Raw genomic sequence first — 130,917 nt, 5'->3', positions numbered from 1 at the left:
TCCCAACTCCATCCCCTTCATCCATCCGATCACTGCTCCAGCTTTGTTTGCTGCATGTCCTGGGACAAGTGTGGGGGGTCTGGCAGGGATCTGCAGGTGAGCTCTGGCCACTTGTCAAACAGATCCTGACAGATCCCAAAAGCCAGAGGTGCCCCAACCCTGTGGAGCAGTCCCCATGGCAGGAGAGATGTAGAGCCACTTAGCCCCGAGCCCGGTGAGCACCCAGCGAGCAGCAAGGAAGGACTTAGTAGGGGCAAAAATCTGGCTGTTCCAGGAGTCTGTACAAGGGGACACAGATCCTCTCCTTTCACCGTGGGACATTGTTCCTGGGAGAGGAGAGGACCTGCTCCCCACTCCATGGAATTGACACAGTGCGGGAACCTAATTTTCATTTAAACTGAAAAATAAAACCTTCCAGAGGAGAAACATTCCCCAAATGGCCAAAAATGGGCACTTGAACAGCAGAGCCTCGGCGTGCAGAGGTGAGGCACCGCTCGGCTCTGTCGTCAGCCCGCCCCGACACTGCGGTGAGAACAGCCCCGTGCAGCCCCCCAGTCCCGGGGAGCCTCTGCCCTCTGCGGGGTTCATCCAGGGGGGCTCACCCCGGCTGCCACAACAGCTCCACAGCATGGGCCGTCTGCTCAGTGCATCCAGAGCTTCCAGAAAGGCAGGAATTCTCCGCATGGATGTGTCTGACACACTGTTCCCCCATGCTGCTGGCAAGATTCCTGCCTCGGTGCTCCGGCTGGGAGTGGGCGATGCTGTGAATCACCAGGATGGATGTCAGCCCAGTGCCTGGAGGACTGCCGGTGCTGGGAAGGGCACACCTTGGCAAAGCAGGGTCCCGGGAGTGCCGGGAATTGCACCCGCCCCATTCCTCCTCCCTCCACCCCGATGGAATGGGAGGAAGCTCCAGAGATTTCTTCATTATCCGTGGAACAAATGGGGAAATGAGTCCTGGGTGGGGAGGATGCATTTTCTTTAGAGGCTTTCCATTGGTACACTTCATTATCCCTAACCTGAAACCCATCTCCAGGACAAACCACGGCCCAAAGGGATGAGGAGCACTGGGACAGCGGAGCCGGGAGCTCATCCCTGCTGGGTCTGCTCAGGCTGCCTTGGCTCAGAGTCGACTTGGGGCCAGCCAGAGGAACGGGGGCTGCTGGGCAAGGGGAGGGCAGATGGCAAAGGATCAGCCTGTGCTGAGATGGCACCAGGGAAGAAATGTGGCAATGTCACCTCTGTGTCCTCTGTGGCCAAAACTCCCTGGGAGCCCTCTCCGCTGTGGGACTGCTCCCACGTTCTCTCCAGCTAGTGCCCAGCACAGCTGGCTGCTCCAGCCCTTGCCAGGGCTGGGGATGGCCCAGGGCTCTCTGTCACAGCTCCTGGAAACCAGGGCAAGCTGGTTAAAGGATGCCATCCCTGGTCACCTCTTTCCCCAAAACAGCCAGTGGCAGCACGAGCCTGGGAAGGAGCTCTTCCCTTTCTCTTCCTGCTTTATCTGGTGCTTTTCCTGTCAACCTCGAGTTTCTAGGAAACGGCATGCCTCGATGTGAAAGCCAATTTAAAACCATCATTCACATGGCAGGTTGCTTCATGGAAAGGGAAAAGCTGCTCTGAGATGATAGAATGAGCTTTGCCACTGCTTTCCAGGAATGTCCTTTAAACACAAGAGGTTTCAGCATCACAAATACCGAAAATCAAACCAGAAATGGATTCCTCAAGTCAACCAGGAGGGGAAAAAACAGTGTGTGGCATGGGCTTGGGAAGGTTAATGGCAGGTTTTGGGGGACTGAGGGGAAGGTTGGTGTTGGCTTTTTACTTTTCAGTTCTTCCGTAGTTCATGAAATATGAAATTTTAAAAATCCCTCCCTTGAGAAAGCTTAAAATCCTACTGCCTGGGAACACTGGGGCTTCCCCACTGCTCTGGGAAGTTGCAAAATGAAGAGATAAGAGAAATAATTTGGTTTATATATCAAGTGACATCAAGATGTCTCATCTGTCCTGTCTGCAGCAGCAATGGCTTGCACTGGGGTGGGATAATCCTCACTGGGAATACATGCTATAGCTCTCCCATCCAGGAATGAAAATCCCTTTAAGTGGTGATTTCACCCCAGGCTGGAAAAAAGTTAAATAAATGGACAGAAAAGAAAATGACACCCTGAGCTGCGTATAGATTGCACGGGGCAAATGAGTTAGAATCTGAGCTGGCCCAAATTAATCCTTAATGGAGCTTGAGGTTTTAAATACTCATCTGAATAACCAACCCCTAAAACTGAGTGTTCTTGATCATTAGACTGAGCATCACTTAATATTCTTGGTCTGGCTATGGAGTGATGGACAACACCTGGAACAAGACCAGAAGTCCTTATTGCAGAATTCTGGGGTTTAAGACATGTGAAGGGGAGGGAGGGTGCGGGAGGGAGGTGTGAGGACACCAGCGCTTGTGTCTCAGACTAGAAATGGCTGCAGGGGGAGCCTCAGGAATTCTGAGCTGCAGGAACCCATCCTGAATTGCAGGAACTGTCCTGACCCACCTGGAGCAGGCAGCTCGAGACTCCAGTCCTTCACTGGCCCTTGCAAGTCCCACCTGGCCCCTCTCCTGAGACCATCCCATCCAGGCTCACCACTGCATCCTCCAAGCTTCCGAGCCAGGCAGGAGCAGCACAGGGACTGTTAATGGACCTGGGTCCAGTTCTCCATGGCAACGAGCAAGAACTGGGTCAGTGCAGGATGTGAGGAGACAAACACTCCCAGGAGTTTTAAAAGTAAACACCAGCCAGAAAATAAGGCACAAGGAGCCGAGGGGACAAGGGGAGCTTGGGACCCCCAGAGCTGAAGCAGAGCCCCCAGCACCACATGTCACAGAGAGCAGTGGGGTCCCAGTCCTGCCCAGGGAGGGGGGCACAGGAGGCTCCCGTGGGTACTTTTGCATGAGACAGTGGATCCAGGGCTGCACAGAGCAGGGGTCCCCAAGGCACACACAGCCCTCCACAGCTACGGAGAGCAACTGATCCTCGAAAATTCCCTCAGCCTCCCTGGCCCCTATTTCCCACCGCTTTGAGCTGAGTGCCTTCTCTCCACATGGCCCTTACTCTCCTGCCTCCCTGGCTCTCACTTGTTCCTGTTTATTTACACAGGCGAACAGGCTGACATCCATCACTGGGATTCTCTCTGCAGAGGCTGTCTGAGTGAAAATCCTCATTACAGCTCCTTGCTGACAGGAGCTGTGCTGGGCTCGCTGCCTTTGATCAGCCAGATGCTTGGATGGAGCCTGGATCTGCAGGATGCAGCCGCTGCCTTCACTCTGCGCTCAGCAGCCGCGTGGCAGAGGCTCCATCATTGTCCCCCTGCTAATGCACAGCTGCCTCTGCCACTACAGCCCATCAGCAGCTACCTGAGTGATGGGGCTAGTGCTGAGCTGTCAGGGCAGCAGCCAGAGGGGAGGTAGTTTGAGAGGGCTGCGGGGCAGAACTGGCTGGAATTGGAGGATGGAACTGGATCATTTTTAAGGTCCCTTCCAACCCAAACCATTCCATGATTCGAGCAAGATAAACACCAGAACAATGAGAAAATTACCTGCAGAGTTTCTTCAAGGCCCATTAGAGCCATAAATTCAGCTGCCATGGTTCCTGATGGTCATAGGAACCATCACCACCTTCAGCTGGTTTGATGATTTAATTGATACCTGAGCTCTGAGCTTTCATGTAGCAAAACATATGTCCATCATTTGGCAGACCTTTGCCCTTTATTTGTCATTAAAATCCCTCTGTTCTGTTCCCAGTGTGTTACCCTGATGTCAATAACTTTTCTTGAGTGGTGTCTTCATTTGTAAAATGGGCTTTTAATCCTGCTCCACCTGATAATGAATTAAACACTCTCTTAACATTCACACAGCACCTGGATGATGGAGAGGCATGCTGCTGATAACAAAATTACAGTGTTATTTCACTCACTGCACCAATATACAACAGCATCCTCTGAGCCCGTGAAGCACCTTCATCCCCATCCCCTGTGCAGCCACACTGCCCCAGCTACAGCCTCAGGCACTTCCCAACCCAGTGCCCACCACAGAGACCCAAGGTGGCCAGCATGGAGATAGCCAAAGCCCCCCATGGCCTGGGAAAGGGGCAAGGGGGTAGTGGCCAGGTCAGGATGTTCCCTGTGTGTCACTGCACCCCTCACCTGCCCAGGGCAGACAGCACTGGAGCAGTTTGGGGCTGGTTAATGGCATGGGAGCCCTTTATCCCTGATGGCATGGGTACATCAGATGTCATGTATGGAATACCTGTATGCTCAAGGCTCCTCAACCAGGTGGGATTTTCCCCTGGATCAGTCAAGGTAACCAATCCTACCATGCATGTTTCTGTAGGAGCTGGGATCTACCCCCTGCGCCCTCTGCACAGTCCCACCCATGGATTTGGGCCTGCCCCTGCACTGTATTTAACTTGGCTTTCCCCACAATCCTCTTCGAATCAGAGAATCTCCTGAGCTGGAATAAACCCATCAGGATCAAGTCTAATGCCTGGCCCTGCCCAGACCCCCCAACAATACCACCCTGGGCATCCCTGAGAGTGCTGTCCAAACTCTCCTGGAGCTCTGGCAGCCTCGGGGCTGTGTCCATTCCCTGGGGAGCCTGGGCTGTGCCAACACCCTCTGGGGGAAGAACCTTTCCTGATCTCCCACCTAACCCTCCCTGACCCAGCTCCAACCATTCCCTCAGGCTCAGGCTCAGCAGGAGCCAGGTGAGAGGGAACCACTTCCTGGAGCTCCTCTCCAGAAACCCTTCAGCTCCATGCCCAGCTCCAGGTCAGTGCTGCTGGGTGACACCTTAGCAGAACCCCAGAGCTGCCCAATTATCCATGGACCCAAGCAACCGGAAACTGGGGTAGTGGAGGAATTTGTAATTAAATTGCCATTAGATGGGTAACAGATTGTCTGGCAGCTGACAGTGAGTGAAAACGCTCCATTCTGTCATGTTTTATCAGCATGAAAACCATTTGCAAGTGCTCTAATTACATTCCTAATTGCCAATGTGATTAGGGACCTGCAGCTGTTCATTAAGCGTGTGTCACCCTCAGCCAGCAATCTGGAAGAGAGAATATTTAATTAATTGAATAGCACATTGGATGAGGAGGTGGCCGGAGCTGGGAGCCTTGTGGTGAACAGTGCTGGTGGGCAGCAGCATCCTCCTTCCAGCTCTGGGCAGTGTCACACAGCCTCTGTTGGCAACCTAATAATCATAAACCCCACAGGTTTCTGTCTGCATTATTCCCACAGGAGATCTCCTGCCCTGATGTCCAGCCAAATTTTTATCTTCTCAGCATGTTATGCTTCTTGTAGGTGGGACAGTGTAATCCACGCGGCTGCAGCTCCAGTGACCAGGGCTCAGCCCCATAGAGGGATAGGGCCTTCAAGGTGTCCCCTTCCCTGACACTCCATCCCTCCTGGCCACTCTTCCCAGCCCTCCCTTCTTCCCAGCCTTCTCTTTATTCTTTTTCCCTCCTCAAACACACCAACAGCCCACACTGGGTTTCCCACTGGAACAGGGTGCCCAGAGAAGCTGTGGCTGCTCCATCCCTGGAAGGGTTCAGGTCTGGTTGGATGGGGCTTGGAGCAACCTGGAATAACAGAAGTTGTCCCTGCCCGTGGCCAAGACTTGGAACCAGATGTTTTTTAAGGTCCCTTCCAACTCAAACCATTCTATGATTCCATTTATTATGGTTCTGCTTCCAGCTCCCCCTGTTTGCCTGAGCAGCCAGAGACAGGGAAAAACAAAAGTGCATCCAGATCAGCTCATTTCTTCAAATTTAACATACTCTGGTGCTTAAAACATTTCTGGTCACAACAGGGAGAGTCTTAGGAGGCTTCACCTTAATCCCTATTTAATTTCCACTTAAGAAAATGTCACTGCAGATGTTTAATAAGAATTAATTCTGAGTTTTGCACAGTTACTTTCAATTAAATAGCCCCAAGTGTTCCATGACTCTTCAAACAGACACTAAAGCACATCGAATCCTGCTCCCCATCCATTAACTCCAGTGCTTCTGTCCCTGCACCCTGGAGGTCCCAGTGCTGCAGTCACTCCAGTGCTGAGGGATGTGGGGCTGCAGTTCTGGGCTGTTTCTGCCCTGCCAGGGGTCGATTTGGGACAGTGCTAGGGTCCCTCTCAGCCTGGACATCATTTTATCCCAAACATTCCAGCTTTCTCTGAAGGGTGGGGTTGCCTGTAGTCACAGGCTGGGAAATCATTCATGTGAGGGAGAGCAGAGCCTGGTATTGGGTCTAGGTGCTGGCACGAGGAGGGAGGGACACCCAGAGAATGTCCCAGCCCCTCTGCACACCCTCTGGGTTCCCCACAAGTGTGCAGATCTGTCTCTGGCCCCTCTGCCCCATTTTTGGGAAGTTGTTTTCATAAAAAAATGGACAGTAAATAAATTAAAAAATAGGGCATCCACTGCAGAGCAAATGATCCTCCTTTCATCTTCCTGCTCTGGGATTTTTTGTGGGGTTTTTTGGTGTGTGGTTTTTGTGGGGTTTTTTGGGTTTTGTTTTTTTGGGGTTGTTTGTTTGTTTGTTTGTTTGTTTGTTTTTTCTTTTTTTTCCTCCTGCCTAAGTGCAGTGCTTTTTACTTATTATTATTAAATTTTCTATCATTGATTTTGGGCTATTTTTTCAGCATGTGGAGATTATCCTTAATTCCAAGACTGCTTCTCCCTCTGCAAGCCTGCAGCACACAGAAACATGGAATCATTTAGATTGAAGAAGTCCTCTGAGACCATCAATCCCAACCCGGCCCCAACACTGCCAAGACCACCACTACCCCATGTCCTCAAATGCCACATCCACAGGGATACATCCCCCACCAGTGCCTCTCCCCTCTGCCAGCAAATGACCACGTTTCACTTTCAGACACTTTTGGGGTGCAAGTGCTGACAGTGATGCTGGTCCCTGCCCAAACTGTTCCATTCAGCAGCTGCAGCCCCAAATCCCAGAAAACTGCCCCCTCATCCATCTCTACCAAAGGTACCCATGAAATTTGGGCGCCCCAAGGAACCACTTCTCCAAGCTGCAGTGTTTCACTGTGTGAGTGGCAGCAGGAGCATGTGAGAGGAGAGGAAGGAGACAGCAGCCTGATCAGGATGAAAACCATTTTTATACCCACTGGTGAAAAAGGGGTTCAAAAAATATCTGCCCCACCACAGCTGCCAAAGCCATTTCCCACAACAAAGGCCTCCCTTCCCTCCCACTGCCCCCTCCTGGGACCATGTGGGTGCCGAAAGCCACAGCTCTGAAACCTCAGCTGCAGAAGAAAAACACCTACAGTCACCTTTTCTGCTCGTCCCCTCTCCCCCACCCCAGTAAATCCTGGGAGCTTGATCTATGGAGCTCACTGAGCTCACTGCAGCCCTCCAGCATGGAGTGAGGCATGGGAATCAGACAAAAAACACCAGTGGAGAGGGAGATGGGAACACACAGTGTGGATTTGGCTGCCTCATCTTGGATGTCTCCTTTGTAAGAAGCCTAACTGGGCTTGGGCACCAGGCTCTGCACCCAGGGCGCCCTTGCTCTGACAAATCACCTCCAGGACACAGGATAAGGAAAGGCAAATGGTGTTCAGGGGTTCAGACCATCCTTGATCCTACTGTTCCATGGGATGAGCTCTTCTCCATTGCTTCTTGTATCTTCCCCTGCTCCCTGATCCTAGTTCCTGCCTCTCTCCTCTCCATCACCTCTCATATCCTCCCTTGCCTCCTGCTCCCAGTCTGTCTCTTTGCTCTCGGTCCCTCTCCCTGCTCCCAGTTCTTCTCCCTCCTTTCCAACCCCTCTTGTACCCTCGTTCAATCTCTGCTCCGTCGCTCTCTGTTCTCGGTTGCTCCTCCTGTTCCCTGTCCCTCTCAGTGCCCCCCATCATCTCAAACCCTAACTCACTCCCTTTTCCTGGTCCTCACCTTGCCCCCGTGGCTCGAGCATCCTTTACATGGGAGTTGCCCCTCGGCTCCATCTCCCTCTCCATCCCCTTCCCCCTCTGCTCCTGCACGGAGCCGAGTGTCCCAAGCTCAGGACAGCCAGAGGCGCGGTGTGTGTCAGACACTCCTGGGAACCTGTGTGCCGGTTTCGTACCTCAGTGCGGGCACGCGGGGCTCTGTGGAGCCCATTCCTGGGAAGCAGGACACCGCCTCCACCCACCCCTCAATTAGCCGGCAGCGCTAATTGAGGCCAGGCAAACCCCGGCTCTCAGCAGCGTGGATTGCATCGTCCCAGCCCGTGGGTCTCTGGAGTCAGACAGTGAATTCATCACAACCAGAGGGATGAACGAGGCAGTCTGAACTCTCCGGCTCTGCTCAGTCCTGTCCTTCCCAGGGCTGAGACCCAATTAGAGCCGAGTGCCACAGGCTTCCGTCCACCAGCACACTGTATGGCTGCTCTTGCTCACATTAGAGCGCCTGGAGAGACACTGGGCAACAATTACTCCCTCTAATTAATGGCCAGATTAAAACAGGGCTCAGTTCTACCCAGTAATTTGAAAATGAGAGACTCTATAACGATCCCCAGCACTTGAGAGCATCATCCTCATAAAGACCTTTAAATTAAGATCTTTGAGCTACTGTTACTCAGAGGCCATGAATTACAGTCTGTGTTTAAAACCAACCCATTATTTATTGAACTCATGGAACTAAGCCTTTCCAGTCTGATGGAGACCTCGAGAAGATGTGATTCAAAGCCCGGCATTGGCAGGCCTTGCTCGCTGGGTCCCGGCACCACCAGGCTAATTCACAGCTCCAGGCTGCTGCAGCATGACACAACATTAACCGGCCCAACTTCAGGAAATTTGGATTTATATCATTTTAATTAAACTGGTCTCTTTAATCCCCAAGTGGACTCAAGACTAATGGTACACGGTGGCACAGAGGGGACTGTTTCCTCCCCCTCAGTCAGACCCACCTTGCAAGTTGCCATTAAGATTCAGACACACAATGACACCACCAAGCACATGCCTTGTTCCTCCCAAGTAATCAGTGAGATCTTTGGAATGATTTTGAGAAGATAAACCCGAGGCTATTAGAGAAAAGACCTTGAACTGAACACGACAGAGGCTCTGCAGCATGTTTGTTATGCAGCATCCATGCTGGAGAGGGAATGTTCCTGTGCTGGAAAATGAGTCCAGAAGAAGAATGAGGTATTTGGAATATGTGATCATGAAGCATGGGAAATGAGCAGGGAGAATGAGCACAGGCTGGCCCTGTCCCATGGGGTGTGGGACAGGAGGGCTCCCAGAGGCAGTGAGAGCTGGAGGGATGCCCAATACATCCACAGCATCGGGGCTGGGAATTCAAATGAAATTTTGCAGAAGAAAATTAATGATGGTAAAATAGTTCAGCACAGGATTGGGCTGGTAAACAGAACAGGACTACACAAATGGAAGAGCCAGGGAAATGTCCTCTTGGTGTTATTATCCTTCCCCATTTCCAAACCCTCTATGAGGTTGCAGCACGCTGTGCTGGCTGCCAGGGAAGAAATATGATTTAAACAGATACAAAACACCACTTGGGGGGGGCAAGGGAAATAGTGCACATTTCCACCTTTAGCTCAGCATCAAGTGTGGAACTTAAATCCCCTCCATCACCAAAGGTGCTTGACCTAAGCAAGTAATGGTGTGACATGGGAGAAATTGTGACAGGGAGGCGAGGCACCCCCACAGCATCCCTGTGTCATTCGCACAGCATCCCCCAGCAGAGGAGGCATAAGCCACATGGGGCACAACACAGGGAAATAAAACAGAGTGTTGGTGACACAGAGGGGCCACAGAGAGGATGAGCAGGAGCAGCTGCCCTTTTCCCTGCACAAAATCCCAAGCTTAGTGCCTCTGGTTCTTGAAAATTAAGCAGAACCTGCTATCTGGACTAAAAAATAAAATCCTCCTCCAGTCCCCAAACACAGTCTTGGGTGGTGGTTCCCTGTCCTGTGAGGCTCCAACAGCCCAGCCCGGGCCCAGTGGCCAGGGACAGCAGGGAGGGAGAGCCCAGCCCCAGGGCCAAGGCTGAGCAGTAAATTCCAACACAACAACCCAGAGTGGCCCGTGGATCATTTATCTTCCTTCGTGCGCAAGAAGGCAGCAAGGGGACGATAAAGATCTGTTCAGATTAATGGCTTGAGGAATTAGAGAGGATGGAAATCACATCAGCACTGGAATTCCTCAGCCCTGTGCTGGAAAACACCTCCCTGATGGTGATAATTGCATGAGCCACATAATCACACTGCTGCCATGTAACCCTGTAGTTAGTTTGGATGCTTGTAACCCTTTAGTACAGATACACTCATATTGCTCAAAGGTTTTCCTTTATTTCCTAACTCCTAGCACAGGTACTTTCTGTGACCAGCAACCTTAAGATATATCAAGGCTTTGCGCCGCTCTCCTTCCCTATTCCCCAGGCTACTAGTGCTGTATCCTGATCCCAGAAACATCTTCAAGAAAATTAAAAATAAAAAGTAAAAGTCTTTTTACAAAAGTGGATGAAAAGCTGAAATAAAACTAATATACCTAAGGCAAAAAGAAAACAGTTGAATCCAGAATTTCCCCTTTCTCCCTTTTTTCCCCTGTGTGTACCCATATACACATATTTAGAGAACTTCAAACAATTTCTATTCCATTTCAGCTGATCTTTTAACTCATTTCCAAGCACTTTGTAAAATGAAAAAACATGGGACTCCTCCTCCTGGAAATGCCAAGACCCAGTTTCTGCATCAACCGTTTCAAACCATTTATCCACTCAGCAGCTTTTTGGACCAAGGAGTCACTGAAGCTGCTCATGCATCTGCAGGGAGCTAGATTTTAAATTAAAAAAAGAAGGCAAAGCATAATCCAGGGCTTCCGGGGGTCTGCCCGTGACAAAGATGGCCAAGATGTGGCTGTGATGTGGAGAGGGGGCAGGCTGGGGTGATGAGCTCCATTTGTTGGAGTGACGGGTTTCCTTTATCCTGCATCCTTCCCACTCCTGGTGAACCAGCCCTGGGTCTCCAGCATGCCCGGCTGTGACACACCTCTCACTTAATCCCTTTGGATAGAGAGGGAGTTCACCCCTTCAGCCCCAGCTCAGAGCCCCCTGCTGCTGTTGCTTGAGTGTTTATTTCAGGCCTGCTGGGGGAAAAAAGAAGTAGAATAGAGAGTTTATTCACTTGCAGAAAAGGCAGGTTGGAGCTGAGTTCTCTCCATAAGCACAAGGAATATAAATAGCACAGCAAGAGAAAGGAAATCCAGGAGCTGTTCTGGGAAGCATGGCTTGGATGGATTTAAACAGCTCTGGCTTCTTCTGATGGTATTGTGCTGGGACATCAGATTAAACCAAAAAAGCACAAATTGGGAATCACTGCTTCTGCCCAGAAATCATCAGGAGACTGTTTTTGCATATGAGCCTTGGCTGTAACTTCATCCAGTAAAATCCACGGATAGTGATGAAGTTCTGGGACATTCACTCAATATTTCCATCTTTTACGGCAACAGTTACTATTAAATAAAAATTTTCTCTTATGTATTTCCAGGCTGGTGACAGCCCCGGCTGCCACCAGAGGCATGGACTTCCAAACTGCTGGAGTGTCCCGTGTGTGAAACTGCACTGAAATGGGAGCCCTCTGGTGCTGCTGGCCTGGAGCAAAGGTTTGGTGCTGGCCAGGGGCCTGTGCTTCAGCACCACTGTCCTGAGCTCCAGAGTCTGCCCAGAGCTGGCTGGGAGCTCCAGGCAAGGGGGATCAGGGATGGAGTGAAAGGGATGTGGTGGGGACAGGGATCCCTTGGCTGAAAAAACCCACATTTTAACTTCGTGTTGGCCTTAAATCAGTTTTCCCTTTCCACCAAACCCTCCAAGGGTTTAGATCTAGATGGCTTGACTGACCATGGATCTGCAAGAAGCTGACTGGCTGCTGGTGACATATGGGGACAAGATTGCTATTGATTTTCCAATGAAAACCCCACAATACAGCCAGAGCCAAATAACCTCCTAACCCCTCATCATGTTCTTCACATGTGGTTTCTGCATTTCAACATTTTCTCCCCTCAGTACAAAAACGGCTCCTGGACTCTGCAGCAGGCACAACTGACCCCTCCACCCCCACAAACATAGATCAGGGCAAAGTATTTCTTTTTCAGCCCAGTATTAAAGCAAGAAAATAAATAAAACCACACAGGATTTCTCCAAAATAAATGTATTACCATTTTCCCATTGAACTATTTCATTTGGACAGGGTTTGTTTCATTTTAATCTGAAAAAAACTCCACATTGCATTTAAGAACATAAATTTGGAAAGAGAAAAATGTTTGCTTTCCTTAAAAAAAAAAATCACAAAATTAAACATTTCAGCAAAGTTGTTTTCCAGGTCCTCTCACAAGTAGCAGAATTCTGTCTTTGCCAGGCCCTGCTCCAGCAGCTCCTGCCTTGTTTAAATTACAGTCAGAACCAATTACAGCTGCCCCCAGCCCGGCCTTCCCTCAGCTGCATTTTTTGTCTGACAAGGTAAAATCCTATTCATGCAGTATTTTGCCATATTTTTCTCACTGAAAACAATTTCCCCCTGACTCCTAGAGACCTGATTTCCAGATTAGTTTTCTTTTCCTGATGTATCTGTTTTCTCAGCACCGCCAACCCCAGCCTTTCACTCGCTGCCCCAGGGATACATAGAAGAGGCAGAGGAGGGGATGCAAAGGGGGTTATGTAAGAGGAAGGGACACTTTCCTGTCCCATGAAGGGGATCTGACACCTCTAGCTGCTGGGATGCAGTGCAGGAGCACCGCAGCTGCCCCAACCCCTCCTACAGGCTGAGCCCTCCAGACCCTTCCAGCCGTTTAAGCCACGCTCAGACAAGCACAGCTCAACTCCCAGCCTTGGCAATGCTGCTGCATACCATGAGGAAAGAGGCTCATGGAAGTCTGCAGTCTTCTCCATTAAGAATTGCAGTCTGCACTTGAGGCTTTTACCCTTTCCACAAAAACCTGCCCCTCACAGTGGCAGAACAGCCACTGCCAGAAGTGAGGTGCTGTGCTCCACACTCTCCTGTCCATGCCTAAATCCCTACAGGAAGCTGTGTCACTGTAGGAGACTCAATGAACCACACTGACTCCGTGAATCATCAGAAGGCTAGAGAGAGATTTATTCAAAACACGATTTCTTTATGTACTATTTACAGAGACCAATATGATTGCATGGCAAAGTTAACACTTCTTCAACTACATTGATCAAGCCAGAGGGCCATCAAGAAGTCCCTCCTCTAAAAAGAATGACTAATATAAATATAGTTAACAAAACATGTCTTCTTGTTTACAACAAATTGCACGGGAAAGAAATTTCACAAACTAAAATATCTCAGACCTGAAATCAGGGCTACAAAGCTGGAGACATGCTCCTGCTGTCCCAGCAGGATGGTGACAAGCCCAGGAGGCTTTTCCCAGGAATGGCTTCCCATGAGGTTCTGCTCCTCACCCCAGTGAGGAAATGGCTGGATGGGGCTGGGCATGAGCCCTCCCCTCCTATGGACATCGTGCTCAGTGCCCTCAGCTCCGGGAAGAAAAGGAGAATGGGACACACAGATGCAAGGAATGTCACCAAGGACACCTCCCAGATTTCAATTCCCCCTCATCCCTCACCAGGCTCTGGCTTCTTCCCTTTATTCTGCTCTGACTTAGACCAAGAGCCTCTTCCTTGCTGGTTTTCCCTTCCATCAGTGACGGATGCTGTCATGCCTCCATTCAGCTGTACCCTTGGAAATAACAGTTATTTACCTTCCCAAGTTTATGTTGTTTGCCCAGTTACTGAGCTCACCAACCTTTGCTAAACAGAGCAGAGGAGCAGCCAAGTCCATCCACTGCCTACCAAGGGGAAGGAGAGTTTTCTTCTGCTGGGAAAGGGCATAGTGAGCAGCAGCAGCAGCCCTTCACCATCCACCTCAGATCGCCCTGAACCCAGGCAGGAGACCTGCCCACACCTGATGCACCTTGGGGACACCTCTGCCTTTCCTGAAGGAGAAGCAAAGTCACGTACAGAGTCACAACCACTGGCTGTGTCCATGCTACTGTATCCAGCAGGGAAAAGGCCAGTTCCAGAGACAAAGCCTCTTCTACTCCAGTGTCAGCTCCAGTCAGTGTCGCACAGGAGGGACCAGCCAGGAAGGAGGAACCCCAGGGGATGAAGATCCCAGTACATCACAATCCTTTGGGTTATTCCTGACTGCTGGCTCAGGCCTTCACTTTATCCAGGGGGAGTTTATTTGTTCCAAACAGTTTTTGGGTCACCTCAACAATACTAACAGCAACACTCTTATTTCAAGTTTTCTGCTAAGATGAAGCACTTTCCCTCTGCTCTTGAGTCGTTTTAATGCCGTTAATAAAGTGTAGAAGCCCTTACCAGGTTTTTTTTTTCCACACTATCATGTATAATAAATGCAGTTTTGATTAAATTTTTACATGCTGCTTAATGCATCAAACAGGAATTTGCTATTCCCCTGGCAGCATGACAGAAATCTCTCCACAACACAGCACTCATTCCCTAGACTGATCCGCAGTGTCAATTCCATGGGAAGAAAAACTGGCAGTGACAGTTTCCTGGGGGATGCCGAGGCAACAGCTGCTCGAAGGTTTTCAATCAGCATGCCTTCATTTCACAACTCCAGTGCAAACACGTTTATGGTAAATAACCCATCTCAGATGGAGAGAACCAGGTAACTCTCATCTGTGCAAACACACATTTGTGTTCCTGGTAGAAAAACGGAATCTTGCTCATTCAGAGAAATAGCTGAGAAAACCCAGGCATCTGCTTAAACCAGCCTTACTCAAACTCGAGGCTCATTAAATAACATCTCAGCTTTAGCTGGGAAACTATTTCAGGGAATGTGGGTGTTTTTCCAAAGGCCACCTGTGTTCTGCAATATCCCCAGGGTATTTACAACAGGCTACTGGGCATCCCAGGAAAATCCCTTAGGCATCTCAGCACCCTCATCCAAAGCAGGGGGTTGGAGCTAAATGGTCATTAAGATCCCTTCCAAACCTTAACAGACCACTTGCAACTCCTTCCCAACTCCCATCAAATGACCAAGAGAAGCACCTGGGAGCTGCTGCTCTCGGATGATAACAGTGCTCGACACAGGCAATCAGGGCAGGGAGGGAGGGCTAGGTCAGGAGCACAAGGAAGAGACAATCTGTTTCCAGAGGGTACCAGCTGTTTCTTGAGGCAGCAGACAACACTTTCAGGGTTTTCTCCTCCTCTGTGTAGCACCCAAGCTCTCCGGTTTCAGCTTGCAGAGGTTTGCTGGTGAACAGCTGGTGATTGTAGGAGGGTTTTCTATATATGTAAGGATTTTCCAGGGGTCACTCAGAGTTCCCAAGGGGCTGGCCAGGCTCCTGCAGCCACTGAGCACATGAGCCTTCCTGGGATACACAACCTGACTTAGCTACTCACCTCAGGCAGCGAGTAAAGCCTCCATCAGGTGCATGCTTCCTGAGGGACACCCAGCCAGCCACACACTCCTTTCCTCTGTCAGCACCTTCTGAGGATCCAGCCTCCTGGTCTGCCACCCTCAGCAGGACCTGAGTGCAGCTCTTGCCCTGCACATCAAAGCTTCTGGGTCCATCCTGCTGCCATCCACCCTTCCTGGTGCTGGCACTGGAAGCAGGATGGGTGCATGGACAGCCCATCCCAGGCTATGGTGCTTCTGCTGAGTTTTCCACCTCCTCACACACTGGAGAGCACCATTTCACTGATGCTGAGGCAGCCACAAGTACCTCTCAGGTCTCATTAACTTACCTGGAATGTATCCATGAAACCAGCCTGTGAGGACAAGCCTTTTTGGAGAGGGCAGCTTGGGAAAAGAGTGGGAAGGAGGAAAGAGCCCACAGAGTGACTCTGGTATGTGTAACCAGAGGCTGCCTCCTACCCAGCCCAGCCTCACTGCTGGAGCCATTCCCTGCACTCAGCTTTCCCCAGGTTTTACCCCATTATGCCTCCAGGCACCGTTTCCTGCAGACAAGATTTCTCACCTTGTACCACGGCAGCCATAAGGTGCCAGGAAGGAATTCCTGAACCTTTCCACTATTACTGCCTGAGTTGTGCCTAGGAAATACTGATCCCAGTGCTCTTGGGCTTGGCCAGATCAGCTGGGTTCCTCCAGGAGAGGCAGGAGCTGCACCAGCCTTGGTCCAGGTGCCTTCAGAGTGAGGACGAATGTCCCTCACTACTCCACGTGCTGTGGTTCACTTATTGGCCTGCCTTTGAAGCTGTCTAATCTGGAAGAAATATTGAAGGCAGTGATGGAAAACATCTGGTCACAGGGCAATGGAGAGCAGTTCCAGTCACAGACCTTCTCTTGGGACAGGAGTGCTCAGAAGGAGGGTTGAGTTCCCCAGGACTCAGGGAGCCCCGTGCTGCTCCTGCTGCCAGGGATTCCTGTAGGAGGAAGCTGAGCTGTGGGCAGTGCAGTGGGGACTCCAGCACAGGTCAAATCAACACAAAGTTCCACAGGGGTGGGAGAGTCTCTGGAGTTCTCACTCCAGACTTTCAGCAGCTTTCCCATGTCCTGCAGCAGCAGTGAGAGAGTTGGGTTGTGAGAGACACTGCAGGGACTGATCCCACCACCCCAAGCTGCTGACTCTGCACAAGGAGCATCGAGAGTGTGCAGGAACCAGGGAAGGGCACAGCAGCACCTTGAGATGTGGGAGCAGAGCTGAGGAGGGTGGGCTGCCAGGGTGGGTGGAACACTCCAGTCCCTTCCCAGCCAGTCTGCATCCTCATGCCTCCTCAAAGCCCTGCTTTTCATGAGGAGCTTTCTCACAGAGCCCCCTCTGAAATGTCCAGAGTTCTCCAGCACTGGAAGGGAAGCATCTGATCCCAGTCACATTTTGAAATGGTTTTCATTTCCCCAGAGAGGCTGCAGATGCAGTTCTGAAGGGACACCAGTTAATGCTCAATTTAGCTCCACATGACCTAATTTGCTTCCACTGACTCAACAAGGGGGAAACAAGGGAAGAAAAATCCTTGCACATGAACCTTGAGAGCCAATACAGTCCAGGCTGCAGAGGGAAGGGATGTGTCTGCAGTGGCATTGGTGCAGTTAGAAGATGCCCAGTGGCCACGAGCTGGGGACAAAAGCTGGTGGTCTCTCCAGGAGTCCTCCAAATCTGGGCTCAAGTGCCAGTCTTCCACTAAGGCCATGGCTAAAATGCATCTCCCTTAGGCCCTCTCCTGGGAAGGTTTATGTGGGGAGTATCTGTGGCTGACCTGCTCCATCCCCCTGCGTGTTACTGTGCCAGTCTTGTGCTGATATGAATCACTCTTTTTCCTGACCCACAATGTGACATCAGAGCTTTAAAGGAGACAGAGTGATTAATGAAGGGATCAAAAGAAAGTTTTCTGTGCTGCACTCCAAGCCCATGAAGAGGGTGAGGTGAGCTGAACCTGCCTCCAGCTTGACACAATTTTCTCCCCGCAGCCAGCAGTGCAAGGACTTGGGGAGTGGTGTCACCAAAGTAGCTAGGAATGCCTGGGAACTGCAGGAGGGTCTCATGCAGGTGATCTCAGGGTCTCCATCCTGGGGGTGCATGTGCTGCTGTTCTCACAGCCCCTGCAGCCCAAGGCATCGCCTCTGACATACTTCAGAATTCAAGCATTTATTGGGGAGGGGTTCTGCCTGGAGACCACATTTGCTAACTCAGTGCCCAGATGTCATCACTGGCCACGGTGTTTTGCCTTTTGGTTAGGGGCATAATTATGCACCATTTGCCCTGTGGAAGAGAAATCTCTGTGTGATGCTGTCTCCTGGTACCACCTTCCCATTACTGGAGCAAAGGCTCCCTCTGATCAAGTGTGTGATGTGGTCTGGGAACCATTTGTCTCTGTGTCCAGCCCAAGCCTGACATTAGATGGAACACTGCTTAATTTCCCATCCCAGCTGGTCCTGGTGCTTCCATACCCCTGCATCTCCTTTTCTGCTTTCCAGTGTTCCTAATGGCTCTGCTACCAACCTCCTCCATCCCCTCGCTCCTCTTCCCAGCTGAACTCCCCCAAACCATGTGTATATTTCTGATTAAAGGTAGAGAAGTGCATCTCTGCAGCCAAAGATTCCATTGCTCATTCCCTTCCAAAGGGCCCGTTTCCAGCAGACTGTTACTCCAACACACAATATGTAAATTTTTATTTAAGAAAACAAGGACAAATGTTTTCTGATAAACATTTCAGGGCAGTGTGCCAACGAGCAGATCCTTCTATTCCTCCCAGAACTGTAAAACACCAGCCTGCTGCCAGCCACAGAGACCGGAATGTTTTTCTTTTCATACATAAAAATGTCTTACTAATGAATCCCCCTCCCAGTGGCCAGCGCTGACACAGCTCTGCCATATGTTGATGCACACCGAGACCTCGTGGCTTGGAGAATATTTAATACTCATCAGACACAGAATATTGTTCCCTCCCTGCATAAATATTGGCTGAAAATGTAGGGATATACATGACCACCACAGTGTGGCCCCTGCTCCCTGTCCATCTGTTCCAACGGCACATTGCCCCTGGAAGGGTGAAGGGCACACAGCTCCCTTGCTGCCCTGGCCCTGACTGCAGTGCTGGGACACCACTTGACATAAATAAGGGACAATTGTGGTTGCCAATGGCAGAAAAACGGGTGAAGTGACAGGAGTGACAATCCTGCACTGTGAAGGCCGTGTGACAAGTGCTGATGCTTCCTGGTTTTACTCTTCACACTTAGATGTGTTACATCTTCTGCTGGTACTAGAGATAGGTGACACTTTCCAACAGGTTCTAACTCACAAACACAAGCTTGTGCCCAGAAGAAGTCACAGATCCCTGCTGGTCTCAATGACAGAGCCATTCCCAAAGTAACTCCCCAGTGTAAGTTCAGAAAATGCCTTAAAATATTTTTAGAATATTAAGAAGTGTTTATAACAGGATTGGAAACTTTAGTTTTGTGAGGACCCATTTTCTTTTGACCCAGTCAATCTGCCAAGAAGTCATTCTTCTGAAGCCCATTCTGATCTTTTGTTTCCTGCAAGGCAGACAGAGCTCTGTGTGACAATGGGGAGCTCTGGAGATGCTCCACAAGAGCAGAGCAACCCCACACACCCTGCTGTGAGCTGGCCCCAGAAGGCACTGGTCCAAACCAAGAGGGACAGCCCCAACACGTGGAATTCAAGATGTATGGATGTGGCTCTTGGGGACATGGGTTAGTGGTGGCCTTGGCAGTGCTGGGGAACAGCTGTACTTCAAGAACTTGGAGGGAGGAAGGGTTTTCCGTGATTCTGTGAAATATGCCCAGCATTCCACACCAATATCAGTGCTTCTTGGTCCACCTGAAATGTGGCTCAGCTCAGGGATGGGTGGAGTAGCTCTACACCTGGCTTTACAGAGATCCTAAACAAGAAAAGCAGGGAAGCAACACTGCATGTTCCCAGCTCCAGTGGGAACAGCCTGGTCACAAGGCTGTGATCTCTGTTCTACAATAAAGCTCACCTCCACATCTCAGCTGTGAAATACCAGTTTAAAAACAGTCCCTCTGGACAGGAGATACCAAGACATTATGAGGAAAACCCTCATGGATTTATCAAAGATCACATCCCACTTCGTAAATCCAAGTAGGAGCCCATAACTGTGAGTGTGACATCTAACAGCGTGGATCACACAGTCCTACCCAAGGTTTGGATCCTGGCTGTTATTTCTGCATAAATGCCCTAATTGTTGCCTTTCTAATTACACTCATAAAGAAGGGAGGTCCATCAGTCACTGTTCCCCCATCACAACAACAAAGAGCATCACAAACAAATCATTAACAGGCATGAAAAGGCAGGTAATTAATTTAGTATGAGCATAAACACTGTCATATGACAGCTATTACCAGCTTGACTTTCAGGAGGGGACATCAATAGTCTTAATTCAACATCATCTTCCCAATTAATCATTGCCAGGAGGTGGGAGGTGGGTTTTAAGTGGTCAAGGCTAAAATGGGTCAGGGCTGTCAAAGCAACGTGCAGGATTCCTCTCTCTCTCAGGTCATCCCATCTCACTCAGGGACACCCCGTCCCACCCAGGAACATGTAGGCTGAGGCAGTTCACACACTGCCCAGGAGCTGAGCACACAATTTGCCACCTGAACTAAAACCTGGCACAGCCAGAGTTATTCCTTCCTCAGCCACCATGAGATGCTGCTGCAGAAAATCACCTCCTGCTCTTTGGGCTACAGGAATTCAGACTGCCTCGGATAACATCTGGTGGGAGACACAGAGACTTCACTTTGATAACCTTGAATCTACTTTTCCTGAAGAGGTGGCCGCATCCCAAGGGTAGAGACCCAGGGGTCCAGAGCCCTGAGCTCCCACACTGGTTCAGCACTGGTGAGTATGGGAGCACAGCCTGGAGAGCCAGAGCTGCTTCTTCCATGTGGGAAATAATCCTGCCCTAGAGGCAAAATTGCTCCTATTTGGTTAATTAAGTGGGCACCAGGGAGGGGGGGAAAAAAGAAAGACAAAGGCAGACAAAGCCAAAACACATGGAACACAGGGAACACTGAGCCCTTTCAGAGAATGGAGGAGGGAGAAGCATCAATTGACTCTGCAGAAAAGGTGTTTGAGCACACACCCGAGGCAGCGCGAAGAACACACAACAGCGTGAAGAAATGGATAATTACTTCCCCTGCATGGGGAGACACAGACTAATGAGAAGGAAAACAAAAGGCCTTTTATTTAGTTTTTGGCTGTGTGCTAGCACTGGTGAGTGCTTTCCCTGTGCCTCCCTGCTGTTGGCTGAGCCATCCCGGGCTACTGGGGCAGCATCTGCCTCCACGTGTCCCACATGGAGCTGGGACACACTGCGGCCACAGATGCCTGGCCTCGGGCAGTGAAATGACTCCAGCACAGGGCTGTGCTTGGGACATGAATCCTCCGCGTGGGGAGCAGCTGCTCCTGCACCCTATCCCTCAGGGCAGCACCACACCTGCCCAGGCAAAGCTTCACAGCTCCTCACCCTCCCCAGCAGACAGCACCTCATTCCAGCCCACAGGGACCGGGAAAGGAGTTCTGCTGGCAGCATCGAGCACCCCGCAGGCATCGCCAGACACCCCCGGCTGGCTGATGAGGCTCCTGCAGTGATGCCAGACAAGCTCCAGACCACAGCTCCGGTTCCTGTGGGAGGTGGGGCACAGTTCCCATGCTGAGGTGCTCACCAGTCTCCCATCCAAGCGTGTACCGACGAATCTGGAACAGCTGGGCGGGATGCTGAGCCCCTCTGCCTGGCCCTGCAGGGCAAGCAGAGCCGGCAGCCCCCTCTGCAAGGTGCTGCCCACTGCCCCCGGAGGTGCCAGGGGCTCCAGCCCCGCAGCTGGCACAGCACAGAGCTGTTCCTGGCATGCACAGGAGCCACAGGATGTGGACTCGAAGGTCCAGGGTGTGCACATCCCTGTGTCTGTGTAACACATGCAATGCTCACCCTGTCCCATGCTCAGACAAATAAACCACGATAACAATGAGCATCAACTTGTGAGTGAGCATGAGGCAGTGAGGAAAAAATAAAAGCAGTTTGCAATAGGAGCACCAAACTCCATCCCTGTGAGGCCCCGAGCCTGCATAAATCACCTGGTGACTGACAGAGCTGTCACTGGGGCTGACAGGAGTGCAGCCCAGGAGCAGTTATTCCGTGCTCAGGTATCAATTACCACTGCGAATTTTGAAACTCAGACCAGCTGATGCTAACAGGGGACAGGGAATTAAACCATAACAACTTAAACCATCAAGTGCCTCTTCTGGCTGTTTTCACCCGGATGTCTGAGTGGAATGAGATGCCAGAGAAGTGCCAGACACGCAGATTTATTGATTTCCTGACAAAAGAAATCACAGCTCCGCCCATTTCCTGCCATCGCTTTCCCCCTCTCCAGGCGTGGCTGCTCCATACCCACTAGAGCTGCTGCACAGCCCTGGGCTCCACGGGAGCATCTTCTGCCCCTTCTAACCCCACTGTGGGAGAGGCTTTGAGGGTTACATGGGCAGTCACTGGGCAGAGGCTGCATGTGCCCCCAGCATTCTGGGGTCTGGTGGTTGTGTCTTGAGGTGGGAAGAAGGGCCCTGAGCAGTAAGAATTTTAAGGTGGATTTGCTGGATGAGTTCTTCCTCCAAAAAGAGCTTTTTAACCCAAAAGCAAAGGTTTACTTGAAGAAAAACTGGAACAAGTGGCTTTTGAAGGTGAGTGAGGCTCAGAATGGGTCAGAGCAAGGATAAAAGGGGGTCAGAAATAAACCTGCTCCCATGGCAGGTCCCCTTCTCCGTGCCTGCTTCCCACCAGCTCTGGACTTTCAGGAGCTACCACAGCCCTTCAGAGCCCCACCAGCTGCCCAGGAGGAGTGGGGGCCTGAGCCAGAGGTAGGAGAGAGAACCAGAGCAAGGTCCAGGATTTTAGCAGGAGCGGGAAAGCAACTGGAAACGAACAGGCTAAGGGGGACCAGCACCCAAATCCAGAGCTCTTGGCCATCAGCAACACTGGCAGCATGTCAGGCCATGAGGAATATTTTCCTTCCCTCTGCTGGGCCAAATCCGTTCCCAGGCAGGGCTGCTCGGCAGCTCTAGAGCGATTGCACAGTGACACCCTCAGGAGAGACCCCAAAGCTGTCCCTGTCACACCCAGCCACCGTGCCAGTGCCAGGAGGGAGCTGACAGGGACACCCCGATGGAGATGACAGGGACATCTTCACAGAGGAGCTTTTTAGAGCCACCCAAGAGTAAGCACAGAGTCAAACGCTCCCTTCTGTGGTCTGTGTTTGTGCTGGATATAAGCACATGAAATAACTAACTTCTGTTCTAGAAATGTGTATTGTGGTACCAAAAATAAACATTATTTGTTTTTATGTACTGATACCCCCACCTGCCCAACCCTGGGTCCTATAAACATTTATATGAAGCCAGGGTTGGTGATGTAGTATGCCTTTGAGGTATATACTGCATATAAAGCAGCCACTATAATTTGGATATATTGCTGCACCACACACAGCTGCAGTTCAGCCATTCACAGCCACATCAGACATTAGAGGTTTGGATTGGAAAGGACTCAGTGTGCAGCCCAAAATGTAAGGTCACGTTTTGGCAGAGAGATGCTTTGCTCCAAGCCTCCCCAAGCCCGTGAGTGTGGAGGTGACTGTTCCCTGTGCTGCTGTGAATCCAGCTGGGGCAGAGTGGGTCAGCACTGATGGACAGAGAGCCTGTCTGGGATGAGCCACAGGTCCCCTCTCCTGCTCAGGCTCCTCCTGTCCCAGGCTGTTTGTTTCACAGGGCTTACTGGGGTGTTTTCCCACTTGGAGGATCTTGTGGTGTAGGAGCAATACCCCCAGTAGAGTGCCCCCTCCAAGACTCTCCAGACCACACTGCCACTCTCTCCCTCCCCTGTTTTCCCCTACTCCCTGCAGTGGCTGGAGAGGGATCCCATAGGGACCAGCCATGGGCAGAACTGCACAAGCTTGTCCTCAGCACTGGGGCACTTTATATGTGAGTATGAGGGAATGGGAGGAAGCCCCCAAGAGACGAGCCACGGGCCCCCTCACACCCGTGTTTGTGCTGTTCTGCAGCACGGGGCTTGGGGGGGGTTCACCACAAAGCAAGCACAGCTTGTGCTGTCCAGGTGTGGAAGGAAATCTGGGGGGACTAAAATCAAAAACACTTGAAACCTGTGAAATCCACATCACTTCCTCACTGAGGTGCAGTGTTTCATCCTGACATTCCCTCCCCAGGAGGGACATGGTGCCAGGAGTCTGCACATACACCTGAGGCATTGGGGAATTCAGCCTCTTGGGTTGCAGGGCTGAGGTTTGCAGGGAATAAAAACCAGTTGGGTGCACAACAGTAACTCAGCAGGTATAATAATGTGATTATACAAAAAGGGAGATGTTAATTGCTTATCTGCTCTCAAAATTCTTCCCTGTGGGGGAGGTGAGGCCCTGGCACTGGGTACCCAGAGAAGCTGTGGCTGCCCCTGGATCCCTGGAAGTGTCCAAGGCCAGGCTGTACAGGGCTTGGAGCAGCCTGGGATAGTAGCAGGTGTCCCTGCCTGTGGCAGGGGGTGGAATGAGGTGGCCTTTAATGTTCCTTCCAACCCAAACCATTCTATGATTCTATGAACACTCATCCTGCTGCTGCAGCCTCTGCTCTTCCTGGCAGCAACTCACATACCTGGAATTAAAATATCACCAGGGGTTGAAGGAGTTACAGGCCAGTGAGTCTGTGTTTGTTCCTGGAAAATGGCTTTAAGTTGTGATTAAAAATAGGCTAATGGAGCACAGATGGGATAACATGGATTCTGTGATGGAAAATGTGTCAGTGTCTCCAAAACATCCCTGGCACTGTTCCTGCTCCCAGCAGGAGTTGTGGATGTTTGGGGTAGCCAGAGGGCTGCAGGACTACAGACAGGTAAGAGCCAGGGGAGTGGTGCCTCTACGGAAAAAATTACTTGACCAGAAAACTGAGGGGTTTGATATTCAATTTTTTATTAACACTTCCACCATGGATCTTACCACTGTGCATGCTAATGTTTTCCACAGCAATCTGGAAAGGACGAAGGGCTGGACAGTGCAGCCCAGTCCACAGATGACACAGAGGGAAGTTAATTGAACCCAGAAAGCCCATTGCACCTCCAAACAGCCAAGCCAGGGAGCTGGAGGATGAGTTTGTAGCTGAATATTCTCCTCAATGAACAAGTTATTCAGCATCTGCATTTCAAGAGGGCAAAGCCCAGCCTCTGGAATACATGGTGGGGACTGCCAGGGTGGGAGAGAGCTAATTTGGAGGGAAAAGGAGCTGCTATAATGATTAGGACCTGTGTGAGCCAAGAACAGGGGATGCTGTAGCACATTTTGGTAGCAAATGGCATCACTGACCAAACCTGGTTGTAGGAGACACCCTTTGGGTATTGGCTGTGCCAATTAATTTTTAGCAGGAAGGCAGGGACTGGGAGGTGGTGGGAGCTGGGGCCTGGTTTGGGATATTTCACATTACTGAGATGAAGTTCCGAAAAACCTGTGTGTAACTTGGGAAATAAAGGAAATTGTGTGGGAGAAAATCTTTATCCCAGGTGTTGTTCCTTTTCCTGCCTCAGTGTCCTGGGCCCTGGGATCTGTCTGAACAGACCCATGGCCCTGGCAGCCTGTGTGTCCATGCTGGATCTGCTTGGCACCACTGCACGGGGTGGCTGGAGGAGACACAGGGAGAGCAGAGGAGCTGCAGGAGCTGCAGGAGCTGCAGGAGCTGCAGGGCTTTGGAGCAGGAAATGGACTTGCCAGAGGCACCAGAAAGGGTGCCCTGGGAGGCACAGGAACACAGGCTCCAAGGCAGTGAGCTCTGAGGCCACAGAGAGGGCATAGCCATGCAGCGTGGGCTGGAGGTGTTTACCCACGGCTCAGGCTCATGGAGCAGCCTCAGCCACTGCCCCACAGAATCACTGCCCCACAGCAGAGCCTGGGAGGACAAATCAGCATGTGGGGGGGGGGGGGGGAGAAAACGGGGCCAGGACCTGGTCCTGGGGCATGTGACTGCGGTGGGGATGCTGCGTGGTGCCCAGCAGGGTCCAGTGCTGTCTCTCACAGCTCCCACCAAAACTGCTTCAACCCGTCCCTTATTTTTTTCCCCTCCAAGAGCTGCTGAGAAGCATCCACCGTGCAAATCTTGGCAGAGAGCACCCTCCAGTGGGCACTGAGAGGCCAGAAGGGTCCCCGCGCTAGGCACGGGGTTGTTCCAGCATCCGTGCAGCACGACTAAGCCTCTGGTGAGGGTGGTGAGGCAGCTGGAGCAGCTCCCATCAGAAACTCCATGAGGAGCCACGCTTGGCTCACCTGCACGGCTCTGGGCTCCAGGTGAGGGTTGCCCTGGCGCCGAAGGTACTGGAGTAGTAAGAAGCAGTTCTGCAAAAGCAGAGAATTTGGCTGGCACTGAACCCTTTGGGGTTGGTCCGACCAATGACGCTGCTCTGGATTTACCAGCATGGTAAATGGGACAGGCAGTTGTGTGAAGAGCCAGTGATCCTCGCTCAATCACCAGATGTTCAGTGAGAAGACACAAGGCAGAGGCAGTGGTATCCTCAGGACAAATCGAGAAGAAGGTCAGGACCTCCTGTTGACCCCCTCCGGGGTCTGGGCACCACCATCCCCTGACCCCCTCCACCCAGTGAGACTCCACCAAAGCCCCACAAATCCCAGCCGAGGTGTCCCCTCTGGGCACGGCGTGTCCCCGTCCCGGAGGGAGCGCTCTCCGCGGGGCGGGGCGGACCCAGAGCAGGGCAGCAATGCCTGCGACATCTGGTTGTAATCAGTGTTTGCAGAACTGGCCTCGCTCCTGCCCGGCCGCCGGCCAGCGGAGCTGTTTCCCACGGGATGCCGAGCCCGCCGATCCCCGCGCAGGGCTCCGCGCATCCGGCACAGCAGCGGCCGCCCGGAGCAGCCCCTGCGCCCCGGCTCTGCCCACGCCAAGGGCTCCGGCCCCGCCGAGAACCAAAACAGTGCTCTGGCACTGCTCCTCCCGGGATTTCTCCCTGGGGGCTATCCACAGCTCCAGAGCCACCACGAGGCTGTGGCTCCTCGTTTCCAGCCCTCCCACCCTGGCCGACCCCAGTCCAGCGGGGATAATGTGGTGACTTCATGGTGCAGTTTACTTCACGCGGAAAGGGCCCTTGTAATTTTCTCATGCTAAATATTTGACGGAAAACTTCAAGAAAACACAATCCTTTTAGGAAAGAAAAAAAAAAAAAAGCCAGTTTAAGTCGCTAAGCGACCAGATTTTTGTCATTTATTGAGGTTTTGCACTACGCTATGGTTTTATGAATCCCTTGGCTCCCAGAGTCTGGATCTCAGCTTGCACTCAATGGCAAGGTGTTCACACCTCTCCAGCTACAGAAAAAGGTTTGGGAACGAGGCAATGGCACACAGAATGCAAAAGGAAAAGCCCTTTGTGCTTACCTGGCTTAAAATCCTCCTTGCTAAGCCAGCCTTACAACCTGGGCATTGCTGCCACGACAAACCTCCATCATCAGGCAGAACAAGAGGAAACCACCTGAAAACCAGACCAAAAATAGAATGAATTCCCATTTCAGCAGGTTTGGTTGTCCTTGCTCTGACCAGCAGGACAGTGTCCAAGTGGGTGTTGCGGCTGCTGGGGAGGACAGTTTAGACCTCGTGCTTGAATTTCAAGACACACTGATCTGTGTTGAAAAAACACTGTCCAAGTGTTCCTTCTTGGCTGGCAGGACGAGAGGTCAGTGCTGGAAAGGGCGGGTGGGCTGGGAATGAGGAGTGAGCAGAGCCCTGATGGGCTCCAGATGCTCTCCCTCCCCAGATGATGATTCATGGTTGAGGCTGCGCAAGCCAAGAGAATCGGGCTGAATTCATCCTCCCCATGTCCTAGCGGGGTGTGACGTTGTGCCTCAGTTTCCCCATCTGTGCTGGGAACAGAGCACTCCTCAGCTCCTTCTGCCTCGATTTCATCCAGGCAGGTGGCAACCACTGCCATCAGTCCATCAGCCCAGGGAATGACAACATGGGAGAGCTCCAAGACCGTGCAGGAGATGTTGCTCAGTTCTTTGCATAGAGAGGAGCTCAGGGCACCGCATGAAGCTGAAAGGGAAAAGGGGAGAAGGAAAGGGAAAGGGAAAGGGAAAGGGAAAGGGAAAGGGAAAGGGAAAGGGAAAGGGAAAGGGAAAGGGAAAGGGAAAGGGAAAGGGAAAGGGAAAGGGAAAGGGAAAGGGATAGTTTTCAGTGGTAGCAGCCCCATGGAGCTGGGTTTGGATGCACAAACATTTACACAAACCCAAGCAGAGGAGAAATAGTTCAGGAGTCCAGCTGAGGTTCACCATGCAGGGAGAAACGGGAACACAGGAAATTCCCAGCAGGAATTCTAGTCCTGCTCTGTCCCAGGCAACTGGAGCTGCTGGGAATCTGGATGGCGTGCGGGGCCATCTGGATTGAAAGTTACACCCACCACAGCTACTCTTCTCCCAGCTTTTGCTGCTGCCGTCACTGCTGCCAGGAGCCATGCAGCCTGGCTCTCCCCGGGGTTGGGCAGCCAGGACATCCCTAGTGCACCCTGGTGTCACCCCGGGGCCACCCAGACTCTGACTTTAGTAGGAGTTGCAGCAGGGAAGACGGGGAGGGAGCAGCTGCTGCAGCAGGAACACCCAAGGGAAATAAGGGGGAAGTGCGGGATTAAGGGCCTGTCTGGAGGCAGCTGCTTGGCGGTGCCCATCTCGAGGGACACTGAAGCCCTGGAGCCCGGGGAGCCCGGGGAGCCCGGGGCAGGACTCGGGGAGGGCCCTCAGGCCCCCGGTCTCAGCACAGGAGGGACGGCTGCAGCTGGAGACGGCGCTGGAGGGGCCCGTGCCCTCGGGAATGGAAACGCAGAGGGGAAATGCCGGTACCGGAGGGTGCCCGTGCCCCCGGGCAAGGCACCGGGAGGGAACAGCCGGCACCGGCAGGGGTTCCCGTGCCCCGGCCCGCCGGCTCTGGGGGTCCGGCCGGCAGCCCTCGCAGCGTCCCCGCAGCTCCTGCCGCCGTGCCCCGCCGTCGGCCAGAGCATCCCCTAGCGGGGCCGCCCCTCCCTCCCCTTCCTCCTCCTCCTCCTCCTCCCACAGACCGGCTCCGAGCCCCGGCGCTGCGGCCTGACCACAGCCCTCGCAGCCGCGGGGCACGACGAGCGGAACAGTGCCTGCCTGGGCTGAACCGAACTGGGCCGGGGCGCAAGCGGACCGGGGGAAACAGAGCCAGTCCGTCCCGAGCCGATCCGCCCCATGCCGTTCTACCGCCGGAGCGTGGCAGTGCGGCTCCGGCCGGCGGGGCCGCTGACCGATCTGCGGGACACCTGCAGCCTGGCGGCCCTCGCCCTGCTGCGGCAGCTGGCCGAGCTCTGCGGCCACTCGGTCGCTCTCCTGGGGGACATCGAGGGCCACCTGCGGGCGCTGGCCCGTCGCGCCGCCCGCCTGCAGCGCCGCGCCGTCCGCCTGCAGTCGCTGCTGCGGGGCCGCCCGCTCCGCGCCGCCGCCACAGGTAAGAGGACTCCGACACCTCCGAGGGACGGGGCGTCCTGCGGGCCCCAGCCCCGCCTGCTGGGGCCGCCTCCCGCTCCGAGAGGTTCCGCTCCCTGCCCCAGTGCCGGAGGAATACGCTGCTGTTCCTCCGACGTTGTCACCCCGTCTCCCCTCCCCGAGCGGGTGACCCACGCCGGCTCCTACTTTCGGGGCCCATCATCCCTGTTCCATCATCAGGGAGGTCTGGGGCAGCGGGGTAGGGGTGGCAGTGCCTCGCCAAGGCCCACAGTGCCAGTGGCCAGGGAACAGTGCCTGGCATAGGGGTGAGGTGTCATTGGGATGCTGGGGGCCAGGGCACTGGGGTGAGGCCAGGACAACCCTGCACCCTTTCCCTCTGCCCAGACTTTATTCCCTAGCTCACAGTGGGCATTTTCCAGGCTGCCAGCCTAGCACACCTCATGCTGTGCCTGTAATTACTGGGGGACGTTTAGGGAAAGCACGGACACTGGGCTGTCAGGGCTGGTCCTTGCCACCCCCACACTGTCCCTGCCTCAGGTGCTTCGCCTTATCCTGGAGCAGGGGACCAAGGGGGCTGTCCTGTCCAGCATGGGGCAGTTTTCATTCGGGGTATTGTGTATCTGGGGAAAATGTTGGGTTGTCACCCAGGGATCCTGTCAGCTCATCCCTTATCCTGGCAGCCAGCGGGGTTTGGGTTCCTTTGGACTGCTTCCACGTCCCGTTCCAAGCATTTCGGTCTGGCACAGGCTGCTGTGTTGGGTCAAGAACAGGCAGCGCCGTTTCGGTGGATCTTAAAATAAGCTCATTTTGGAGTTGTTTATCGAAGTTTATTTTAAAGGCTTTTCAGGGCAGGGAGGGCAGTGCTGCTCCAGCACGTTCCCCTCAAGCACCGCACATTTCCCAGGCCCTTGGCAGGGCCTGTGCCTCTGCTTTCGGCAAATCCCCTTGCAAGAGCTCCCTTTCTGCTCCATCTGTCTGGAGCCATGGGAAATGACTGCTAGATCCTCACAGCTTGCATCCCGGCTGCCGGGAAGGAGCACAGCACCCAGCCCCAGCTTGGGAGCTGCACTGCTCCTGACAGTGCTGTGAACCCATCATTGGACTCGGGAGCGGCTCCCACTGTCCTGTGCATCGGGCAGGACGAGTGAGGGGACAGCAAGGTTTCACAGTCACCCAAGCTGACCTGTGCACTGCACCAGAGTGTGCCAAGCCTGGCAGCAGCATCGCTGTACGTGCTGGTCCAGGGTCTGCTGTTGGAGGAGGTGATTGTGCCAGTAGCCAGATGGTCCCTCACTGCCTGTGTCTGGCCAGCAGGCTGGGACTGCTCCAGGTGGCCACAGGAGTATTGTGTGTGTGCCACCGTGGTGGCAGGGGGTTAGTGTGGGGGACAGGGAGGACACCATGGAGGAGATGGGGTAGGGGACAGGGGTCTGCAGAGTGACGGTGGAGGGGATTGTCAGGGGACACCTGCAGCTGCTGCTGTGGGCAGGTGGAACGTGTAGTGCCACGTTGTGTGTTCAGCTAATTCCATGCACCTGGTGAGCAACACCACAGGTAGCTGCAGGTGTGTGTGTGTGTAAGGCAGCAACAAATTGTCCTCCTGTGCTACAGCTCCTCATTAGAGCCATGAATATGCATGTATGTAGATGTGCTGGGCTGGCTCAGAGCTGGGGTCAGAGGTGTGTAATAATAAAAATGCTGTGATTTATCTTGTGGGAAGGGCTGGGGCAGCATGAACAGAGCCAAGCTCACCTTCATTGCTGCTCAGTGGCACAGAGGCTTTAGGAGGTTCATTTCCCTCTGCATCCTAAGGGAACACAGACCATTCACCCTCCCACCTGCTCCATGTCCATCCACCACCAGCCAGTGGGATGCCAGAGCTTCCAGTGTGACTGAACTTACTTGGGTAAAGAACAAAATTCTGACTGGTATAGTTAGCGGCAGTTTGCTTTGCTAAGTGCTTCAGCATCAGCCCACGGTGGGGGATCAGATCACATCTTGGGGGGACTGGAGCTCGTTGTGAGCCCCCAGCACTGTGGGAGAGTGGTAGCTGCACAGGCCTTGAGAGGACACTTCCCACAGAACTGCAGCACAGCAGGGGCGCAGGAGTGAGGAGCAAACACTTAACAATGCCCCACACTGCATTTGGGGTTTATTTTCTCCTCTATTTTCATTTGTTAAAGAGGATCCAATGGCAAAAATCACATTCCCCTCTTAAAATTGAATGAAAGCCCATGGAAGATGCTCCAGGTGGAGCTCATCCAGGACGAGTCGTGCCCTGGTGCAGCCTCTGCTCAGCCAGCATGAGTCCAGGTGACATGTCACGGCCTGTCTGGCCAGCTTGCAAGGACAGGGATGGATCAGGCTGGGGATCCAGCAGGTGCCTCCCGGGCAGAGCTGGAGATGACACCAATCCAGCACCAGCCACAGTACATCCTTGCTGCAGACCCAGCATCATCCTGGACTGGATTAATTCCATCCTTTTGATCCTCTGAGGCCATAAGATGGGGACCAGACAGTTCTCAGGAAGCAGAAATGCTCCAGGTGTGACCAAAGCCCAGCTGCAGTGCAGGCAGGGCATGAGGGTGGTGGTCCAGCTCTCACAGATGACCTGACTCCAGCTCCCATGAGGCTGTGGTGGTTTCCCCTTCCCAAGCCTGGTCTTTCTGCCAGCTCCCAGATTTGGGCATCCTCAGTAGGGTCATAAGCCTTTGTCTGGTTTTGGTTCCTACCAGACAGGTTTAGAAAGATTCAGAAGACATGGGTCTCCTCACCCCATAGCTGGGGAGTTCAGGTCACCACTGTGCACCAGGATGTGTCCACTGGTGTTTCCAGAGGCTGTGAGCTGAGGGAGCTGCCTCATCCTCCTTAGGAAGGGGAGATGCCAGTGGAGAAGTGTTGCTTCCAGAGGAAGAAATCACCCAGCAAAGGGCTGGGGAAACACTTGTCTGACAAGGCAGTGTGGCTGTTTCCAGCAGGAGACGGCAGCCAAGGGCTGCTGGATTCCTCTGCTCTTATTCACCAGCAAGTGGTGGGAGAGGGGAGGACACACACCTATCAGTGGGAGCATTCCTCATGCCTTGGTGCAGTGAGCCAACGATGCCACTGCTCAGCACAGTGTCCCACTGTGGCCAGAGCAGAGCTGGGAACAGGCCCCTGTCCCACTCCCACTGGCACAGCCATGTCCTGGAGGGTGACACATGCCAGTATGGCTCAGTCTCCTCTTCAGGACCGTGCAGCTCCAGGAATAAATCTCAGTGAAGCAGAGGGTGAGGCTGGCACCAGGAGCTATTCAAGGTGCAGTCCCCGAAGAGCTGCAGGATGGTTCCTTGGAAGGAACCCCAGGCTGTGCTGGCAGGAGCAGCTGTTTACTGCTCCTGCTGAAATGTGCAGCGTTTCCATCCTTTGGCCTCCCAGCCTTCTCTGAAACCAGCCATCGAGATAGACAGAGCTGGGGCTGCTGCCCCCCCAGCTCTTCCCTTGCTGAGCTGGAACAGATGTTTTTCCCTATGTTCTGTGACTAGATTAAGAAAAAAAACCCAAAAAAACCCCAAAAAAAACCCACAAAAAACACATCTCCCCTTCTTCCTTCTTACTTTCTGGAGTTTCCTGCCAGGCTGAAGTGTCTGGGTGGCTGGTCTGTCCTTCAGTCCCTGGGACAGGGGACAGTGGCTGCAGCCGTGACTGCAGTCCCAAGGCTCACTCATGTGAACCTGCCTGAGCCCCACTCTTTTGACCCCAAGGCTGCTCTTGTCAGCACCTGCCCACGGGATCCGTGACCTTCAGGTTGGACCAAAGTCCCAGGAATGGTGTGGGGCTCTCACCGCAGGACCATGGGAAGGAGGTGTCCCACATTCAGGGGACAAGAGGGGTCAGTTTGGAGTGGGTTATGGTCTTAGTTCGCACTGAGCAGTTGGGTTGCTCACCCCACAGAAATGCCAAAGCCTCACAGTAGTGCCAAAAAGGCTTGTGAGCACTTGCTTGCTGAGCACTGCTCATCCCAGCCACAACCCACTGCAGCCTCCTGTGCAGGGCAGAGCAGCTCCCAAAACCCTTCCCAACCTCCAAGACATTTTCTCTGCCTGCATTTCCCCGAGCCAGTGGTGATTGTGGTGTCGGGGGGCGAACAGATCTCCCCAGGCTGCTGGTGTGGGCAGGAAGTGGGGTGCTGACCAAGACTGGATAGCTGGCTTGGCTGCCAGAGGAGGGGGAGAGGAGCCACACCCTCCTCCTAACAGGAATGTCTGACGGCTCAGCGAGAGGTGGATGGATGGATAACACAAGGCTCCCATAGGCCTTGCTCTGGCTGAAAGCCATCCTCAACAGTGGGCTGAGGCCACTCCCTGGAAATGAGTGCTGCAGGAAGCGTGAGGGGCAGGACACCCCAACACTGCTGCCAGTAGCTCTCCACACTGCTGGCGTTCCTGCAAGGAAAGGGCAGCCCTGGCTGGGCTTTTCCAGCCTCCATGGTCACAGTTTCCCCTGGCTCCCCTACTTGTGGGCATAGGGTTCCTGCAGAGCATGGCCATGCTAAGGGGAGACATGTGGGACATCCTGAGAGCTGATGTTGAGGATGGCATCTCCAGCTCATTGCTGTGACCTCCCTCCCACCCTGCTGGGGTTTTGCAGGGCTGAGATTCCTGCTTGGATGGATGCAGACGCTCATTTCAAAAAAAGTGTTTTCACCCTTGAGTGGTGTTTTGGAAGGATTCATTTGAGAGATGAGCTGGTGGCCCTTGCTCAGGAGCTGGGCTGTGGCCCTCAGGGGCAGTAGGTCCCCTGCAGAGACCAGGTCCTCAGGACCCCTGTCACCCAGTAGAAAGTGCATGAAAGCACGAGGGAGTACAGCTACTGCTCTCCCCTCGCAGCTTCACGCACCCCTGGTGTTTCTGATTTCTCCTGCCTGGGCCCGTCTCTGCAGAGCAAACTTAGAAGGCACTCCACAAGAACCGGTGTTCCTGTTTCTGAGGAAGCACTTACAGCCCCACTTTGGCTGGGAATATGGCAGCACGTACAGACCAGGAACATGGATTGGCTTCAACTATTTGTCTCCTTGGAGTTTGCGTCATCCTAAAGAAGCGTGTGGGATGCGTTCACCTCCATGTGGAAGCAAGAGCTGGAGCGTGCCTTGGCAGCTGGCTCTCCAGCTGCAGGGAGCTCTGAGGATGGCTCCCTGTGGCACCCATGCGAGTTATCCATGCAGCGAGGCACCAGTGGCTGTGGGGCTGTGCTTTGAGAGCAGATGACCCTTGGGGAGAGACACAGGAACCCACCAGGGACCCACTTGGCTGCTTAGGAACCCAGCAGTCCCTTGGGGACACATATCCTACTCCCAGCCTGGCCTGTGCTCCCAGGTGCCCAGTGCCATGCCCGCTGGCCGTGCCCATTGCCCTGCAGGTGCTGGCACAGGGCAGGCACACACCAGTCCCTGTGCATGCACTGGAGCCGCTGGCTGCCAGCACAAAGTCTGGATTGAGCAGGAGCTGGTGCAGCACCCAACGGGCCAAGGATGCTTGCAAGTAGAATCTTCTCCTTAGCCATGCCAGCAGGCTCTGCCATCTTCCTCCCGCTGTCCCGCTGGCCGCCCACCTTGGCACTGGGATGCCTGGCAGGGAATCAGGCTGGCATCTTGGCCAGCAGCAGGTGTGTGGCTCTGAGGGAGTACCCATCAGCACGGGGGGGTGACCGTCCCCTGTCTGTCTGCTGGAGCCTGACCCCGCACAATACCAGCCTGGCACAGCAGTGTCTGGCAGCTAGGCACAGCTCCAGGAGCCAGTGTGGAGCTGTGTGGCACGGGGAGACTGAGCGTGGTGGGCAGTGTAGGGATCAGGAAAGGATCATTACTCCTTGAGTTTGATACAATCCTGTTTCCCTCAAAGGGTCTCAGCTAGCTCAGCCCTTCTCAGGCCTAGTAGGATTATATCAAGAAAGACAGGACAAGGATTCAAAAGAGGCTCTCTTACCCTTTTAGCTGCAAGTCCTTTATTCCAGGTTGATGTCCCAGGAGAGAGAGAGAGCTCCCGGGGGACAGGGGTCCCTTTTTCTCAGGGTCTCTGAGGGAGGGGCTAGCTGGCACACAGCCAATGGGGTCAGAAGGGGAAGGAAGGGTCAGACTACATGACAGGAGTTCCAGGGGTCCCTGAGGGAGAAGAAACCATTTCCCCAGGGGGATGTAACATGAGTTAATTAATGGCAGCAGATGGAAGCAGACAGAGAACAAGGTAATTCCTCCGTTACTGGCACCCTGAGTGGCTGTCTGCATCCAAAATGGAGTGGCTTGGCCCCACTGTGAGCTTGGTGTCCTCATAGCTAAGCAGGAGGATGGGGACAGCAGGGCACCCCACATCCCCAGCGCAGAACAAACCCCCCTGACACACGTGTGTCTGTGATTCTGTACGTGTCTGAGTGTGCAGATGTCTGTACATGTCTGAGTCTGTTGGAGAGATGGGGGCTCCCGACATGCTGAGGGTGCCAGGATCTGTGCTGTCAGTGCTCCTGGAAGGATGCTCTGGAGTTGAGCTTGTGCTTGGTCTGTGCTCTGTGGAAATGTGAGGAGTCTCTGCTACTGTGGGGTCAGCCCTGAGATCACCTCCCCGTGTTACCAGGATTTTGCTCCAGTGCTTTCCCATCCCTCCCAGCTGGCTGCTGTGGCTGTGGCTGCCCAGTGTTGGCACCTCTCTGCTGTAGAGGGCTTGTCCATCACCATCCAGTCATTGCCATCCCCAGGGCCTCTCACGTAGCTGTGTCCTGTGAGCAGGGAGAGCAGACCCCCATAGCATACCCAGCATGGGGTGCCCTCTTGTTCAGAGCATGAGAAGGTTGTGGCCACCCCCCGGGTGTTCCCCTCCCCACAGCTGCAGCCAGCAGCCTCCCGGGTGGTCCTGGCTGTCAGGCAGAGTGTGGGCTGCCGAGGCCACCTGCGAGGGGCTCCCTTCCTGCTGCACTGGGATCCCAGCCAAGGGCAGGGGAGGATGGACAGCCACCTCCCTGACAGCCATAGGGTGCTGCCAGCCCCAGGAAACCTGCATCCGTCTGCCTGACCCCTGTTAATTACAGCAGGGTCAGCTGCCACTGCCCACAGCACCCCACGCAGGCTGGCACAGCCTGCGGCGGAGGTGGTGGATGCCATCTCCTCTCCAGGGGACCCAGCAATCACATCCCTCGCTGTGGCTCCCAGACCCACCGCAAAGACGCCGGCTGGCAGGATGCTCCATCCCTGCTCAGTCTCCACGGCTCCAGCACCCGCAGCAGGGATGTGTAGCTATATCTTTAAGAAGGGCCTGGGCTGGGGTGGGAGAAGCGTTTTCATCCAGCCTTTCTCCAGAAACCTGGTTCGAGTTAGTGCGAGCAAGCGGCTGCCAGAGCTGGCGCTGTTGCCGTCTCCCGCCCCCGGCCAGGGCAGCCGCTGGTCCATCCCGGCCATGGGGGCTCGGGGCATCCACTGAGGTGTGGGCCAGCTGCCGTACCCCCTGGCCCTGGGCCCGCTGGGGAGAGGAAGAGGAGGAGGCAGAGTTGGGTAAGTAGGAGTTTTGTCCTTTCCTGTCTGTGGGACTCCCTGCTCCGCCCCGGGAGGGCCTGGCAGCGCTGCAGGACAAGGGGAGGGAGTCGTGGGTGCACGACGTGGTGGCTCTCGCTGCAGGTGAGTGCAGGCAGCAGCAGCCCCAGGGCTGGCACTGCCGCCTGCTCGGCTCCTCACTCCTGCCTGTGCGCACCGAGGGATGGGGCCGGTGGGATGGGGCTAGCTGGGCACCCAGCACCCATCACGGGAGGGCTGGCAGGCAGGACACACCGATGGTGGCAGCGGGCAGAGCCCCAAGAGGGGGCAGTGCCCTCTGCTCCCTGGCAGTGCCCGTGCCCAGCACAAGGACTGGATGTGTGGCTCCTCTTCCTGCTCACACACTCCAGCTGGAGTGTGTGAGCAGGGACTCTACCGGAAGGTGCGCGGCATGTCCCTGCAGTGGGGCTGGCAGATCCAGTGGCAGTGTGGGGGAGATGCCAATGCCACCCTGCACACCCCACGTCTCCAGTAAGAGGCTCCTAAATGACAGGTACTAGTGATGGTGCCACAGCATGTGGTGGCAGTCTGGCTCTGTGCTGTTCTCTGGCAGAGCTGTTGTGGGGGGCATTCAGAGGAAGTCCTGGGGGTGTGGGTGCAGGCTGTGGGGTGATCAGGGCTGGGGCATCCCTGTCCTCTCTGCCTGACCCCACACACAACTTCATGCCAAGCTCTCACACTGCCAGGGGTGTAGCAGAGCAAGGTGACTGTATCCTGCAGCCCTGGCACACCCGGAGCAGGGAGGGCACCCTGACAGTGCCTGTCCTGGACAGGATAGTCAGGCCCCCAGTGCAGTTACCAGGACATAGAGCAAGGAAATATGTTTGGTGCACTGAAGGAATCCTAGGAATGCAGAGCCTGGAGGGGACTCAGGTGGCACGAAGGTGTCACGGCAGCTCCAGCCCTGCATGAAGATCCCCTGCCAGGCCTTGGGGGGTAGCTTGAGGGTCACCTTCAGTAGGGCAGTGTAAGGTGTTGGGGGGCTCAGTGTCCCAGCTTTGCCTTCCAGCTTGGCAGGGACCCTGCCGGTAGCTCTGCCAGGACGTGGCACCTCTCAGGGTCCAGTACAGCCCTGGGACCGACTCGCCGTGGTGCCGGCACAGGGCTGGGAGCCCTGGCCCTACTCCCCAGCTCTGGCCCAGCCCCAAGCCGTTGTTCTCCAATGAGCTCATCTGCCTCGCTGCTTGTGAGCTTTAATATGGCCTCTTGGCCCAAAAATAACCAGCTCGGCCACTTAGCAAATGTTTATGGCTTCTTCATAGCTGGGTTCTCTCCCAGGAGAGGGTCTGCTCTGGGAACAAAGAGTGGAGCTGTTCCTGCACTGGGCCGGACAGAGCCGTGGCACCGGCACTTCCCCACTCAGCCACCTGCACCCTCTTGCCCCTTGGCCCAGGCACGATGAGCCCGGTGTCCTGGTGAGCCAGCCAGATCTGTTTGGGCTCCCAGGAACCGTGTGGCCAGGACAGTGCAGGCAGCCGTGTGTGCCCGCAGGGCTCAAGGAGGATGCGGGGTCTAGGGCTGCCCCACACAAGGTGACAAGTGGCTCGGAGTGATGGGCACCTTGCGTGGCTCCCCATGGCAGGGAGCAGAACACCCACGACCCACAGTGAGGCTGCTGGTGCAGGGGCCACTGCCCCCCCTGCCTGACACTGTGCTGGGCTCAGTTGGGGCTTGGGAAGTGGCAGAAAGTATTTTCTTGATAGAATTTCTGTGAACCACCCCCAAGTCACCCCAGTCCTTCACCTCCCTGGGAAGTGCAGAGGGTGGGTGAGGTGGGTGGGAGCCAGCCTACAGCCTACAGCAGGGAGCTGCCTACAGCCCCCTGCCCAGGTCCCTGTGAGCTGAGGCACTGCCACAGCCCAGCCCCAGAACAGGGACACAGCATGGGCAGCAGGGTGCCACCGCGGGGCCCCTGCACCGCTGCGGCTGTCACACCCACCTGCTCCCACATCAGTCACACAAACTGCTCCTTGCACCAAGTACTGATCCAATTTGTGGCTGTTTCCATAACAACCTCCCAGCGCTTTCTGGTCCTTTCTGTTGCTATATGGATGCCAAGATCTGATGTGTCAGGGATGCTCTGTCCTGGGACACAGAGACTGGGCTGAGCCATTCCAATCCCTCTTTGCTCCTAGGGGTGAAGGGCTGCGCACCTGGGAAGTCTTGGCATGCTGGACAGATTTCCCCACTCTGGGAAGGAGTTTTTTCCCCATGAGAGGGATATGGTGAGGTTTAGGATAGGAGAAGGAACCCGAGGGCAGTAGCTGATCCAAGACTCCTGGCGGCCCCAGCATGCAGCTGAGCTTTGTGCAGTCATGGTACTGCCTGGGACACTCAATGCCAGGAATGGGATGGGAGGCACTGGCAGACACAGACGGCCCTGTTTCTCCTACGTGAGATGACATCACTCCCAGGCCTGGCTCTTGCAATGTCCTGCAGGTTTCACACAGGGTTCCTGACCGAACCCAGCCCAAAGCTCTTTCCAACCTGCTTCCCTCTGCATGGCTCCAGCTGTTCTTGGAGCTGACCTCTGCCTCCTGTCAGAGGTCCTCGACCCCTTGCATTCACCCATCCCCTGCTCAGCCACCCACTCCACACTGGTGTACCCACCCAGCCCCGACACCCCTGGTGTGCCCAGCCCCATGACCTCACACGCAGCCCCATTGCCTCAGGGGTGCCCAGCCCTGGCACCACCCACCACCCAGGCGGCCGTCCAGCCACAGGACCCCCTCCACTCATCCCTAAACCAAACAACTCTGCAGGGGCTGCCCAGCCGGAGGGCCCCCAACCCAATCCCCTCACGCTGGGGCCTGTCCAGCTCTGGTGGTGTGAGGGTGCCCGGCCCCGGCACCGCCCCACAATCATCCTGATATCCCTATCTCCCCGGGGCGTGCCCAGCCCCGGTATCGCCATCCCCATCACTCACCCCAGTACTCCCCAGCCCCAATCCCCCCACCCTATCCCCATCACCGCGGTATTCCCGAGCCCCGCGCCGCCCCCGCCCGGCCCCCGCAGCCGCCGCCATTGGGCGCCCGTTCGGCTCCGAGGGGGCGGCGGGGCGGGGGCCGCTGCCGGTGCCGCCCGGCGCTGCTCGGCTCGGCTCGCCTGGGCTCGCAGCGGAGCGATGCAGCCCGGCCCGGCCCGGCCCGGCCCCGCGGCTCCTCCCCGCGCGGCGCGGCGGGCCCGCCGGGGGGCGGCCGGGGGGCGGCCCGGGGACGGCGGCGCGCGGAGCCCGGGCCGGGCGGCGGCGGAGGATGGGCAACGCGCAGCGGAAGGGGCCGCGCAGCCAGCGGCGGGGCAGGATGCGCTCGGCAACAGGTACCGGCGCGGGCGGGGCGGGACCCAACCCGCGCCCCCGCCGCCCCCGGGAGCACCGTCACCCCGAGACCCTGGGCTGCGGCGGCGGGCATGGGCGGGATCGGGCTCGGCGCGGGCTGCGGCTCGGCACTCCTCGCTCCCCGGTCCCGGGGGTCGCTTGGAGGACACGAGCAGAGGTCACCCCGGCCGAGGCTTAGCCTCCTGAAGGGGACGGGCGCGGAATGAGGCTGGCAGTGGGGCCACCGCGGTCCCCCAGAGTGTGGGACAGGTGCTGGCTGTCCGAGCTGCGGGGAGCCAGCTCCATGCCGTGGGGAACTAGCCCTGGGCACGGGTATCCAGTCTCAAGTGTGGGGAGCCAGCCCCATGCAGTGGGGAACCAACTCTGAGCAGTGGGGATCCAGCCTCAGCAGTGGGGATCTAGCCCTGGACTTCGGAATCCAGTCCCAAGGTGTGGGAAGCAAGTCCTGGGCGTGGGGCTGAAGCCCAGGCAGTGGGGAGCCAGCCTTGGGGACAGGGACACAACCCCAAGGTGTGGGAGCCAGCCCCCAGCAGTGGGGAGCCCCTGTAGTTGCTGTTCCCGCAGCTGGCCCCCCCCCAGGCAGAGAGCCCAGTGCCTGTGCAGCCCCCGCACCCCAGCTCCCTTCTCCCACACATCGCAGTGGTGGTGGGTGTTTGGGGGCTCTTGTACCACAAACAATCTTGGGGAGGTGGACAGCCCTGCAGCTCTGCAGGGAGCTTTTTATGGGGGAGCAGTGGGAGCAAAGGACTCACTTGGCGCTGGGAGTGGGCAGTGAGGGCAGGTGCCCTCTGAGCAACAGGGTCAGACAAGCAGGACCTGTCTGGTCACTCCTTTGTCCCCATGTAGCTGGTTCAGGCAGTTCAGCAACCCTCCCCAGTGCTCCAGCTCTTTTTCCAGCCCAGCTCCTGGGAATGCCAGAAGAGCCGGGAGCTGGGGTCTGCCACAACTCCTGGCGCCAGGCCCATCAGAGCCCTGGAGTCCCAGAGTGCAGCATGCTGGGCTCTGCTGGCCCCAGCTCCTGCTGCCTTTTCCCTGCCTGCTGGCTTGGGAGTGGGACACAGCAGTGTAGGCAGCAGCAGGGAACTTCCAGCCCTGGGAGAGACCTTGGGAAGATTGCTTAGAAACTGCAGGAGAATGGGGACTGCTTGTCACAGCCCAAATGACTGTCACAGCTTAATAATCAGTGGGCAGAGAGGGTGGCAGCACAACCTGACGCTGTCTAATTTTGCAACCGCTGTTTGTAGTGGTGGGTGCAAAGCACTGAAATGGGGCACAAGAACTTGGGGTTGCACAGGAGGGGACCAGGAGAGAGGCTGAGCTGCGGGTCAGAGAGAGTGAGAGATGAGGGCTGGCCGGTATCCATCACATCACTCTTGGCTCCCCTCTTGGGGGCATGGGAAGTGGGCAGTGATTGGACTGTGGGACTCAGAGGGACCATGGGATGCTGGCCCATTCCTTACTGGGAGGCAGTGCCTGGATAGCAGGGTGCTCGCCTGTAGGTCTTGGGGGATGTGGGATGCTGTGCCAGCCACTACCCAGCACAGTGCCCTTGGCTGCCATTCGCAGGCATGGAAGATGAGCAGTGCCCAGATCATCAGATGCTGCTCTGCTCCCTGCCTGCCTCACCCACCTGCTGCCACTCAGAGGGAGAAGTAATCACCCTTCAGGACTGTCAAAGGAATTCTTGGAGCTCCATGAAGGGCCCAAGGGGGATTGTGCAGCCCGGCCCTGGCTAGAGCTGGTTCATCTCTGTCCTCACTGTGTCCTCTGTCACAGTTCCCCGGCAGCCTGGAGATCTCCAGTATATCTCCCTCAGGTGCCTGGTTTCCCTGGAAAGACCTGCATCTGGCTGCTGAGGGCAGGGAAGAGTGGGCTTTGGCATTGCACGGCTCTAAACTCCTCTTGGGTGTAAAGCTCTAGCAAATACTTGGACACTCACAGGGATGCTGGGACCTCAGTGCCTGGGGGATTCCTGAGCAGTTGCACATGCTGAGCAGGCTTCCATGCAGAGAGGTGGCAGCAGGTCCACCTGGGGGCTTATCTGCCAAGAGGAAGGAGCTGAGGCTCCATAAGGAGGAGCCCTGTGGTGGGTGTGGGTCACTGGTGGTATGAGATATTCCTGAATGAAGCCTGCACTTGGGGCAGCATTCTTGGCTCTGCTGCAGCCCTGACTCCCAGGAGCCTCCATCCTCTGGGAGAAGCCAGCTCAGCTTTACAAAACCCTGGGGCACTGGGAAACTCGTCCCCGAGGAGCCTTTGCTCCAGGCTTTGGAAGGAGCTGAAATGAGACAAAGCTCTGGGAACTCTGGCAGCTCCCAAGTCAGAGCCAGGGAGTTCAGAAGGGCCCCTGGTTTTGTTAGCTGTAAGCACTGGGGAAGCTGACAGGCAGTGGCTCAGCTGGCCCGGGGGCAGCCACAGGCTCCAGATGCTGGTTTCCCCACAAGTAGTCTTGTGGTTGCTCCATGTAGGAACAGCCATGCTCTGCTGGGAGGACAAGCCCCCACGTGCTGTGTCCCCCCAGGTCACCCACCACTCTCAGATGGTGCTCCAGCCACAGCTGGGGGATACTTTGGTTCCGTGACCCTGTGCAGTTTGGGGAGTCCAGCCTAGCATCCCTCTCCAGGTGCTGCAGGAGGGATGAAGGTGAGGGATGTGCATTCCTAAATGACCCGCTGTGAGGGCGGGTGGATGTGGGATGGGCTGTGCAGAGCCACGCTCCCTCCACCATCCTTCCCCAGGGAAGGAAGAGGGACCGGGGCCAGGACAATGGGCTGTGGCGCTGACTCAAACAGCCAGTTCCTGGTCGCTTCCTCTCCCTGCTGGAGCTGAAGGCAGCGAGGACAGGGCAAGCTCAGTGCTCTCGGCCGGGTTTGAGGCAGGAGCTCCTGGGTAGCCGGAGTGGTCGGCCTCCCGCAGCACTCACAGCCATGGCCAAGGTGGAGTGGCTCCTGGCACCCTGGCACCGGGCAGGTAAGGCAGGCAGCAGGGCAGGGCTGAAGTGGGTAGTAGGGGCGGTGGGATCTGCAGGCACTGCTCACTCTGCAGGGCAGGACCCCGGGCTGGGGGCAGCTCTTGGGCACAGACCCTCTGGAGGCCATGCAATAGCCCCCGGGGTCAGTGCTGTCCAGTCTTGTGCCATCTTTCCCAGACTGACCTGGGCTGTGGAATGTTCCTGTCACTTTTAAATCCTTCTGCCATTCCTCAGCCGAGTGGGATGTCCTTGCTCTGACAAAGCCAGAGAAAGACAGAGACATCCAGCCCATGTGTCCTGCTGACCACTCATCAGTCCTGCAGGGACAGATCCTGCCTGTCCTTGTGGTACTGTGCCCTCCTAGCAGCTTCCACGTGCTGGTGGCAGCAGGAAGAAGGACTGTGGGACTGTGGACCGTGGGTCGACACAAACATCATAGACACCCAGGACCCTCACTGTTGTCCCTGCTCTTGCTCCTGCTGTAGCTGATTTCAGGTCTTAGGCCCCTTTGTCCCAGGACCTCTGGCCACATTCCCCTCTCAGGCGACTTCCTCACATTGTCCCGGCCCCGCAGAGTGTAAAACCAGCCGGGCACAGGGGAAGCCGTGCTTTCCTGCAAGGATCCCTCTGGAAGCAGACTGGCGCAGGTAGCCCTCACTGGGCAGAGTGGTGAGCACTGCCTGGGCTTCCATGTGCCATCAAACAGTCCCAGCCAGGCTGGGCACATCACCATGGGGAGGCTGGTGGGCAGGCAGCCATTGTCCCCCTGTGCCCAGTGGTTCCTTTGGCCATGACACTGCGATGTTGGACAGCCAGGACCAGCTGGGTCTGACAGGTTGCTGTGCCAGGCTTCATGAGGCTCTCAGCAAAGATTTATGCCTGGAAGTTTGCTGGAAAGCACAGGAGAGTGAGGGTTGCAGTATGAGGAGACTGCCAGGCTGCCAGGGAGCCATGGCAGGGCTGGGAGAGGGCTCTGGACACTGGTCCTACTGCCCATGGTGGAGGACTTGGTGCAGGAATCTGAGTCCAGCCAGAGGCTCCAGTGCCTGCCCCAGTGCTGCTGCTCTGGTGCCAGGAACAGGAAATCTCAGCCCCTTGTCAGGGAGCAGCCTGAGTCCACCTTGGCTGGTGTGGTCCCAGGCCAAGCCCTGCTGCCAGCACAGCCACAGGTGGTTCCCATCCCCACAGCACAGGCGGATGGCACACTGGGCTCCTCCTTGGCCAGCTTCACCAGCCAAATCCTGCAGCACACATACCTCCCCTCCTGACAAAACTCCCTGACCAGGGCCCATCGTGCTGCTGGGACCGAATGTCCTTGCACTGCAGCTCTGAGTCCTGTCCCTGATGGACAGGAACGTTTTTGACTGGTTTGCTGCTAGTGGTTTTCATAGAAACCTCACATAAACCAGCCTTCTTTCCATGAGCTGAGGGACCCCCACAGCTGCCAAATCTGCCCTGCCACCAAGCAACTTCTGCAGTGCCCTTGTCTCCCATCAGCACAAAAATCAGCTGATTCGTTGTCAAACAGAGGGCTTGGAAGAGCTGAAAACCTCTGGCAGATCTGGTGTGTTGAGACAGTGCTGTTTCTCAGTGCTTGTGGTCCTGCTGGGCACCTGCGTGGTAGCATGGGGTCGTGCTGTACCAGGGTCACAGCATGGCCAAGCTGGGGTCTGGACATGGCACCCCTGAAAGGCTTCTGGCCCCAACCGTTAGCAGGTCAGACACCTGTGCAGGTGGCCCTGCCTCACTGGGGGATTGGAGCTATGCCACCAGACATGTGACAGTGGAAGTGTCCTGGAGAGGGTCAGATTTGGACAGGGCACAGTCTCTTGTCTTCCCCAATGAGGGCTCATCCCAGGCACAGCATGTGCATGTGGCACACGGGGCAGATCTGCTCAGTGGGCACCGCTGCCTTGTGGCACTGGGCCTAGGGGTATCAGCAGGGTGTCACTTCAGGATTTCATTCAGACCTGGGTAGGCGTCTGGCTCTGGGGCTGCCGTGCACGTGGACATGGCTCCACATCCTGCAGCGAGTTGGTTTGGCAGGTCTGGTTCGGCAGGGGGTGAGCTTGGGACAGGAGGTGTTTCTGCGGCCTCTGCCAGCTCCCTCCCTGCGCTCTTTTCACTTCCTCTACACTAGCTGGGGAGCAGCATGCGCCTGGCTTATACACGGGAATGTCCCCAAGCCGCACGCGCCGGCAGCACACAGTCCAGGATCGAGGGCAGGCCACAGCACTCGCTTGAAGCCGGTGGCACACGACCCCAGCCCGCGAGCTCGGGGTGCTGTCAGGATCGGTCTCGGCATCCAGGTTCACTGCCCTCGCCCTCTGGTGCGCTCCGTGCTCCGGACTGGCGGCGGCGGCAGCTGCCGCTGTGCCTGTACCCGTTGCCATGGCTGCTCTGCTGATGGCGCATCGCCTGCTGCTGCCGTTACATCATTCTTGCCGGTACTCCACGCTGGCAGAGAGGGTCCGAGCAGCTCCAGATGCACCCTCGGCATCTCCTGCGCGTGGGGAGCAAGCCTGAGAGGGAGAATTTGGCGGTGAATTCAAGCAAGAGGCATCGTCTCACAGGAGCTTCGGCCTGGATTGAAACTGTTCTGATGGCTCTGTCAAATATCTCCCTGTGGATTCGGGATGCGTGGGCTGTGGGTGAGTAGGGGTGCTGGCATGGAGCAGGGGTGACTCAGGAGATACTGACAGGCTGGGGGTCCTGCAGGGATGCTCTTTCTGCTGGAGAGAGTGGAGCTCAGCTCCCCTTCAAGCGAACTTCTCTGGAATTCCACCTCAATCTTTGCGTACCCGCCATGGCCACAACATCCCGAGCCTGGACACTGGCTCATGCTCAGCAGGACTCTGAGGCTGCAGCATCTGCTGCAGCTCATGGTGCTGACTCTAGGAACATCTCAGGCAGATGTCCATTGGCAGGCAGAGTAGGGGATGCTACCTGCTCCTCTCTGCATGTCCTGAGGCCAGGAGGTGGCCTGGTGCCAGCAGGAAGCATGGTGAACCCCCCACCAGCCATGCCTCAGTTTCCCCCAGCAGCAAGGCTGGCCAGGATCAGGTCAAGACTGCTGGGGTCAGTGGGATGGAGCTGTCCCTCTGGCTCTGCTGTCTCAGGATGCCCTTCATCTCCCACAGGCATTCGCCATGGGGTTGGAGCCCCTCGGAGGTATTTGTGCTCTGAGCCTGTCTCTGATAAGCGAGGCAGGAGGGTCACTGCCAAGGGCATTGGCTCAGCTCAGCTGCACTATCCTGGCCAGTCGCTGTGTCCTCCTGCCAGACACTCTCGCTTGGCTGGGGCATCCCATACCCACAGATGGGGGTGGCAGCTGGGCTTCCTTGGACACTTACAACCTGCCCTTGTACTGAGCCTGCATCAGGCTGCTCTCAAATACTGCCTGTCCCCTGGAAGCACTGTGGCAGTAGCACAGAATCAGGACTGCCAGCTCCTTACACCCGTCGCCAAGCTGCCGTGCAGTGCTGGGCTGGGAATACTACTCCCAAAACACCCTCAGAGTGACTGCTCCCAGGGAGCCAAAGCCTCAGGGTGCTGACACACTCTGGCACAGTGCTGTCCTTGCATTTGCTCTACAAACCGTGAAGTTTGGAGCATCTGGGTGCCAGGAGAGTGCTCAGCTCATCCATTCTTGCCCCTACTCCTTCTCCCCATCTGGGGAGATGGAACCTACGATGCCTATGCCTTGGTGATGCCAGCACCTTGGCAATGCCAGCAGCTCAGCAGTGCCTGCACTACAGCCCACACCGGCTCAGGACTGCACTGTGTCACTCACAGTCCAAATGAGCACATGTCAGCAAAGAGGGGGAGGCTCCACGGGGGAGGACCCCCGGTACTGCGGGTTCCCTTTCTGGCTGAAGCTGCCCCCGTGGCAGGGCAGGGTGCTGGGCGTGGGTGCTGCCACATTTCCGCCACGCCCAGGACAGCCCCGGGTTTGGTGCTGTGGTTTGCCCACGTGGTCAGCACCCGGGTGGGTGTCGGGGGTGACTCAGCAGCAGGGCCGAGGTGCAGAGGTGAGCTCCCGTATTCGGGGGAGGGCAGCAGGGGCTTGGGGAGCTGCAGGGGCTGCTCAGGATGTCTCTGAGTCCTTGGTGGGGTGTGGCTGCAAGGGAACATATGGGCAGCAGATGAGGAGCATCAGATGTGCTGAGGCCAAAGGCTGGTACTGTGTGAGCCAGGTAGAGGGTGCAGGAAGCCAGGATTTGGGGTGCACCCTTGGGGTGTTCCTAGAAATGCCAGGGCAGCTTTGGATCCCCCACCTGACCATAAACAACAGGTTGTGGGATCCACGGCTTGCAGAGGTGAAGATAACAGTCACTCTCCCTGGCACTGTGTGTCAGGGTTTTGGGGAGATGCCCAAGCTTGCCCTGTGCATGGCACACACATGCACACATGCGCCCCAACACCTCTTGGTTGGTATGGAAACAAGTCAAATTATTTAGAGAAGGAAGAAGGGGGTAAAAAAAAGGAAAAAAAAAAAAAACGGTGTTAAGGCCCCGTCGTTATGGAAACAAATTATAAAAGTAACTAGGCTGGGGACATGGCATCTTGCTTTGGGGTGCTGGGCGTTGTGCAGGCTCCATCAGCTGGGGGAAGGGTGGGCACGAGGGCACCCAAGGGCACAGGAGTGTTGTAGGCAGGAGGGCATCTGGGGGCAGGAGGGCACCTAGGAGCAGGGAGGATGCTCATGATGCCATGCAGATGAGCTGGGCCACAGCTGCCTGAGCACTGGGGGCAGAGAGAAATGTGCCTTGTGGTGGGGGTCCCACGCCTGCTTTGGGTCCATTCCTCTTCGCAGGTACTTGGGATTGCTTCCGCTGCCTCAGCTGGGGCCTGGCACGGAGCAGGCTTTGGCAGCAGGGCAGTGGTGTGTTCCTGGGGCCGGGCACTGCACTGCAGGTGGCAGAGGGGATGTGTTTGTTGCACACTGGTAATCAGAGCATCTCAGCTGATGGGGATGGGGACAGGGACCATGCAGCAGAGGATGAGCCCTAAATCCCCAGGGATGAGACTCTGGTCATCCATATCCCTGTGTAAAGCTCACAGAGACCCACTCTGTACCTGCCCGGGCATGGATGCCCTTGGAGGCAATGTGCCAGTGGTGGCACTCCCTTGAATCCGTGCTGGGTACAAACCCACATCCACTCAGAGCAGTGCATTCAGGGCTGCAGTGTTCCCATGGCAAAGCCTGTTTGTGGGAGCAGCGCTCAGCTCCCCACAGGGCCAGTTCACTGCTGAGCCCAGATCCTGCTCCCTGGGACTTTTCCACCCATCAGGGTGTTTCAGAGGGTCTGAGCAGTCCTCACAAAGGTTTCCTTCCCTATCCATGCCAGGGCATTGCGTGTGAGCCCCAAGCTGCAGTGCAATGGAAGCAACAGGTCCCTGGTTCCTGCCTTTCAGTTGCAGCTTCTGCTCCTCCACAGCCAGGATGTTGCTCCACCAGAGTGTGCACCATTTCCTGCACCCGGGCGCGGTTAGGCACGGGTGGCAGGGCTGGCTTCCTTCCCCAATTTCAGTCAGCTCCCTTCTTGGCAGCCCTCAGGGACAGTGTCCAGCCCTCAAAGTGGTGGTGGCAATAAGGGCTGGTCCCAGCGGTCAGAAGCCTGCCAGGGTGGGATGCAGCCACATCCTGGCATTCCTGGAGCTAGGGTGGGATGAGCACTGTGCTGGCACGGTGTTATCCCACAGCAGCACCTGCAGGGAAACCACCCCCTACCTGCCTCTGACCCCACTCTCTCCTGCCTGCAGCCACCTCTAACCTGGACCTCGAGAGCAAGAAGGCCGCCCCTGCCAAGCTGCCATGGCAGCAGCCTGTGAATGTCTTCCTGGCAGCTGGACGCCCACCAGGCATGGAGCAGCTGCACCAGGAGGCCCAGCTCAACCTCCAGAGCTTGCTGCAAGGTAGCAAGGAGAGAGGCTAGGGTGGGCTAGGTGAGGGTGGTGGGTGGATGCTGCCTGGGGTAGATGACCACAATGAGATTCTGAGCTCATTTCCCAAACACGTCTGAGCCACTCCTTGGACCTCACCAGGCCACATGAGCTGGGTCCTTGGGATCCCAGCCTCCAGTAGCCCCTCATTGATCTCACCTCCCAAGTAGCTGCTGCAGGTGCCAAAACAACTGGGACCAGGATTGCCTGCTGGGGCCACTGAGGTCAGTGTGGCCACCAGGGCACCCAGGAGCCCCACCACAACACAGTTCTCATGAGGGCCTCAGGGACCTGCCACGGATTTGCCTAACTGGATCAACGTGGCCAGTGATTTTGTTTCCTTCCAATCTCTGGTCCAGGCTGTCACATGGCCCTGGCTCTGATGCTCCTCAGGCATCAGATGAGATCAGCAGCCCAGCCATCCACAAGCTTGTAATCTCATTAAGTCAGCCTGAGCAGCCCTGCTTTCCGCCAGTCCACAGCCACCAGCATTAATTAGCTCAACAATTACAGGATGGGGACACACTGAGTTCCTGGCTGTCCCCACTGAGACCCACCACATCCCCTGATTGTGCCCTGGGAGGAGTGGGGCCAGCTGCTGGGATATTTGTGCTTCTTCAGTTTCCCCAGACCCTCCTTGGGGTTTCCCTCACCTTCTGAGCTGTCTGTCCTGAACAGGCATGGCCAGCTAGCCCGGGGACAGCCAGAGGGGACAGTCACCATCCCTTCACATACCCCCCTGTACCAGGATCTGGCAGCAGAAGCAGGGTCCCAGGTGCCATTTTTCTTGCAGAGGAGTATGAGGAGCAGTACACCGAGAGCAGGGTCACCGGGCAGACCTTCCGTGCTGCTGGTCACCTTCCCCCTGAGACATCCCCTGAACCATCACCTCGACCCCCCCCTGCCAAGCGCCTTGAGTTTGTGCTTATGGTGAGTTCTAGGGTGGCAGCGCGGGCAGCAAGTCCCTCTTTGTGTCTCACCCTTGTCCCTTTGGTGGCTGACATGTCTTTCTTCCCCCAGCCCCCAAGCCAGCGAGCGGCCGAAGAGGAGAGCACCAGCAGCACTGTGCTCGATGCTCGGCCTCCTGACACCTCCCTGAGCCTCCCCACCAGCCCAGACAAGCAGCACCCCTGGCCCAGGGCCTTCCCCCTGCCCCCAGTGGAGGAAAAGCAGTTGCACCAGCCTGGCTCCATTCACACCAACATTGTCCCGATCAATGTCTCTGGTAGGGCAGCATCCCGTGGCGCAGCGGGGGTACACAGGGTGCACACAGAGATGCACCACAGCAGCCATCTGGGGCAGAGTGTGGGTGGGTGGAGGGGGCTGTGGCTGCAAGCTGTGTTCCTGTGAGTTAGGTGGGCACCGGGGCAGAGAGGGGACAGCAGAGCCATGCTGTCATCACTCCCAGCCATCTCTCATGCCATCTGCAGCTTTTTGCATCTGGTCCACTGGCCATGCTGCTGGCAGGTCTCACATCCCTGATGTAATGCCCAGCCAGCCAGGTCTGTTGTCACCTGGGCTCGCACCACATGTCATGCACCTGGCCTGTCTCACCTGTCACCCCTGTCTGTCCATCTGCTCATCCTCTCAGGGCCAAAGCTCCAAGCAGCACGGTCCTGCCCAATCCTTGCAGACACAGGTACCACGCTTTGGCCCAGGTCAGAGTCTGGAGCTGGTGGCTGGGTGAGGCACCCCTTCTGAAGGGCAGAGGTGTCTCTCCACCCTTTCCCTCCATCATGGAGAGCTGTGCTAGGGCCACACTGGTCCCTCTCCATGCCTCAGACCCATCCCCAGTCTGACTTAGCACAGTGGTGCGGGATCTGGCCTTACCAGCGCAGACCAGTGCCTGTCACGCAGCACAGGGCTGGTTTCTGTAGCTTTCCGTCCATCCCACCTCCATCTGCAGCATTCCCACTGTGCCTCCATCTCCCCCGTGCTCACCCCACATGGCTCACACCATCCTCCTGCATCCCACGCTCCCGCCTGTGTCACCATCCCAGGCTGGGGACATGCAGAGAACACGGGTGATGGAGGGGGCCGAGCTCCTGGCCTGGCAGCAGCTTGCGGCACTGTGGCGTACCGCTGTTTGTTTTGGCTACAGGGCAGCACTTTGCTAGGCACGCGAGTGCTCGTCACTCCCTGTTTAACACAGAGACCGCGATGAACCCAAAGTCCACCCTGCGGCGTAGACGGACCATTATTGGATTCCCTAACCTGTCCCTGCGAGACCAAGGTGACGGCAAGAACCGCGCAGGCAGCACCCGGGCAGGGCTGGCACCCCCTAGAGCTGCCCTGATGGTGGCACAGCCACCCTGGGGCTGGCAGCCAGCCCAGGCACAGATGGGCCCCCCAGGACACCCTGACCTGTGGTGCAGGCACCACACTGACTCTGCACCCTCTGAAGGCACTGAGGCGTTGGGCACACTGGTGACACTGGGCTGGCCTGGGGCTGGCATGGCATCAGGGACAGCCCCATCATCCTGAGTCAGGGTTCTGAGACGGGAGTCACCCAGGCCCCAGCTCCAACAGCTCCATGTGCCCACCTTCCCCATGGGCAGACCCTGTTGCAGGGTGCCTTGGCTGTGGGGCACACACCTGGCCAGTTCTTTGCTGGGGCTGGTGAGCTGGCCATGCCAGTGCCAAGGGTGTGCATGTGAGAGTGCCTGGAGTGCTTCCAGGCTGTCATTGAACCCTTGGGAACAGCAGCCACTGTAGTTCAGGGGCTCCGTCCTGCTATCTCCTGTGGAAGGTGTAGAGAAATCAGAGCAAATCTCTCTGTGGAGGCAGGTAGGGACAGAGAGTTAGGGTTGCTCCTCCAAGGCAGTTTTCACAGGGTAGGAGGAAGGTTTCTTCCCATGACAGTGGTCAGACCATCAACTCGTCTTGGCTCCTCCTTTGGAGTCAGTCAGATCTGAGCCCACCACAGCCTTGAGCATCCCTGTCTGATGGGAATGTTCATAGTGGTGCTGCTGGCTCCTTCCCCATCCTGGCTGTGCTGTGATGAGGTGCCGCTGTGAGGCACAGTGTCCCTCCCTGTCCCAGCTGGCAACGTCTGACCTGGCTCCTCCTGAACCCTATCTGTGCCCCCACCATGGAGCAGTACCAGGTCAGCACTTTGGTTGCCATGGGACTGATGTCCCTATGGGTAGAGCCTCCTGCCATGGCTGATTTGTCCCTGGCACATTCCAGCAAACAGATCCATATTTTATGCCTGGGCAGAGGTGAAGCCTCAAGACTGGCCATGGGTTGGGACAGAGTACAGGGCAAGGCTGTGTGCCTGTGAGTGAGGCAGGATGGTGCTCATCAGACTCTGTCTCTCCCTGCAGGAAGCACCAACGGCCCCACATCCAGCACGCACACAGCCATCGCTGAGTCCCTATCCTGCAGCTTCGTGCCTGAGACCACGAGTCGGGGGACAACGCCCCAGGAGATCAGCCCTCGTCCACCCCTCTCAGCCCCACTGAGGAAGACCTTCAGTGACCTCGGGGCCCGCTGTTGCCAGCCACCTACTGCCATGGATGGGGCAGCCAACCCTTGTGCCAGTGCCTGCAATGGGACACAGGGCCCTCCTTTTTCCCCACCCTGGAGCCCCCTGGGGTATGGGAGCCCCCCCAGCCTCACCACTGGCCCAGGCAAGGGGCCCACCTGCACCTCGCCAGGTGGCTCTATCCCATCGCCCAGCCCAGGATCACCTGCCACCTCCACCTCCTTCTTCATCGCCACAGAAGAGCGCATGGGCAGCAATGGGCCCAGCTTCTTCTCTGGCCCAGTGCCTGCCTCCCCCACCAGCTCTGGGTGCATCCAAGGAGCCAAGGGGAATTTCTTGCTGGGAAGCCGAGAGGAGCTGGAGCCAGCAGCAGGGCCGGTGCAGCTGGGGGTGGAGCAGGCAGGATGCCGGTTCCGTGAGCGGTCACTGTCGGTGCCCACTGACTCGGGGTCCCTCTGCTCTGTGGACATTGCATACGCCGAGACCCGGCGGGGCAGCACCAACTATGCCCTGGGCTACCCCAGCGCCAGCTCCGAGGGCAGCACCAGCACTGACAACGTCTCCCTGGGGCTGGAGCCTGAGGGGCAGCGGCGGCGGCGCTCCAAGAGCATCTCCCTGAAGAAGGCCAAGAAGAAGCCCTCGCCACCCACACGCAGCGTCTCTTTGATCAAAGAGGGGCATGACAGTGACATGGGGCTCACTGCAGCACTGCCCAAGGACCAGCGGCCCAAGAGTCTGAGCATCCCACCAGAGCTCCAGGGTCACCGGCTGGTGCATGCCAACCCCCAGGGGAGTGCAGGCAGGGAGCCCAACAGCACAGCTGCCCCCCAGCAGTGGCATCTCACGGACTGGAGGGCCAGCAGTGATCCCTACCAGTCCCTCTCTGGCTCAAGCACAACCACAGGGACCACGGCCATTGAGTGTGCCAAGACACGGGGCAGCTCTGAGTCCCTCGTGTCCCCTTCAGTCTCCAGGGCCACGACGCCCTCCCAGCTCTCTGCTGAGGTAGACGTCAAGACCTCCTCACCAGGCAGGCCCACAGGGCTGATGTCCCCATCCAGCGGGTACTCCAGTCAGTCAGAGACCCCAACCCCCACTGTACCCACCTCCACCATCCTCGGGCACTCCCCGCACCAGGTGCGTGTGAGGCCCCTGGTCCCTGAGAGAAAATCCTCTCTGCCCCCCACATCCCCCATGGAGAGGAGCCCCAGGGGCAGGCTGTCCTTCGACCTCCCACTGACTCCACCCGCCCACCTCGACCTCTCAGGGCTGAAGATCTCCCTGAAGGGGAAGACGAAGGTCAGCCGGCACCACTCTGACTCCACCTTTGGCACCAAGCTGGCCCAGAAGACCAGTCTCATCACACCCATCATGCCTGTGGTGACACAGTCGGACTTGCGCTCCGTTCGCCTCCGCTCCATCAGCCGCTCAGAGCCAGAGGACAATGCTGATGGCCCAGAACACATGGAGGAGCCAGCCCACGTCTCCTGCCCAGGGCTGGAGAGGAAAGTGAAGCCACCTGTGGCAGAGAAGCCACCACTGGCCAGGCGCCCCCCATGCACCCTGCCCAAGCCTCCAGTTCTGCGGGAGGAGAGTCCCCTGTCCCCCAAATCCCCACCAGGCACTGCCAGCAAGGAGAAGGGGCTGGCACAGGATGCTGTCGTGGTGCTGAGGAGAGGGGAGCTGGGGAGGGGTTTGGGGGAGCCCCACTTGTCCCTGACCCCAGTGGGGCCCCGGCGGCTCTCACAGGGCAGCCTGGATGAGCTGCAGCCAGAGCGGAGCGGTGCCAAGGGGGAGCGCAGGAAGGCCAAGGTGCCGCCACCAGTGCCCAAAAAGCCCAGCGTGCTGCACCTGCCACCCATGCCAGCCTTGGCACAGCAGGGAGCTGGTGTGGGGGACCTGCCACCCACCCCCAGCCCTATCATCACGCTGGACACTGACCCCACCTGCTGCAACCCTGACGCTGAGGATCCACCATCCCCCAAGGCTGTGGGCACCACAGGCTGGCAGGCTGCCAGCGAGCCTGCCAGTGAACCTGCCCCTGAGCAAGGTGAGGGTCTCCCCACCCTTATGGTGAGATCACCCCAGGCACAGGAGTTCCCCATGGCATTCACTGCTGTCTTCTCCCTGCCCACAGGCAGCTCAGCAGAAGCTGGCATGGAGGAGAAGAGCTTTGCCAGCGACAAGACGGCCGAGTCCATCGTGGAGGAGGATGATGAGGTGTTCACAATGTCCCGCACCACGGAGGATCTCTTCACAGTGATCCACAGGTAAGGCTGGTGCATGCACTGGAGCAGACAGCCCTGGCACTCACTGCATCCCACCACTGTCACAGCTCTGAGTGTAGTGTCCCCCTATCAAGACACCTCCATTTTCCATACTGGGGTTTATCCTTGGGGACAGCCCAGTTGCTACTGCCTTGAGCAGAGTGCAACCAGCAGGGAGGGTCCAAATTAGTCCTGCTTGCCAGGAGCACCACCTGCCATGCTCATGTCACCTTGTCCCAGCAGACCAGGCTAGGCACTACCATAGCCCTTGCTCTGGGACCTCACTCCAGCCCCAGACTGCTCCCACCCATGTCCCTTTGGTGCCTAGGTCGAAGAGGAAGGTCTTGGGGCGGAAAGAGCCTGGTGACACCTTCAGCAGCCGACCCACCTCCCACTCACCTGTAAAGACTTCAGGCTCCCCAACTAGCGAATCCCTGGCAGCAGCGGGCAGCAGCGGGAAGTCTTCCAGCAGGAATGAGGATTTTAAAGCCCTGCTCCAGAAGAAGAGCAGCAAAACCAGCCCTGGTACTCGGCCATCTGCTGCTGAACTGCTCAAGACCACAAACCCACTGGCCCGGAGGGTCATCACAGAGTTTGCCCCTGAGCTGGACAGTGCAAACAGTCCCAAAAGCCAGCCCTGACCACACAGGGGTCCCTCCAGCTGGAGGGGTGGCGATGGCTGCAGAGGGAGCGCTGCTGCAAAGGGCTGTCCTGGCTGCTGGGGAGCTCCTGTATCCTGCTGGCAGGTTCTTAGGCTTTTTTTCCTTATTTTGAGAGCTGCTGGCAAGAGACAGTGGCTGGAACCCAAGCCCTCATGACTCTGGGCCCTTCCCTCGAGGGAAGCAGCTGGAATTGGCCCTGGCTGAGCCAGCTCCTGGGATTGAAAGCTCCTGCCCAGGAAGCAGACCAGGATCACAGCCCCCAGTGTTGCCCCATGCCTGCAGCGAAGCAGCGTGAGACTCTTTGGTCCCTTCGGCATGTGGTACTTTAAACAGCTTTTCTAATGCACAGTGGTGGTGATGTTTGATTCTCTTCCCTTTGACATTGTACCTTGAGTTTCCCATGCAGAGATACCCTGGCTGAATTCAGCAGGACACACAGATGCACTTTGGGAAGACACCAGGGGTTCGGCTGGATCTGCGGTTGCTTTCGAAGAGTCACAGGAGGAGGTTCCCTGTCATTGCCCTGAGCATCCTCCCTGTCACAGGGAACTGGCACCCGGCGTCCGCAGCCAGCACCACCACCTCAGGCCAAACCCCTACCCCTTGAAAGCCCCCAAAATGCTGCATTTTGGAGCTCCTCAGCTCTCAGTCCAAAAACAAACCCCCATGGTTGCCTCCAGTGCCAGACCCCTGGCCTCACTGCACAGGGGTCCAGCAGCCACCCCACTCCCTGCCAGCCCCCGCGCCAGGGGTCCTGCACCCAGCTGCTGGCTGGGGCGATGGGGGTGCTGTGCCATGGGAAGGAAGCTCGTCCCCAGCTCTGCCTCCTGCATCTCCCCGCCAGACTCTGCGACAACTTCCTCTGCTGCCCTAGCCACCAGAGGTCCTGGGATGGTACCGAGATGGTGGCTGGAATCCAGATGGACATCAGCTGAGCCACCTCCCTGGTGACTCCTGGATCCCCTCAGGGTTTCCCACCACTCACCCATGCCCACTTGCCACCAGGGACCTGAGCAAGGCAAAGAGGGACACATGCCATCAGGGCATGTGCACAGGGCCATGGAGGAGGGTTTGCATGTCCTTGGGTGGGATTTACCCTCCTCACCCCCTCTTGCCCTTCCTGGCCTGGCTCCAGCATGGGGGCCCAGCAGCCAGTAACAGAGCCATGGTGTGGGGAGGAAACAAGCTCTGAGCACAAGCACGGCCATGCGCCCAGAGAAACAGGAAGAGCCAGCCATGGCTGACAAAGAAACAGTGTTAAGGGCAATTTCTGCTTGATTTCTTAATGTATTTCCAACACACTCCAGCCCTCCTGTGCTAGTGGGAAGTGGTGCAGTGGGTCCAGGCAGCAGCAGGGCACCACAGTGGTGCTTCAGTGTCCCTCCAAGGGGCCTGGGCTGCTCTGGAGGTCTCTGCCCCACCAGGAGGTCTACATCCCCGGGCAGCACAGCCCAGGCAAACACTTCCCCATCCTTATCCCCACCCTGGATCTGATCCCACTGAGGCTCCAGTTGGTTCCCCTCTCTTCTGTCCTGGTACTCACCCATCTCTCCTTTTCCTCTCCCAGGGCTGCAGATTTAAGCCTGTAATTAAGAGCCAGGCTGAGAAACTCAGGAAAAAAAAAAAAATAAAAAGAAAAAAAAGGAAAAAAAAGCCCCCACAAAAAAAGCTCTAATGAATGTCCACATTTCACCCCCATCCCATGGCCCCAGCCAGTGGCAAGGTGCTGGCGCAGGATGGGGCCAGGGTACAGCTTGGGAAGCTCTGGGGACGGGTACATTTTGCACATGACTGCTCAGGAAACCAGGGACAGAGCCGGCAAAAGGGGCTAGGAACAAGCACAGGTCAGGGACCCCCCTGCAACACCCCCAGCACCACTGGCAGCTGGAGCTGCAGGGGAGAAATGTTCAAGAGGGTCAGATGGACAGAAATTGGCCATGGAATAGAGATCGGCTGTGCGATGGAGATTGGCCATGGGATGGAGATCCTAATTTCCCTGGCTGAAGGAACATGCTCTTCGTGGGGCTCCTCCTGGCTGAATGCTCGTCCCTGGCCACTCGCTCCCTGCTCCCTCTGGCTGCGGCTGTTCCGCTGGAAGGCAGAAGGCAGTGGGGTCCCGGGAAGAGCCTGGCCAGCAGAACATCCCTGCCCTGGGGTGGGGGCCGCCAAGGTGCCAACTATGGAATGTTGTACTTTTTATCTCGCCAGCTTGGTAAAGTGCTCCCTGCTGCCCGCCTGTGCCTGTGCTTCTTTGGGCTGTTGAGGGAGGGGTGCTGGGGAGGTGGGCGGCCCCTGACACCCCTGGCTGGCTCGAGGGGAACCCGGCCTCATCAGCTGGGACCTTTCGAAGTGTCTGCCGCGCACTCGTGTGTCCCCAGTGGCTCTGAGGGAGGGGCGCGGGGACACCTGAGGTGTCAGAGACAGCCCAGGCTGGGCATTGGGGCCGGGGATGGTGTGGGGAGGTGGGGATGGATTTGGCGTCTCGGGGACAGGTGGGGTGGATATGAGGGACAGGGACAGCCCGGGGGACTGCTGGGGTCAGCCCTCGTGCTGGGGACAGCGCTGGGCACTGGGTACAGGCCTGGGGGAGGACTGGAAGTGTGGAGGGGTGGACTGGGAGTGGCCTTGGCATTCTGGGGCAGGTGGGATGGATGAGGGCGACAGCCCTGCGTGTTGGGGACAGCCCTGGGCGGGCGCTGGGTACGGCCGAGGGTGCCGAACGCAGCCCTGTGTGCCGGGTGGGGCCAGCCCCCCCCACGGGCAAGCACGGCCCCGGGTGCCGCGGCCCCGCGCGACCGCTCCCTGCCGGCACGGCGCGGGCAGCTGGGGGCCTGGGGCAGGGCGGGGACTTACGGCGGTAAGATGGCGCCTAAAGGGAAAGGCGGCGGCAAAGCCGGGAAGGGTGAGTGGGGCTGGGCGGCACCGGGCCGGCCCCGGGACCGGCCGGGACCGGGCCTGAGCGTGGTGGGGGCGACACCGGGACCGGGCCTGGGGCTGGTGGGCGCCGAGACAGTCTCAGAGCCTGGCAGGGGCGGCAGGGATGGGGCCGGTGTCAGGGTGCTCGGTTCACAGGCGGCGACAGCGGCGGCGGCGGCAGCAGCGAGGGCAAAGCACAGGGCCCGAAGGGAGGCGGCAGCGCCGTCAAGGTGAGCGTCGGGGGCCGCGGGGGCCAGGCGGGGTGCGGGTTCTCTGCTCCAGCAGCTGGAGGCTCGTCCCGCCCGGTGGCCCCGCTTGCCACAGCTCCGCTGCCCTCCCCCTCAGGTTCGGCACATCCTGTGCGAGAAGCACGGCCGGGCCATGGAGGCTATGGAGAAGCTGAAGTCCGGGCAGCGCTTTAGCGAGGTGGCGGCACAGTACAGTGAGGACAAGGCCAGGCAAGGGGTGAGTGAGTGCTGCACCCGGGACGGGGCAGCAGCTGCAGGAGCCTGGGTTATGCTCGTCACCAGCAGGACCCGTCCCATGGCCACATCACCTGCTCTGAGTCTCAAAGCTTAACCCCAATGGTCCTTTCCTGCAGGGAGACCTGGGCTGGATGACCAGAGGCTCCATGGTGGGACCATTCCAGGAGGCAGCATTTGCCCTGCCTGTGAGCAGCATGGACAAGCCCGTGTACACGGACCCTCCCGTCAAGACCAAGTTTGGATACCACATTATCATGGTGGAAGGCAGAAAATAAAATGTGAATGACCATGATGACCTTGTTGACTGCTTGAATCCCAAGTCCCAGATACCTTGGCCTTGGAGCAAGTCGGGCACAACCAGCAACATGCCTGGAAGCAGATGGCTGTCCCTGCCACTGTGCTGGCAGAGCAGGGCCCTGCCTGGAGAGGTAAAGTGTCCCTGGGAAGGGTGAAACAAGAGCCTTTTAGAGATGTTGAAGTCTCTGTTGCTTGGCAGGCCAGCCTCTTTATCTCCTGCTGTGGAGATAATGGTCTGTCAGCGGAATGAGTTGCTCAGGCTTTTATCTGCAAACAGAAATTATGCAGAAAGGGACAGAGGGGATCCCAGGGCTTGGTCTCCATCTCTATCCTCCCCAGGAGGGTGCAAACAGTTCCCATGGTGCAGGTTGTGCTCCAGGGTTGCAGGACAGTCCCTTCAGTGGAGGGTAACACTGGAGCAGGGTCAGGCCAGGCAGGGAAGGGCACTGGGGACAGGAAGGAAGAGCTCTCCTGAGCACAGACTCACCTCTTCCTACAGCTCTACTTTGTCCACTCAGAACTGGAGGAAGAAACTGGGTAACTCAGGTTTGAATAAGAAAAAAAGCCACCAAACACTTGTGTTCTACTTTCTGTCCCCTCCCCATGCTGTGGGGTATACAAGGGAAGCAGTTCAGCAAGGTTCCTGCCATCTCAGGAATCCAGCCCACAGAGCCCTCAAACCTGCTACAGCTCCAGCAACAGGCACCAGCTTTGTTTACAGGTGAGCACCATGCACAGAGCTTGGAGATGAGGAGAAAACATCAAAGAATAAAAGGTCCTTCTCTTCTCTCCCTTTTCAGGGTGTTGGTTTTGCTAAATATGGAATGCTCAGAGAAGCCAGTGAATGGCTTGCTATGGAGGGCAGACAGGCTGCCCAGAGCAAACACTGCCCAGTGTAATGGTGCTCTGTTAATAAACCACTTGTTTCCAGGCTACCAGAGCTCTGTTCTTTCTTTTAGCAAAAGCACATTGACACAACTGCACCAGCAGAATTAGATCCATGTTTGCTGTGGTTCCAAGTACAAAGAGCTCCTCTCCCAGACTGCACAGCTCAGCCAGGTGTGGTGTCCTGTGCTACAGTGTAGTATTGCAGAAGGCAGCATGCCATGGCACAAGGAAACATCCATATCTGCTGCTGTGCTTGTCACCAGGTGAGACTGGCAGGAGTCAGTACCAGTGACAAGCACACCAGACTGAGGCTGTGTTGGTGAGGGGCAGAGTCACTCAAAGCCAGAACCAGGAGTTTTTGAGCTGCTGGTTTGTGGGACTGAGGTCTTCTCAGCCAGTTTGCTGACAACACTGAGCTGTGTGGTGTGATCACACACTAGCAGGGAAGGACGGATCCAGAGGGACCTGGACATGCTGGAGAGGTGAGACCACAGGAAAAGTACAAGGTTCTACATGGGTCAGGGCATTACCAGGCACAAATGCAGATAGGGCAGAGAAGGGACTGAGAGCAGCCCTGGGAGAAGGGATTGGGGGTGATAGTTAATGAAAAACTCTCCATGAGCCTGCAGTGAGTGTTCTCAGACCAGAAACCCCCCATGTCCTGGGCTGCACCCAAAGGAATGTGGGCAGCAGGTGAGGGAGGGGATTCTCCCCCTCTACTCTGTACTCCCAAGATCCTGGCTAGAGTCCTGCATACTGTTTTGGGGACCCCAGCATAAAAAGGACACGGAACTGTTGGAGCAAGTCCAGAAGAGGCCATGGAGTTGATAAGAGGACTGGAGCATCTCCCCTGGGAAGAAAGGCTGAGAGAGTTGGGGCTTTTCAGGCTGTTCAGCCTGAGGAAGGTTGTGTGGACAACCTCATAGCACATTTCAGTATCTGAGGGGGCTGGCAAGGGAGACAGAGAGGGACTCTTCATCCAGAACTGGAATGATGAGATATGGAGTAATGGATTCAGGCTAAGAGGGCAGGGTTAGAAGGAATACTGGGAAGAAATTCACTCTTCACCCTGTGAGGGTGATAGAACACTGGCACAGGTTGCCCAGAGAAGCTGTGGCTGCCCTATCCATGGAAGGCCAGGCTTGGAATAACCTGGTCTAGCAGAAGGAGTCCCTGCTTGTGGCAAAGGTTGGAACTTGAGGTCTTTGAGGCACCCAAATGGGGGGTGACCTTCAGGCACGCAAATTGGCTAATTTAAAACCCATGAGGTAGGAACAACAACAGCCCAAGGCTGGGCTGTACAGTGGCCACGGGACTGTGCTGTCCACATCTTCTCAGGGGAGAGGACCAGGAGAACCTGGAGGATAGAAAGGTGATGCCAGGGCTGTCAGCATGGAGAGGGGTTTAGACATCAACAATACCATTCTTTTTAATTAAATAACCAGACAAGAACATGAACCATTTTCACCTTTGTGAGCTGACTACACAGTGAAGTTCCCTCCCCAGCATCCAACACCTGGATGTTTGGACTGGTTCCTCAAGCAGGAGGTGCTGAATTTGCTCTATCACATGTCATATGGCAAGCACAAGCCTGGAGCTGGCTCAGGGATCCCAGGGCCGTGGTACAGACACATGGTAACAAGGAACAGCCAGACTGCCTTCACAGAGCCACATGCATGTCACTTCTGGGCCAGCTGTCTGTACAAGTTCAGAGTCAGAAGCATAACTTCAGGATCTCCACTTTTTATGTCAAGAGCTTGCAGGAAGCAGTCCAATGCCTCCTGGAGTTTTCCATCATTCTGAAGTTTCTTCCCATTGTGTACCAAGGTGTCATAATCTGCAGCAGGAGAACTCTGCCCAATGCCGTTTTCAGAGCTGCTTTCCTGGGTGAAGTAGTCAATCTGCTCGCCTGACTGGAGCTCGGTATCACCCATGGATTCCTCCTGAGATGACTCAGTCTCCTCTGCCTCAGACTGCTCAGTTTCCACACTGTCTGTGTGGGAGGACTCTTCACTTGTATCAAGTGTTTCTCCAGTAGGTTCTTCTTCAGGCTCAGCAGATTCCCCAGTGCACTCCTCAGCTTCATCTTCCACAAGCCCGTCTTGCTCTGCATCACCATCATCACCATCATCATCACCATCATCATCACCATCATCATCACCATCATCACCATCTTCTTTATCAGTGGTTCCCATGATTTCCCCAATATCCTCCACCTCATCTACCAACCTGCTGATGAACGAGCGCCTGGAAGCATTAGACCTGTTTCCACTGTTATTTAGTTGGGGAGAAAAGATGGCTTTAGCTCTTCTTGTGTCATATTTAGGGGTGGAAGCGCTAATTCCTTCTGGAAGTCCGTGCCGAATGCTGTCCAAGGGAGAGGAGAGCACTTGTTCAGGCTGCTCTTCACTCTCACTGTCTGAAGCAATTCTGTTTAAGCATTTCCTCCTACCAAAAGTAAAGAGACCACTGCTTTCCTCCAATGCTTTACTCCCTTGCAGGGAGGCATTTGGCTCTTCCTCGGCTGTGGGACTGGGTTTGCCATGGCTATTGGTCTCACTTGGCCAAGTTTTGTTAGGAGGTTCTTTGTCTGGAGATTTACATAAGCTTTCTGCCTGGAGTTGTAAGCTCTCCTTCTCGGGTTGTTCCACTGATCCATCTCTATTTGAGGCATCCTGCCATCCCTCTTCAGACTCTTCCAAAACCAGATTGAAGTCAACTTGATCCTGGAAAGAAGGAGCAGATGTACCCTCCAAGCTGTCTTCTAGCACGTGAGACTTGTAGAGCTCAGCATTGATTTCTGCTGTAACCTTTGATAAACTCAGCACTGCAGAAGCAGAAGCCAGCTCAGGAACATTGTTCTGCTCTGTCCCCAGGGCAGTGTGTGGCTCAAGTACCTGAACTGACAGTTCTGCATCCCTTCTAGGATCATCAGCCATGCCAGACTCAGAGGAATTGTGACAATGCCCAGACAGGTCATTCCTTGCCTCAGCCAAGCTGTCTGAATGTACCTGCAAATGCTGTTTCTCTTGGAGGCTCTGACTCCCTTTCTTGAGTGCGGGAGATGATGGTGTAATGCTAGATTCAGGATTCTGCTCAAATTCTTGTATATCAGATTGTTCTGCTGTCTTGCTGGTATTGAGCATTTCTGTCTCCATACTGGACACATCATGTGCCTGTTGCCCTTCATCCAAGTCAACAACAGTCAGAGTCGTCATTTTGGAGCTGACATCAAGGACCTGAGCCTCCTCATCCTCTGTAAGATCAACAACTTTGTCTTTTTCATGTGCATCAATTACTGGTGGTGAAACAAAGTGAATTTTGTCATTCAACCCTGGAGACAACTTCTTTGGCCCTGAAACTGATCCTGATGGTCTTTGCCACTTCTGTTCACAAGCATTTCTGATCCCCTCCATCCTCTGATCTCTGAGCTGGGATTCCAGCTGGACCAGCTCGTGAGCTTTCTGTACCCTCTGCTGGATATACTGCTGGGCTTCCTCACTCTCCACCTGCTCCTCAAGAGCCATCTCTCTTGTGTAGATCAGGTCGTGGTCGGAAATGCCAAACATTGCCAAGGAATGCAGGTAAGCAAGGTGCTCATCCAGCTGCAGGTCAGACTTCCTTTGCATGGCGTGCAGGGACTGCAGCTGGATCTGAGTCGCAGATGTCCGAGTATCTTCCAACGTGAAGAGCTCCCTTAGTTCCTGTTTGGAGAAATAACGGAACGGGTTCTTTTTGTCACCAGTGGTCTGTCTGATTAACGAGTCCTTGAATACCTGCCGCCTGTATATCTTCTCTTCCACGGTGCCGCAGGTGATCAGTCTGTAAATCACTACATTCTCTTTTTGCCCAATTCTGTAAGCTCTGTCCACAGCCTGAGCATCGGTTGCTGGATTCCAGCTGGGATCAAAGATCACCACTCGGCTGGCTGCTGTCAAGGTTATGCCAACGCCCCCAACCTGCGTGGTGAGCAGGAAGACAGAGTAGTCGGTGTTGCTCTGGAAGGCATTGATGCGCCTCTCCCGCTCCGTCAGGTGGGTCACTGTGCCGTCGATGCGCAGAACCAGGAATTGTCGGCGAGACAGGACAAGCTCTATAATATCCAGCATCTTCCTCGACTGTGAGAACACCAGGGTTCGGTGTCCCTCTTCTCTCAGCCGTTCCAGCAGTCCCACAAGGAACTGCATCTTCCCAGACTCCTGGATCACAGTCTCATCAGAGAGATGATCTATTTTGTTCATGCCTGAAAGAATACCTGCTTCCATCCTGTAATCCTGCTCAAAGCCCTCCTGCTCTTCTAAGCCCAGCTGGATACAGGCTCTCGCAGACAGAAGCCTGGGGTGGTCACAGAGTTTCTTCAGGACTGTCAGCTCGGCCAAAGGCGATCGGGTCGTCATCAGCACTTCTTTCACATGATCCAGGCAGAGAAAATTCCTGTAGATTTCTTCCTGCACCGGTGCCAGGTACACCCACACAACAAAGTCATTCTTCCTAGTGAGAGATGGCATGAGGGGAGCCTTGCTCTCACTTGGATCCTCAGGAAGAGGAGCATCCGCTTTATCAGCATGATAACTTTTGATGTCTTCCTTGGTCCTTCTGAGGAAATAGGGCTTTATAATTGCCATGAGATTCTCTGATATCTTTAGCCCCAGTGCTTTCTCACCTGGAGTTGCATCCTTCTCCCTTGCCCTGGTAATGGGATTCTCATATTCCATTTTAAAAGTTTTGGCAGTTCCCAGGAGGGAGCCTTGGCAGGCAAAGTCAAATAAGGACCACATTTCTCGCAGGTTGTTCTGCACAGGGGTGCCCGTAAGCAGGACACGGTGCTGGGCCGGGATTGCGTACACACACTTGGTTGTCTTGTTTGATGGGCATTTGATCTTATGTGCTTCATCGAGAATGACGTAGTCCCAGACAAACTCCTGCTCATGGCGGCTGGCCAGCTGCTTCCAATTGTTAATAAGCATCTGGTAGCTGGTGATGATGATGCCATTCTTCCTCTGGACCCTCTCTAGGTTCCTGGTGCGCTCTGTCTTGCTGGTGCCATGGAACTCCTTGACGCGTAGGCCAGGCGTCCAGCGAGCAAACTCAGCCAGCCAGCTGCTGACCAGGGTGGTGGGCATGATGAGCAGGACATGCTGGACGAGCTCGGCGTCGAACATACCCGAGAGGAAGGCGATCACCTGGATGGTCTTGCCCAGGCCCATGTCATCTGCCAGGATGCCACCAGGCTTGCCCTCCCGGTGCAGGCGGTACAGAAATGCAACACCTTCCCGCTGGTGCTGGAACAGCTTCCCGTGCATCTCCCCGTAGATCAGCAGGCCGCTGCCGCACACGTCCACGAAGCCCCCATCCTCCTCCTCCTGCTGCTGCTCCTGCTCGGCCGCCGCCAGCGCCTCCTGCACCCGCTGCATGCGGGCCCTCAGCTTCTCGCTGGGGCGGATGGCAGCCGCTAACCGGAACAGCCGCAGCGCCTCCTCCAGGTCCCCCTCGGCCGCCGCCGCCTTCGCGCTGGTCACGAGCCTGGGGGAGTCACCGTGAGAACTGGGCGGCCAGACCCGGGCTCCACCCGGGAGTGCCGGCCCGCCACCGCCACCCCCGGCCCCGTCCCAGCCTGCCCGCGGCCCCCCGCAGCCTCCCGGCCGCTCAGCCCCGTTCCCCCTCACCCCCGGTACCGCTCCTCTTCCTCCGCCGCGTCTCCCGGCCCATGGGCGGCCATGGCGCCAGCACTGCCGCCCTGTGCTTCGAACCCGGCCCTTCCCGTCCTGCACCGCGCCACATGTAAATCAACAGCGCTCGAAGCCAATCAACGCCGGGGCGAGAACAAAGGGGCGGGGTCAAGCACTGTTCGCACCTCCTCCCGGGTTGAGGGAACACCGGGACAAGCACCGGTCCCGTCCGCTCCTTTTCCTGCCGTGTGGTGGGAAGCGAGGTGCAGGGCATCGAGGGGGAATCCGACAGACCGAGAAGTCCGCCCGCCGACGGTGCAATCTCGGTTCCTGCCGCGCCATCTGTGCACGTCACGGGCAAGGGCGGTGGGGGCCTCCCGCCAGCAGGGGGCGCGGCGGCGGCGGGCGCCGCTCTGCTTCGCGCCCGTGCCCAGCGCGGAGTCGCCGGGAGACCGAGCGCTGCCATGGAGGCGCGCGCCGCGGGCTGCGGCCTGCTCGTATCCACCGGGCGCGGCGGGGCCGGGCGGGCGGGGGGCAGCGGTGGGGTGGGGTAGGCTGGTGACCGGAGGTTTTCTTAACTGCTGGCGCAGAGCGTTGCCGGCGCGGAGGTGCGGGCCGGGCGGCGGCAGCCGTGCGTGCTCGGCCTGGAGCGGCGGGCCGGCGGCTACGGGTGAGTGCGAACCTGGCGGTGCCCGGCTCGCCTCTGTTGGTGCCGCTGCGGCGGAGCTCGGGGTGAGGCGCACCGGGCCCGAGCACGGTTCGGTTCGGTTCGGTTCTCCGCCGAGCTGCCGCAGCCGTCGAGACTCTCGGGATGCCTGCGTGCCCTCCGCGGCGGGCTTCCCTCACGCTGCGGGCGGTGACCCGCGGGACCGACGCTCTGGAGCTGCCTTCCCGGCTCCCCGGTGCTCCTCCGGCAACGAGAGCCGCTGCCACCCTGGTATCGGACCTGCCCCATGGCAGGGAGAGTTCGACAGCTCCTACTTCTTCCCCGGGATATCCGCGTCCTGCACGTTCTCACCTTCCTTTCCTTTTCCTCCTCCTGCCCCAGAAGCTTGGCGATAAAAATCAAAAACATTGTGTCTCTGTACGCACAGCTCCCTTTTCTGCGTGTGTGAACAGGGCGTTGCTGCCCGGTCTTTACAAACCTTCCTTCTGTCTGCAGGGTCGTTATTCGCTCCCAGGAGAAAGAAAACTCTCATCCGGATTATATTCCCATCAATAGCCGCTTTAAATGTGTGCAAGGTACTGACTGCTGGGGGGAAGATTGAGGATCTCTTGCTGTCCATCCACAAACCCCAATTTCAGGGGTGGTTCCTGACCTGCCTCCTGAGCCACAGTGGGTTGAATCCTTTCTCTGTGAAACAGCAGCTCACATTTTATGGAATTCCCTTGTTTCTCATCCAAGCAGGTTGTCATTCCATGTCAGTATGCAGTTGTGAGGAACTTGGCTGGCTCCAGTGTGTGGTGGGCTTGGCATCACACAGAGCCAACACATGCAGAACCTGGTTTCAGGATCTGGAGTTTGGTGTCTTCTGGTGTCTGTCTCTCAGGCTTCTCTGCTATGCCAAGAGTTGGGAGCTGTTGCCTTTTCCTGTATGTTTATGTCCAGACTTCCATAACGTCTAGCAAGCTCTCAGCATCTCACCTGTTGGATGAGGAGGGGCTTTAGACCTTGTCTTGGAAGAACTTAAATGGCAGCAAGTGGTCCTGGGGCGAATCCTTAGAAGGAGTTAAAGTCCTTTTTCCTGAATTTACTCATTCCCTTGTGCAGTTCAGCGATGTTCTGCTCCTGGTCTTGCTCTGTAGAGAAGCTCTGAAGTTCCTTGTCCAGTTGGTCTTTCCCAAAGTAGCTGCAGTGATGGGGAAAAACTGTCCAGGTATATGAAAACTGTGGGGTGGGACTCTCCCTGGCACACTTGTTGGGAGGCAACTGCCCAGGTTCTCTCTGCCACAACCGTTAGAAATGTACAGGTGTAAATTAGAGCTCTTTGTTCCTGTCAGGACTCTTTCATGGTTGGTAGCAGACTGTGTAATTATATGAGTCTTCAATTGCTGCAGCATCACATGTGAACTCTACTGATCCTGTTTTTTCTCTCTTCTAGAGGCAGAAGAAACGCTGCTGATTGATATAGCTACAAACAGTAAGTTTCATAAGGGCAGTGGTGTAGCTAAAGTCCTGTCAGGGAACAGCCACTGGTGCTTGTTTTGCCTTCCAGTCTTCCCCCAGGCTCTGTGTTTGTCCTCTGCTCCAGCAAGAATTGTTTTCCCTCTGATGTTGTCATCTGGCTCTGTCAGACACTCCGTTGTCATGACAGACAAGGTTTGAAATGCAAATGATTGAAATGTTTGCAGTTTTTCTTCCTGCTTTTCTTCCTGCTATGAGAACTCTTCTCTTCAAGATTGCAGTAGGGAGAATTCCTAAAACCTGGAGAACGTGCTGGGGATACCCCAAGCAGTGGGGGGGGACCTCAGAAGCGCAGGGGGAGTAACTTAGGTGCAGGTTTCCATCACAAACAACACCTGGAAGCTTGCAGGGACTCTGTGAGCCAGCCTGGGCTGACTCAGTGAGTGTTTGAAGCAGGCTGCAAGGTCCGGATCCAGGGTGACAAGGCACCGGAGCGGCTCTTTGAGATCCCTGACGAGGAGTGCTGCCTGGGATTCCTGTCAGAAGTGCAGAGCATACAGGAGGGTGAGCAGAGTTGCCCCTGTGCATGTGAAATCCTCTGCCAACAGTTTCTGACAGGGACGGGTTTTTTTCCAGCTCACCTGAAAGCGTCCCTTCCTGAACCTAAGGACTCAGCCATTTGGCATCAGGTGGAGAAGAGCCTCACAGGTCTGTCTCCAGGTACAGTTTGCTTTGCTCCAGGGCCTGTGCAGTGCTGGGGTGCGCAGGGTAGGAGCTGGGTCAGGCCCTGCTTCCTTGTCCATTAATTCCTTCCTGAGTGCTATTTTCACCCTTGGTTTGTGCATATTAAGCTCCTTCCTGCCTTGACTTGTGGTTAGTGCCCCTTTCTCCCATTTCCAGGGTCACACAGTTGATGTACTCCTACTATCATTTAGTTTTTTGCTCTCTGTGAGGTTACATTTTTTTCTTCTTGATCTGAACTGTTTCATATTGTTTCTCAAGGTGTTTTTCTTGGATTTTTCATTACAGGAGCTCTGGGGTTTGAAGATGACTTCAACACTCTGAGCCTAGAAAAGAAAAGAAACATGGAAAACCACCAAACGGGATCTCGACGGGAGCCCCCGCCTCCTCCTGTCCCTCAGAATAAGCAGTAAGTAAAGCAGGGGATCTGTTCCCTTTTTTACTTTTCTTCCTAGACAGCAGAGCTAGTTCTAGTGCTGCCTTGCCTCCTTCCTAGATTTCATCGAGAGAAAGAAGGCACATCCAGAGACCAGCCCAAGGTGACCAACACAATGCGCAAGATGTTTTTGCCCAGCACACAGTCGGGGCAGAGAGAGGGGCTCATCAAACATGTGCTGGCCAAGAGGGAGAAGGCCTACATCAACCTGCAGAACTTCAGGTGAGACCTAGGAGGGAAGGACAGAGCTGCAGGATCTCTCCTGTGAGCTTGGAGCTCACCCCTGGATTGGACCCTGGCAGCTGCTCATGGGTGGCAGCTCAGATGGCCAATGAGGATAGTACAACCCAAAAGTCACCAGGTGTCCATGGGGCAGCTGCTCCTTTTGTTTTCTTTCTGTGTGTGTCAGATCTCCTGAGCCTTGGTAAGGCTAGAGCAGGTGGGCAGAAAGAGTGAAGACAGATGTCACACCATAGTGTCGTGGTGTTGCCCCTCGTGACATGGTGTTAAAAGAGCTAGACATTTGCTGGTGGAAATGTCTTACTCCAAGAGGAGTGTCACTGGGAGTGAACCAAGCCTAGGAGAATCTTCGAGGAGTGGCTGAGGGAGCAGGGGGGCCTCAGCCTAGAGAAAGGAGGCTCAGGGGGAGCTTCTGGCTCTCCCCACTCCCTGACGGGAGGGGCCAGCTGGGGGCGTTGGGCTCTGCTCCCAGGGAGTAAGGGAGTGTACAAGAGGAAATGGCTTCAGACTGTACCAGGAGAGGTTCAGGTTGGACACCAGGAGGAATTTCTTCACAGGAGGGGTGGTCAGGCATTGGAATGGGCTTCCCAGGGAGATTTGGAGTCCCCATCTCTGGAGGTGTGCAAGGAATGCCTGGACGTGGCACTCAGTGCTCCGGGCTGGGTGACAAGGTGGGGATTGGGCACAGGTTTGACTTGATGATCCCAGAGGTCTTTTCCAGCCTCAGTGATTCTGTGACTTTCAGTTCTTCCATGGCTGTCATTGCCCCATGCAGGGACAGCTCACAGTGCGTGCTTCCAGCTGGAGCACTGCTGTGCTGCTGTGGTTTTCACTGTTTTCTAACAGCTCGGCTGCTTTTGTGTTGTAGGTTCTTTGTGGGAACATGGAATGTGAATGGGCAGTCTCCTGACAGCTTCTTGAATCCATGGCTGGTGTGTGACATGGAGCCTCCGGACTTCTACTGCATCGGGTGAGCAGCTGGGGGATCCAGGAGGGCTGGGTTAGGTTTAGGTTCCTGTCATGCTCTCAGAGGCTGCACAGAGATGAGCTGTGTCACATTGGGGCTGTTTGAGGGCAAAAAGCCATCAGATGAAACAGAGGATCAGGTTGAACAAAGCTAGCATGACATAATAGATTATCCTGGAGGCATCCGCAGAGCTCACTTGTTGTCGTCTGCCTAAAGTGGTGTTTCTCAGGGAGAGGGTTGCTGGAGGGGTTGGGGTAGGATCTCAGAGGCACTGTGGAGAAATTCTACTGCTTTATTTAGCAAGTGGCCATAAGGAGCTATCCCTCCAAGGGCTGTTGCTGGAGGTTTCACATTCCAGTAGGAAGAGGGAGATGTGCAGGAGGGCTGGAGCTAAGCTTTGGGTTTGCAGGTTCCAGGAGCTGGACCTCAGCACGGAGGCTTTTTTCTACCTTGATTCTACGAAGGAGCAGGAGTGGCTGTCTGCTGTGGAGAGGTCCTTGCACCCTAAGGCCAAATACAAGAAAGTGAGTTCTGCTCAGTGGCATGGGGGCTTGTCATGGAGCTGGTGTAATGGGAAGGAAAAAGGAAAAGGGCTTCCCTTTTACTGGGCATGTGCATGCCTGGGCATGTGTCAAATGTGTCAGGTTAAATCTGGACAGTCTGTTTCTGCACCACAGTTGTAGGGAAATACTGTACTTTGAAGTAGAAATTTATAAAGGTGGGGACTACAATACCTTTATCAAATAGGAGGTAGGTGTTAGGGAAGCAGCAGGTTCAAATTCTCTACCTATATTACCTTCTCATCCTGTAGTATAGAAGCCAGGTGTGTCCTGAGCTGGTAAATTGAATGAATAGCTTTTCCCTGAAGGAATAGTATGATTTATGAAGTGAAATCTTCCAGATGCTGCTGCCTTGAGTCAGAATTGCTTCAGCTGTGGCAGAAGGACTTTGTTCTGGCTGGTTTAGAGCCAGACATCAGTTTTATCTCTGCTGTGACAAACCTTTTTGCTGCAGGGACCAGTTCTGAATACATGAATGGGTTTCCCTTTCCTCTTTAGCCGATGTGTTTGTTGTCAAACCCCATCCTGCTTGCTCTGAGCAGGTGTTACAAGGAATGAAGCAGGGAATAGAGAATCTTGCTGAACTGAGAGCTTTCAAGGGGAGCAGGAGTCATGGCCCAAACTGCAGAGAGGCTCCTGCTCCCTCCCCTCCCTTTGCTTCACATGATTTTTGGATTAATTTCTCCCACCTTAGTGAAAGGGAAAGTACAGGATATGGCTGCAGGAGGGGGAAGTGGCTGAAGCTGTAGATAAGGCTTGTGGTCACTTGCAAATTCTGCTCCTGCAGAGCAGACTGGGTGCTGGGCCCTTGGAGCCAAATTCTCTGCTCTCAGCTTCTGTCCTCACTCCATAGACTTAATCCCAACACATATGAATGTTTCTGTGCATAGAGGTGAGCATGCAGACTGTGCTCAAACAGGTAAGGCCTTGTCACTGTTTCAGAGTACTGATACCACTATTTTGGAGGTGCAGGAAGGTCACAGACTGGGAAGTATTGGCTTAGCACATGTAAAAGATCAGCAGCAGACCTGAAATCTCCATTGGTAGAGGGCTCCTGAGCATGGTGTTCACCTCTGTGGGCTGAGCTGTGTGGGAGCAGATAACTGCTCAGATCCAGAGAGGCCCTTGGCTTTAGGGAACCTGTATTTCTTGAGGATAAGTCAGTCTGTGTAGCTCAGAGATGCCTTTTGCTACCCTGTGCATCAGGCATGTCTGCCTCAAGGAAATAAGAACATCTCTGCCCATTCCCCTCTGCACTGGAGTCCACAGTAAGCCAAGGTGAGCTCTGACTCCCACTGCACCTGCAGCCTCGGGACAATCCAAGCTGTGGGCCTGCTGGAGCACTCAGGAGCTTCTCTGCTTGTGCTGATTCTAGAGCATGGCAAGGGCTGAGACCTGAGTCACAAACCTACTGGGCATTTCTTAGTTTCTCTTTGTAGGGACCCTGTTGTAGGGACGGACTGGAGTAGGGATGCAGTGAGCTTAGCACCGCTGACAGCTCCTGGGGAGTGACAGGTGGACCCCAAGAATCTTGCTGTGGACAGGAGACCCTTTGGGTTCTGTTGTTGCAATTAGGGATTGAGTAAATAACATGAGGAACAGGGAGAGCCAGAACAGACCATCAGGCAGAGCAGATCAGATCAGAACTGTATTCCCACTGCCCTCTGGGAATTCAGGTTCCTGTTTATTTTTGCAGGTGCAAATGGTCCGCCTGGTTGGGATGATGTTGCTCATATTTGCTCAGATAGATCATCTGAGCAATATCAGAGAGATTGTGACAGAGTCTGTGGGCACAGGAGTCATGGGAAAGATGGTGAGTCACTGAGGCCACCTTGTTGCTTCCCTGTATCCATGCAAGAAGTGACACAGTCTGGTTTGGTTCACCTGTGCTATCCCAGTCCTTCCAGTGCTTCACCTGACACCTGCTCCAACCCCACTGGTCCCTCCTGTCCCCAGGGCAACAAGGGTGGTGTGGCCATCAGGTTCATGTTCTACAACACCACCTTCTGTGTTGTCAACTCCCACCTGGCTGCCCACGTGGAGGACTTTGAGCGCCGAAACCAGGACTACAAAGACATCTGTGCCCGGATGAGCTTCATGGTCTCTGGTGACAGCATATGTGAGCTCAACATCATGAAACACGAGTGAGTTGTACCGTTTGGAGGTGGTGTCGAGTAACCCAAGTCAAGTCAGAACTGCAGCAACAGGAGATTTCATGCAGATAAGTTTTTCTGGCTTGAAGAAATAATTTGAAATCCCAAGGGCTGTGGTGTGCTGCAGTTCCTGCAGACAGACTAGTCACGTCCTTGCTGCAGTGCTTTGTGCATCCTGTCCCCAATGTCCCTCTCCTTGCATTTGTGTATAACTTCCTTTTCAGCAAGCCTAAACAGAATACAAATGGTTGGTACTTCTGTAATTAATACTGAAACCATTTAAAAACCAAAAATGTAGGGTGGATTAGTACAGAAAAAAACTTCAAATATTAGATTATCCTTGATAATCCACTAATGGAAATGTTGAGGTTTGACTGTAAACAGGAAGAGCTTTGGTACTAGCAAGGGGTTTAAATTTTAATCTTTAAATGAAACCTTTATGGAGTAAAGAGTGAGTCCCATGAGTGTTTCTTTAGCTGCTGTTAGCAAGAAGACTGTAGGCCTGTTTGGAAGCCTGGAGAGGAGCAGGGTGGGAGTGGGTGCTGGTGGGGTGTGGCTGACGGCTGGGGTGAGACACGATGTCCAGAAGGTTGTAAATTCCAGGAACCTAATTCTGCTCCTGCTAATTCAGCATCAGGCAGTCTTGGCTCAGTAGGTGGTGCAGCAGTGGCCTGCTCTGGTTAAAGGAAAGGCAGTGAAAAACCAACAGGTAAAAGCAGGGTGTCACTTGAGGGATAACCCTGCAGATCCCAATGCCTGTCCCGCTGGCTGACAGCCTGGCTCCACTCACTGAGTTCCATCATTGCCCTCTTCTTAACATGAAAAGAGCCTCAGTACTGTCTGGATTTTGTGTGAACGCTGGTTTTGCTTCATTAGAGAGTCAGTGCTGTTCTCTGCCATTTTTCAGCCTGAGACAAATGCATTATCTCCTATTAAACCAAGTCTTCAACCTCTGGGGAATTCCAAAGAAAATGAACTTATTTCTGTAGGATCTGCTGTCACTAGAAATTTCTGGTGTTGGACTCAGTCTTTAATGTCTCCTTTTTGTCTTCCACATGTCTCAGCTTTAATGTGGTTTAAAAAAGGGAGCTGTTAATTTGCTGATCTGCTCCCAAAATTCTTGCCTGTGAGGTGGTAAGGCTCTGGTACAGGCTGCCCAGAGAAGCTGTAGCTGCCCCTCCCTGGAATTGTTCAAGATCAGGTTGGACGGGGCTTGGAGCACCTTGGGATAGTGGAAGTTGTCATTGCCTATGGCAGGGGACTGAAACAAGATGAGCTTTAAGCTCATTTCCAAACCAGACCATTCCATGATTCTATGTGTATCTTTGTTTGCAGTGTTGTTATCTGGCTGGGAGACCTGAACTACAGGCTGTGTCTGCTGGATGCCAGTGAAGTGAAGAATCTCATCAGCAAGAACGAGCTTCAGAAGCTGCTGACGTATGACCAGGTCAGTGAACTCGTTCACACTCACCCCATCCCTGGGAGGACATCTTGATTTAGGGTGTGCCTCTGCTGGGGAGGAGCTGGCAGGGATGGAGCTGGGGAAGGGGCTGGAGCATAAATCTGATGAGGAGCAGCTGGGGGGGCTCAGCCTGGAGAAAAAAAGGCTCAGGGGGACCTTCTCGCTGTCTACAGCTCCCTGAGAGGAGGATGCAGTCAGGTGGGGGTTGGTCTCTTCTCTCAGGTAATAACTGGCAGGGCAAGAGGAAATGGCTTCAAGTTGTGCCAGGAGACATTCAGGTTGGATATTAGGAAAATTTTTTTATGGAAAATGCTGTCCAGCCATGGCACAGACTGCCCAGGGCAGGGATGTCCTCATCCCTGGAGGGATTTAACAGACACATAGAGGTGGCATGTGGTGATGTAGGTTAGTTGTGGCCTTGGCAGTGCTGGGGAGCAGTTAGACTCAATGGTTTTGGAGGGCTTCTTCAACTTACATAATTCCATGGCACACTACAATAAGGGTCTGGACACAGACGGAGACACTGAACCCTAACAGAGCTCTGCATGTGCTGGTTGCAACATCCCTCTAAACAAAACCAGATGGTCCATACTGGGGTAACTGGGTGACTCAGGCAGTCACTGTGTAAGTGTGTCTGTGTCTCAGTGCAGGAGTTCTCTCCTAATACAAACTATAAGCTGAATACAGGCATTTTTAACAGCAACAAAAGCTGCTGTGATCAGTGTTGTAGAAGAGGTATTGATTTGGAGCTCAAATCTGCTCAGCCAGCTTTACCTGATTCTGTGCTGTCTCCTTACCTGCTCGGCACGTCCCTACAGCACCTGGAAGCTGGTGTGAAGGATTGCACCCAGGAAACGTGAACAGCAGTGGTGCAATATCACCTCTGACACAGTTTAACAGTAAATTTGGTTGATTGTCCTGTGTAGTTCATTTTTGCTGTACTGCAGAGCTTTGTGCAGTAAACAGCTGTAGCTTAGATCTTAGTGAGGAAAATATCCAGGAGATTTTTCTGAAGAGGAAAGGAGCAAAGGAGGTTAGTGTCAGGTTGTCAGGCAAGTGCAGTCTTGGAGGCTCTTGCTAAAATGATTGGCGGGGAAAGATTAATGATGGCAATCTTAAGCCTGAAAACTGATGAAAGTGTTTAGTAATTAATATTTCCCTTAACTCTTGCTTGATGCTGCCTGCGTGGTCTGGTGAGCAGTACCATGCCCATTTGTACTCAGTCTGTTTGGAAAACATTCCACTTGTGTGTTAAAAGTATGAGGTCTGAGAGGCAGTTTGGGGGTGTCTGTGAATTCCACAGAATGGGCACAGGCCGTAATTGCTCTGCCTGTAGATCTGTTCTCTGACATTGCTGTGGCAGGGGAGGTTTTCTTGGGTTTGTTTTTGTTTTTTATTATTAAAGTTTTCTTTTTCTGCTTTAGCTAAATATTCAGCGTACTCAGAAGAAAGCATTTGCAGATTTCATGGAGGGAGATATTAAATTCATCCCCACCTATAAATATGACTCTAAAACAGATCGCTGGGACTCCAGGTACATTGTCTGCCACTGAGCTTATTTACCTATGACATAAAGTTCATGTTCTCACAAAACTTGATTTCTTGCTTCCTGGGGCTGTGAGTACCTGTCAGTGTTATGTTTGGCGTTCCTTTTTTTCCCGCTTTCTGCAATAAGCATTCCCTGTGTATGCTGACCAGGCACATCCCTGAAACCTCCGTTGCTGCTGATCCCACTGGATGAAGGCAGGTGAAGTGTGAGCTCCAGTGACCCTGCACTGGGGGTTTGTTCTATTACCAGGGACAGGCAAACAGTATAAAAAAGGAATTGAAGAGCTAAGGAAACAGGCTCTCTGAGTCACCCTATCCCCTGACTTGCACACCGACTGGGTGGCTGCACTGTGATAGCAACTGTGATTCCTGCTTGGTGCCTCCCACAGACATGACTGCCTCTGCAGCAGGAGCTGCTCCAAAGGGAGAAACTCCCAGGAAGGACTTTCAAGCCATGTAGTGATTGAATTTGACTTGCAATTTTTATGAATCAGCACAGTAGTTAATCTGAAAAAGGATAACCCAGGATTCAGGCTTCACAACATAATAGTAATCTCTGAATAGACTTTCTGTAGTGGAAACAATAGGCGAATTGTGGGCAGAAAGGTCTGGCAGCACAAGAAAGTCGTGTAGCTTGGGTCACAGCACACATGGGTTCAGGCTGTGGAAATGGGCTTGACTGAGGGTTATTTTGTTTCCTGGTGCTGGAAAGGATGGGAATTTTATCTGCTATGTTAGGAAAGGGGGAGAGAGCAGAAGAAATAACAGAATTTAAGTTGGGATAAGTAATAGGAGTTCATCCCATCACTGCTGTGAGGATGTGGGTGGAGGGAACTGCCTTGTTGGGAAGAGGAACAGCTTGGATGGCTCAGTAGGATTGTTGGATTCCCCTGGTAACCTGATTTTCTTTGTAGTGGGAAGTGTCGCGTGCCAGCGTGGTGTGATCGGATCCTTTGGAGAGGAGGGAACATCAGTCAGCTCCGGTACAGCAGTCACATGGACCTCAAGACCAGTGACCACAAGCCCGTCAGTGCCCTTTTCTGCATCGGGGTAGGTTTGTGTGTTTGTTGGGGCAGGATGCCAGCACTGCCAGGCATTCCGGGCATTACTGTGGGAGGTGGTGATGGAGTCAGGGCACCTCTGCTAAGGCTGTTGCAAGAGGACAGGTGAACCCAACTGAGACGTGCCTGCTGTGGAGGTGCTGCATCTGGCAGTACTGGAACATGTGAGTCCCGCTGTTCCCTCCTCCACATGGAGACACAGTGGCAGCCTGGACCTGGCTGTACCTGTGCTGTGTTGGATGTGTCATCTGGTTCACACTTGAATTTCTTCAGTGGAGAGCGGCAGCAAATTCAGGTTTTCTGGTGCAGCAAATGGGGACACTCCATGTCCATTTTTGCTACCTCCTGTTCCATGGGTGGCTCAGGTCACAGAATGGGTTAGGCTGGAAGGGACAACAGTGGGTTGTTTGGTCCCATCTCCCTGCTCCAGCAGGGCTATTTCAGAGCACATGGCACAGGATTGTGTCCAGGCAGTTCTGGACTCTCTCCACTGAGGAGGATTTCACAGCCTCTTTGGGAAATCCATTTCAGTGCTTGGTCACCCACACAGTGAAGAAGTTCTTCCTCATGTTCAGGTGAAACTTCTTGAGATCAGTTCCGGCCCATTCCTCTGATGCCATTGCTGGGTCCTGCTCTGAGCCCTCCCTGCAGATGGGGACAGACAGGGCTGAGAGCCCCTCTTAGCTGTGTCTCCTCTTGAGGGTGAACAGCCCAAGCTCCCTCAGCCTTTCCCTGTAAGGGAAATGCTCCAGGCTCTTCAGCATCTCTGTAATTTTTACTGGCCCCACTCCAGGAGCTCCATATCTCTACTGGGGAGCCCAGAACCAGACACAGCACTTCATGTGTGCCTCACCTGGGCTGAGTAGAGTAGGCTGAGTCTGTTTAAAGAAAAGTCTTTCCCCCTTTCCATCTGGAGAATCATGAGGAATGCTGCAGCCTGCCAATGCTTTCTCACAGAGGAAAAGTGATCTCCTAGTTGTGTGACCAGTGGCCAGACAGATCCTGGTAACATCTGCAGGTGTGAAATCTGTATAAAGCTGCAGGCGCAGCTTGGGACTGCACACGTGTGTGAACTCTCTCAGCCTTGCAGCTACAGAAGCAAGCACTTAGAGATAATACACTTCTGCAGTTTACCCGTGATCAAGAGAGTTCCTGTGAAAGTCAGTCAGAAGCTTTGCTGAGTGCTTTTTGTCTCCCACAGGTGAAGGTTGTGGATGAGCAGAAGTATAGGAAGCTGTTTGAAGACATTGTTCGTATAATGGACAGGATGGAGAATGACTTTCTTCCTTCATTGGAGCTGAGCAGGAGAGAGGTGAGGATGACACTGGGATGACTGTCACTGCCCAAACACAGCAGCCTTCAAAGTGCCAGAACTTCTTTCAAAGATTTTGTTTCAATAAACTGGATTATAGGAAATCGAACTCTATCCTTTATCTTATGATCAGGAATTGGGTTAACAAGGACATGTTGTCTTGGCTCCTTGGCAGGACTACTGTGAGGAATTCTGCATTGGGTGGCCTCCTCTCAGCCATAGAGAGGGCCACTTCAGAGTCTGTGGGGGGCTGGCCATGGGCCATATCCTGGCCACTAGTATCACTTGATTTCTCCTTGCTCTGCAGTTCGAGTTTGAGAATGTGAAGTTCCGTCAGCTGCAGAAACAGAAGTTCCAGATTACCAATAATGGGCAGGTCACCTGTCACTTCTCCTTCATCCCAAAGCTCAATGACAACCACTACTGCAAGCCATGGCTTCGAGCTGAGCCTTGTGAAGGTTACCTGGAGCCAGGTGAGTGTACTGCTGTAGACCCCCCATCCCATCTCCATTCAGTCCTTCCTGTCTTTCCTGTGTCCCACCTTTCTTGCCATCAGTCCTGTCTGTCTTTTCTGTTGTGGCCATTGTCCCTGCCACTGTATGTTTGTCCTTGTCATCCCTTTGGAGAGTGTCTGTGTGTTCTTGAGAGCTCTGGTGTGTTGCAGAGGAGAGCACAGAGATCTCCCTGGATGTGTACGTCAGCAAGGACTCAGTCACCCTCCTGAACTCTGGCGAGGATAAAATTGAGGATATTCTTGTGCTGCACCTGGACCGAGGGAAGGACTATTTCCTGACCATCAGTGGGACCTACCTGCCCAGCTGCTTTGGAACCTCGCTTGAGGCCTTGTGCCGGATGAAGCGACCCATCCGAGAAGTTCCAGTCACCAAACTCATAGACCTGGTGAGTTCTGAAGCAGCTCTTTTAACATGCAGAAGCCTGATTCCCTTCTGATAGCTCCCAAAAGTAAGAGCAGTGCCTGCAGCTCAAGTTGTCTGTGCTGGCTCTGAGCTGAATGACTTCACAGAGCTTGAGGTGCTCTTTTATTCTTCCCGTCTACCACAGCTGATGGCTTTTGACAGCCTGTACTTTATCCCTTTTTTCTGAGTAGGCTCTAAATATTGTTTGATGGGACAAAAAAGTGATCCCGGCACCTCATGTTGGTGTTACTGGTGCTGGCAGGCTCAGCTGGGTGGCACTACAGTGTCATAAGAGATGTGATTGGGTCCACTCATCCAGGGTATATGGGCTTCTTCTGCCACGATGAGTGCCCCAGGGCCTTTTCCTTCTGGATGTATTCCCACTTCTCAAGGGAAGGAGCAAGCAGAAGCAGGAGGATTGAAGGAAAGTCTGTGGTGTGGGATGCTGAAGCACACAGCTCAACAGATGAGCAATGTCACAGCCTCTCTGGCCATTTCCTTCCACACCAACCACAGTGAGAGATAATGCCTCGGGTGAGAGATAACTCATCAGGGAGAGATCTCTCTGTGGTGCAGCAAACTGTTCCTCCCCCAGCCTTTGTCAGCCCTCAGCATCAATATTCCTCCTCTCACAGTTCATGAGAGGAGGGCACAGTGGTGCCCTAGTCACCTCTGGTCCTTCAGGTACTCTCAGCTGTTTCTGGGGTTGTCCCATTTTGGGGATGTAGTTCTGATTTCCAGGCTGGTTTCTTATTGCCTTACCTGGCCATGTTCCAATGAGGTGCAACAGTTTCTGAGTGCCAGTTCATGTCCACTTTCTTGTTCAGCCAGAACAGTCCTTTCTTTCTGTCCACCTGAAAGCTCAGCCCCATTGTTTGTCTCCTTTCTTCTCCTCTCCTATCTCACAGTCACACCCTTACATGGGGGATTTCTGTCCAGTAAGCTGCTGCTTTTCCACCTTTGTAGATTTGCCAGCTTCCACTCCCATTGCCTCCACATTTTCTTATCCCTTCAGCAGTTGTCTAGTGCCTCTCCCTGCTTCTTCCAGTTCCCATCTTTTATTATTGGTATCTACTTTTCTTACAAGTCCAATATACAGAGAAGTTTTATATGAGAATTTTGACTTTTTAACACACAATCAGGCTAGGCAGGATCCAGGTGGCAAGATATTGCATTTGCCTCCTCAGGTCATGTAACTGATCCAGGCTTCAGGCTCCTCAGATTTCTGAGAATTTGGTTGAAAGTCAGTCTTGTTCTAGAAGTGGGTCTGGAATATTTCACTGGCCTTGGTTGCTTTTCCACCTGCTTTTTCCAGCTCGGCACCAACTTCTTGCTTGATAGAGAGGAATTTGGGCCCAGACTCTTGGCTCTGTCCTCACAGACACACACTGTTAGATTTGTAGGAGTCTATTGAGGCTTCTTCTCCTTTCATCTATAGATTTCCTTTTCCTGTTACTCAGTGAAATATCTAGAAATAAAGGAAGCAAAACAATCAGCGAAGAGCACCTGCTTGTGCAGCAGGGACACAGCTCTCCTTACAGACATGGGGGATTTTTTAAGCTTTTTCGTTCTGATTTTACCTGTGTGCTGAGAAATCCTTGGAGCCAGACCAAGCTGAGCACTTACTGCCTTGGTCAGTGGTGCTGGTGCTGCCTGCCCTGCAACCTGGAGCATTTGGGTGCAGTTCCCTGAGTTGTGGTGCTGCTCAGGCTGTGTGAAGCTGGCAGTGTCTATGCCTTAGGAGCCTTCTGCACTTGCATGTGCTCATCCTTCGCCGCATCCAATATTTTCCTCAGCCTGGCTAGACTTTGTCTGTGGTTTTCAGTGGAGAGAGGTCTGGAGATTCACTAACTGAGGGGCTGAGGTAGGTGGGTATGGGGTAGCACCATGTAGGTGGGAGTTTGTCTGGGAATGGCTCTCCTGGTTCTCCCAGGAGAGAGACACTGATGTCTGCTGTCACTTGAGCACCTCTCCTTTAGGATTTCAATATTAGTGTCTCATCCTATTTCTTCTTGGGATCCTATTTTGGGTTTTAAAAAGCCTCTTGAAGAACCTCCGTCAGGAAGAAGTGAATCTTGTGGAGCAGATAGTGCTAAAGGCTCAACATTAGAGAGAAATTGTTCCCTGTAAGGGTGGGGAGGCCCTGGTACAGTTTTCCCAGAGCTGCTCCATCCCTGGAACTGTCCAAGGCCAGGCTGGATGGGGCTTGGAGCAGCCTGCGACAGTGGAAAATATCCCTGCCCATTTCAGGGGGTGGAATGAGATGAGCCTTAAGGTCACTCCCAACCCAAACCACTTCGTGATCCTGTGGAGAGGTAGGCAGCCAGGCTCAGGTTGGGGGGTGAGGTGGGGATGACTCACCCGTTATAAAATGTGCAGGTGGCTGTCTGCCCTCCCAAACCTGTGATTGTGTCCCTCCCCCTGTGCCTCAGGAGAGAAACCTGTGCCAGCTCCTGTCAGAGCAAGCTGTTCCCGGGAAGAGGCCAGTCTGTCGTGGCTCTCTTAGAATTCAGGGAGCCTCTAGAGGAAGCAGGCACTGCAGAGGCCACAGGGGACCCTGGGATGCTACTCCCTCCTGGTGTCCCTGTGACATGGGAGCTGCAGCTGCTCACCGCTCAGCCTGGGAATGCACTGGGGCTGTTCCCACCCTGAATGGCTGATCTGCCAAGACTCAGTGTGGACAACCTGCTTCCATTCCCTCCTGCAGACTCCATAAGCAGTGTCCAGCCAGCCCTGGCTGTACAGGAGTAGCTGTTTGGGGATGCTGAGGGTTTGGCTGTGCTGCTGGAGGGCTTGGCACACTCCCTCTCTGTGCTATGCTAATGCTCTTAGGCTGCAGCAGCAGCAGCCGGGTTTGAGCAAAAACCCTCATTTCCCTGACCATACTGAAAGCTGCTTAGGGGCCCTGTGAGCTCCACAGCTGCCACACACTCAGAAACACAGATTTAGCTCAGGGAACATTTTATCTCTAGCCTGGTCACAAGGGGAGTTGGCTGAAATAACAAAGGGACAGTGATTCTGACCAGGGAACTTCTTCCTGGTGGACACGTCTCACCTGCCCATGGCCCGCCTGTTGGCCAGTGAGCAGTGCTGTCCAAGCTCCTTGGAGGGGTTTCCAGAAATCCTGAAGAGGTTGTGTGTCATGTGAGCAGGACTGTTGCTAATTTGCAGGCAAATCTCACAGGTTTAACTTTGGCCACATCAGCAAAATGTGCGAAGGACCTGGTGTTCATTGGGTTCTTGTAATGCAAATTAGGCTTCTACTTAATCACAGGAGTTAATCCAAGAGTGCTTTCTCTGTCTTAACCACACTTTTTCTTCTCCTCTCTTTCCTGCTGCTCTCAGGAAGAAGACAGTTTCTCAGAAAAGGTAACACAAGCAATTGCTGTGTGGCAGCCTGCTTCTCAGTGGTGTGTCTGTAAAGAATGAGAGCTTTTCCCTTGTTTTCTGTGGCAGAGGGAAGGGGAGGGGAGCACAGAGGGGACATGGCTGCCAGCAAAGCTTCTTAGCACAACTGTGGGCTGGATGAGAGCACGGAGAAGCACAAAGTGACCCCAGAGCCAAGCCCAACTGAGATGTTAAAGCTCATCAGATTTGCTTTGGGGGAAAAAAATACTCTCCTGATCCTGACAGCAATGCTGGATATTCCCAAAATAGATTGGCAGCTTTTGACATACCTCTGGCCATAAGGAGGAGTTCACCACAGCATCCTCTCAGACCTGTGGGAAGAGGGCTGGAGTAGGAAACTCAGGTTCCTTCTTTCCATTTGGTTGTGTCCCTGTGGAGGCTGCGGGAGGGCCTTGTGCAGGAGGTGGATGTTTCTGTGCCTCCTCAAGCAGTGGAGCTGGGGCTGCTGGCTCTGATGGCCACAATGCCTGAGCAGGATCCCTGCTTCCCTTGGCACCCATGCTCAGTACTGGAGCAGGGCAAGGAAAACGTCCTTGGGAGAGCAAGTGGGAGATGCTGGGGGTGTTCATACTCTGCCTGCGCTGGCTCTGACATTTGTAACTTGTTTGAGCTGGTTCTAACTGGCTTTCCAGTCTAGGTGAGTTCCTCTCTGGGCTGTCAGTGCAGTGGCAGAGTAAAGCAGGAGAGGGCAGGAATGTTCTCTCCAAGAGGGGATCGAGCTCCGGTGTTTAACCACATGAGGCTCGCAGACTGCCTCCTGGCAGAGAAGGGAGGAGTTTTGATGCTTCCATCTTCCCGTGGGAAGGACGTGGCTGTGCCTCCCTCCCTCACACGCGGCAGGAGAGGGCGCTCGGGGCCCGACCATCGCGCACCCGCTTCCTCCGCCTGCTCCTGTTCCTCCTTCCTTCTCTGCCCCGAGGCGCCTCCAGCCTTCCCTCAGTGCCTGGCATCTCCTGCATGGGGGTCTCCACAGCTCTCCCAGTCTTGCCAAGGGCTGCTCCAGCACTTGGCTCCAGTGATGCCCTGGCACAGGGGGTTTCTGTAGAAGAATCTTGTGCCAGGAAGAGTGTCTGCAGCCCTGGGAGAGGGTCTGCAGCTCTCTCCCTTTCCCTCTTAGAGGAATTCTGTAATGCTCGTGTCTGACACACTGCTTCCCGACCTTCCCAGTGCTTCGAGCTGAGTGAGGCAGCCATGCAGCCATGACTCCTCATCTGCTGCTGGGGTCAGACCAGGTGCTGCGCAGGGCAGAGCTGTGCTGTGCCATGTAGCAAGTGGGGCTACTGCCCATGCCACCAGAGCTTGTGTCAACTCAGGGTGTCTGGGCATTAGCAGAGAAGCTGCCCCTGGCTGCTGTCAGTGGCTGTATGTGCTGCAGGACAGCCACAGCAGTTGTTGCCTCAGCTGGAGTGAGGTGCTTTCTGTGTGGCTTGTGGACTCCTCTGCTGGTGGCGGGGTTGTGTTCCTGCTTGTGCTGGTTCCTGGGTGCTTTGGGAGTGCTGGGCATGGCTTCCTCCTTGGAGGTCACAGGAATGTGAGTGATCGTGAAGTGAGAGTAAAATCAAGCCAAGAACATGGATCCGGTTAAAGCGTGGTGTGATGGAGACGTCTGAGCCGTGGAGCTCATCAGCTGCTCCGCAGGAGTAAGCAGGAACTGTGACAGTGGTGGTGTGTACTCAGTGAGAGCTCTCCTTGGGAAGAAACTTCAGGAATCAGGACAATTCCAGAGCCATGAGAGCAGCTGTGGCTGGAGCACCCTGCAGTCGGGGAAGGTGTGGGGTCACTGGGCACAGGGCTGGGCTCCCCAGCGTGGCAGCTCCCGCAGCACAAGGACTTGCTGGGTCCCAGCCTCTGTTGGCTGCAGGATGGCAGCTGGGATGGGGCGGGGGCACCATGGGCAGCCAGAGCCCCCTCCTGGGGGGCTGAGGGGGCTGGGGCTGTTGGCAAGACCGGCCAGGTTGTTCATGGGGCAGCAGGAGGAAGAGGAGCCAGGACGTGAGGAGCAATGGCTGGTGCTGTGAAAGTGAGTCAGAGCTAAAGCACCCCAGGGTCCTGCTGCTTCTCCTCTCCCAGTTTTTCCTACCAGGGACTAAGGGCCTGAGGCAGAAGGGACTGAGGTTCCCCTGAGCCCTTGTGTTCTTTCTCCCCAGGAGAAATCCATCCTGCAGATGGGCTCCCTGGACAGCGAGGAGTCAAGTGAGGCGCCACTGCAGGTGCCAAAGGAGATCTGGCTCTTGGTTGACCACTTATTCAAGCATGCCCTCCACCAGGTGAGAGAGAGAGCAAGGGAGAGAGCCATGCTCCATGCTGGAGCTCTCTTAGTGACCTGTTTCCTCACAAGCACCTGAAGATCAGCTCCAGTTTGGTGTTTACAGGGCAAGGCTTTTTCCTGTGCTCAAGGCACTGGCTAGGTTTACCATTCACTGGGAGTCACTATGTGCCTCAGCCTTTGTAGGGAAGGTGACTCACTCCATCCCTGTGCTGTTTTTGACAGGAGGACCTGTTCCAGACTCCAGGCATGCAGGAAGAATTGGAGCAGATCATTGACTGCCTGGACACCAGCATTCCTGAGACAATCCGTATCCTACCATGATGGATCTCAGCTCTGCTGGGAGAGTTCGCTGATGGGAGACCTTGTCTGGGCAGGGTTTTACCTGGCAGGGTTCCTGACAGGGATGAGTTCCCCTTGGTCCCCGCACATGCTCTCTGAAAGTTGAATCTGTGATTGCCAAAGCAGCCAGGGGCTGTGGAAGCTTCTGCAGGGCTGTGCCAAGCACAGGAGGTGGGATACTGAGGAGCATGGTGTAGAGAAGAGGCTAATGGAGCAGGGGGCTGCTGTGCAGCCAGAGGGTGGGAAATGCAGTGCAGCATAGACAGATCAGTGTTTTTCATGGGTGGGAGACTGGAGGAGAAGGCGGAGGGGGAGAGGTGAGACAGGCAGGGAGCTTGTGTAACCTCCAGTGAGATTAGCATCTGGGGGAGATCTCTGCTCAGCATGACCCTTGATTCCCATGGTCCAGCGGGCAGTAATCACTCTGTAGCTGAAGCTCTCCTCATCTTCCTGGAGGCTCTTCCAGAGCCTGTGATCTGCTACGAGCTGTACCAGCGGTGCCTGGAGGGGTCCCACAGCAGCCGGCTGTGCCGACAGGTGCGGGGCTGTGCTGACGTGTGGAGCTGCTGCCAGCTCAGGGCAGCTCCTGCTGCCGTGGGCTGTGCTGTGGCCCTGGGTCTGCCTGGGCCTTGCTCCCTACCTGGGGGCTGGCAGTCGCTCTGGGAGAGTGGACAGCTCTTACAGAGAGACCCCAAGAGAGCCCTGTCTCACCCTGAGCACATGTGGAACAGGGAGGGGCCCAGCCACCCCTGGTCCTGAGGGCCTGAGCACCTGCTCAGAGCTACCATTCCTGTCCTTCCATGGAGGGCTGTGCGTGGCTCTTAACAGCTGGTGGGGCAGCAGGCCAGGCCAAGCATGTCCCTGAGCAGAGGGGGAAGTTTTGGGGCAGTGAGAGCTGGGATCCAACTGGAAAACAAGCATGAAGCAGCCCCAGGGTAGTGGGGGCTTTTTCCTGGTGACAGCTTTCCTTGAAGCAGTGTCACCAGGGGCCACAGCCCACAGGTGCCATCAGCAGTGGGCTGCCGCTGTGGAGCCCAGAGTGCCACACATGCCCAGGCTGCAGGAGCTGGGAGAGCTTCCTGACACTGTTTCCTTGCAGGTGATCCTTCAGCTGCCGAGCTGCCACCGCAGTGTGTTTCGGTACCTAATGTCCTTCCTGCGGGAGCTGCTGAAGTACTCGGAGGACAACAACATCAGTGCCGCCATGATCGGTGAGTATTGTTCCTCCGCAGCCCTCACGCTCTCCCAGCCTCTTCCTGAACCTCCCAAGGTCTTCATTCCTCACCAGTGACTGATTTTACCTGCCTCCACAGCCGCCCTGTTCTCCAGCCTCCTCCTGCGCCCTCCGCCGAACCTGATGGCCAAGCAGACCCAGCAGGACCGCCAGCGTGCCATCAACTTCCTCTACAGCTTCCTGCTCACCGGGGACGAAGAATGACCCGTGCCATGTGCCAAAGCCGGGCCCGCGCTCCAGCCGGGCTCTCACAGCTCCAAGGGGTAAAGGCTCAAAGCTCTCCAAGTGCCGTGTTTACAGTCGGAAGGGACGCGTTCCCCCTCCCTGCCATGCCATACCCCATGCTGCAGAGGACCTGCACGCTCATTGCACTACCATCCACCTCTGGAGCCTCTGGGTTCCCTGCGGGAGCCAGGTGGATCTGTTGATAACCAAGCACTGTGCCAGCAACCATCATCCCGTGGAAGTGTCACCATTTCCCCAGGTCATGTTTCTGTGTCACCCCAATCTCCCAAGAGTTGCTGTGGAGAGGGGTGGGGATGGGTGGTGCTCTCAGAGGCTGTGGCACACTTCATCCTTCCAGTGCCAGGTACGTGTGCTGGTGCATACAGCACCCAGACTGCTGTAGAACATGTGCCATCCTCTGCCACACAGCCCTGCCATCCCTGATGCCATGACTGTGCTATGAACTGTGCTGACCCACAAAGGTCGTTTGAACATTCAGCCTCTCCCCTTTGGCAGGGCCTTTCCCTTCTCTCCTCCCTCCCATGACAGAGGGCCTTGGCACACAGGTCTGTCCCTGCACCCCCATTCTGCCCTCACTTTCTTTTCCCATCCCTGCCCCAGCTTCCCCCGAGGACACAGGATGGTGGGTGGCTCACAGCAACCAGGGTCAGAGCCACAAGCTGCCCTCTGCTCCTCCTGTGCTGTCCTGTGCATCTAGAGCAGGATGAGAGCATTGTCCCTCTAGCCCAGCTTACAGTGTGGAGTAGGACAGGCTGGGTGACCATATGCCACTAGATGGAGTCCATTCTCTCTGTCCTGGGGGGCTAGCAGAGGTTGCAGGCTTGGGGGAATGAAAGGAGACAGAAATGCTCCTTGGGGGCCAGAGGAGCAGCTGGGTTGCTGTGCAGGGGGCTGCAGTGCAAGGGCTGCAGTGCCCCACACACAGCTGGCTGAGGGGACAGCCCTGGGCCTGCTGACAGGGTACAAGAGTGGCCTGTCCCACTGAAACACTAAAGAGGCCTGTGGGTCCACATGGCTTCAGGTGAGGGAGGCCAAAGCCAAGGGGAGGGGGTTGTGGTCACAGAGCCCCTTCCAGTGCCTGGGCTTAGCCCAGGGTGTTGTGTCCCTGCAGTCCCCATGCACTGGCTGAGCTGCTGTGGGCTCCCCTCCCTTCTGCCTTTATCTTTTCCTTAAAATTTTTAAATTACATAATTTATTGGGAAACTGTTAGTTCCAAATAAACCTCCGTTGTGCAAAGCCTGGGGGCTGCGTGGGGTGCGCCTGCCCTCCCTCACGCAGCTCTGCACTGTCATGGAGCCCTGCCTGGAGCTCCAGGCTTGCTCTGGGTGCAGCTGAGGGCTAGGCTCTCCCCCAGCCACTCCAGCAGCGAGCTGGACACAGCTAGGGACAGTGGCAGAGGGTCCCATGCCACTGGTTGCTGCTGGTTGAGCTCGTGGGTGCACCTCTGCTGTGCTGACTGCAGTGCAGTGCCCATCCCGTGGTGGGTGGTGGCACATGCCGCAGCGGCATGGCGATGGCACTGGGTCTGGCCAGCTGCAGCAGGTGCTGCTGCCTTGGAGTGGCACGTGGCATTGGCAGCCCTTAGCAGTGATGCCTGTGGTGCCCGAGGCCCTGCTGGGCCAGCAAGGGGAGCGGTGGTGGAGAAAGCCTCGTGCATCCTGCCGCAGGAAATAGCGGCCAGTGTCATCTCCATCTGCTTCCTGCTGGCTCCTTGGGAGCAGGGCTGTGCCTGGGCAGCTGCTCCCGTGCTGTCACGGAGGTAACCAGTGCAAGGTGCTGGCATTGTTCCTGCGGTCGCCGCATTCCTGCCACTGCCAGCGGAAATGCCGAAGTGAGAGCAAAGGCCTGATGCTCCCTGGGGATGGGACAAAGCCTGGACCTGCCCTGCCCATCCTCAGGAGGGTATAGGGATCCTTGTGGGGGACCCTGGAGGCTGTTGGGGTGCAGCTTGGGGGGTCTCGTTCATGTGCCAGCCCACCATGAACATGGACACTGAGGGATGCTGGTGGTGCTCAGGTGGTGGAGCTGGAGGAGCTGGTGGTGTCCCACAGCCACACTGAACATCCCTTGCCAGCTGTAGGTGGGTAGAGAGCTCTCCCTGTTCCCCCTGGGGACAGCCAGGGGACCCATGGACCACAGGACTCCTGGACTGCACAGCCCTCTCTGCATCCCTCTTTCCCTGCATCTGGCAGGGACCTGGCAGACCCCATCCTTGCCCTGCTAGGACAGACCCTGCCTGCACAGCCAAGGACAGGACTGCCCTGTCCCCCTCTGAACATGTCCCCAGCACTGCTCCTGTGCCCACTCTGCCCCAGCTCCTGTTGCAGTAGAGGAGCTCTGGCACTGTTGACGCACAACGTCGTGGGGGAACGTGGCTGAGCTCAGCAGCTCCCACCTGCCTGCGGGCAGCTGGCCAGGCCAGGAAGAGCCAGAGATTCCTTAGGTCTCCCGGCCCAGAAGCCTTTTCCTCCTTCCAGGCTGGCCACAGCCCAACCAGGAGGTCCTCCCTGGCCTCCTCCTTCCAGGCTGGCGCAGGAGGGCTGGGGTCAGGGCTCAGCTGTGCAGCCCCTGGCTGCAGCCCAAGCACTTGGAGCTGGGCGATGCCTGGGGGACGTGGGACATCGCTGCCTTGCTGGCATGGCCACGGCAGTCAGTCCAGGGGTCTGCTGGCCCCCCACTGCCAGTCCTGCCCATGCCCAGGCAGGGACCTCACCGAATCTCTTGGGCCACGTGGCTGCCGCTGCAGCTGAGGAGGCAGACCACGGGCATTGAAGGGTGGTGTGAAGTGCAGAGGGAGAGCCCTCCCAGTTCAAACCAGTAGCAGGAGCGCTGTAGGCCGGCAATAGAGGAACAATAACACCCCCCACCCCCAACATCCCAGAGCGGGAGCTGGATGCAGCTGGAGGGGGCTGTGGCTGGAGCACCATGTTCTGCCCCACTCCAGCTCTGGAAGGCTGCTGGGTCTGGAAAACTGGGCATGAGGACCAGGACAGGACTGGTCAGTGAGCGGGCAACCCTTGCCCATCCACCCACACCATCATGGGGGCACCGGCAGTGATTCCTGGGACGGCCGTGAAGCCGGGTGGGGGTGGCAGGGTCTCTCAGGGCAGCTGGCAGGGGGACGTGGCTCGCAGTGCCCCGCGGGTGGCGGGGTTCGCGGGCCGTGCGGCGGGCGCGGTGGCGGCGTGGCCGGAGCGCTGGCGCGCGGCCGGGCAGCGCATCCCTCCCGGTCCCGGCGGATGAGCTAATGCAGGCCAGCTGGGTCCCGGCGCTTCCCCAGCCCCGCTCCCAGCCCGCAGCTGCAGCCCTTCCGCTCCTCCACAGCCCCTTAACCCGCTCCCCGCCGGCACTGCTGACCCCTGCCCACAGCCCCGCACCCGGGATGTCGCTCGTGGGCAGCCCCCTGCAAACAGTGAAGAGTTTGGAGGCCCCGCATGGGCACCACCTCTCTCGGTGTTCCAGCCACGGCTGGGGGTGTCCTATCCCATGGGGTCCCATCGCTTTACAGGGCTCAGCCCCTCCTCTCCACCTGCAGGGTCCTACAGTCCCCTCAGTCCCCTGAGCCTTGACCCCTCTGCCCTCCACATGGGTCCTGCTTACACCCAGCCACATGGGGTGGGGACACCAAGATGGGGAATGCAAGGATGGGGACATGTAGGGAAGGAATGCCAGGGATTCGATGGACAGGGACACCAGAAACAGGGATGCTAGGGATGGCAGTGACTGAACAAAAGGGACAGGGATACCCAGGAGGACCAGCATCCTTGTGCCCTTCCAGCATTCCCTCCTCCATCTCCCAGCCTTTCTGACCTGTGCTTTCCTACCCTCCTTGCCAATTCCACAGGCTCAGCACATGGCTTCACTCCTTGCTGAGCACCTCCTCTGCCAGCTGGGGAAGGGCCTGTCATGGCCCCAGCCATGACCCCCGGTGCCTGTAGAGAGCCCCACGAGGGAGCAGAGGGACCTGAGATCCCTCCCCATCAGCAGGAGAGCAACCCCTAACGGCCCTTCCAGAAATCAGCATCTACCAAGTTAATAATCATAACTCTTTATTATAAAGATGTATTTACATGGAATAAATCTTTACAGACACAGGAGACAATCAGTAGAGCCCAGCTCAGAGCCAGGGCCCCTCCTTTGGTATATGGCAGAGCTTGACAGAGACCCCAGAGGCACTCCCATTCCTGCTGTCCCATGGCGTGAAGCAGAGGGGCCCAGGGCCCCACAGTGTGTCCTGGGTGGGTGTCCCACACCACCACTAGGTGGGCCTGCCTGTAGGAAAGGGAGGGCAGCTCACCCAGGGTGTGGGATGAGCACCATGGGAATAAATAGATCCAGGACAAGCTGTGTGCTCCCCCCTGGTGTGGGGGTGACAGGGCTGGGGCAGGACCCAGAGGAAGCTCACAGACCCCTGAGGAGAAGCTGCTCTGCCTGACAAAGTGCTTTGCGCAAAGGCTGTAGTCCCAGCAAGCCGATGCCCGAGCCAGCCCCGTGCCCACCAGGACAGGGCATTGTGGCAACCCTGGCCCCTCTGCAGGCAACCCCTGTTGAGCCAGCCCTGTGAGGCAGTGAGGAGGGGCAGAATGCACCCACAGTGCCAGACACAGCAGTGGGGCCACCAGAGGCAGCCACAGGGAGAAGAAGGGGCCAGCCAAGGGCTTACGGGGGTGACCCCAGGCTCAGGGCCGGAGGATGAGCAGAGAAGGTGAGCACACGCGAGCGATGGAAGCCGTGTCCATGGAAGGCTGGTGGCAGCCCTGCAATGAGAGCAAGCCCAAGTACTTATGAGTTCCCTCGTGGCACCGTCACAGGTTTCCTCGCATCCACTATGACCCACTGCGTCTCACCTGACTCAGAATGGCATGGGGCCCTTGTGGGAGAGCCGGGGCCGGGGCCGCCGGTACCTCCGCCAGCCCGTGGGGCGCTGGCCGGTCCCATGCCGTGCACCCCGCGGCCGTACCAGCCTGCGGGTGAGGCCATCCTGGGCATCCTTCCCATCCGGCACCTTCCCCAGCGGCCCTGAGGAGATCAGGAACAGCGTTAGCCATGTGTTCCCCCACACAGGACAGGGACAAGAGTACCATGGGTCTGCCTGGCCCTGGGCCGGCCAGTTTCCTGGACTGTCCCCAGCAAGAGCCATCACTGCCAAGTGCTCCCTGTGCCAGTGCAGCCCAGCCACCTGCGCCAAGCATGGCCATGGCCACCTCGTGCGGCCACAGCCGCCAACCTCCTGCTCAGCCTCTGCCTTTGGCCCCAGCCCTCCCCGCAATCACCCCCTTCTCTGTGCCAGCCCTTCATCCAGCGTTGGTCCCCGCATCCCTGTCGTGCCTGGTGCTGGTGCTCCTAGCAGTGGTCCCGTTCCTCCGGGGCCCTGGAGCCCCTGCCCGGGATGCTCTGGTCTCTGAGCACTGGTCCTGCCCCCTGGGTGCCTGGCGGGGATGCTTTGGCCCCAGCTCCGATCCCAGCACCCCCGCGGGACCGGTCGGCCGCCAGGGCCGGGGCCATGCCCCGCGTGGATCCGGTTGCGGGACCCGGCGGTGCCCGGGGCTGTCACCGCGGCTCCGGACGCTCCCGTCTCTGCACGGAGACTTTGGGGTTTTGGCTCCAAAGAAAGCGCTTTGTCTTTCCCCAACCCAGTGGCAGAGGATCCTGACGGTGCGGGCGGGGATGCCGGTCCCCCCGCGCCCCGCTATCCGCGGCCACCCCGGCGCGGTCCCCGCGGTCCCCGCTTTCCTCACTCCCTCCCTTCATCCCCCGCTGCCGGCGCGGGGTCCCCGTGGGTGTTCCGCTCTCACCGGGGGCGGCCAGGACGAGCCCGAGCAGCAGCAGCAGCAGCAGCAGCGGGGCCAGGAGCCGGCGCGGCGCGGCCATGGCGGGGGGCGGTGGGGGGCGGCGGGGGCGGCCGCCGGGGGAGCCGCATTTGTAGGCGGTGAGAGCCCGGCCCGGCCCCGCCGCCTCCCGTCATCTGGCCCCCGGGATGGGGGAGAGGTGTCCGCCCCCCGCCCTGCCCCGCCCTGCCGCCGGGACACCTCCCCGGGCTTCCCCCGATCTGGGTTTGCTGCCTGATCCCCTCCCGCCACATCCTCCGGGGGATTCCCCACCCACAGCCCCCTCATCGCGCCCCCAGTGCCCTGAGACCACCCCACCTTGTCCGGGACCCCCATCCAGCCCGAATCTGGGACCCGCTCCCAGGCTAGCCCTGCCCTCTGTGCTCAACCTGGTCTAGGACTCCCTACGCCCGATGGTGCTGGGACCCCCACACCCAGAATAGCCTCCAGACCCTAACCCTGCTGCCAGCTTGGCCTGGGACCCCTGCAAAGCCTGGATCCAGCATGTCCCCTTCCACCCTGGTCCTGGGACCCCCCTCCCAGCTTGATCCTTAGATTCTGGGACCTTCCACTTCACCAGGCTCACACAACCCCTCCCAGTGTCCCCCTTTCCCCAGCACCCAACGAGGCAGGGGGCTGTCCTACCCCACACCCACCGTCTCCTCCAGCCCCTCCAGCCCCAGGCAGTGTCTGCAGAGGGGTCGATGTGTGGTGAACTGCCCACAGCCCCCATTCCAGGGGGGAGAAGCGAGAGGAATCAGGAATTACTTTGAGCCCAGGAAGAAGGGAGAGCTGGGAAAAGGGTTTAAGGTTTAGGGGTTTTTATCATTACCTTGCCCTGATTTGATTGATGATAAATATATAAAAGGGGAGATTTAGATCAGATATTAGGAAGAAATTCTTGGCTGTGAGGGGATGAGGCCCTGGCACAGGTTGCCCAGAGAAGCTGTGGCTGCCCCTGGATCCCTGGAAGTGTCCAAGGCCAGGTTGGACAGGGCTAGGAGCAGCCTGGGACAGTGGGAGGTGCCCCTGCCCATGGCAGGAGCTTGGAACAAGATGGGCTTTAAGGTCTCTTCCAACCAAAACCATTCCATTATTCCATGATTTTATGAAATACAGTTAATTTTGCCAAACTGAGTCTGTTTTACTCATTCATCTGGTGACATCCTGGTCCTTATCTATCTTTTCCTTTTATTTTCCCTCCCTGCTCAGCTGAGGAGGGAGGGATGCAGCAGGTTTGGAGGCACCTGGCCAGGGTAAGCATCCACAAAGGTGGGTGACATCAGCCCTCAGAAAGGTGGATGACAAGTACAACCGCATGCTGAGGGAGCATCTGCCAGCGGGGTGGGGGTGGCCCCAACAGGGTGTGGAAGCAAAGAGGGGCACATGGGGGGCTGCAGGAGGAGTTGCATGGGGGTGTGGGTGTATGGGGGGTATGCTCTTGGAGGGGGTGGTGACTGTATTGGGTTGTGAGGGGGGCTCTAGGAGGGGCTACAGGAGGGGTGGGGGGATGTGAGGAGGGGCTGTAGCCAGTGTGTGGGTACCATGTCACAGCCCCACACGTGTCTGTGGTACCACAGGAGGGGCACATCCCCTGAACCTGTTCCAGCCCTGTTGGCTGTGGCCCCTCACCCCAGCCTAGTTCTCCTGTAGCCTCTGATTCTGGTTCAATGTGGGCTCAGCACTTCCCACCAGTGCTGTGCACCCCCAAAGTGTGTCCAAAGGGGGGACCAGGAGCTGCAGCCTCATACCCGCAGCCCGTCTGCTGAGCTCTGTGGTGCAGGGAGGGTGCCCTAACCCACTCCTGGGCAGGCATCACTGGGCACACCCTGCCTGCCAGGGCATCCTCAAGGATCCTGGCAGCATCCCGGTGCCACCACCGCCTTCCGCATTCCTGAGCCCGCACACCCTCCCCGCGTCCTGTTTGCCGGGCGCGTCACCCCGGCCTGAGTCACCCCGCGGCCTCTGCAGGTGACGGAAGGCCAACAATAGCCCACAAAGGGAGGATGTCCCCCCAAAGCCTTCCTCCGGCTCGTCTTCGAGGAAACCTCCCGCGGGAGGGATGGGCCCCACCGGACGCACGGCGGCCAAGGAGCTTTGTCCTGTTGACGCTGGCTCAGAACAACACGCGGCCCTGGGGGTCCCCAGGGATGGCCCGTGCCACCCCCTGAGCTGGACGAGGAAGAGGATGCCATTGAAGGTGATGGCACCGTGGATGGCACTGGGTACGATGGCACTGCAGGGTGGAGCTCAAAGGGTACAAATAAAGGGGATGTGGACCCCCTGGGAGCGGGGTGCAGCCATGGGCTGAGGGGTGCAGCCCACGTCCCCAGTCCCGGCAGGAACCAGGCTGGGAGGACGAAGAACCATTAACGCATGTCACTAATGAACAGGATGGCAGCAAATTGCTGCCTGACTGTCCCTACGGCACCACATGGCATCCTTGGGAAACTGCTGTAACAATCACAGCAGTTTTGGTGTCCCTCTCCCACCTGTCCCTGTCTTACCCCTGATGGGGACCCCCTCCTGGGTTCCTCTCACAGAGCAGGGGACCAGCAGGTGATGCCAGACACAGCCAGCCTGACAGCATTGGTGACACGAGTGTTACAGGGCTCAGCTGGAGAGAGCAGATGGCGAGGGGACCACCCGGCTGTGCTGCTGCTGGAGCTGCAGGCTGGTTAGACAGGACACAGGACAGTGGGACGCGGACAGGGGTCTGTGCTGCGCAGTCCTGGTGCCACCTCGTGGTGAGCAGGGTCCCAGTGCCACAGCTGGATAGCTGGAGTGGTGTCACAGCAGGTGGAAAGGTGACACTGCTGGACAGGCAGGCATGGACACACCAGACAGTGTGGGGACAAACCGGACAGTCGGAACAGTGACACAGCCAGAGAGTTCAGGGACATAGCTGAACAGTCAGTGTGGTGACACAGCCAGACAGTCACTGCAGGGTAGAGAGGTAAGACCTGTCTGCTGAACGGGCCATGGACTGCCACTGGGAAGAGGTACCAGCTCAGAGGGTTTGTAGTCCTCACACAGACCCAGCTTTATCCAGCCTTGAGGCTGAACTTGTGGGGTGCAGAGACCCTGGGCCCAAGAAGAGGGGGTCACCTCCCAAAGATCTTCATGGGCTATGACGAACAACGATCCTGTAGGGAGCGCTCTGGGAAGCCTGGGCAGGTGGGAATATGAGTCTGTGGGGACAAACTTTTTGGCAGGGCCCATGGCAACAGATCAAGGTGGAGAGATTTTAAATTAAAGAGGGTTGGTGTGGATTAGATATAGGAAGGAAATTCTTCCCTATGAGGGTGATGAGGCCCTGGCACAGGTTGCCCAGAGCAGCTGTGGGTGCTTCATCCCTGGAAGTGTCCAAGGCAGGGCTGGAAGGGGCTTGGAGCCACCTGGGATAGTGGAAGGTATCCCTGCCCATGGCAGGGGGTCAGAACAAGAGGATCTCTAATGTCCTTTCCAGACCAAACCAATCTGCAACTCCGTGACCTGTCCTGGCTGAGGACGTGCATTCATCCCTGGAGATCTGTGTCCAGGGATGGACACCTCCATCCAATGCCTGTGGCAGCAGATCTGTCCCTCTCCCAGCCTTTCTCTCCACACCCAGAGTCATTAAACCTGCTGGAGGAAGTACCTGTGCAATCAAAGTGACAGGCCTCGGGGTCAAGGCTCCTTATGATAAAGATAATGAGGTTTCAGCAAGGCAGATGCATGGAGGGGTGGAGCTGATGGGTCTGACAGGACAAAGGGTGCATCCCAGCAGGATCCTCCCATGGAGCACAGGCCTCTGTGCAGCCTCAGCACAGGCTGCTGCTCCTGGGCGCTGAACAGGGGCCGGTGCCCACCTGCATGGCTCCATGTCCTCTGGAGAAGGAGGGATGCCTTTGGGGTCTGATTGGCTTGGGGGGCATCTGGCCCTCACCCCATAGATCCCATGTCAGCTCTCCATAGATCCAAACCCCAGGGGTTCCCCAGTGAGCAAAGCCTTTCCCTGACCTCTCCCTGGCCGTCAGGTAGTGCCAGGCTTAGTTGGCATGCTTCCACTTCTGCTCCTGCAGGATCTTTGGACTTTGTGCTGATTTTGCTGTTTGCTTTTGTTTAGCAGCAGAATTCACTTTACAAAGGGCCAACAAACCCTGCTTCCCACACCCTGTATCTGCTGGTGCCTCGTCCCTCCCATTCTGCATCCCTCTGCCCCTGGGGCAAAGGCACAGGAGGAGGGACCTGTCACGCTCAGTGTCCCCTTGGTGTCCCACCACCCATGGCCAGGGCAGCCGTGTGCCCCCCACTCTGGATCACAGCCTGGGCACTCCTGCTCCACGGTAGGACAGACGGTGGGCACAGTGCTGGGGTGGGACAGCACATCTGGGACCCCGAAATGGAGAACCTGGGATGTGCCAGCCCTAGCTCTGGGTGAAGCAAGTGTGGGTCTGCCCCAGGGTAGGAGGGTCTGCCCCGGGGTAGGAGCCAGGCTGTGTGCCCTTGGCCCAAAGTGAGAAGCCAGGTGCCAGCTGGTGCTGGAGAGCCCAGGGAGTGGTGGTGGGACCCCATGCCAGCCCCGGGGAGAGGTCACGTCCAGCTGGATGTGGCCCCGCTGTCAGCCAGTTCCTGCCGCGGCCCCAGTGCTGGGATGCTCCAGGCAGGCTCCTGCCAGCCCCTCCATGCTCCGTGCCAGGCACCAGCTGCTCCCCGTGATGATCCCACTGTACCACAGGCACCGGGAGATTTACCTCCTCTTGAACCAGGGAATGATGTAGGTTTTTAGCTGGGGCTAAAAACACTGGGTTTTGCAAAGTGCCCTAAAGCTGGGCTAGCTGGTGTTTGGGGCTGGGGACAAGGGTCACAGCTGCCTGCTGCGGTTCTGGGCTGGAGCAAAGGGGCAGCTGGTCCCCTGGCTGCAGCCTGAGGCTCCCGGGTGTCGCCATGCCCACAGGCTATGCAGCAGGGCAGGCGCCACAGGTTCTTTCCACCAGGAATGACATTCGGGATTGCTCTGCGGACCCACCGGTGAGCCCTGCCTTGCTCCCCCTCCCTGTTCCTGAGACCCCCTGCATGGCGTCCCCCCCAGTCCCAGCACATCTTTCTGTGCCACCAGTACCTGCCACCAACAGTCACCAACACGACGGCGCGCCTGGCCGTGCTGCGGGGCCTCATGCAGACCCATAGCATCCACGCCTACATCGTGCCCTCCACGGATGCCCACATGGTAAGGCGGGAGTCCCCCGCGCCCCAGGGGACCCGCTCCCTGCCCGCAGCCACCTCTCATGGCTCCATCCCGGCTCCAGAGCGAGTACATCTCCGAGCGGGATGCCCGGCTGGGCTGGCTCACTGGTTTCACCGGCTCTGCAGGTGAGGGCATCCCCCAAACCCTTGAGGGGCTGGAACCTGCCTGCTGGTCCTCATTCCTGGGCATCCATGCGTATGGCATGGTCCCGTTCCCTGAGCTTCTGGGAGTCCCTGCCGGTTGCAGGGAGAGAGAAAGAGGTGACTCTGAGCTCCCACCCGTGTCCCAGGCACCGCTGTGGTGACGCAGGACAAGGCTGCACTGTGGACTGACAGCCGCTACTGGACCCAGGCAGAGCGGGAGCTGGACTGCAACTGGGAGCTGCAGAGGACAAGTCAGAGGGGGCAAAATGGGGGGCTACTGAGTCTCCCTGCTCCCCAGCCCCTGCCACAGCCTCCTCTGGGCTCAGCGAGGGCTGGGATGCAGTGCAAACTCGTGGTGCCACCCAGCTCTCTCCTGCAGCCTCGATCGAGTCCATAACGATGTGGATCCTGAAGGCGGTTCCTGCAGAGGGGAACGTCAGTTTGGACCCCTTCCTCTTCTCCATTGGTAGGGCTGGCTGACTCTGGGGGTCACCCTGCCCACGGGAGGGCAGCCCCTGGGTTCAGATTTACCAGGAGCCCAAATCTGCGGGCTGCTCACCCCCCAGACACCTGGAACAGCTATAGCCGGGCTCTGCATGGCTCCGGCCGGGCCCTGCTCCCCCTCGAGACCAACCTTGTGGATCAGGCATGGGGTGACCAGAGACCCCTTCCCTCCTCCAGCAAGATCTACAGCCTCCCAGCTGAGTTCACAGGTCTGACCCCAGCCTCCTACAGCTGTGCTCACCCACAGCACCCCCCAGCCTGGGGCCACAGTGCTCCCTGCACTGAGCCGACCACTTTCCTGACTCACAGGGAGCCGCTGGCAGGAGAAGGTGGCTGGGATCCGACAGCGGATGGAGCAGCACATGCGGCACCCCACAGCCGTGCTGCTGTCAGGACTGGAGGAGACAGCCTGTAAGTACCCACAGTGCTGTGGTGGGGCCATGGCAGGGGCCATGGACTCGAACTCTGGGGTGGGAGGGCAGTGGCAACCTCAGGTGCAGAGAACTCGTTCCTGGCAGGGCTTTTCAACCTCCGCGGAGATGACATCCCCTACAACCCCGTCTTCTACTCCTACACCCTCCTGACCAACACGACCATAAGGTGGGCAGCATGTCCCTGTGGGCATATCCCTCTCCCAGACTTTCTCTCCACACCCAGAGTCATTAAAGCTGCTGGAGGAAGTACCTGTGCAATCAAAGTGACAGGCCTCGGGGTCAAGGCTCCTTATGATGAAGATAATGAGGTTTCAGCAAGGCAGATGCATGGAGGGGTGGAGCTGATGGGCCTGAGGCACATCACCCACCCCCCTTCCACCCCTCCTTTCCCGAACCAGCCCCCATGGGACCCTCCTCTCAGCTCCCTTTCCCCTTATTCCCAGAGCCATCACATCCTGCCAAGCTCAGCCCCACTGACTGTCCTTCTGAGCCACACATCTTTTCCAGTCCACCGCCCCGCTCCCAGCCCACTACAGGGCACGGCATACTCCCTTTCCTCACAGGCAGATCTCTTCCCATTCCCAGCCGAGCACCCTCTCTGAGCCCCCCAGGCACTTCCTCCCTGCTGGCATGGCCGGGTTTGGGGTGACCAAAGGCAGAAGGTAACTACCACGTTTGTGCCCACCCCGTCCCACTCCCTCCCCAGCCTGTTCGTGGAGGAGTCCCAGCTCTCGGCGGCGGCGCGGGAGTCCCTGCGCTCGGGCTGCCCGGGGCCACTGTGCGTGGAGCTGCAGCAGTACGGGCAGGTGAGTGCCCACCTGCGCCGCTACGCCCAGGGCAACGTCACCGTGTGGCTGGGCACCGAGTACACCACTTACGGCCTCTACGGCATCATCCCCCAGGTGGGCACCGAACCTGGCCATGGGGCATCTGGGTCCTGCAGGCTCGGGGATGGCCCCATGTCACCGCATTGTGGCCGCCCCTGGGGCCTGAGGGGACAAGTAGCTGTGTCACCTCCTGCCTGCCCTCACAGGAGAAGCTGCTGGAGGAGAAGTACTCGCCTGTCATGATGGCCAAGGCTGTGAAAAACACCCACGAGCAGGAGATGCTGCGAGCTGCCCACGTAAGGGCTGTCCCCCTCCCCACAGTCTCCTGAAGAATGAGGAGGGAGACTGGAGGAAGCAGGGTGCTGATGACCCCTCCCCACTACCACTGGGCACCCCCAGGTCCGGGATGCAGTGGCCGTCATCCAGTACCTGCTGTGGCTGGAGAAGACAGTCCCGCAGGGGCAGGTGGATGAGTTTTCAGGGGCTCAGCACATCGATGCACTTCGCTGGTGAGTGCTGCCCCCCAGGCCTTCCCTGCCCAGTGAAGGGCAGCCACGGACCCCCAACACCTCCCCTCCTCCCCACTGCCTTCCAGGGCCCAGGAGCACAGCCGTGGGCCCAGCTTCCAGTCTATCTCAGCCAGCGGGCTCAATGCAGCACTGGCTCACTACAGGTATGGCTGGGGCAGCGGTGGGCAGTGGGCAGGGGGCGGTGGGCAGTGGGCAGGGGGCGGTGGGCGATGGGCAGGGGGTGGTGGGCAGTGGGGGGGGCACGGTGGGCGATGGGCAGGGGGCGGTGGGCAGTGGGCAGGGGGCGGTGGGCGATGGGCAGGGGGTGGTGGGCAGTGGGCGGGGCACGGTGGGCGATGGGCAGGGGACGGTGGGCAGTGGGCAGGGGGTGGTGGGCAATGGGCAGCCGGGAGAGGGTTCTGACCCCCCTCACCTCGCAGCCCCTCCAATGGGAGCAGCCGGACACTGTCTGCAAGAGAGATGTACCTCTTTGACACTGGAGGGCAATATCTGTGCGTAGCTCTAAACAGACACCCCCCACCACAGCCCCACATCCAGGGGCCACCAAAGCCAGCACTGGGGCTGCATCAGCCCCATTCATGACCGCCCCTTTGCAGGGACGGGACAACAGACATCACTCGCACAGTGCACTGGGGTGAGCCCACCCTGCTCCAGAAGGTACCAACCCCTCCCATGTCAGCCAACATCCCCCTGCACTGCCCAGGACACCCCTAGGATGCCTAGCACCCCCTGCACCGCCCAGCACTCCCTATGGCACTCAGCACCAGAGTCCTAGGCAGGGCTGGATGTGCAGGGATGGGTGTCTGGGTACCACCACACTCACGCCCCACCATGCCCTACAGGAAGCCTACACCCGTGTGCTGATGGGCAACATTGACCTCTCCCGCCTCGTCTTCCCATCCAACACAGGAGGTGGGTGCCAAACTCCACCCTGCACAGAACCCCTGGCACAGGGAGCAGGAGGGCAAAGTGGGGCCCCATAGGCTCCTTGGCCTCCATCCCATCTCTTCATTTCCCAGGGAGAACAGTGGAGTCCTTCGCCCGCCGGGCACTCTGGGATGTTGGACTCAACTATGGCCATGGGACCGGCCATGGCATTGGCAACTTCCTCTCAGTCCATGAGTGTAGGTGCCACTAGCATTGGTGCTGGGCATGTCGGCTGAGCTATGGGGACAGGGACAAGGACAGGAGCTCACTGGGGCCTTCTCATCACCCAGCAGAGCCTCTGTAAGGGGCAGGGGAATCCTTGCAACCTTTTGTGGTCTTTGCCAGGGTGGCCCCATGATCCTTGCTGAGGTGGTCCCAATATCATTAATGGGATGATCCTTGTCCTTGTAGCAGTCTTTGCCATGGTGGCCCCTTAGCCCTTCCCTTGGTGGCTCTGTGGTCCTTGCTAGGGTGTCCTTGTGCTGGCCCTGTGGTTCTCTCTGGTGTGGCACCTTGGTCCTCGCTGGGGTGTCCCTGCAGCACATGCCGTCCCCAGAGCTCTAACCCACCCCATGTCCCTGCAGGGCCCGTGGGTTTCCAGTCCAACAATGTGCCACTGGAGGCCGGCATGTTCACCTCCATTGGTATGTCCCAGCACCCCGACTGGCACCCCAGCTCTCTGGGACAATCCTGGGCACAGAGCCCAGCCGGGAACAGCGTGTCAGCTCTCAGCCTCACTCAGAGGCCAGATCCAGCCCCACTGGGGTGGGCTGTGAGAGCCTCTGGGGTTGGGGGCTCACCAGGCGTGTTCCCGGCCCTCAGAGCCTGGGTATTACCAGGATGGTGAGTTCGGGATCCGCATTGAGGACGTCGCCCTCGTGGTGGAGGCACAGACTGAGGTAGGGCAATGGGGATGTGGTGACAGGGGTGACAGGGGTGGCACACTGTGGGGGCCTGCACTGAGTCAGGGGTGGGGGCAACTCCAACGGGGTAGAGGACACCCAAAGACACCTCTCTGTGGCAGCACCAGAGCGGGGAGGAGCCTTTTCTGACCTTCGAGGTGGTGTCCCTGGTGCCCTATGACCGCAACCTCATCGACCTCAGCCTCCTGTCCCCAGAGCAGGTACAGGGGTGTGCTCAGGGTGGGGAGCAGAGCAGGGATGTGAGGTCAGCACAGGGGCTTGGGGTGTGGCTGCAGCAAGAAAACAGGACCATGACACAAAGCTGGAGTGAGTAAACGAGCATAGAGCAAGGATGGATGCATGGATGAAGAGGGGCAGTGAGCTCTGCAGGTGGGGCCAGTGGTCGGGGTGTGGAGCAGCTGGACAGAGAAGGCCAAAGAGGGGGCAGAATCCAGGCCACTCCCCCCCTCCCAGCTCTCTGTGGTGCCTGGCTGCAGATCCGCTACCTGAACTCCTACTATGAGAGGATCCGGGCGCAGGTGGGGCCGGAGCTGCGGCGGCAGCAGCTGGAGGAGGCATATGCCTGGCTGCAGGAGAGCACCGAGCCCTTCCCCGTGAGCAGTGCCGGCACGGCCACCACGGGTACACTGATCCTCACCTCGCTGCTCTCAGTGCTGCTCAGTGGGCTGGGGGCCTGACCTCGCACCCTGTGGCCCCACCACCCTCTCCCACCACGACTGAGTCTTCCCCTGCCCTCACTTCCCCTTTTTTGTGTGTATTCTATTTGCTTATCGGTGATTAAACACGAGCAAGGCAGGCCCTGCTGTACCTTGCTGTGCCTGACGTGCTGGCACTGCCTCACCAGCGAGTTAGGGCTGGAGTCTGGCCCTCAACCCCACTCCTGTGACCCTGCTTGTGCCACCTTGTCCAGCCAACAAGGCAACCAACACTGATAGTCATGGATTTGGGCAGATTGTAATTCTGGGGCAAAAGATAGAAGATTTAGAGTGAGAAGATGCAGGGCAGCCAGCCCAACCAGGGATATCCCCACGGGTGCCATCAGCGAGGTGACAATGAGCACGTCCCACCTGGGTGCGATGCCGAGCAGGGAGGACCTGTGGATACGGGAGACATCCCAGACCAAGTGTCACACAGAGGGCTTGGCTATCATATCCCAGCAGGATGAGCAGGCAACGGGGTGGGCAGGACAGAGGGGTTGGGGACTGTCACCTTTCGTATGGGGGAGCAGACGATGCCCAACAGCAGATGGCCAAGGGACAGCATCACCGAGGGGCGGCACGGCCGAGAGGTGTCAGGGCGCAGGCACGGTCCCCGCCCAGGGGCCCCGGGCAGGGCAGCAGCTCGGTGGAGGGTTTCCTTCCTCCTGCCCCAGCCTGCGCTTCGCCAGCCACCCCGAGCACGGCTGCAAGCGCCTCTCATGTGACCGCCGGCTTCCTGTGCGCTCCCGGCTCGGTGCCGGTGCCGCAGGACGCGCTCGCCGCTGCCGGACGCTGAGCCCTCGCCACCGGCCCCAGTGCCATGCTGCGCCGCAAGCCTTCCAACGCCGGGGACAAGGAGCCGGGACACAGGAAGGTGAGTGCTGGTGGCATCTAGATGCCCTCAGCACTGCAGATGTCCCGGCACATCCAGAGCGATCTGACCCTGGGTTGCCGTGGGACGCTGAACAGGAGGGCTGGTGCCGGGGGGCTGGTGGCTGGGGCAGGGCCCCGGGGGCTGGGACAGCATGGCAGCTGCCCTGCCATCAGTTTGTCTGTGCTGCCGCCAGCCACTGTGGCCTCGCCAGTGCGTGGTCCTGGTTTTGTCCAGCTCCCACTCTGGCTTCCGTCCTGTTGGGACGTGTGGCTGGGATGCACAGCCCCCGGGATCAACATGGGTGCCAGCTCAGGCGCTGGTGGGACCCGCGGGGCTCTGCCTGGGGAGACTGTGCCTCCCCCATCCCCCCACGGCCCCCCCCAGACGTGGGCGGCAGCCTGTCATTTCCTGGGGGGCACGGCTGCGGTGGCGGCTGTGCAGCTCTCTGGCCCAGCAAGGTGCTGCGGTCGGGGCTGCAGCTCCGTCACGTGTGTCAGCCGCTTCCTCCAGCAGCACCGCTGCGAGGTGGGAGCCGCAGGAGCACCAGCTGCCAGTGCCACGGCCTCTTAAGAGCCTCCAGTGTGGCATGGACATGTGCCACCCTGAGGCCGAGGTCTGGACGCTGAAGTCACTGGTAGGGGTCAAAACCAGGTCCTCATCCCCTGCCCAAGTCTCACCCCAGCTGGCCCTTCAGCTCTTGCCAAGCTTTGCTGGACTGGCATCAGCATCAACAAGTCACCACAGGGAGCAGGGGCAGTGCCTGGTGGCAGGGTCCTGCCCATGACAGGCACACACCCTGCCATGGCAGCTCCTCTGGGCTGACAAGTTCCCTCAGGAAATCTGGCTGAAGTCCCCCTCCCTGCACTGGGGTGGCCCATCCAGCCTGGCCAGTCCCCCAGTGGGCATCCCCTGCCCTTGCCCAGCCACAGCCACTCTCACTTCCCCCTCCTGCCCTGCTCTGGGAGAGCCCAGCCACCCTGACTCATCCCACTGCCAGGCTCTCCATGGCTCCTCCAGCCATGTTCTATCTCAGTTCTATCTCAGAGCTGTTTTATCTCAGCAGTGAAGCCCCAGGGGTTCAGTGGACCTGGATCTGGTGGATTCAGGGCCCTGGGGTGGGAGCAGGGCACAAGCCAGCATCCCCTCTGCACAGATGCACCTGGAGCTGGCCTAAAGCCACAGTGGGTGTGCAGCTGGATGTTGCACTTTGAGCAAGCCCTCTGCAAGGAATGGCAAAACCAAGTGCTCAGGGATGCTCGGTGGAGGCGATGAGGAGGAGAATAAAGAGAGGACAGCACAGGGCCAGGCTGTGCAGGGTTGGGACAGGCCTCGGCCACCACAGGAGCTGGCAGAGCTGCTGGAGAACGGAAATCCCTGGCTGTGGTGGTGGGAGAGCGAGCACTGTGGCATGTCCTCTGAGGGCCTCAAGAGTGCTGGTGGTGGCAGTCGAGCTCACCATTCCCCAATGTGTGAGCATGCTGGTGCTGGCTTTCAGGGATAAGGGACACCCATGTGCCTGTGTGGGACCAAGGATGTTCCCAGCATGGAGAAACCCTTCCATGTGAGACAGGCACCTGAGGCCATGGAGAGGAAAGCAGGCAGGGGGCACAGGAAAGACTGAAAGGGACAGATATGGAGAGGTGCACCAGGACTGAGAGCCACAAACAGCTTTGATATCTTAGGCATAAGGTGGCACCAAGCCAGCTGGTGATGCTGGGGGTATGCTCTCTGGGCTAAGGGGTGACACTCACAGGTGGAAAACATGGAAATCTTTCAGTCCTGGAGCTAGCTGACCCTGTGGGTAGCAGCAGGAACTTGGCTGCTCTGATGCTACCTGCCCTTCACTGCCTGCCCACCTGTGGTGAGAGGAGCTGCAGCACTGCAAGGGACCTGTGTCCCCCCATGTCCTGGCCCATGTGCCAGGGTGGCATCATGGCACAGCCCTGGGTTGCTCCCAGTATGGCAGTGCCAGGCTCCACACCAGAGCATCCCTGCCCTGGGAATGCTGTGCCAAGCAACTGCACAGGCACCAAGAGCTCTACATCCCAGTTCTGGACAGTTCATGGCACATGGCAGCTCCTGGAAGAGAACAAAATCTTCCCAGCACTGCCATCACCCTCGGAATGGTGATGGGCACCATCAGGGATGGGCAGAGCAGCCCAAAGGGCGGAGAGGAGGTGGGGCGGGGAATGCAAGAAGAAGCCCATCTCCCACCTTTCCATTTCCCCCCTCACATCTCTGCCCCTGTTCCCAGCTTTCCCTACAGCGTTCCAGCAGCTTCAAGGACTTCAGCAAGTCCAAGGTCAGCTCTCCTGTGTCAAGCGAGGAGTTCAACCTGGAGGAGAATGTGAGTTCCCAGCACCCCTGGGGCAGCAGCCCTTGACACACCCTGCTGCCCCAGGAACAGCCCATTTCAGGGCTGGATTCCCGAAACTCCTGGTCTTACCAGTGGCCCATGTGTCATGGAGCAGCCCCAGGGTGCCAGAACTGGTGGGATTTGGGATCTCACAGCCCTGTGTGACCCTGCTGAGGCTTGCCCAGAGTGGGGGTCTCTGCCTTCATTCTCCATCCCTCTGGCAGATCCCTGAGGATGATTCCAGCAGTGCCAGTCCTGAGGAGGCCACGCGGAGCAGCGGGACGAAGCTGGGCAGGAAGTGGCGGGCGGTCATCTCCCGCACCATGAACCGCAAGATGGGCAGGATGGCTGTGAGAGCGCTGGCTGAGGGCAAGGTGAGCAGGAGGCATGGGGACATGGGCAGTTGAGTGGGGGACAGCTTCCCCTCCCTCGCCCTCACCCCGGTACCCTCAGCAGGGAGAGCTGGAGGAGGAGGGGTCCCCATGCCCCCTGTCCCCAGCCAGCAGCGCAGAAGAGCAGAGCCATGACAAGGTGCCCCTGTCGTACCTGGAACTGGAGGAGGATGGGCGCCCAGCCCTTGGACGCCAGATGTCCAGCGGTGAGGCCAGCCCCAAGGGACACTGGTCCCACATCCCCAGCCAGGCATATCCTCACCCCCTCCTCTCTGCAGGCAGTGACATTCCCAGCCCTGGTGATCCCGGGGACGGCCGGCAGCTGGAGGAGACCATCCCAGCCTACACTGGCCCCTTCTGCGGCCAGGCCCGTGTCCACACTGACTTCACCCCCAGCCCCTATGACAAGGACTCACTGAAGCTGCGGGTGAGCCACAGCTGCTGTGGCCCTGGGGAGGGAGGGAGGGAGGGAGGGTGGCTGGGGACCCCTTGAGCTGAGGGTGTTCCCTGGGTGTCCCCAAGCCTGCGCCCACCACCATCCCATGTCCCTTGGCCTAGAAAGGGGACATCATCAGCATCATCGAGAAGCCACCTGTGGGCACCTGGACCGGGCTGCTGAACAACAGGGTGGGCTCCTTCAAGTTCATCTACGTGGATGTCATCCCTGAGGAGATGGTCCCTGCCCGCAGGAGCCAGGGCTCCAGCCGGAACAAGCGCCTCAAGCCCAAGACCCTCCATGAGCTGCTGGAGCGCATTAACCTGCAGGTGAGGGACAGGGGCTGTGGGGGAACAGCAGCACTCAGCACGGGACCAGGGTGCCAGCAGTGGGACCAAGCCCTCTCCACTATTCTCCACTTGTGTGAGTCCTTCCACCAAGTACCCCAGGGGCACAGAGGGGACACATGGGCCATTTCTGGATAATGTGGGAGCACCATGGACTCACTGAGGGGGGAGCCACAGGCCAGCACTGGAGGTCAGGGGGAGCCAGGGGAGCCACCCAAACCCGCTCACCCGTGTCCATGTCTGCCACCCAGGAACACACCCCCACCCTCCTGCTGAACGGGTACCAGACCCTGGAAGACTTCAAGGAGCTGCGGGAGACGCACCTGAACGAACTGCACATCACGGACCCCCAGCATCGCGCCAAGCTGCTGACGGCCGCTGAGCTCCTCCTGGACTACGACAGTAAGACTCCTGGGGAGGGCGTGGGAGAACCCTGACTGGGCACCCCAGCAGCACCACTAACTCGGGCCTCTCTCCCAGCAGCCAGCGAGCCAGATGATGGTGACACCTCCGAAGCCCTGCCATCGCCCTCAGAGCCCAAAGGGGACATTCCCCGCGACTCCGGCTGCTTCGAGGGATCAGAGACCCTGGATGGCAGTCGGGAGGAAGCTGAGCTAGGGGGTCCTGAGGAGCAGCTGGGGCCTCTCTCCATGGTAGAATCCCCCTGAGCCTGCCAGCACCGCCACTTCCTGCTCTGGCCCTAGTAGTGGGGCTGGACTGGAGGGGATGGCTGCTGGTAGGGGACAGGGGAGCCCCAGTGGTGGTACCTTGGGGCTCAGCTCGGCCCCTGCACCAGATGCTGGGTGGGCACAAGGTGCCCCAGGATATATTGCATGGCACTGCCTGGCACCACTGCCCCGCAGCAGGGACTCTGGGCATGCCGGGGCACCGCACTCCCTGTCAAGACACCACAGGCATTGGCTGCTTTTCCCAGGTTTGCCGGCAGGCTCAGGAAGGGAGCTGGGGGTGGAAGCTGTGTCTGCAGGCACCTGAGGCCTCCCCAGGACACTGACACTTCTCAGCATGGACACACAGAGACCCCCCCATCACCTGCTGTGGGGGACAGCAAGACGCAAATAACACAGCTAAGACACCACCCTGGAAGTGTGAGATGGAGAGTCCTGGAAAGCACAGGAAAGGGGAAGAGGCAGCTGGCTTGGGGCAGCACAGACACGCAGGGGCTACAGCTCAGCCATTTTCAAACCAATTAAGTTTCCTTCATTGTTTTAAAATTAAAAAAAAAAATAAGAGAAAAATAAAGAACACCCAACCCTCATCCAACCCCTTCCTTCCTTCTGGAGACCCTGACCCATGCAGGCAGGTCCTGGCAGGCAGCACTCCACACACCTCATGGAACAGGGAGCAGCAGAGCCGAAAAATACACTTTTTTGCACCGAATTGGAGATTTGGTCAGTAGCGTGCTGGGGCGGCTCCCACGGGGTGGGGCACAGGAGCCCTGTCCCCGGAGGATGGAACGGGATGGGGCTGGGCTGACTGCAGGGCCATGGCAGGGCAGCCAGGGCTCCTTCCTTGCCCCATTCCAGCTGGAAGCAGCTGTGGCAGCTCTGCCCTCTCACCCGGGAGAGGAGCCCCCGCACCACGGGAGAGGGGGCAGTGCCGGTGCCACCTTAACACCACACCCCTTGCTGCCAGCTACAGCCCGGGCCGGGGCAAGGAGCGAGGTGGGAGGCACAGGCCAGGCTCCAGAGGGTGCAGGATCCCGGCTGTGCCAGCTCCTCACCACTGCTGAAAGCTGCACTGGAGCAGCAGCCATGTCCCACTGCCAGGCAGGAGCATCACAGACACACAGACACACACGTACACACACACGTACACACACACAGACACATGCACCCACACGCGCGCACACACACACACAGAGACACATGCTCACACACGCACATGTACACATGCGCACGCACGCGCACACGCACACACACACAGACACACACACATACAACTGGCCACGCAGGACACTCCCCAGCAGCTATCACCCACCGCACACCTGCGGGGAGGAGCGGGAGTGCCCAGCACTGTGGTGGGGCATGCAGAGCTGCCAGGGCATGGAATGGCCTCTCCTCCACCGGCGACCTCTGCGGGCATCCCAGAGGTGTGAGGGTCCTGCCAGAGCAGGACGGGGACTGTGGAGTGGGGAGAGCCCTGCCATGGCACAGAGCTCTCCCACCATCCCCCCAACCTCTCCTCCTCTGTTGAGGGCACACAAGTGACTGACACCACACAGCCCAGCCCTGGGCAGCTGGCACAAGCCCGGGAAGATCCAAGGCTGCCAAAGCCAGTCTAGGATGGCTGAGAACAGCAGAGCAAGGCAAGGGGGGGGACACGGGGATACAACGACACAACACAGACTCGGGGCTGGGGTTCTGCAGAGCTGCCATGCCACAGCTGGGGAGGGCTCCGTGCAGACACCTAGCAGCAAATGCAGCCCCAGCACCAGGCAGGAGCCAGTAGCACTGGCAGACCCTTCCCACAGCTCAGTCCACCCTGGCTGCCCTCTCCCTCCCTCAAAGCCCAGGGTGGTGTGAATGCCAGGGCAGGATGGGAAGGAGGGTTCCCTCATAGCTGCTGCATTGTTACATCACATGGAAAGAGCACAGGAAAAAAGCTACTTAAAAACTGCTGCCAGCAGACCTCCTTCCCACTTGTTTGGGTCCTTGGGGCACCAAAATGTCTCCTGACAAGCCTTGCCACGCCAACCACAAAACAACGCGACGAATTAGAGGAAGGAGGGAGGAAGGGAGAGAGGACGTTGCTGCCATGATTGCTTTCCCCTTCCTTGGGGATTCCTCAGCAGTAGGGAGCAGGCCGGCCCTAAGGGCCCTGCATGGAGGGACAGCCCCAGCCCTGAGCTGAGATGGAGCATCCAGGACAACCCACAGAGCCAGAGGCCCGGCCCAGGCAGACCTGCCTCGGTGCTGGCAGTGCCCCACGGTGACCAGGGCATGCCACCCACGCTCGCTGTCCCGTGCCACCACGCAAGGCCAGCGCTGTCTGCACCGCGGCGAGTAATGACTAAAGCAAAATGGCTATGGGGAATCAGGTGCCTGCCATCCAGCCCTTCTCCTCTCCTCCACCACTTCCAGCTTTGATTAGACAAAACAACAAAGTTCTCCCTTCCAAGCAGATGCTAGTGCTCTGCTCGCCCAGCGTCCAGGGAGGGCACCGGGAGCTCCCCAGGTGTTCGCTGCTTCTCCTCTGGCATCTTGGTGTCGCTCACAGATGGTGCAGGGACCTGGAGAGAGAGGACAGAGTGACCTGAAGGGACACCTCCAGTGCAGAGCCTGAGCACACAGGCCCCACCACTCTGCAATCGCCTCCAGCTCCACTAGCAGCAGTCTCAGCTGGGCTTGGGAAAAGGAGCAACTGAAACCAGGGGCCACCCAACAGGCAGAACAGCAGCCTCAGGAAGAGCTGGAGCACTGGACTGCTCCAGCAGAAGTGTCTGGACTGTGTCCACCAGAGAAGGGCAGCTGATGCCCAAGTTGAACCATTTCCCACCATGTTCGTGGAATAATTTAGGTGGGAAGGACACTCTGGAGGTCTCCTGTCTAACTATGTCCTTAAAGCAGGACTAAACACAGAGCAGGCTGCTCAGGAATGCAACAGCTTTCTGCAAGGATGGAGGTCCCAGGGACAGCCCTGCAGCTCAAATGCAGCACCAGAACAAGATGTCTGCAACCTCCTAGGCCCCCCAGCCCTGTCGAGCTCCATGGGCTCCTGAGTGCTCTCATGGCAGGACTGATCTCCAAAACCATAGCCAGCTGTGATCTCCTTTGAGGAAATCCAAGGAAGCTAAGACATGCTGGTTCCCAAGGTCAGAGCAAACAAGCTTTTCAGCAGCAGCCTCTCACATCTCCCCACCATGACGTTTTGTCCTTCCTATGTCACACTCTCAGCTTTCTCTCACTGTCCCAGAGCCCTCCCAGCTCCCAAGGGGATCACTCACGGCACTGGGGGGTGGAATGCTGCCGTCCTGCTGCTTCATGCCACCCTCCTGGGCCTGCCCAGGGCCCTGCGTGGCTGGGGGCTCCTGTGTGCCGGGTCCCCGTGGGCACGACCCCTCCTGAGCTGTGCTCTCCTCCTGCTGCAGGATGCCCCGTCTGTCCAGGACACTGCAATAACACAGCCACGCCATCAGAGACCCATGTCTCTCCAAATCTCAGCTCTCTTCCTAGCAGAGGTGCTGGTGGAAGACAAAGGTGAAGGCTGCCCCTCAAGAGCTCACCTGGGGGGCAGGGGCCCGCAAAGCACCTCGCAGCAGTTTTTCACTATGTTGCCATGGCTGTAGGGATTCTGCACGCGGTTTTTCCCAGTCCAGGACCCCTTAATCTGAAATAGTTGGGCACAAGCTCAGGTTTAACTCCAAGGACACCTTGCCCCAGCCCCCAGATCCCTGTGTTGTGCACAGCCTTGACGCACTTGAGAAACAGCCACAGCTCAGAGGAAGAGGAAGACTCTACTTACATCTTCATTGGTTGTCTGATTCAGTGCCACCAGGAAGGTGTGGAACCCAGTTAACCCCACCACTGACCACAGCGTGAAGAAACAGATGAGCACCTCCAGTACAGTGAGAACAGTTAAGGACTGGGAACAGCCTGAGAGCAGGCCCAGCCCATCTGTTACTGCTCCCAGAAACAGCAACTTCTCTTCCTCTCCTAGCCCCTGTTTTCTGTTTTACTCTCCTCCCAAAAGCCAAGAAAGTGCTCCCCACATTGTCATCCAGGGAAAATGCTTGGCAAGACTCAGAGTGGCCTAGGTAGCCACTCCACAATGCAGCTCCCACTAATCCCCAGTTTTGGAGAAGTCAAGCCCTCAGGACCATGGAAGGATATGTCCCTGGGGTTTCCTTCAAAGTGTTCAGAAACCCAATCTTCAGAGATTCTGCAATACAAAATGAGAGATTTTTTTTTGTCTGGAACATCCCACTGAGTCCAGTTCCCTTTCCCACTCATCACTCTGGTTTCACACCACCATCTGCAACCCCACTTCCTCCTTCTTTCCCAGCTCTCCAGCTTTCCAAGCAGACTCACTCAGTGCTACGTAGACGATGTTGAAGGTGAAGATGTAGATGGTGAGCAGGGAGAGCGAGAGGATGAAGAGGTAGAAGTAGCGGTAGTTCCTCTTCCCCACACAGTTGCCCACCCAGGGACAGTGATGGTCGAAGCGCTCTGGGGAAGCCAAGATAAAGATTAGCACTGCCCTGGCATGGCCCTGCCCACCTCTAGATCCTTGCTCCTGTGCTCCCACTTCAAAAATCCCCCAGGCTGACAAAAACTGCCAAGTTCAACCCTCTGCTCAGTCAGGACCCCATATCCCAGCCTCCTTTCAGGCAGTCAAAGAGTCCAAAATTGTTTTATAATGACTCATTTTGCACATTAGGGGAGATTTTGAGCCTGACTCCTCATGTGTCTTCTCTCCCTGGGGCACAACAGCCACAGCACATGGGTGAGATGAAGGCCTGGGGACCCCCAAGTTCTTACCCTGGAATAATTAGGAGAAGGTTCAAGAAACTACATAAACACACAAAAGCTGGGAATCTGAAGTGGAGGAAAGGAGCACAAAAGGATGGGATTTCTGTCTGGAGCAGTGATGCTGAACATGAGCCAGTTGCATACACAGAATGAGGACAACAACGAGGGCACCCCAGGGAATGGCACAATCTCTGTGCTGATGAAGGAGCTGCTGTCACCTGAGACACAACTCTCCACTGGAACCCTGCAGTCCTGTGAGGCCCGAGACCAGTGGAACTCAAAAATGGGCTGCACATGTACACAGGGTAGCTGGACTCGGTTATTGCCGAAGTCTTGGCAAAGAGGCACCACTGGCTGCAGGTTCTGAGCAAACCTCAAGCTCCTCGAGTACAAGACAAGGCAGCCTGGACAGTCTACCAGTCCAGAGCTGCCCAGCACAAGCCTGGGCGCAGGTCTGTCTGTCTGTCCCAAGGCTCTCTGCCAGAAGCAGGGGCAGGTCGGGCCCGAGCCCCACTCACCCACGCAGTTGTCGCAGATGCTGCAGTGAGAGGCACGGGGCGGCCGGAAGATCTTGCACGTGTAGCAGTACTTGAGCTTCACGATCTGGTTGTTGATCTGGAAGTTCTTGATGCGTGGAGGCGGCCGCTGGCCCTGCGGCACGGTCCCATTGGTGGCCTCTGGCAGAGAGAACCGTGCACAGATCGGACCCGCTGCTACAACATGACAGGCCTCAAACAAGTCGCTTCCCTGCCTTTCCTACCAGCAGGATTGGAGCCTGCTGGCTCCAGAGCCGGAGGCTGCAGCTCTGCTCACACAGGCCAGAGCCAACCTGGCAGCTTAGAGGCAGGAAAAGGGATGCCAGAGCTTTCATGGGCATCTTGAGAGTGGGCTGGCTGTTACCACCTGCATCCACCAAACCTCCTCTCTCCCTAAGGGATCAAGGGGACCACTCAAAGCTTTCTGCACCCCTTCTCAAAAGCAAACTGAGTTTGTATGTACATGGCTATGGGAGAGAAAGCAGCAGGTGAAACAGCTCCCAGAGAGGGATGCAGGTACACTGTGCTCCCTTCTTGAGACTCGGCCAAGTACAGTGAGCCAGCAGATTGGGGCAACCCTCACTTTTGGAGGTCCAGCCAGGAAGATGAGCTCTGCAGGGACTGTAACCTAGAAACATGCCATAAATTGAGTGGCTTTTCCAGCCCTCACCAGCTTGGCCGCTCCACACTCACCGATTTCCATCTCAATGAAGGCTGCCTCGTCAGGCAGGGCCCTCGGGATCACGCCGGGGTCGCTGAAGCTGGTCCGCAGCAGCGTGGCCATGGCAAACAGGAAGAGAACGGCCGCAAACACGGGGATGGCCGGGGACAGCTGGACAGCCAGGTACCGGCACCTGCGGACAGGCGCGGGAGGAGATGAGTCAGTCTCATTGCCTGGCACAGCCTCAGAGCCCGGGCACCCTGCAGCACTGCTTGGATCTGGAGCAGAGAAGCTGCTCAGTATATCCTTCTGATCCCACCACCATAGGGGAACACTCCTGCAGCAGCTCCCAACAACCAGGCACCATCACAGCATCTCCATGTTTTCCACCAGCTAGACACAGTTACTTCCCAACATTTGTTTTCAGCTCCTATTTTAAGCAATGCCAGAAACACAACCAGGCAGCTGGAGAGACCTTGTTCATTACATTCCTGCTGCCAAGGGATGGGCCAGACCACTGGGAGGAGCACCCAAGGCCTGGTCAGGGACCCCACACCTGGAGAGCCGGAAGGCATTGGAAGCCTGTGGGCATGGTGGCAATCTCTGGCTAACCCCTAAAGAGCAGGAGCTTCCAGCACCACAGAAATTACTGGGATTAAGTACATCCTGTGCTTCTTAGGAATGGATTCCTGTGGAATCACAGCATTTCCAAGCAACAAGACATCTAGCTTCCTTTGGCTTCACTGAGACAACAGACTAGAATGCTCCAAATAAAGCAGAAAGGCTCCTGCTTCAAAAGGGAACAAGCCTTGTTTGCTCTATAAATGCAGCAAGGCCCAACGAGGAGTTTATGGTGCTGATCCCAGGGATGAAGGAGATGCAAAGGGAGCGTGGGACTCATCTCACCATGGCCATGCTGCTCGTGGACACACACAACCATGTCCCCAGTGGTGCTGCAGCCCTAGCAATGTGGGAGGCCTGGGCAGAAGTCATATTTTAGAGACATACTGGGCTAAAAACCCCCCATATTTTACCCTGATTCCTTCAGAAAACCCTACTGATGTTGGGGTGAAGTTCTTACGGAGCTTTGCTACGATTTAAGTGAAACCCCACCTAAATCTCATCACTCCTTGCAGACATCCCTTTCCCAGCCTCCTGATACAGCTGGGCACCCAAGCTTTCAGGCACCTGGCTTTCTAGTATCCACCCTTCATCCCTGCTGGTAGGGGTGGATCCAACCCAGACTCCTGCTGTTCCACAGTTACTCTCCATGGGAGCATCTGGCTCCTGTGGTGAGGGGCCAGGGATTATCCTCCCTGGGTGGGCTGCCATCCCATGCAAGGCCACTTCCATGACCTTCAAAGCACTATTTAATTCTGGACATCATTCCCACCACAGATTCCCCAAACAATACAGTTTCCAGCTCCAGCTGGCAGCACCAGGCTCCACAGGCCCACTGCAGGAACATTTCCTGGGCCATTGCCTGACTCCAGCACTGTCCCCCATGTGTGACAGGGACGGAAGGACTGCACACTGGAGCTACAGCACACTTCAGTCACAGCTGCAACACCAGGAGCCCACAGCAACACACAGGGCCTGGCCCCTACACCGACATTCTTCATTTCAGACGCTGCACACTCTGCTGTTCGCCAAAACAACGTCCCTGTGCCCAGCCCTGCCCACAGACAAAGAACTGGAGGGCCAAGGTTATCATCTTAAGGCAGCCCAAGATAACTTTGCATTCCCTTTGCAAGGGCAAAGTCTAGCGACAGCTGTGAGTCAGTCGGCAAGTAAACAAAAACCTTGGAGCCCACTTGGGGTAGAAATACGGCATTAGGAACATGGATTTAGGTGCAGGTCAGCCTCTTCTCCCAGGCAATCAGTGACAGGACAAGAGGACATAGCCTCAAGCTGTGCCAAGGGAGGTTCAGGTTGGACATCAGGAGAAATTTCTCCATGGAAAGGGCTGTCAGGCATTGGAAGGGGCTTCCCAGGGAGGTGGTGGAATCCCCATTCCCTGGTAGTGTCTAAGGAACAACTGGATGTGGAACTCAGTGCTCTGGTCTGGTTGACAAGCTGGCGACCAGTCACAGATTGGACTTGATGGTCTTGGGGATCTTTTCCACCCTAAATGTTTCTGTGATTATTCCTTGAAAAGCTGGGCACCGTCAGCCCCAAAGGGCTGCAGCCTGACCTTTGTCCAGCTAATATAATAGCTTTTGGAACTGCTGTGACAACATGAACATATTGTGGGTTTAAATTAGGATCCATGAGCTGTGTTAAAGCTGAGCCATGGCCCACCTGCTTCCACACAGGCTTAGCTTAGCTTCCCTTAGCTGGGCTGGCTTCTGTTGCCTCTTGCAGGTGAGGGCAGAGGTTAAGAGCCAGAACTCCCACCACAGTGAAACTGCATCACCAGGACCAGCATGGAGCCCAGCATGGAGCCCACCATGTGCCTCCCACCCTCCACTGTGCTGATGGGGCCTCGCTCCTCAGGTGACTTCCAGGGAACACATCCATGGCAGGGAAAGCAGACACACAAGGTCCTGGCTTGGTACTCAGGTACTCACTTCAGTCTACACTTTGTCTCTAAGACGATTTCACTGCTTAGGAACAGACATTGAAAGATCTTTTGTTTGGGAGAGCTTAGAGCCAACAGAGATGCTCTGTTAGCATGTGAGGATGCTGCTCCCCCACTCCCAGCACCATATCTGTGCTCTGGAGCATTTTGTCACCAAAAAGCAGACAATAACAGCACTATCACAACTCATCATCACAGCAGGGTGGGCTGGGGGCAGGAAGGCTGAACAAAGAGATCACTGGAATGGGGAGCAGGGGGAGAAGCAGCTGGGAGGTGCCATGAGTTATGGTATTTGGCTGGTTATTCTGCACAAGCTTGGGAAGGTCTGTTGAAATCAGTGCATTGAGCAAAGCTCTGGAGGAAGGGGAAAGCCACCATACCAGCCCTGGTGACAGGAACTGCAGCCATGGCCACAGGGCAGCCCATCTCCCAGGCAGGCCACACCACAGCTCAGCACAAGCTCCACAGTACCACTCACTCACATCTCACCTGCAAATCACCTGTTTAACTTTCCTCAGCTGCAGCACAATCACACCACATGCCTGGTCTGAGTGCCAGAAGAGCTGTATCTTTCCCCAGTGCCTGACCCTCAGCAGGGCACTTCAGCCTGGCTGTGCTGGATGTTCGCACCAGGGATGGGATGCTGTCTAGCAGCCTCTGCTTGTGCTAAGTGTGGAAGAAGCTGCTCCAAAGCCTGGCATCACCACAACACTGTGTCCAGGCCCTTCCCAGCAGCACCAGGCAGGGCTGGAGCTTTCCCTGGAACCTCTCCCCATCTGCCAGCAGTGCCACATCAACTGTTGGCACATGCCATGACCCAACTGAGGCAGAAGACAGACGTGTATGTTGATGTAATTGCTCTTTTCCCAGCTAAAATCTCAAATCTCTGCACAGGCAAATCACCCAAGATCCACCAGGAATGAGGGTGCCACAGAGGATGTGGAGGCTGCAGGGAGGGCGAAGTCATCTCCTGAGAAGGAGCCCACATATGAAAAAAAGGTCAATCCAAACCCCAGGAGTGGCCACTTCCCACAGGAACAAAACAAGCTGAACTCTGGACACCAGAAAGTCCACTTCTATTGAGAGCAATTACAATCATTAAAAAGCACCAATTAACTCACATGTAAGTTTTGACCATGCTTGATGCAGATCTAACCAGAGGTAATGCCAGCTCAGAGGCCTCTCTGTGAGTCTTGGATCACTGGGCTTAGGAAATGAAAACTAAAAAACAAAGTCACACAAGGGGCAGTGTAGGTGTTTTCAACTTGTCCGAAAACAAAGATTTTCATCTCTACATCTCATCAAACATTTTTGTCTCTACAAAGCTAAGAAAGTAGGAAAAACAAAGTGACAAACATGCCTGAGCATTGGAAAATCCAAAAGCAGCCCCTTCCTGTGAGGAGCTGATGTTGCTGGTGCTATTATGCCTCTAACATTTATACACATCAAGTTTTGTGCTGAAAAGCCAGAGACAAAATATATCCCATTCCCTTCAGCTGAGTGTGGAACTCACTCCAGGAGAGACAGGAACTGCAAAGGGAACTCCCAGCCTGAGAGCAGACACTGCATCCCATCATCCCAGTTCCTAATGGGATTTTTTACAAGTCCTTTATCTGGTCTTCTCCTGATGCTGGAACACCTCAAGCAGACAGCAGCTAAGTGCCCAACCACAAGGCTAAAATACCATCAGGAGTCTGAAATAATGCCAAGAGGATGTGAAACTGTATTTTATAGGACATGTTACAGAGCAAACCCAGCTAAACACAGGTCCTGGACTCTGCAGGGAGCAGCCCTAAGCAGTGGGAGCTGCTCCCTGCCGACGTAGTAGTGAGAGAGGTGCCCTTGGGCAGAGGACTCCGGTCGGTCGCTGCAGAGCCTTTCCCGGGAGCCAGCACAGCTCCGTCCCTTTGCCTTATCTAGGAGGGAGGAGTCGCATCTCAGGCACAGAGATCCACTGACTTCTGCCAGCCTCTGGCTCCTGTTTGCTCCTGGATGGAGAGATTTCCCCAATCCCAGAACACGGTGCTGCGGTTTGGGGGATCAACACACAGAAATTCCCACCCACAGCGCTGAGGTGGCACAGCCCACTTGTCTGTGGACACCTCGGAGCAGCTGGCAGCACCAGAGAAACTCAGAGGAAAAAAACACCACCAGCAGCAGCTCCGTGAGTGTGGCCATCGCTCCAAGGGCTGGGAAGGAACAGCAGTGGCTTTTCTCGTGCCGTGGATGCTGGTCCCCACCGGCCTCAGCTGTAACTGGAGCCTGTGCAGCCCAGAGTGCCGGGATCAAGCCCAACCCGGCGCAGGGCGAGCAGCCAGACAGATCCTGGCTCTAGGCACACCGGAGCCCTGCTCAGACAAGGTGTGACTGCGCAAGTGATTCAGCTGAATGGAGCAGGCAGCACAGCACAGGCAGCCTGCAGTGAGTGGGCAGCGAGGGAAAGGCTCCTCCGCCCACCGCCGGCTGCCGCGCTCCAAATCCAGACACCAACTTTAAGGGGGAAACCAGGAATCTCCATGCAAACACTAAAGAATCTGCCAAACACTGAGACAAACAAACAACACAGTGAAAGATCAAGGCTGAGATCCTCACCCTACACATGCAGGGCAGGCAAGGCTCCTGAGCAGCCGAGCTGCTTATCTCAGCCTGATCAGTGAAACAGAGACCTTGGGGAATGTTTCCAGCTGGGAAGGCAACATTTCATCCCTATCCCAAATTCAAAAATCCTCAAACAAATCCAAAACAACCCCTTTCTTCCAAATAAAAAACACTAAGGTGTTCTGCACTGAAAGAATCAAATGAGTATTTGGATTTTCCCAAACTTTTCCTTATCTCCCTCAGATTATTTAACTAAAATTCAGAGGTAATCCTGTTCCCAGCAGCATTCCCCATGCAGAGCCCACCCTCCAGGTCTAGGCACAGCCTGGATGCCTTGGTGCAAGCAACCTCTCCACAGGCCTCTGCCTGCCAGAGCATGGAAAGGGGCTTCTCAAGGAATTTCCGGTCACGTTCCTGACTAACCACAGCCTAGGTCTGGGAAACAGCCTCGGCTCACTCTGCCTAGCACACCCATGCCAGAGCGGGATGTGGTTCACTCTCCTGCTACGGACAGGATCCACAGGGAGCCAGAGCAATTATCCCTCAAATCAGTGTTTCTGGTGCAGCAATAAGCATTTCTGGAGCAGCAACACTTAATAGTTCTTCCTGTAAGGCAGGAAGGCTCAGCCCTATTTTTCAGATGGAAAAAACCCCAAACATCAAACCAAGAGTGGTGTCACTTAGTACCTTGGAATTCAGACTGAGCCAGGGGTAATTTGGGCAAGAAACCAGGGAGGGACACACTGGGCCAGGGAATGTGGAAACAAGTTCCCTGGCTTAGGAACGATGCTAAAGAGGACAGCACCTGAGCCGAAGGCTTTATGGAACTGCAGGAATAGCCACAGCTTTGCCAACAAGCAGCTCCTTCCACTCCTTCTTCCTAGCTTTGTGAGCTTTTATGTCACCCAACCCTGTTTCAGCGCTTCTGCTGCCCCAGAACACAAACATGCCCATGGAGACCAAGGAAGGGAAGTTTTGCAGTGGTTTAGCTGATCCAAGCTCATCCTCTAGCCAGGCAACAGGGGTGTCCTCCCACAGCACTGGCCCGGACAAACACAGGCTTTTCTCTTTTTGCTTGTTTTTTGATTTTAGGATTAGTCTAAGGCAAACCCAACTCCAATGGAGAGCTGAGGGGACAGATCCTTCTTTTTAAACAGGATCAAAGGTTTTGGCTGAAAGTCTTTACGCTGCCAAGGTGATGTAAGGGGTGGTCAGATCCTTCCCAAATACAGCATGACTCTAGCTGCAGTGCAGCCTGGAGCTGGGGGTATGTCAGACTGGCAGGACTCCCAAGCTCACTCCTTATGAGCTGGGGTCACCTCCCTGGTGGGGCTGATGCAGGGGCTGCACATCATCCCATGGGTAAGGATGCAGGCTGGGCCCCAGGACTGCAGCAGGAACCAGGAACACTCGGGACAAGGGATTGCCAAGTCCCAGACAGAAGGTGACCCACGGGGAAGGAGGGCTGGTGTCGGACCCCGGCACAGTGGGGAGGAAGCTCCAGCAGGGCCCATTCTCCCTAAAGCCTCCAGGCTCAGTCTGCTGAGAGTGAGGAAGCAGATCTGGATACGGAGAGCCACACTCTGCCAGGCTGCACCGTGCCAGGCTCCCCTCCCTCTCCCGACGACTCCGGGCACACAGGCCCATCCCCATCCCTGTCCCGCGGAATCCCCGGAGAACTCACTCGAAGGCGAAGAAGAGGGCGCAGGTGCCGAGGATGAGGAAGAGTGTCAGGTAGAAGATGCCCTTCTGCCGGGCCATCATGATACGGCCGTCGCAGCAGAAGGTGTTCCTGCCTGGCAGCTTCTCCCATTTCCGAACCACCTTCTTCCTCGCCACCATCACCGACATGGCGGGGCCGTCACTGGCGCGGCCGCGGCCGCCGCACGTTCGGGCGCTGCTGCTGCTCCTCCGCCGCCCGCGCGCCCGGCATCATCGGGGCCCCGCGGGGCAGCGCTGGGCTGGGCTGAGCCGGCGGCTGCGGGAGAGGGAACGGGGAGAGCGCTCGGTCAGCACCGGGGCGGCGGCGGCACCGGCGCGGGGGGCGGCGGCCGCCGTCGCCATGGAAACCCCGCGCCCGGGAGGGGCGTTGCCGTGGGAATCCACCAGGGAGGGGGCGCGGGGCGCGGCCGGGAAGACCCTCGGCTGGGCAGGAGGGGGCGGCGGGGCGGCTCCGCAACGGGAGGGGACGCGGCAGGGCCGGGCCACACAGGGCAGGGCAGCCCCGGCTCTCCGGGCGTGTCGAGACCCGGCGAGGAAGGGTGAAAGGGAAGGGTTAGAGGGGAGACGGGAGAGGACGGGAAGAAAGGAGAGGGGAGGGGCCCGCGCCGCCGCTCACCCGGTGCCGGTGCCGCTCGAACCGCGCCGATCGCTCCCTCCGCGCCGGGAGGGGCTGCCACGCCCCGTGCCCCAAGGGGGCGGGGCCGCCGCGGCCATTGGTCTGGCCGCTCCGTCCGCCCCGCCCCGCCGCTTTCCGCCATCCCATTGGGCGCGTCCGCTGTCACTCCGTGGCAGCTCCTCCCACCTCGCCTCTTCTCACAGCTCCATTGGTTATTAGCGCTGTCACTTCGTGGTAACTCCGCCCACCTAGCTGCTTCTCGCCGGTCCATAGGCCGTACGGGCTGCCACTCTGCGCTGTTGGCCCCGCCCCTGTGCACATAAGGGAGGGCGGGGGCGGGGCGGGGGCGCGGCACGTGGCGGGGGTGCGGCGCGACGGGGCGGGGCCCTCGGCTCGGCCCGGCTCGGCCCGGCCCGGCCCGGCCCCGCCCCACCGCGGCGGCTCCCTCCAGACCTCCCGGTGCAGCCCCCGGCGGAGCACCACCGGCGCTACCCCCCGTTCCTCTTTTTTTTTTCTCGCAGCGGCTGCCCACAAGGACCGGGCTGCCGAACCCCAGCGCCGAGGGGAGCGCACGGGATGCTCCCGTCGTGGGTTCCCCACCCCGCCCCTCCCACCCCATCCTCACATTCCCACATTTCGCACAGTAGTTTTCCCACGGTTTTTCACACCCAGACCCCGGTTCAGGGACCGCCCCCAGGATCCCATCCCCAGCATCCTGCCACCGGCATCCCATCCATCCCTGGCACCCCACCTCGGGGCGTCCCGCCCCTGGAATCCCTCTCTGGCATCCCACATACAGCGCTCCCGCTGGGCACGTGGCTGCCAGCAAAGGCAGGGCCCGGAGCGTCAAATCCGAGGGGAAAATACAGAACTTTTCTCGCCGTTGTTGCTATGGAGACGCGAACAGACGGGGAACAGCTTCGTTATCCCCTTCCCTCCGGCAGGCCCCTGCCCCGAGCCCCCCGTGCGCCTAGCTCGGGATAGAGGCGAACGGCAAAGAGGACGAGGAGGACGGATGTTGCGGGCGCAGTGATAGACACTGACACCTCTTCGGAGCTGAGAACTCTGTGTATTTGCTCCAAGGATCCTCTGGATCCCGTCAACTTCAAAAATGCTCCCAGGAGCCGGGTCCGGCCGGGTGGGAGGTAGGTGCGGGAGTTCCGTCCCCAAGCCTGCGGCAGTGGCGGGAAAACAGCGATTCCTGAAATCCTTGCGGCTGGGGGCACCCTCGAGGGTCGCGGATGGAGCGAAGACCCCCAGAGCTGCTCTGGCCGCGGTGGCACCGCCGGCTCCCGCTTCCCGGCGAACCGGGGGCGCCCCGGGAGGGCCAGAGCTGTCCCGGAGCCCCCGGGGGCCTCGTCCGAGGCTGGGACGGCGCTGTCCGTGTCCCGGTCCCTCACGGGACCCTCTCGGTCCCCACTGGTTCTCCCTCCCCTCCTGCCGGAGCCGGTGCCATGGCAACTCGGACGTCACGGAGGCGCGCTTTACGGGCAGGACGCGAGGGCTCGGCGCGACACTCGGTGGCGCTTTGCGGCAGTACCGGCGTGCAGAGCCATGGCGGAGGAGGACCCGGCAGCGGCGGCGTCCGGGAGCGGCAGTGAGAGCGAGGAGGGGGTGAGTGGAGCCGGAAGGAACGCGACAGGCTCTCTGTGCAGCTTCCACCGCTGTTTGTGGGGCTCCGGGCGCTGTTCTGGCCGGGATGGGCTCGGCGGAGGACGGCGTGGCCTGGCCGCGGATGTCGGGCCCGGGAGCCGGCCGGGCGGTGCCGTGGGAGCACGGGGGAGCGGGCGCTGGGGCCGTCCCCGCGGCCGCGCTCTGCCAGGTTGGGTCTGTGACCGCGTGTGCCGTGTGGCAGGAGGATGGCGAGCGGCGGCACCGGCAGCTCCTGGAGGCGATCAGCGCCTTGTCCGGACGGAAGCGGTGAGTTGGGAGTACGAGCGTCCCGCGTTTAGGCCCCGGGGATCCTGCAGCAGTCGCGCCGAGAGAGGCTGCACAGGAAGGGGGGCAGGTGGGGCGGTTCTCTGTCCCTGCCCTCGGCACCGGCCTCAAACCCTCCAGAGCACCCGGGGGACACGAGGAACCTTTGGGGTTGTTTTGTGGCCCTCTCTTGCAGGCGGAAGCTGGCGGAGCGCTCGGAGGCGAGCGGGCAAGTGTCCGAGTTCAATGTCACCTGCAAAGGTGAGGCAGGGAGCTGGGCAGGGCTCGGGGATCTGGGACGGCGCTGCCCACCGAGAGCCACTGTGAGGGCTGGGACAGCTCCCTCACCTGGCGGTGCCACACCTGTGTGTAGGTGCTGGGGAAAAGCTGGTTCTGTCAGAGCTGCTGCAGCCCATCCATCCCAAATCCACGCTGGGCAGCGTAAGGAAGGAGCTGGCCAGAGTGAAGCAGAAGGCGGTGGTGGAGCTGCCGCTGAGCAAAGAGGAGGCCAGGAGGGTGAGTGCAGGGAACCAAGGGGGTCTGAGGTTCTGAGGGTCTGAGCCCCTAGGACCTCCGTGCCCCTCCCTGATGCCGCCATCACCTTTCTCTGCCCATCTTGTTCCCCTTCAGGTGGTGAGGGAGGCCGCCTACGTCACCACCTCGAAGGACGTGGGGAGGTGGCAGCAGGTGGTGCTGCAGAACCGACGCGCGGAGCAGCTGGTGTTCCCCCTGCGGCAGGACATCGCCACCGTCACCCCTCTGGAGAGAGTCACCTCGGCGTGGAAGGTGGGCATGGGGGTCACACAGCTGTGGTGGCTCTGGGGGCTTGGCCAGGCTGGCTCTAGGATCAGCTGGAGCAGGTCGATGTCTCCTGGCTGTGCTGGGGCCAGTGAGGGAGGCCCAGGCTGTGGCTGACACTGGGCTGGTGCCCGCTGAGCTTGGGAAGGTTAGGAGGGCAGGCTGTGTTTCTCACACAGAGTAGGTGTGTAAATTCAATCTGGAACAAACCAGGTAAGGTGTGAGCAGAGGGTTTGGAGCCTGCTCTGTCCCTTCTCCTCCTTGTAACCTCTCAGGGCCAGGTACGTGGGAGTGTCCCTTCGTGACAAGTGCTAAGACAGAGAGGATTGGTTTGCCAAGTCCTGTATGACTGGAAACATTCCTTACAAAAGAGAGATGTGTTTGGTTTTGAATGCAAGTTCCTGTGGGGTTGTGCTGCTGGCAGGAAGCCACTACCATGCATGGGAGTTGTCAGATGCCCAGGTGAAGGAGGGGCAGCCCCTATTGAACTCCCAACAAATCAGTCACCCACACTGATCTGCCCAAAGGTCCATTTCTGTTTCAGAGGGGCATGTCATTGCATGGCCTGGAACTCCTGCTCCATGCTTCTTCTGTGGGGCCACCTGGTCAGCACTGCCTGGCAACTGGGAGGCCATTGCTCTAATGTGGGAGGAATTCTACCTGCCTTCACCTGGCCGTGTGGCTGGGAGAGTGCCCAAGGGCTGTGGTATGCAACCTATGAGTGGGGCTGTGACCACCCAGTCCCCCAAGGTGGTAGACACTTCTCTGGGCCTTCCACAGATCTACCTGGGGACAATGAGAATGGATGGGGACATCCAGTGGAGCACTGGCCCTTGCAGTTCTCCTCATCTTCTGGCCATGTCTACTGTCTCAACAGGCCCGAACTCCACTGGAGCAGGAGATCTTTGGGTTGCTCCACAAGACACAGCAGCCTATCACAGACCCGCTGCTGACACCAGAGGAGATGGCCTCACTGCAGGCCATGAGCTTGGAGGAGGTGAGGCTTCACCTTGTTGGGCCCTGGCTCTGGGGGCCTCTTCCTTGGCCTCATCCCTCACCCCGTGCTCCTGGTGCTCATCCTGTGCTCCCCATTCCTCACCCCATTCTCTCCATCCCTCACCCTGTGCTCCTGGTGCTCATCCTGTGCTTCCCATCCCTCACCCCGTGCTCCTGGTCCTCACCCGTGCTCCTGGTGCTCATCCTGTGCTCTCCACCCCTCCCGCTGTTCTCCCCATCCCTCACCCTGTGCTCCCTGGCAGGCCTCGCGCCGGCGGGCAGAGCTGCAGAAGGCCCGGGCAGTGCAGTCCTATTACGAGGCCAAGGCTCGGCGGGCGAAGCGGATCAAGAGCAAGAAGTGAGGCTGTGCCTGTGCTGGGCACACCGGGAGGGCTGGGCTGCCCCTTGCCCATGCCTGCCCAGCCACTGAGCCGCCCCTGTGCCACAGGTACCACCGCGTGCTCAAGAAGAGCCGGAGGCGCCAGGCCCTGAAGGAGTTTGAGCAGCTGCACAAATCGGACCCTGCGGCCGCCTTGGCACGGCTGGAGGAGCTGGAGCAGCTCAGGATGCAGGTGCTGCCTTGGCACTTCTGTCCCACCCCTCGGGAGGGCCCTGCTCCCTGGGGAGCTCCGTGTGATGCTTCTCTTCCCCCAGGAGCGGATGAGCCTTAAGCACCAGAACAAAGGAAAATGGGCACGATCCAGGGCCATTATGGCTAAGTATGACCTCGAGGTGAGATGGAACCACAGAAGTGTTTGGTGGGAAGGGCCCTTAAAGCTCATCCAGTTCCACTCGCCTGTCATGGGCAGGGACACTTTCCACTAGACCAAGTTGCTCTAAGCCCTGGCCAACCTGACCTTGAACATTTTGGGGGATGGGGCAGCCACAGCTTCTCTGGGCAATCTCTGCTAGGGCGTCCCCACCCTCATGGGAAGAATTTCTTCCCAATATCCTATCTGTCCCTGCTTTCTGTCAGTGTGCAGCCATTCCCCCTTGTCCTGTCCCTCCAAGCCACGGTTATAAGTTACAAACCAAAGTTATATGCCCATTTATACATTAGAATGCCATGACAGGGTCCTCAGCGCTGCCTGGGAAGGGAGGAAGGCTGAGGTGGGCAGGGAAGGTTGGGAGTGTTGTTTCTGCCCTGTGTTAGAGCCTCTCGGTGCCCTCCAGGCCCGCAAGGCCATGCAGGAGCAGCTGGCCAGGAACAAGGAGCTGATGCAGAAGGTACGGGTGGAACCACCCGAGGAGGAGCTGTGTGAGGTGCCCGAGGAGGACACCATGGCCTTGCCCATGCTCACCAGGGGCAGTGGGGCTAATCCCTGGATGCTAGGTAAGCCCAGTGGCCCGGCCCTAGAGCCTGAGGAACAGGAGGGTCCAAGAGATGACACAGGGCCTGGTGCTGTGGAGAACCAGGATGAGATGGAAGAGGAGAAGGAGCTTTCGGACGAAGAAGCTCTGCTGCAAGACTTCAAGCAGAAGCGACGAGAGCGGACAGGGAGCCCTGAGGAGCACAGCGAGGAGCATGGTGAGGAGCCTGAGACCCTGAGCTGGGTGGGCTGGAAGTGCTGTGGGGCTGGACAAAGGAAGGGGGATGTGGGGACAGTTTTTGGCTGGTTTCACACAGCTGTCCTTACTCTCTGCCTGGTGGAGTGACCATTTCTACCCTCAACAGGTGAAAACCAGCAACCTGTAGGTGCTGATGAGACTGAGGCCAATACTGAGCAGCCCAGGAACAGCCCAGTCCTCCCAGCCTGTGCTGAAGATCTGGGGGACAGCCCAGTCCCCCCAGCCTGTGCTGAAGATCTGGGAGACAGCCCAGTCCCCCCAGCCTGTGCTGAAGATCTGGGGGACAGCCCAGTCCCTCCAGCCTGTGCTGAGGAGCTGGGAGACAGCCCAGTCCCCCCAGCCTGTGCTGAGGAGCTGGGAGACAGCCCAGTCCCCCCCACCTGTGCTGAGGAGCTGGTGAGCACAGGACTGGAGCCGCCTCCTCAGGCCCAGGAGCAGCTCCTGCTCTCAGAGCAGCTGCGCCGCGTGCAGACCATGGAGGATGTGGAGAGTCTGGCCAAGAAGGAGCTTGTGGAAGAGCAGGAGAAGCTGGTAGCCCCAAGAGCAGGGAAGCGAGCACAGCAGCAGGAGGAAGGCAGAGCTGGGGACAAACATACCAAGAAAACACCAGCCAAGAGGAAGATGATCAGCCTGGAGGCTGTGCTGGATGGGAAGCCCCAGGAAATGGACAGCCCCAGTCTGCCTGTGGTCCTGGAGGAGGAGGTGAGCAGGAGAGGCTGCCTCCGTGCTCTCCAGTACCCAAAACACCCATTCAGTAATGCCCAAACCATAAAGTCCCAGTAACCCCAAACCTTCTCCTGGTAACCTAAACTCCCTTCCAGTAACCCCAAACCTCTTTTCAGTAACTCTCAGTAACCCCAACCAGGTAACTCTCCCAGAGTTACCTCCCAGAAACTATAAGCCCCAAACTAGTAACTGCCAGTACGCTAAACCCCCTTACAGTAACCCCAAGCCCCCACCAGTAATGCCCAGTAACTTTTACCTCCTTCCCACTCACCCTAGTACCCACAAACCCTCTCCCAGTGCCTCCCAATTTGTCCCAGTCTCCCAATTCCCCCAATAAGCCTTAAACCCACTCTGCCTTGTCCTTGTGCAGGAGGGTGGCTTTGAGCAGCGTGGGATGATCACGGAGGCCTTTGCCGGGGATGATGTCGTCGCCGACTTCCGCCGGGAGAAGCGCAAGGCAGAGGAGGCAGCGAAGCCGCAGCCAGTGAGCCTGGTGCTGCCTGGCTGGGGAGAGTGGGGTGGCACGGGGCTGAAACCCAGCGCCAGGAAGATCAAGAGGTGAGTGTGGGAGAGCTCAGGGATGTGCCTAGCCCCATGCAAGCCCTGACCCCTCACTTGCCCACAGGTTCATGATCAAGCCACCACCGGCGCCTCCACGGAAGGACCAGCACCTGCCCCACGTCATCATGAGCGAGAAGCGCAACATCCACGCGGCAGCACATCAGGTGGGGCACACCTGGTGTCTATGAGAGCTCCAGCACCTGGGCGAGCCTGGGGCATTCCTGTGATCCCTTCCTAAAACGTCTGCAGTCCTTGCCTGTAATCCCTGCCCAGTGCTTAGCTTCCAGCTTAAACAGCTTGGAAGTGAGGGAGGAGGGATGTACAGGGCTGCTGCCTTGGTGGTGGTGCTTGTTCCAGCCCTCTTGGGCCACAGAAATGGAAGCAAAGTGTGAGTGGGTCCTAGGCAAATGGGAAGCAGTGGACATTAGGGGTCGCATGGGCTGGAAAAGCTGGGCTGGATGGTTCGGAGCCATTACCTCTGCAGTGTCCCCACAGGTCAGCGAGCTGCCCTTCCCCTTCGAGCGGCACCAGCAATTCGAGCAGAGCATGCAGACACCTGTGGGCCCCACGTGGAACACTCAGCGTGCCTTCCAGAAGCTGACAGCCCCTCGAGTCATCACCCGCACTGGCCACATCATCCAACCCATCTCAGCTGAGGATGTCCCTGACACAGCCCCTGACAGCACCACCAGGCTCAGGGGGGAGGCCATGCCCGGGAGGAAGGCTGTGCCCACGAAGAAGGCTGTGCCCAGGGGCAAGGCTGTGCCCGGGGGGAAGGCCATGCCCAGGGGGAAGGCCATGCCTGGGGGAAAGGCTGTGCCCGGGGGGAAGGCCGTGCCCGGGGGGAAGGCTGTGCCCCGGCACAGCAGAGCGCAGTAGCTCTGTGTCTGCAGCCTGAGGGCTCAAACTGGAGCAAGCAGAGGAACCAGGAGCATCTCCTGGTTCTGTCCAGTTCCTTCTACCTCTTTCTCTGCAATAAAACCCAGGGCTGCCCCTCCTGTGCTGTCTGCATGGCTGCCTTGGCAGTGTCCAGGGCTAGGTTGGGCCCATGCCCTCCATCCTGTCCTTGGGTTCTGTGCAGGGTCAGGTGCCTTGGCTGAGTTGAGAGTGAGGACTTGGTCAAGAGCTCATAGTGGGGCATGTCTGGGAGCATGGTGAGGGACTGGAATAGCCGCCAACATCCTGTCCTATATCTTTGTCTTTTATATCCCCATTTTTTTACCTATATAGATTTTTAAATTTTGGCCAAAGAGGCTTTCTCCCCACCTTGTCATGCTGAGCCTGGCCTCGGCGGTGTTTCTCATGTCCACCTGCACTCCCAAAGTAGGTGCTCAGCCCTAATAAACCTGATCATGGAAATGGCTCTGTCAGGTGCTGCCGCTGCTCTGCACGTTCTAGGAGCTGGCTCTGTCCATGGGCAGCCTCCATTCCTGCTGCCCAGCGCCAAGCCCATGCTCTGTGCTCAGCCACCCCTCGGAGTGTGACAGTGAGGTGCCTCTCAGGGCACCTGTCACTGGATTGGAGCATCCAGCATAAGTGGAGGGATGTGCCAGAGCCTTAGGGACTGGGCAGGGATCTCCCCAGGCCTCTCCCCCGCCGCTTACAACGTGGGCTGTACTTAGCGCTGCTTGCAGAAACAATTCCCGGCCCCAGCGCAGGAGCTGGAGCTGCTGCTGATCCCAGGAAACGTGTCCCTCGTGTCAAGGACGCCTCCTCCCACCTTGGCATTGCAGCCCGCCCCGGGCACGGCCTGTCCCCAGGGCAACCCTTCTCCCTTGCAGCTGGTTCAGACCAGGAAACGGGTATCGTTCTGTGGGGCCGGGGCGCGGCCACCCCCCGTGCTGACTGCGGGTATCCCCTGGCTCCCGCAGGGCTCTGGGTGCTGGCTCCTCCTGGGCTGGGAGGGGGCTGGGGGCAGCCAGCGGCGCAGCCTTGCCGGGGCCCCATCTCGAGTGTCTCCGGTCCTGCAGCACGCGGGGCGGGGGGGTCAGAGGGCGCTGGCCCGTGATGGGGCCACAGTTGTGTTGCTTGGGAAAGAGAAAAAAAAAAAAAGAAAGGAAGCGGAGAGCATTTCCGTGCCGTGACGCCGAGAGCCCCTCGCGAGGGTGGTGGCTCCAGCAGAACCTGCGTCCCTTTGCCATGGGAAACCTTCGCCCCGGGAATGTCGTGAAGGGTAGGGGGGGTCGTGTTTGTTCCAGTAAAAGGTGAAGGGCCCTGAGCAGGGGGAGGCAGCGCCCCCTCCCAGCCCCTCCACCTGCCTAGAGCCCCCCAGAGCCCCCCCAGTCCCCGGCGAATGAGGCCAGCAGATCCCCGCGGCACCGCTGTCCCTGTCCCTCTTGCAGGGGCCCTCCCTCGCCTGCCCTGGCCAATGGCTCTGCCTTCCTCCTCCCTAACGCGGACAGTGTTTGGCTGGACACGATGGGCTGTCCCAGCACTCAGCCCACCTCCTCAGCTTCGGTCCCGGGACACTCAGGGTACCCGGGCTGGGAACGGTGCGAGGGGCCGGTTACAGCAGAGCTGGTCCGGGCTCAGCAGGACCTGCGGAGTGCTGTCCTGCGGAGTGCTGTCCTCCTCTGCAGGGAGGAGGAACCCCCCACATGCCTTCAGCCCCTGAATTTGGCCCACACTACGGCAAAGGATGCTGCTGCCGCGTGTGGTGTCACCTGAGGAGGGGGCACTGCCCCGCGAGGTCTGGCCCTGCCCCAGACTGAACTGGGACATCCCTAGCTCCGGTGTGATGCTCCCTCCAGGGCCAGGAAGATGGTGGGCAGTCCTCAGGTGAAGATCCTACAGAGGACAGAGGCTGGCAGGTGTAACACCAACTCGGATTGCTGCAGGCCTGGAGCAAGCAGGTGTGCAGCTGGCACAAGTTGGATCACCTGAAGCAGCGACAGGACCTGCTGAGGTGCAGATCCCTGTATGGATCCCTGCCTCACACAAAGCTGATGGGTCTGGCAGCCTGAGTGTGGGTGATGCCCAGTGTGGGAGGGGACAGTTGTAGCCACACATCTGGATCTGCCTCATCCTGTGAGGAATGGCAGCACTGGACTGGATTGGCTTGAATTGGGGCTTCCAGTATCCAGAGATGGTTCAAAAATAAACGGGCACAGCATTAGCATGAGCTGCTGGGTTGAGTATGAGGGACTCTGGTGTGGGGG

General features: G+C 57.0%; 9 protein-coding genes across 31 annotated transcripts; 6 read left to right on the top strand and 3 right to left on the bottom strand.

The window, feature by feature from the left end:
- The first annotated feature begins 28,617 nt into the window (after positions 1-28,617).
- NHSL2 (NHS like 2) lies at positions 28,618-57,499 on the top strand. Of its 14 annotated transcripts, none has more exons than XM_063416522.1 (8): positions 28,618-29,043; positions 48,672-48,824; positions 49,645-49,781; positions 49,872-50,076; positions 50,953-51,084; positions 52,178-54,388; positions 54,476-54,608; positions 54,934-57,499. In XM_063416522.1, exons 1-8 carry the CDS (start codon positions 28,788-28,790, stop codon positions 55,244-55,246), a joined length of 3,540 nt encoding a protein of 1,179 aa, XP_063272592.1. In that variant the 5' UTR covers positions 28,618-28,787; the 3' UTR covers positions 55,247-57,499. The 14 variants fall into 14 exon arrangements, with proteins under 14 accessions (XP_063272592.1, XP_063272605.1, XP_063272598.1 ...); XM_063416525.1 differs by lacking the exon at positions 28,618-29,043 and adding an exon at positions 39,782-39,915; XM_063416524.1 differs by lacking the exon at positions 28,618-29,043 and adding an exon at positions 44,908-45,556.
- A 400-nt stretch (positions 57,500-57,899) lies between these two features.
- PIN4 (peptidylprolyl cis/trans isomerase, NIMA-interacting 4) lies at positions 57,900-58,960 on the top strand. 2 transcript variants are annotated; one of them, XM_063416537.1, is made up of 4 exons: positions 58,029-58,169; positions 58,340-58,413; positions 58,529-58,648; positions 58,785-58,960. In XM_063416537.1, the coding sequence occupies exons 1-4, from the start codon at positions 58,130-58,132 to the stop codon at positions 58,941-58,943; spliced, it is 393 nt and encodes a 130-aa protein (XP_063272607.1). In that variant the 5' UTR covers positions 58,029-58,129; the 3' UTR covers positions 58,944-58,960. The 2 variants fall into 2 exon arrangements, with proteins under 2 accessions (XP_063272606.1, XP_063272607.1); XM_063416536.1 differs by lacking the exon at positions 58,340-58,413 and having other exon boundaries at positions 57,900-58,169.
- Positions 58,961-61,272: 2,312 nt separating this feature from the next.
- Positions 61,273-65,609, bottom strand: ERCC6L (ERCC excision repair 6 like, spindle assembly checkpoint helicase). Its single transcript, XM_063416556.1, has 2 exons — positions 65,520-65,609; positions 61,273-65,376 (listed from the first exon to the last, which is right to left on the bottom strand). Exons 1-2 carry the CDS (start codon positions 65,570-65,572, stop codon positions 61,533-61,535), a joined length of 3,897 nt encoding a protein of 1,298 aa, XP_063272626.1. The 5' UTR covers positions 65,573-65,609; the 3' UTR covers positions 61,273-61,532.
- On the top strand, positions 65,556-87,776 carry OCRL (OCRL inositol polyphosphate-5-phosphatase). Of its 6 annotated transcripts, none has more exons than XM_063416558.1 (25): positions 65,556-66,019; positions 66,113-66,192; positions 66,685-66,764; positions 67,294-67,399; positions 67,625-67,663; positions 68,104-68,211; positions 68,284-68,367; positions 68,677-68,797; positions 68,885-69,046; positions 69,933-70,034; positions 70,441-70,555; positions 72,288-72,404; positions 72,548-72,735; positions 74,080-74,191; positions 75,631-75,740; positions 76,669-76,804; positions 78,017-78,127; positions 78,435-78,600; positions 78,792-79,027; positions 82,390-82,413; positions 84,600-84,719; positions 84,944-85,028; positions 85,470-85,597; positions 86,160-86,271; positions 86,374-87,776. In XM_063416558.1, exons 1-25 carry the CDS (start codon positions 65,571-65,573, stop codon positions 86,496-86,498), a joined length of 3,216 nt encoding a protein of 1,071 aa, XP_063272628.1. In that variant the 5' UTR covers positions 65,556-65,570; the 3' UTR covers positions 86,499-87,776. The 6 variants fall into 6 exon arrangements, with proteins under 6 accessions (XP_063272628.1, XP_063272627.1, XP_063272630.1 ...); XM_063416557.1 differs by having other exon boundaries at positions 68,101-68,211; XM_063416560.1 differs by lacking the exon at positions 82,390-82,413 and having other exon boundaries at positions 68,101-68,211.
- APLN (apelin) lies at positions 87,040-92,445 on the bottom strand. 2 transcript variants are annotated; one of them, XM_063416569.1, is made up of 3 exons: positions 92,336-92,445; positions 91,388-91,559; positions 87,040-91,297 (listed from the first exon to the last, which is right to left on the bottom strand). In XM_063416569.1, the coding sequence occupies exons 1-2, from the start codon at positions 92,409-92,411 to the stop codon at positions 91,393-91,395; spliced, it is 243 nt and encodes an 80-aa protein (XP_063272639.1). In that variant the 5' UTR covers positions 92,412-92,445; the 3' UTR covers positions 87,040-91,297; positions 91,388-91,392. The 2 variants fall into 2 exon arrangements, with proteins under 2 accessions (XP_063272639.1, XP_063272638.1); XM_063416568.1 differs by lacking the exon at positions 92,336-92,445 and having other exon boundaries at positions 91,388-91,861.
- Positions 92,446-92,598: 153 nt separating this feature from the next.
- Positions 92,599-102,580, top strand: XPNPEP2 (X-prolyl aminopeptidase 2). Its single transcript, XM_063416570.1, has 20 exons — positions 92,599-97,381; positions 97,470-97,580; positions 97,660-97,723; positions 97,888-97,992; positions 98,121-98,207; positions 98,308-98,454; positions 98,555-98,656; positions 98,764-98,845; positions 99,386-99,581; positions 99,713-99,802; positions 99,906-100,015; positions 100,102-100,179; positions 100,456-100,527; positions 100,633-100,693; positions 100,879-100,948; positions 101,056-101,160; positions 101,548-101,607; positions 101,786-101,862; positions 101,988-102,086; positions 102,363-102,580. The coding sequence occupies exons 1-20, from the start codon at positions 97,298-97,300 to the stop codon at positions 102,561-102,563; spliced, it is 2,001 nt and encodes a 666-aa protein (XP_063272640.1). The 5' UTR covers positions 92,599-97,297; the 3' UTR covers positions 102,564-102,580.
- Positions 102,581-103,078: 498 nt separating this feature from the next.
- On the top strand, positions 103,079-109,523 carry SASH3 (SAM and SH3 domain containing 3). Of its 3 annotated transcripts, none has more exons than XM_063416566.1 (8): positions 103,079-103,458; positions 105,713-105,805; positions 106,039-106,188; positions 106,271-106,412; positions 106,485-106,633; positions 106,765-106,971; positions 107,241-107,391; positions 107,470-109,523. In XM_063416566.1, exons 1-8 carry the CDS (start codon positions 103,405-103,407, stop codon positions 107,655-107,657), a joined length of 1,134 nt encoding a protein of 377 aa, XP_063272636.1. In that variant the 5' UTR covers positions 103,079-103,404; the 3' UTR covers positions 107,658-109,523. The 3 variants fall into 3 exon arrangements, with proteins under 3 accessions (XP_063272636.1, XP_063272635.1, XP_063272637.1); XM_063416565.1 differs by having other exon boundaries at positions 103,084-103,458; positions 106,268-106,412; XM_063416567.1 differs by having other exon boundaries at positions 103,086-103,458; positions 106,268-106,412; positions 107,473-109,523.
- Positions 109,524-109,627: 104 nt separating this feature from the next.
- ZDHHC9 (zinc finger DHHC-type palmitoyltransferase 9) lies at positions 109,628-121,303 on the bottom strand. Its single transcript, XM_063416571.1, has 10 exons — positions 121,193-121,303; positions 120,539-120,832; positions 113,708-113,868; positions 112,997-113,155; positions 112,038-112,175; positions 111,840-111,888; positions 111,472-111,574; positions 111,233-111,336; positions 110,954-111,119; positions 109,628-110,239 (listed from the first exon to the last, which is right to left on the bottom strand). Exons 2-10 carry the CDS (start codon positions 120,703-120,705, stop codon positions 110,135-110,137), a joined length of 1,152 nt encoding a protein of 383 aa, XP_063272641.1. The 5' UTR covers positions 120,706-120,832; positions 121,193-121,303; the 3' UTR covers positions 109,628-110,134.
- A 962-nt stretch (positions 121,304-122,265) lies between these two features.
- UTP14A (UTP14A small subunit processome component) lies at positions 122,266-128,752 on the top strand. Its single transcript, XM_063416564.1, is given in 15 exon segments — positions 122,266-122,682; positions 122,684-122,806; positions 123,048-123,112; positions 123,306-123,370; positions 123,483-123,625; positions 123,740-123,895; positions 124,785-124,904; positions 125,167-125,261; positions 125,352-125,475; positions 125,558-125,635; positions 126,077-126,431; positions 126,579-127,174; positions 127,569-127,756; positions 127,824-127,923; positions 128,255-128,752. Coding segments are annotated over 15 exon segments (2,841 nt in total). The 5' UTR covers positions 122,266-122,433; the 3' UTR covers positions 128,639-128,752.
- Positions 128,753-130,917: the final 2,165 nt, after the last annotated feature.

Source organism: Prinia subflava, chromosome 20 (assembly GCF_021018805.1).
Source record: "Prinia subflava isolate CZ2003 ecotype Zambia chromosome 20, Cam_Psub_1.2, whole genome shotgun sequence".
NCBI lineage: Eukaryota > Metazoa > Chordata > Aves > Passeriformes > Cisticolidae > Prinia > Prinia subflava.
The sequence above is the reverse complement of the archived record's forward strand: the minus strand, read 5'-3'. Positions and strand labels throughout refer to the sequence as shown.

What these genes read in the sequence shown, in the direction of transcription:
- APLN (XM_063416568.1), bottom strand. Translation starts at nt 91,680, where the DNA reads ATGGCTCTTGCTGGGGACAGTCCAGGAAACTGGCCGGCCCAGGGCCAG.
- ZDHHC9 (XM_063416571.1), bottom strand. Translation starts at nt 120,705, where the DNA reads ATGTCGGTGATGGTGGCGAGGAAGAAGGTGGTTCGGAAATGGGAGAAG. An exon ending in TTGAAGGAAACCCCAGGGAC is followed by an intron (nt 111,575 to 111,839) that starts ATATCCTTCCAT and finishes AACTGTTCTCAC; the next exon opens with TGTACTGGAGGTGCTCATCT. An exon ending in ATCAGACAACCAATGAAGAT is followed by an intron (nt 111,337 to 111,471) that starts GTAAGTAGAGTC and finishes CAACTATTTCAG; the next exon opens with ATTAAGGGGTCCTGGACTGG.
- NHSL2 (XM_063416521.1), top strand. Translation starts at nt 46,615, where the DNA reads ATGCCAGCACCTTGGCAATGCCAGCAGCTCAGCAGTGCCTGCACTACA. An exon ending in CCTGTCCCTGCGAGACCAAG is followed by an intron (nt 51,085 to 52,177) that starts GTGACGGCAAGA and finishes CTCTCCCTGCAG; the next exon opens with GAAGCACCAACGGCCCCACA. An exon ending in TGAACCTGCCCCTGAGCAAG is followed by an intron (nt 54,389 to 54,475) that starts GTGAGGGTCTCC and finishes CCCTGCCCACAG; the next exon opens with GCAGCTCAGCAGAAGCTGGC.
- ERCC6L (XM_063416556.1), bottom strand. Translation starts at nt 65,572, where the DNA reads ATGGCCGCCCATGGGCCGGGAGACGCGGCGGAGGAAGAGGAGCGGTAC. An exon ending in GAAGAGGAGCGGTACCGGGG is followed by an intron (nt 65,377 to 65,519) that starts GTGAGGGGGAAC and finishes TGACTCCCCCAG; the next exon opens with GCTCGTGACCAGCGCGAAGG.
- SASH3 (XM_063416565.1), top strand. Translation starts at nt 103,405, where the DNA reads ATGCTGCGCCGCAAGCCTTCCAACGCCGGGGACAAGGAGCCGGGACAC. An exon ending in AGTTCAACCTGGAGGAGAAT is followed by an intron (nt 105,806 to 106,038) that starts GTGAGTTCCCAG and finishes TCCCTCTGGCAG; the next exon opens with ATCCCTGAGGATGATTCCAG. An exon ending in GCTCCTCCTGGACTACGACA is followed by an intron (nt 107,392 to 107,469) that starts GTAAGACTCCTG and finishes CCTCTCTCCCAG; the next exon opens with CAGCCAGCGAGCCAGATGAT.
- OCRL (XM_063416557.1), top strand. Translation starts at nt 65,571, where the DNA reads ATGGCGCCAGCACTGCCGCCCTGTGCTTCGAACCCGGCCCTTCCCGTC. An exon ending in ATCAACCTGCAGAACTTCAG is followed by an intron (nt 69,047 to 69,932) that starts GTGAGACCTAGG and finishes TTTGTGTTGTAG; the next exon opens with GTTCTTTGTGGGAACATGGA. An exon ending in GTGCCCTTTTCTGCATCGGG is followed by an intron (nt 76,805 to 78,016) that starts GTAGGTTTGTGT and finishes TGTCTCCCACAG; the next exon opens with GTGAAGGTTGTGGATGAGCA.
- PIN4 (XM_063416536.1), top strand. Translation starts at nt 57,915, where the DNA reads ATGGATGAGGGCGACAGCCCTGCGTGTTGGGGACAGCCCTGGGCGGGC. An exon ending in CGGCGGCAAAGCCGGGAAGG is followed by an intron (nt 58,170 to 58,528) that starts GTGAGTGGGGCT and finishes CCTCCCCCTCAG; the next exon opens with GTTCGGCACATCCTGTGCGA. An exon ending in AGGACAAGGCCAGGCAAGGG is followed by an intron (nt 58,649 to 58,784) that starts GTGAGTGAGTGC and finishes CCTTTCCTGCAG; the next exon opens with GGAGACCTGGGCTGGATGAC.
- XPNPEP2 (XM_063416570.1), top strand. Translation starts at nt 97,298, where the DNA reads ATGCCCACAGGCTATGCAGCAGGGCAGGCGCCACAGGTTCTTTCCACC. An exon ending in AGATGCTGCGAGCTGCCCAC is followed by an intron (nt 99,803 to 99,905) that starts GTAAGGGCTGTC and finishes GGGCACCCCCAG; the next exon opens with GTCCGGGATGCAGTGGCCGT. An exon ending in CGGCATGTTCACCTCCATTG is followed by an intron (nt 101,608 to 101,785) that starts GTATGTCCCAGC and finishes CCCGGCCCTCAG; the next exon opens with AGCCTGGGTATTACCAGGAT.